The sequence below is a fragment of the Lepidochelys kempii genome, chromosome 13 (assembly GCF_965140265.1).
Source record: "Lepidochelys kempii isolate rLepKem1 chromosome 13, rLepKem1.hap2, whole genome shotgun sequence".
In the NCBI taxonomy this organism is placed as follows: Eukaryota; Metazoa; Chordata; order Testudines; family Cheloniidae; genus Lepidochelys; species Lepidochelys kempii.
In genome coordinates this window covers 16,222,725-16,346,184 of record NC_133268.1, presented here as the reverse complement: position 1 = coordinate 16,346,184, position 123,460 = coordinate 16,222,725, and the positions used below count along the sequence as shown (strand labels likewise).

Sequence of the window (123,460 nt, the reverse complement as noted above, 5' to 3'; positions counted from 1 at the left end):
TATAAGCATAAGGTAGCAAATTTGATTATGCTTTTTGTGATCTAAAAGTACCAACTCATTTCACATAGGTCAAACAATTGCTAGCTGGTGCAGTCTTTACTGCTCTGCAAAGGCAGAAAAAAAAAGTTAGCAAAGTCCTCTAGCATTTTTAGGGGTAAGATCTTCAGCTGGTGTAAACTGTCATACCTCCGCTGAAGTCATTTTTATATTGGTTTCGATGGACCTATGACAAATTTACACCAGCTGAGGAACTGCTCCCTAGAAATTTCATCCTATTCTAACAGAAGGATTTTGTTGTTGCCATCCCTATGAGCACATATACCCACAACAACGCATACCAAATGAAAATCCCACAACTGTCTATGGGTTACTGAATTCCACTGGGACTTGTTCACTGCCATTATTTTATAACAGAGACACTGTGTGCAGTTCAAGAGATGGGGGAAAATGGTATATTCCAGTCATGTCTAGCCATCAAGCAAAGTGTGTGTCTAAATCTTGAAAGTCATCCGCAATTGTTAGTTTGAACTACTTAACTTCAGAGGAAAAGGACAAACAGGTTTTGTTCCTGTTACCCACCTACTTAAGCCTATGAACACAAATACACCCCGCCCTACTTTTATGTTAAATTGCTGTGGAACAGAACATTTCTAGCTGGTAAAGACTTGTCAGAAAAGAACCTCAGTCCCACCACATTTGAACTGGGATTAGAATCCTTGCCTCATTCAAAGCCCCTTTTAGAGATTTGGTTCCATGTCGGATTCAGACTCACTACTACAGGAAAGAGCAGAGAAAAAAAGCCAGGAAGACTTGGAAAAGTTTTAGGGCTCATTTCTGCTCACATGAGCGTGTGTGGGAGCAGGATGTGATGGAGCTCATGTCTGTAATACACAACTCTCTCTTCGGTTTAATTTAAATAGCTTTTTTAACTGATTCAGTTAAACTGAAAGAAGTGAATCTATACCAAGGTTTGTATTGATTTAAACGGAGTGGCTTCTTCCAATTCAGCTTTATCCTGTTTCTAATCAATTTAAGATAAACCAATAAGCTATTTATATTGATTTAGGAGCACCCATACAGCCTCATTTTGCACTAGTGTAACTAAATTGATTTTTAAACAGGTGTATTTAAACTAGTGCGACCATGTGTAGACAGGCCAAAAGGAAAGAAGAGGGACTTAAGAACAGAACCCATTTAACAACTAACATGTAGGGAGTGGCATACCACCGGACATCACTACTTTACTCTGCACTTATTACTCCTGGGGGCATTTTGCACCAAAAAATTAAAAATTCTGCACACATTTAAAAATTCTACAAATTTTGTCAGTCATGCCAGTTTCAATTATTTTGGTAATTTATTTCAAAATACGTATCAGCAAGTAGGTCTGTAACAATACAGAGACACACAAAATTTCCCCCGGGAGCAGAGTTAAAGAAACCCCTATGACAACCCAGTTCCTGTTTCTCTACCCCCTTCCTCCCCACCCAACCCAGAGCCAAGCTGGGGGTGGGGGGCTGACACCCCTAACTCCTCCCTCAGGGCCCACTTATGGGATCCCCCCAGCCAATACACCCAACCGCCTTCCTCCCCAGAACCTAGCCAAGGCCCCCCCAAGCCCACATACCCACATCCCTTCCCACCTCAGATCCTAGGGATCCAGAGGGAGAAACAGCCTGATCCTCGGTCCCAGGCTTGCACAGTTTCCTGCACAATGCCCTCTCCTTCCCTCACAGCATGCTGGTAACTGCAGCTGCCAGGACCCCTGTAGCTCTGTGGTTTTCAAACTGTAGGTCATGACCTAGTACTGGGTCACAGCGGCTCTGGTCAGCACTGCCGACCAGGCTGTTAAAACTCCCATCAGCGGTGCTGCCTGGATAAGGCAGGCTAGTCCCTACCTGTTCTGACACTGGGCTGCGCCCGGGAAGCAGCCAGCAGCAGGTCCTGCTCCTAGGTGGGGGAGAAGGGGACCTATGAGCACCATCCAATGGAGGCTCGGGGGGCGGTGCCTGGCAGCATGGTCCACAGTGACAGGATGGGTGGGAAACCTGCCTCTGCACCCTGGCTGCACTGCTGACCGGGAGCTGCCAGAGGTAAGTCCGCACCCCAACCCTGTGCCCTAATCCCCTGCCTCAGCCCTGAGCCCCACCCTCAAACCCAGAGCCCCTTCCTGCACCTCAACCCCCTCATCCCGAGCCCCACCCCAGCCCAGAACCCTGACATCCCCTGCCCCCCCAACCCCCTGCCCCAGCCCAGAGCCCCCCCCCGAACCCCTCATCCCCAGCTCTGTTGAGTTGCAGGCATCAACAATTTTCTTTAACTGGGTTGCCAGAAAAAATAAAAATAAAAAAACCTCTGCTCTAGCTCCCTCTCCCCAGCAGTGTCTTCTATGTGCAAGCTGGGCTCTACCGAGTCCAGTGGCCCCTAATGGCAGCTAGCAGCACTGCAGCCCATTTCTGTGGGGGAAAGGAAGTTCTGCAAACCTATTAATTTCTGCAAAATTCTGCATTGTACAGTGGCTCAGAATTCCCCTAGGAGTAACTTATGTAGTGCTTTTCACGCATTTATCCGGAGAAACTGGTAAGCATCCTCATTACCAAAGAGGCACAGAGGTTAATAAACTTGTCCAAGATCACACAGCAATCAGGGGAAGAACAAGGACTACAATAACGAAAAGCTCAGGGCTCGCTGGCCATGCCTCCCACTTTCCTCACACTGCCTCTTCCTCTGCAAGTTGAGTTATCATGGTCCTACAAACATTCAGACATCAGTAACATCCCCCAAACATGCTAGAGTGACACTTATCTGTGAGTTGCATCAACAATTGAACACAATTGTAGCCCACGAATGTACGGTTTAGGAGTATGTCAACATGTGCTGCCTGGATGCTACAGCCAGAGCCTAACTTTGTCCCTCTGTTTTTTATATTCTAAGCAGAAGGAAAGTGGAGGATAGGTAGTAACAGTGGACAGTGCTGCTCTTCTCTGAAAGACACACTGATGGTCTTTAAGTGGAATGTAAGTTGCTGAAATATGATTGGGAGCAGGTGGCAAGAGATGATGCTGCAGACAATACCAGCAACTTCTGCTTGTTTATATAAGTCAGCCCAAATGCTCTTTTCATACATTTTCAATGTCCATTCTCAATAAAGGAGATTTCTGTTAGAGGCATCTGCCTCAAAAGAGGTTTATTATTTAAGAGGGAAGAAGTGTTATGCAATGGATAGCCTGGGAGTCAGGTTCCTGGGGTCTATAGCCACAAGTTAGTGACCCTGGAAAAGTAAGCTAAACCAAGCACATAAGGTCTGTAAAAAGAATATAAACTCATGAGCCACACGGTAGAGGAAGGCATGAGTCATGATGTTTGTAAAGTTGAGAAATCCCGAAGAAAGATGCTATCAACATGCAAAGTATCACACAGTAACTGGCTTCTATTCAGGAAGCAACGTTTGTATTTACATACCCAAGGTGTATATATTTAAACTCCAGAAAACTTCACAGCATATTTTACCTGTAACACAAGGACTGTTTCAATTCCACTCCAATGTAAGTGTTCCTGTTTCAGTAGAACAGATGGAAGGAACTGATTTCCTGAAGGGTATTGCCCCTGGTACTATTAGAGTCAATAAAGTTAGAGGCAGCAACCCAACCATAACAAACACACTGATGGTTAAAACTATTGTAGAGAAATCATCCCTCTAGGCTCCTGGCATAACTTAAGACAGCACTGGGGGGCTGCTAAATTATGGCAGCCTCCCTTGGCTGACCAGCATCTCCCAGTGCTGTGCTTAAGCCAGGCTTCAACAGGCCTCTCCCATCCCCTTCTCGATCCTTGCTCCAGAACACCCTACACAGAGTGTGCTCATAATGCTGCCTTCCACAGTGCCTGTACTGGGGGAACCTCCCCCAGTCTGGATGCTGGTCTTTTAGGGCCTTTTTACACTGTTCTGGCCCTTCTATCAGGAGTAAAGGAGCCAAAGTGTGGGGGTGTTCTCACCCAAGTCTTTTTAAATAAGACCCACACTTTTGCATGGTTACACTGACTGAAGAATTTGGAGCAAGCAGATAATTGCATTTTATGGAGGCGGAGGGGGAAAGACAGGTTTTCTTTAGCTTGTTAGAATACAGGACCTGAAAAGCTTAAAAACAAGGCACCGACTGCAACACGAATCTCTAGGACCACATTTTCAGAGCTCAGCACCTCTCATTGAGAACAGAAGGGAACTGCCACATCCTGAGCCATTTTGAAAAGCATAGGTCATGATATTCAAAAATTTAGACTCAAAATCAAAACATGGCCAGAATTCTCAGACCAAGGCTATGCATACACCACGATTTACACATGACCTAGTACTTAACCTTGAAAATGTACCTTCCTATTAAAGTGACAAACTTTAAAGCCAATGCAACTTATTTACCACCCCAAAATTAAGTGTACCAATTTTACATTGAGGTACAGAGAGTTTACAACTGGGAAAGAAAAGAATCAAAACACTCAATCTATTTCACAGCAGTTCATTTGTTGAATGAAAGCAGTGGGTCTCAAACTTTTTTTTACTGGAGACCCCTTTCACACAGCAAGCCTTTGAGTGCAACTCCCCCTAATAAATTAAACACACTTTTAAAAATATCTACCACCATTATAAATGCCGGAGGCAAGTGGGGTTTGGGGTGCAGGTTGACAACTTGCGACCTCCCCTATGTAATAACCTCATGACCCCCTGAGGGGCCCCAACCCCCAATTTGAGAACCCCTGGAAGAAAGGGAAAAAATAGCTACTATGCTAATCTGCTTCACTTGAGTGAGGGACTGCTAGGAACAGAAACGTAGCAATTTAAGGGCATTTCTCTCAAGCATTCAGCCCAGGGGTAGGGGTCCTCCCTATGTCGGGGTGGGCAAGCTACGGCCCAGGGGTTGCATCCAGCCCTCCAGATGTTTTAATCCGGCCCTTGAGCTCCCGCTGGAGCGTAGGGTCTGGGGCTTGCCCCGCTCCAGCTAGGGAGCAGGATCATGGGCTTGCCCCACTCCGTGCAGCTCCTGGAAACAGTGGCATATCCCCCCGTCTGACTTCTGTGTGTAGTGGCAACCAGGGGGCTCCACACGCTGTCCCCACTCCAAATGCTGTCCCCGCAGCTTCCATTGGCCAGGAACTGTGGCCAATGGGAGCTGCAGGGGTGATGCATGCAGACGGGGCAGTGCACAGAGCTGCCTGGCCACTCCTCCAAATAGGAGCCAGAGGGGGGACATGCCACTGCTTCTAGGAGCTGCTTGAGGTAAGCGCATCCCAGAGCCTGCACCCCTGACTCCCCTCCCATGCCCCAACCCCCTGCTCCAGCCCTGATCCCCCTACCACCTTCCAAACCCCTCGGTCCCAGCCTACCCCTCAGTCCCAGCCTGGAACACCCTACTACACTCCCAATCCCTCATCCCCAACCCCACCCAAGAGCCCTCACCCCCTCCCACACCCCAACCCTCAATTACATAAGCCCGCCATATAATTTCCATACCCAGATGTGGCCCTCAGGCCAAAAAGTTTGCTCACCCCTGCCCTACGTAGAGCTCACTGTAGGTTCTGTAGGGTGGTAGAAACTGGAATAGTCCTTTGTTATAGTGCCAGATGCTTATATACTGAAAGAGTAAAATACACTGCTATAGTATAAGCAAAGGAAAGGCCAGGTTTACAATCACCACCACCACCCCCCCGGCTGCTGAGGGACTCATGCATTAATCCTGTGAATGCTAGATATTTCAGACTAAGTGTTGAGGACGAAGTGTGATTTTATACCATCAAATAAATGAACTGAAACAAGACTTAACAAATGTGATTAGTATTATCCAACTGCTGTTATAAATTATATACATTTAGAACATCACGTTAAAATATTCTTCCATGTTACACCAGAATAGATTAAGGCTTTATATTATTTACAGAAACCAACAAGCACCTTAAAAAAACACCATTAACATTTCCGTGCTAAAGACACAAAATCTGATGTCTTTTGCTCTCAAAAGACAACAATTTGCAGATGTGCTCAATGCTACACCTACTTTAAACATTGATTATTGGAACAGGAAACACATACCGGCAAGATCCCATCAGTGAGCACTCTGAATCAATTAATGCAAGCATGTGGGGTACACATATACAACGTGCCCTCCAGATACTCAGACATTTATTCATGTAAAATTGAATGCTTATACATAAATGGTTGGTTCAAATTCCTCATAAAAATTTGAACAGATTTATTTTAAGGGAAACTGAAAACACTTAAGAATTCTTTGCCCATTGATCAAGTCAAGATTTCAAAGTCTGCTCCACACCACGTTAACAAGACTTAACACAATAGCAAAGATGGAATTGACAGATTTATCAACCACTAAACGCACAAACTGTGACAATTTTATTGGCTTCCATCACTCTGACATGCTGTTTTCATGCAGCATATCTGGATGGGATTTCTTGAAATGCCGTGACACGTTATCTTCACGATTCTCCATATTGGTCTTAGACAACAAGCTACTTTTAAAAGTTAAATAATGTTGATACAACACATGTTTACTGTGCCACCAATGTATTAGAAGTGATGGTGCATCGTCTTCCTCTCTGGCTCACCTGACGGTTTTTATGAGACTCAGTGATGAAATATTTTCTAAGACATCAGCAGACATGGCTAAAGAAAGGTGCTCAGTACAAACGGAAAAGTAACCATTCGCATTTCAAGTATTGTTTGAAGAAGAATGAGTTTTTAATTGCAGTCGATGTTAGCACTTTTTAGCTTGTGCTTTAGTCTGTTATTTCTTTGCAAGTCTTGCATTTGGCTGATGGCTTTTTTTTTTTTTTTTTTTTTAAAGGTTGGCAACAAAGATAAGAACTGTAGAAGGCTGGTAAGAGTTTTATTTAACTTTCTGGGCCCACTTCATGTCATCTGCTCTAGGCTTTTGCCCAGTCACTCCTTGGATAATATTCTCCAAGCATCTCCAAAATCCAATCTTCTCTAATGGATAGTTCAGCCAACCTGAAAGACCCCGGGGGGGAGGGGTGGGGGGGAGAAAAAAAAAGTATCGAGCATTAGCTTAAACCATAGCAGTAGAAATGCAAGTTTGCATTGCTTTTCTTCCCTACTTAAAAGTGTTATTCACTTTAAATATCAAACAAAAGTGTGTTATAGAAAAGTTCAGCGGTAGCGTGTTATGGGCAAACAGTGAAGAATGGCCACTACACAAAGCTAAAGGAGACCCTATTAGGGCAAAAGAGAGAAAAAACACTTTGAATTTAGATATTTCTGTTTTAAAATGCCTAGCTAGTTATATAGATTACAAATGGCCCTTCATTCAGACCCATCAGTTTCACTTTTTGCTCAGATGGTTTCCCTTTCTGGTTCCTGCGCACTAGCACACGGTTGCAATGCCTCATTTGCAAGCTGTGCAAGAGAATATTCAAATCAAACAAGATAACTGGTCACTGACATTTAGACAGATTTATTAACTCATCAGATTTTGTAAGATCCAGTATATGTTGCCCCAGCCATAGCTAAATAGGCTTTATATTAATTCCTAGTTTTCAGTGGCACAGCCAGGGGAGGGGTAGGGAAAACTGCATGCTTAACTAGGGCAGCTCCAGCTTTTAAAACACATTAACTCATATCTGTCTAAACATGGTAACTCAGAAAATAAATTCTAATCACACTGTACACTATGTCCTATTATCTGTGCTTTTGTCACCTTGTTATTAGATACTGTTGTGTGTTCTAGATGGGATACATGTTGACATTATTTGGAAACTGAAGCTAACAGCATGGGACCACTGTGTTTACTAAGAAAAGCATCACAAAGGGAGCACCTAACTCCAGTGTTCCAGTATCTGAAGTAGCCATCAAAAAGTTTCCAGGCAATGGTCAAAGTGTTGGTATTAGTCTATAGCAGTAAGTAGCGCGGATCTTGGATATCTCAGACCCTGCCTCTCCTCATGCAATACTGCCACAGATGCAATCAAGAATGTTTGAGCTGTGCTCCTCTTGATTTAAAAGGGAGGGGCTTGTAGCACACCTTTGCTTCCAGATATTTGGTTAGACTATAATGAGTTTCATTTGGGATTATGCTTTTATCACGAGACTTGCTCAATGGTAGATTTGTTAGGCAACCGTATGTCTAATTTTAAAAGGTGTAGAGAAATAGCTTAATCTTAAGAGCCCAGAGTTGCAATAAATTAAGTAATATTAATGTCCTCCGCATACACTCAGGAGATTAGAGCACTTGAAGTATTTCACCTAGAGTAAAGTATTGGAATGCCTTGGATGTGCTTAGTAAAATAACATGCAGTGCTCAGTATAAAGTTTAAATTCTAAAACAGCAGTTCAGACTTTGTTTAGCATGCAACATGCAAGACTCAAGAGCACTTGGTATGTCACCTTCATAATCTTAATCAGGATAGTTACAATTCTTTCCTGATACTGTACTTTAAACCAACCCACATACTACCAATTGAGAACAGCTCTGAAAACCTTAAATCCATCTTTTCCTGCACAGAGGTATTTAGGTTAGTCACGCCAGTGAATCCATGCTTCTGAAAACTGGCTCAAGTACATAATATTGCACCCACCAGACGGAATACTCACTCTCAAATTTTCTTCCCCCAGGAGTTGATGAGTGCAGGGAAAGCAGCAGCAGGCAGAGAGGAGGAAACCCAAGAGAAGCACAGGTGCGTGGACATGCAAGGGCTATTGGGACAGACAGAGCAAGCAGGACAGGCTGGTGAGAATGCAAAAAGTGAGCTGGATGGGAGGCAGGATGAGGAGAGGAACTGAGAGGCTTCCAGAGGAGCTGCCCCACAGCCAGCTTTGTCAGGTCAGGGCAAAGCATTCCTATAGATGTGGTACATAAGAGCAAACCGATTCAGGCTGGTGAGATTTTCATGCTGTGTATATGCCCATCACAGGATTCAAACATTAAAGTGGCACCTGTTGATCCCAAAATAAGACAAGGACACTTTCAGGGTCACTTCAGCACGGGGCACTGGTGCACCATCTCCTCCCTACCAAGCAGGTCTCTCGCCCACCAAGTCAGTCTGCAGGCTAATGATCCAGAACCTGTACCCAGCGGTCAGCATTTACTAGGTCTCCTGCTAGCAACCCTCCCTCTCTGTACACCTCATCCCTTCTGGAAGGCAAGTAAAGTCTCATCAGAGCAATGCTGCCAGCACCCTCTGGAAATGGACCCATCCTTCCCAAACTTCTAAATGTGACAGTTGAAGGCTTTGCATGAACAATGTAACAAAACAGAAACAGACAGCATGAATTCACAAGTGGCCTTGTAAATAATATGTAGCTAGTAGATAAAAAAATAATAGTAATAGGTGATAAACTTGCAGCTTTGCTTCCTAGCATAAGAACGGCCATACTGGGTCAGACTAAAGGTCCATCTAGCCCAGTATCCTGTCTTCCGACAGTGGCCAATACCAGGTGCTCCAGAGGGAACGAACAGAGCAGGTAATCATCAAGTGATCCATCCCCTGTCACCCATTCCCAGCTTCTGGCAAACGGAAGCTAGGGACACCACCCCTGACCATCCTAGCTAATAGCCATTGATGGACCTATCCTCCATGAATTTATCTATTTCTTTTTTGAGCCCTGTTATAGTCTTGGCCTTCACAACATTCTCTGGCAAGGAGTTCCACAGGTTGACAATGCATGGTGTGAAAAATGCATACTTTATAGTATATGGATAGCTTAAGATCAATACAGGGATTGGTTCACAAAATTAGGAGGTCAATCAAAGCATGTGATACAATGCAGAATGTAATGCACACGTGTTAGTCTGTTTTAGAATAGGTATATAATCTGATTTATAATTATGTACATGGGAGTTGTGGTGCATCTTAGCCCATCCCCCTCACCTAAACCTGATCACCTCAGGTATAACTGTATGAAATGCCAACAAAGAGACCTCAGTGATAAGTCTGGATTCAAACCAATTTTTTGGATTCCAGAGAACTGGATAAAGTGTTCTCTCAGAACTGGATGACATGCTCTGGTAAGCCAAGTGGAAAAAGTCTCGGAAGGAATCCCAATAGTCAGCCTGGAAGCTTTAGCATTAGGAGTTCCATTAAGAGTCTGTGTGCTCAGTTATCTGACACACTCCTGGCAAGATACAAGGGCAGACACTTATGTACATGGGGTCAGCTCTGAAGCAGTGTACGCTCTCAGGATTTGAAGTCTTGCCCAATGACACTAACAAGCAAGGCTGCTTTTAAAGTGCAGTTCATGCCTCAGTGTCTATTAGCACTTCACACACACAGCTTTACATCGCAAAGGCTGGGGGTTTCCCCATTATTCTGAACTAAGACCACTGTGGTTAGGGATCCAAAAGCCCTTGCATACCTACACTTTATTCAGTGAAGCAATCCATCGTATTACCTTGATGTGAAATCAAAGTGGGCTGGAGAAGAGGGAATGGGATTAATACTTTTTATCATGGTTTTTGTTCATTTAGAGCTTTCCATATGAACAGCTCAAAGTTCTTCACAGAAGCTTGCTGTTGGAGGCACAGTCAGTCAAGTGACTAGCTCAATCCTAACTCCCAATCCTCTGTTCTTGTCACCCTACCATACTGTCTCAGTCGCACTGCATTTCGTTCTGACAATGATTAGGAGCAAACCATTTGCTTTGCTTCACATTTTGATGTTAGGTGAAATCCAGACTTCAGTGTAAGTACGAAAGGCCAGATAGATCAAAAGAAGACTCAGCTAGCAGCATAGTCGTACCTAAAGTACCAGGGAGCGGGCTAAAGAAGCTGAAATAGAAATGAAACAAATGCTAGCATAGGAGATGGTTTTCTGACAGGTGACAGGAACAAGTTATAAAGCTTTACACAGGGCACACAGTACTGCATGACTAATACAAAATCTATAGATCTTTATTTATTTCACAGTCCATTTGTCAGAGCAGGAGATGGAGTCAGGAATCTAGAATTTTATTTCCAGCAGTGCTATCGCTCACTGTGTGACCTTTAGCAAGTTATGAGCACTCTGTGGTTTAGCTTGCCCATCTGCAAAATGGACATAACCAGAATGACTTTAGTTGAGGTGAATATCATGATCCAAGGGAATCAGAAGCCAAAAAAAAAAAAAAAAACCTTGATAAAGAAGTTACACATGTTCTGAATGCCTTTGTTAGAAGCATTTGGAAATTCTCTCATTATGGCCATGAATTTCAGAAGTCTAAAAACTTGTTTTGGAAACTAACATTCAAGGAGAGAGCCAGTGCAGATTAAGAAAATAAAATCATTCCCTTTGTATGAGAATAGAAGCTTTCACAGAATTCACTGCACTAAATAAAGATGCACCAATTTGCATGCGAGATCAAATTGCTTGACCTTTCCCAAGCCCCAGCATCACTGACCTGAAGTCAACTATAGAAAGTTACTGATTTTCAGCCAATCAGAAGCCTGATTCTTCTTTGTGGGATTGGGATTTTTCTTATTTATGTAACAATACCAAGTGAAGAGCCTCAGTTGAATTGTACAGTAAAAGCTAAACATACTGCAAGTTGTGGCATGTAACATCATCCACATTTTATAGACTGCTAAACAGTAATATATATGCAATCAGACTACATTCTTGCCACATGTATGCTTTCTGGTTCAGTGAAAAAAAGCTCAGTCCAGGAATATATAGTTACTTTACCTGTGGTAATACAAAAATAAGTCTCATGGGGAGACACATGATGGATTCGATGGTGTTTCCGTGGCAGGATAACATGCCAGTCCTGCAGAAAGATGACCCAGCAAGGAAGACCAAAGTACGTATGAGACCATTTGTGAATTTGGTTTGTCAAGGTTACAAAGATAGCTAGGGCAAAGACATAACACTCCCAAGGGCATGTTTGGTACAGTGCTTCTGCAAATAAATAAATTAAACAAACAAATAAATGAAAAAGCATAAAAAAACCAGACTCTCTCTTTCATTTTATTGAAGCAGATTCCTACCAGACAGTTTCTAATCATACCTGCCCTATTTAGAAGTTGCCCCTCAATTCTGACACTATTCTAGCAGTTGCTGACACTTCAGATGTTAACAAGGCCCATGACCAAATTGCTTCAGCAATAGATTGTGACAGCAGAGCGGCTGAGTCATGAACAACTCATCCCATATGACATTCTGAAATGCCACAAAGTAATAGGGTTGCAAGACTAATATGCACCACACCAAATTAGGCAAAATAAATTCAGTCTAATGGATAGTGGGAACCTGAGCTATGGATTTACTGACTGTTGTACAATTAAATAGGAGAATGTAATGCTGCATTATTAGTCTTTACATTTACTGAACTACTTCTGCAAAATAGAAAATTTCACTGGTTTTTAATCTTAAACTTTCTTCCTTAATTGCCTGAGTTTAAAAGTCCTTTGGGAAAGACTGAGATGCTAGTTCTGCTGCAGAATTTATATTCTAAGGTTTCTTTACTGAACTCTTCAGTAGGACACTTTCCTGGAAATGGGAGATCCTTGGCATGGGAGAGGTTAATCACCCATTATCAAATAGTGGAAATTTTTTTCCCCTCTCCTCCAAACATCTACTTCAAACAAAACTTAGAGCTGTTGACATGCATCACCGATTCAATTTTTAATCCCTTCCCCACACAAGGACAAGCACTTATTCAATTTATCCAGTGATGAAGATTCTAAATCCATATGCATAGTCACTGCTAATAGCTTACCTGGGGAAAGAGAAACAAACTTGTAGGCCATGTTTGCCAATGGCAGTAGTGTCATCATGCAGTTATCTCCATTGGTCTCTATAAAATCATGTCTAGTAATTGCTGTGGGGTCAATGTGATGTTCTCTAAAAGGTCTGATGAAAGCCTGAAAGAACAAAGCCAGAAGTGCCAGGCCATTACTCCTAAGAATGAATGGATCAGAAACAGAATGAAAGCATCAAACCAAAGAGTGATACAAGGGCTTCCATACTACCATGAACCTAGGAATTAAGGTTCAAGCTTTTAGAAGTAGCATTTGAAATAATTCATCCATCTGTTGCTTTACACTTGCAAGTCTTCATACAATGCTTATATTTCAGCCCAGTTTTTGCATTTTTAAGCAATGTATTAATATTGTTAACACATACCTAGCAGTTTTCATCTCAAAGTGCTTTATAAGGGTGGATATACATTATCACAATTTTACAGATGGGGGAGAAGCACAGAAGTTAAATGACTTGTTAAAGGTCACATAGCTAGGCAACAGCAGATCTGGGAACAGAGATACTTATTCTTAGCCTACTGTTACTTCTGCTTGTTAATACTCCCAATCGGAACAGAGCACATTAGAAAGACAGTCACCTCAAACTTCCTGGCTTTTATCAGTCTAGAAGAAGTTTAACACTGTATGTCAGCTCTACCGCCAATATACCAGACCAATTAGCATAGGATAAAGAGAGGGTGAGGAGGACAACAAGTCGGCCAAACCAGGAGGAGAGACAAGACAAGACAGAAAGAGACAAGTTCCTATACAGTGCATAGCACATTTAAGGTGATGGCAGCTTCCCCCAAAGTGATTTTATTTGAAATTTTAAAAATTCAGAGTCTCAAACCTTTCCAACTATGGGCAGCTCCACAGATCCCCAGGTGTCTGCTCCCCAGTGCACTAATCCCGACAGAAAGTCAGCAGTAATAACTCCTGCAACTTTAAGAAAAACAGAGTTAGGAATCCAGAAGTATTGCTTTAATGTCCACATTTTGCCCCGCCCCCCGAGAAAAAAAAATATCAACACTACTATTTTCTGGACAGATACACACTCCCAAACACAAGAGCGATCTGGCCACTCTGAATGCAGAAAGGTCAACCTTCAATGAAAAGTGGGTGATCATAACAGGGGCCATTAAAAGATTAAGTCTTCTCTTAGCTGACAATAAGATCTTGGATCTGATCTATAATCCTATCATCATCAAATAATAATTTCCATACCAGTAAATCTAGATTTGTCAGAAATTAATTTATAACAATAGTCAAATCAGTGAAACCAATTACTTAAACGTATATTTACACTGAACATGATCCTCCCACAAATGGCTAGATGTATAGCTGGTAGATCTAATTCACACACCTAACATCCAATGTAAAGGGACAGTTTCTTTTTACCTAGTACGTACTCTGTTTAGACCACCCTTGTCGAGATCTGCATAGATATTCATAGTGTTAGTGAGTAGCACTACCCACAACATGGTTGTTATTCCTTTTGCACTCAGCAGAGACTCTCCTACCAGCCGACCCCCGCTACCACCACACACTCTTGGACCTCGCCAATGCTTTCTAAGCATGAACCACAGAGAACTCTCTCAGCTTACTACTAAATAATACCAGCTACCGATGCACACTTTAATACCTGGAAGGGGCTTCCAGACATGGCTCTTTACAGCAAGGCTGTTTACAAAGTAAGGTTGAAAGCCTAGCAGCCAGCTAGGGGGTGGAGCCACCTACAATAATGCAATGAGGAGCATCAGAGTCCATATTGATGATTCCCTGGAGAAAGTCTTCTATACTGAAGAGTTATTAAAGTGGCATGGCAGATGTAAAAGAATGTGTCTAAATCTGTAGACAAACATGGACAGTTTGTGAATAAGAATATTTTTTTTTTTAAACTGCCAGCCATGTGCACTAAGTATGCAATTTAAAATTTAAGTGTTCTTCTGTTCTTGCAGATAAGTAGATTTATTTAGATTTTGGTTTTATACATACTCTTCACAAAAAGCTCAGGGCAACTTTGGCACATTTAAAGACCAATAAAAACTGATTGAAGCAACAGCACATCTTCCCGTCAGACATCAGTTGTGTGACCAATGCATCTTAAGATGACCCTATCATACTTCCTCACTACATTGAAATTCTACCATCAGCTACCTCAGCTCTTCACCAGACAAGGATTTACAGCATGCCCAGAATGTCACCCATTATGGGCAGATAATTAGCAGGAAAGTCCTTAGAGAGAAAGCTCTGCCAGCAGCCACTTTATAGCGGCAAGATGGGGGGAAAGAGGGCAGTCAAGCTCAAAGGTGTCTGCTGACCACAGCTGTGGGAGCATGGCATAGGGAGAGACACGGTCTCTCAAGCAGGCAAGTCCCAAGGAATTTAGGGCCTTATAGGTCAAAACCTAACACTGTGACCATTACATGGCCAGCAACAGGTACAAAAAAATTATTAGTAATAGATTCTACAGATCCAACTTTACCCTTATTGCTCTGAATGGGGTTTCTGAAGTGTCACCAAGGGCAGGATTTGGTGACAATTTTGTTGATACATAAGCAGGAATAGAATCCAACTCCCTTGTGGAGCTGTGTTGGCTCTGCAGGTATAATAGAATTACAGTCTTTCTGTGCATTTAAAGACTTATCTGCTGAATTCAGCCACAGAGAAGAACTGTATTGAGTAAAAGGTGCATTAGTTTCTCAGTGTATAACTGCACTTAAACTGTCAAAAACAGCAGTACTCTCCTCTCCCTCACCCCCTCCTTCTGCAGCTCTATTTAAAGCCATTCAGTAGACACTGACCTAAATTTCCATGTCTGCGAAATGTAATATGCAAAGAAGATATACCTGGAAACTGATTAGGTGTTTTATCCTGGAGGGAGTTACATGGAAACTTTACACAACTCCTGCCAAGCTAAGCATCACATTGATCTTTCAATCCATTGTCAAAAGGGCACCTTGGGATCAGAGAAGTAAATAAATGAGGGGTGTGTGTGTAACACATTTCAGTAAAGGGATTGGCTAGCAACCAGTATAAAACCTAATGAAACACACCATTCATATCTGACCCTTGGAATGTATTTTACAAGGCAGGGGCTAGTAATCTAGCAATGTGTGTACTAAAGGCGGGTGCATGCTATATTTGAGGAGCTGGTTAACTGCTCATAGAAAGCCACATAATAGAACTAGCCATATAGCCACGGTCACAGAGTTAGTTACTGGAAATTTTTTTAGTTCTCCATTTTTTACATTCACATTAATGAATTACACAAACAACAGCTGTCAGACATACTCTTGACTTTTTAACTCTAGAAACACCAGCTAGTTTTTAAAAACAAGGTAAGAACAGAATTTTATTTTTGCTGTATATAACTGGACGGAAATACCCAAACTGTCTCACCGATTCTCCCTGGGACCTTGGTCTGCCACTCCAAGAAAGCAGGGGGCTCCTGGATTTCTACTCAGCAGGCAAGCATCTTCTCTTCCAGATGCCTTAGGGTATGTCTACACTGCAATTAGATACCCATGGCAGGCCCAAGCCAGCTGACTTGGGTTCATGAGCTCAGGCCTAATTAACTGTGGGGTTGACATTCTGGCTTAGGCTGCAGCCCGAGCTTGGGGACCCTCCCAACTCGCAGGGTCCTAGAGCCTGGTCTCCAGCCTGAGCCCAGAAGTCTACATTGCAATCAAACAGTCCTGCAGCCCAAGCCAACTGGCATGTGCCAGTAAACGGGTGTCTAGTTGCAGTGTAGACATACCTTTAGACTTCTTCTCCACCTCAGCTCCCCAGTCACAGGAGGTGGTGCTTTTGTCATGTGGGTCTGCTAGGATTTAGGCAGAGACAAGCAGACCCATGTCACTACTTGTGACCCAAACCAGAAATTAATGGTTCCGTTGTTAGTTTGCCTGCCTATGCCATCTCACTGCTGCTCTAAAGAGAGCCTCAAAAACTTCCTTCCAGGATGCATCACTTTAGTAAATTACCTCTGCATTTTTATCTAGAAGTGAGACAGGTTGGATTTCTCCTAGTCATGAGTTGATGTGGACATGCTTTTTACTATGGGGTTATGGAGCCACACATCCTGTTGCAATCAGGATGCTTAGATCAGCTGTCTTGGGCCTGTTAACAAGATTTTGTTTGACATTAGCAGGATTGCCAAAGTGCAGATACTTTTATGAAACAAGGTAAGAGTAGTCTATTTTTATTAATACTGCAAAGTACTGCAGGAATTCTCTTCATCTGCATGTGGTACAGAGGTAGTGCAGCTCACCCACTACCCCCCTCAAAGTACATTTTGAGGGTCCCCCTCACTCTCTGCCCTTCCCTTTGTCTTTGTTTAGCTAATCCCAGACATATGTCCCTCTGCCCCGAACAATAATAATGAAACTAACATGCCTTTTCTCTGTCCTTTGTCTTGCCTTGACAATTTAGACTGTAGGCTCTTCAGAGCAAGAACTGTCCACTGCTGTTTTTGTACAGTGCCTGTCACAATGAAGCCCTGATTTGGCTAGTCTTTAGGTACTACCATTAAAAAACCCCCCTGATTAATACATTTTAGAACAAGACACCCCTGTAAGACTGTCTTGTTCTAAGATAGATGGATATATTAGAGATAATGCTAGCCAGTGTGGGACAGCACTCAGCCTTTGGGATCACCCCACATCATGAATCTGAAAGAATGTGGGGCTTCTACTTAAAGGGGAAAAGGAATAGGTGGGGTTTATTTTAAAAACCTGGGCTATGGCTACACTAGAGAGCTTACAGCTGCACCGCTATAAGCTCTTTGTGTAGCTGCTCTAAGCTGACAGGAGCGAGCTGTCCCGTCGGCTTAATTACTCCAGCCCCCGCGAGCAGCGGTAGCTATGTCGGCAGGAAAAGCTCTCCCACCAACCCAGTGCTGTCCACACCAGCACTTATGTCAGATCAGGGAGGTGGCTAATTCACATCCCTGAGCAACATAACCTAGTCAACTTAATCTAATTTCCCCCTGCTGATACTTACACCTTCTTGTCAACTGTTTGAAATGGGCCACCTTGATTAAAGTGGCCTCATTAGCACTACAAAAATGATTTTTCCTCCCTTGGTATTCACCCCTTCTTGTCAACTGTTGAGAATAGCCCACTTTCACCTTAATTGAATTGGCTTGTGAGCACTGAACCCCCACTTGGTAAAGCAACTCCCATCTTTTCGTGTGCTGTGTATTTATACCTGCCTCTGTATTTTCCACTCCATGTATCTGATGAAGCGGGTTTTAGCCCACGAAAGCTTATACCCAAATAAATGTGTTAGTCTCTAAGGTGCCACAAGACTCCTCACTGTTTTTGCTGATACAGACTAACATGGCTACCCCTCCGATACCTGTTAATCTGTAGTGTAGCCATAGCCTCAACTACCATGAATACGGAGGTTGTAGTAGCTGTGTACTCAATTCGCTCACCTGACCTCACAGACTGAAGTATGTTCTGTGAGCATCATGTGGTTTTGAAACTTTGAAGCTAACTGCAAAAAGAAGAGAAGGAAAGCTGAAAAAAGTCTCTGTGGAAGGGTCTGGGAGACTATTTTACACAGCGTTTCAGGAGCAGTCACTATCAAACACCAAGATCAGGGGAAGAGTGAAGAGTTTGCTAAGACGTGTCTTATTCTAAGGCTGTTTGAAATCTCAGCAAGTCCTAGAAGCCACTTTCTAGCAAACAACATTGGTAGGTAGGTTTCCCTTACAACCTAGCCAATTCACAGCTCGGTAATTCTGGCAGAAAGAGAGTATGGTAAGAGGATGTGGGATTATACCTGGCACTGGTGGTGGGGATAATGCTTTGCACTTTATAACACTTGGATTCAAGGATCTCAAAGCACCTTACAAACATTAATGAATTTAGCCTCATTTTCCTACGACACAGGCATTCTCCCATTTTAAATGAGGAAAAATGGAGGCACAGACGTTAAGTGACTTGTTTAAAGTCACACAGGAAGCCTATAGCAACACATGGGATAGAACTAAGGTCTCTGGACTCCTAGGCCTGTGTGACTATAAAGAACATCCTTCCTTTCTGACTGAGTGAGATGTAGCAAGGTCTGGAGAGAAAAACATAGCCCAACTGTGAGTGATAACATTAGGGAGGGCCAGTCACATATCCAGTAAAGATGGAAGTCCAGAGTTTGTGATTCAGGGATGCATGAGTCTCATGCTGATCAGAAGCAAGGCCACTGTAGAACAGCAGAGAAAGGGACTTTTGCTGAACTTGATCTTATTCAATCCAATCAATAGGAACTCTGAACAATTCTTTCATGATGGATTAGAAAGAGCTCAGAAAATATCATGCCCAAGAATAATGGACATTACATTCAATGATGGTAGTCAATTTGAAATATATAATAATGTTGTTTTAAAATGTTTTGATTAATGTTTTTTTAAAAAAAATCAGTTCTGAACTTGATATATAGACCAACGTGTTAATAAAAAAAAACACGTCATTTCAATAAATGGATTGGGCTACTTTTGGGCTAGAAGCCCAATAAAAATATTTGGCTAGTTTTGGGCTACTTTTTAAGTGACTTTAGACTATTAATGCAGAACATCATTCAGCTGAAAAGAAGAAGTGGAAGCAGAGGCCTGGTACACATGGGGGGGCGGGAGGGGAAGAGTTATTTTAAAAACAGCTGACTGATCATGAAGTGAATAAAAAACCTGACAGGCCTCAACAGAAGGTGAAACCAGAGTTCACAGGCAAAGAATTTATCAGGCATTTTAACTAGAGCAAAGAACAGTAACAGAGGTGCTTTCAATATGCAGAGGCATAACCCTCATATCATTGGCATGCGAGGGAGGAAGTTTTATTAAAGTAAGAGGCTAGGCACTGGTTTTTGCCAGAAAGGTTGTGGCTGGTTTTGCCCTCAGATACATACAGGGTCTTGAGGTACAGAAACAAGAGGCCGCAAGGGACCTTGGCAGAGGCAAAGGTGTGATGGCTAATGGAGAAAGATCTTGAGCAGGTGGTTACTGTTACAAAATGAGTTCTCCACAATGTTGCTCAGGAAAGAGTTTCTAGTTATACAGGTGAGATACAGTCAGCGAATGTGACTGACCCTTAAAAGAATTGAGACGTGTTAAGACGACGTGTTGGAACTTTTATACCATGCATCAATACAAGCAGAAGCCTAGGGAATGGCAGCATCTGGGCTGTTTAGCAATAGATGGCAGGCAGGAGCGGGCACGGAAAACCAAAAATTGTCACATTAGAGCAAGTTAAACTCCCAAACTCTACAGGAAGGAGCTAGAGAGCAGTGCACCTCATATGCCTGGGAGTTCCACAGATAAAGTTCTCTTTTCTTTTTGGCTTTGTGACAAATCAGACACATTAATGGGGATAACTCCAATGTCATGTTAAATATAACTACCTTCCCTTGGTTGTGATTTGCAAGTGAATTCCACCAACAGAGCAGTCTTATACTGGAATAAGTGAAGTTTCACTCCTACTCAGAGTTCCTACTCAGGAGATTTTTGGGAATAGGTCTGTTGGATTGATGAGTGTCTCATGTACTGAAGTGTTGTATTTTTCCCTAGGCTGTGTGCTTAACCACAATTGCTGTTTAAAGTGAATGACTGAACATTTGCAAGTGGAGGGGGTTAGAAGGGAAAAAACTCAAGCTACATTCCCAAAACAGATAGATGTTTACTGCTAACACATCTTTACTCCTAGAAGCAGCTTGTTTTAGGTATTCCCATAACAGTAACACCTATCTACATTCCATACAAATTTGTCGCTCCCTCACTTTTGTCAAAAATTATTTACATGACAAATAAGGACTAATGACATCGATGTTTTAGAAAACAATTAGCAGTAAAGGGAGGAAACCTGCAACATTTTATGTTTCCTGCAATTAAAAAAAAAATTAAGAGTCACTCATTTTAGCTCTGTCACATATATGGCCATTACAGATAAATACAAAGTAAAGCCGTCAAGTTTGGAGCTATATGCATAGACAAGGAGCTAACCGTATCAGACAGCAGAGTCCCAATGGCTGGTAGAAAGGTGATCCCTAAAGGATTTAGCTAGAAGAAGCTGAAGGTTTTTTCCTTTTGCCACAACATGTGTCACACAGGTTGGCAAGAACCGATCTAAGCTACAGGGAACATCACAAACGAAGGTTAAGCAAGCACAAGACAATGACAAACTTTGTCGCTACTTGTCATGTGCTCATCAGGTGTAGTTGGTGCAGGACAGAGGGTGTGGTGACAAGACAATTTGTGACAGTCTCAAGTCGCAACAGCCTGCTAAACATGTCAACCGTGGCTGCACTGTCCCCAAAACAGTGTACAAAGTTTACTCAAAAGTGGGTATAGTTTAATGATAAAATCTACTTATGTACAGTATTGTCTGAAAATTTAAATAGAAAAACCTGAAACAAACATTGGTCGATGCATTTGACTATTAAGGCACTGAATGACTATTCTGCCAAGTGTAATTACTACTACTATTTTGCCATTCTACAGCACCTCTCGGGCAAAGATCTCAAATCACTTTACAAATTTAAGCCACAAGTATTCCTGTGAGGCAAGAGGAGGAGAGTGAGGAACAGTTGTTAACCACCTCACCCAAGGTCACATGGCAAGTCAGTGGCAACGCCTGAGATGGAACACAGGTCTCCTGGTTTCCTAACCACATGCTGTCTAGTCACTGTATTACACTTCTTTCAGAAACGCTTTATTAGAATACAGCAGTATCTCTTGCCTGGCCTCCCACTATTGTAGCACACATCTGAGCACAATGTAAGAATCCACCAAAAAGCCAGAAACAGCGTGAGGCCTAGAGGAGAAAGACGGCTGAGACTCCTGCACTACTTAACACCTGAAGGTTATATGCTTATGGGAGAAACAAACTAATAGGTTCTTTTGGTTAGACTGCCAAAGTGTGAGGGGAAGAGAGTTAGATGTAAAATAGCAGCAGCAATTCAAAGTAAACATGATAGTTTGTCAGGCTCTCCTCAGACAGCCCATCTGTTAAACTAAGGAAATGGATGACTCAACTGGCCTCTCACAGTTCTCGGAAACCTGTGCTGGGTAGCCTTACACATTGGGAGTCGCATTCAGTTCAGTCAAAAAGATTCAAAAAGTACTAGAGGGATGGAAACATCTTTTGAGATGCTCTCTGTTCCCTTAGAGAGGAACTAACCAACAGAAGTTGGCTACCTTAAAGTTTTATCTCTGAAGGCATTTCTAAATTCCCCAATACACAAGAGTTACATCTAAGAAGGTACCAAAAGGAAGAAGTGCCCAGAAGAATGGAAAACAGCCTGTCAGACACTGTTGCTTGAGTTACAGCCAGAAGCTGCCAGCAAAATCAGCTGGGAAGCCAGACACTAAACACACGGATAGGCCACAGGAATTGGCTCTTAAGCAAACATCTATCAGATAGAAGATTTGAGCAAAACAATCCATCCCCAATTCAGCAAACTAAAGAACAAAGTGTCAACTAAAGAAAAAAACCCAGCAACAAAACTAGCTGGCTTTGGATGCACCCAGCTAGCTGGACAGCCAGACAGGATTGCAGTGTATAAGACTTTCTTCCTATCACACTAGTCTAGAATTCTGTTTAGAACTGAAAACTGGATGGTTATACAGAGGATATTCACATAGGAACTCTTCTATTCTACTGTCTCTTCAGAAATACAACGGCAGCACGCGGACCCCAGAGGAGGCTGGTACAGTAGAAGATGCTGCAGGAGAACCAAAAGGAAGACTTGGTCTTTTGCTAAAAGACCCTCTCCCTCACAGCAGTTCACCTTCTGGGTGGCTTAGGGAGCAAATCCTCTTGCCAAACACTGACACTCTCTGAAGTCTCTGGTTGCAATCAAGCAGGGTCAATGCAGCCCTTTGCAGTACCACACAGTTTACTCTGGAGGTCCCTTTTGGAGGATAACATAATAATACTCAAATATACCTGCAGATACCTTAAGGATCCTATGGTGCACTTTGTGCAAGGTCCAGGTCTGCCCCTAGTGTGGCTGTTCAACACTCCCTCCAGCAGCACTAGCTAGCACCTCCACCCCAAAGGTGGCAGCATTTCAACAGTGCAGTATGTTTAGGGCTCAAGTTAAAGGGCCCAGTTTTATAAAACAACTTACATTTCTAGAGTACCTTTCACTTTGAAGGATCCCAGAGCAATCAGCTACATACTAACCAGAATCATTGCACCCTTCTGCAATGCAGCCGCAATAGTACTGAATGTGAGATTTTCTAACCAAGACATCTATTCTTTCAGAATAGGCTACGTACATATGTTTACACTGGTGCAATTCCCAGCTTGGGTAGACACACTTGCGTTAGCTCTAATTGAGTTAATGTACTTGGTTCAGCATGGAATTCCATCCATCTACCTCAAAAAGATGAAGGGATAAATTTCCTGTCTACCAAGATTTATATTACGCTCGTCCCTTGGATAGCCAAGCACCTTATATTCTAAAAAAAATAAAAATAAATACATTAATTTCTCTTGATCCTGCCAGACTTTGAACTTGTTCTAGAGTCAACATATTCCATACCTGATGCTTAGGTAACATAACAGTTAAGCAACCTTTTTTAAAGATAAAAATCAACTTTTACAACAAAGCAGCCAATCACTTATTTCTGCACAGAGGAAAAAAAATGGAGAAAAACTATCAATTTGGATTCAGTTTATCTGTCAAGTTGCAGTCGGATGACAATTAATATCCTAATTAATAAACCTCTAAAACACATAAAAGAGAACACCAGATACCACAAGTCAGCCCTAAAGGTACAAAAGATTTTAAGTTTCATCTGCATTTGTTGGGGGGGGGGGGGTTTGTTTTGTTTTTTTTGGGGGGGGGGGTTGCTGCTTTATGACATATACTGAAGGCCTGAAAAGCAAAGGAGAAACTACACTTGAAATGTCAAGACTGGCAAGTCTTGTCTTCTCTAGTTTTGCAGTAAGGCATCTTACATGGAGAATGGGTGGGGGGGGAGGAGGTAGAGAGGGGAGCTACTATCTCATAATGTAGTCCAAGGTCTCACTTTAACTGAGGACTGGTCTACACTACACAGTTAGGTAGACATAATGCAGCTTACATCGATCTAATGATTCAGTTTCTACACTACAGTCTTCCTCCTGCCGACGTAAGTGCCCTGCTACACCAACACAATAACTCCATCTGCATGAGAGGTGCAAGGCTTATGTTGGTGTAGTTAAGGCAATGCAGTGTCTGTGTAGACACTGCGTCCCTTACATTGGCAGTTAACTGTCTTGTCAATTCCATGGCAGGAGCTGTGAAATTGACAAGAAAGCCTGGCAACTAGAGCTCAGCCGCCTCCTCTCCCTGGTTAACTTATTTTTCTAAATTTTTCTAATTTTCATACCCAGAGAGGGCACGTGTATTAAGTATTTGGCAAAGACATCCATGCAAGTATGCAATGGAGTTAAATAAAAGTGTTAAAAACCTCAGAGTTTTAAACAGTCTTACTCAAAACCACTTCCCCTTCAAACGGCTCAGCTTTGTCTCACGATGAGACTTTCCACAGCTCTCCAGTCACTAGAGAGAGATCTACAGCAAACAAGACCTGAACTTCTAACATAAAAGCAAGCAGAAGCCCATACACACAACCCACCCACCCCTTTAAAAAAAAATAATAATACAAGCCTCTCAGGCCATCTTTGCACATCAGGAAAGGCCAATTTTAGGCACATTCCCAATTTCTCCTTTCCTCTCCAGGTCACCTTTGAGCAAACAAATACAGAATCTTTAATTCAGAAATCGTTCTGAAACCAAACAAAGTTCTTGGTCAGCCTCTCTCCCTGCATGAGACTCATATAGCATATGATTTGGCACAGCCCATTACAACATGCCAAATCAGATGATATCTAATAAAAGACTCTGCTCACATGGCCCAGGCAAATGACTGCCTTTGTGACAGCCTGCACACACAGGATCCAGGCCTCTAGAGTTGGAAGTGTTTTTGGAATCACTGAATGTCACTAAATACATTTTAAATACATTCAACAGTAAAAAAAAAAAAAAAAAAAAAAGGATTTTGTCCTATCCTGTAAGGCACTGACAGAAAGGGAGTGTAATGTGGCCATTTAAAGTGTGTCTGCACTGCAGCTGGAAGCATGCCTCCCAGCCTGGGTAGACAGACACTAGCTAGCTGCACATGAGCTAGAGTGCCAAAGCATGGATACTGTGTGTCAGGCTACCCACCTGAGCTCAGACCCAGGAGCTGAACAGGCTTGGACTTGGGTGGTCAGCCTAAACCACTGTCAGTGCTGCAACGTCCACACTGCTATTTTTGGCGTGCTGTTTGCATGTCTGTCTTATCTCCAGGCACTCTGAACCTCAAGCTCAAATACACACTTTGCAAAGGAGCCCGAAGAAGGGGCACCAGAAAACTAACAACAAGAAAACTATTAGTTACTACTTCAGAAGCTGTTCTGGATCTTTAATATTTTAGATAAACAGGTTTTTGCTAGTCTCCCATGTTTTCACCTTCACAGGGAATAACTCCTCCCACTTCTTTTGTTTTTACATTGAAAAAAATTTAACGCTAGTGAATGGAATCTTCAGCCGGAACTTCAGTTTACCCATAAAACAGATACAGCATAGGAAGCAGCACTACCTGCTTCCCCACACAGTCAATCAATTCATCACCTTTGAAAGACTCTCCCTATCTCCAAACCCAGGCAATTTCACTAACAAGAAAGGAGGCAGATAACACAGTGGATGCTGTAATGCAACGTTCATCTACTAGAAATGGACTGAGACCCCACAATTCATTTCTCAGGCTAGACAGGTGGCAAAGAACAATGATCTCTACTGATCAGTGCTGGATTCGAACAACTGACAGGTAATATTGAATCTAGCTCAGGATTCTCAATTAAACATTCAGGACCTCCAGTGACACCACAGTAATAATGCAGCTTTCCATTGTTACTAGTTGCTTCAATCATTAAAAAAATAAAGAATATAGAGCTTTAAATTAAAAAAAAACTTTTAAACACACCAGCAGGTTCATAACATTAACACTCACACCAGTACATGCCATCTTCTGCAGTAAGAGAATGCGATAATGCCTGCTCTTCAGCTCAAAGCCCTTTGGGTTTTGCCAAAATGATCTCTGGGGTAACCCTTTAGCAGGGACAGAGATCATCTAAGGCAGGGATTCAGGCACTCAGGGGGTCGCAGACCGGCCATTTGTGCAAGGATGAATATTTCTGTATATTCCCATACTCAGAATAGCATTATTCAGAATTAAAAAATCAAAGAATCCTTGACTATGGACCAAAAGCAACCTCCGAATCAGCAGGTGCACTCATTTATGTCAATATAAGATACACCTGTTTACTGTAGGGCTGAATTTGGCCTTAGTTGTTTAATGTTTTTTTAAAAAGACAAGGCTGGCAAAAGCATATGAGGAAAATTAAATAACCTTGGACCAAATGAAACACTGGTATTATCTCCCTCTCCAGAGGAACAATATTAGAGCATAGTGTCTTGTTTGTTGCTATGTGACATTTATATTACTTTATTGCACTCATTTTTTAATTGTTTATCAGCGGTTTCCACACTACTATATTTACACAGAATCCAAATTCTGCTACTTTAATCATTCACTGCTATTTAAATAGTATTATCAGTGAATTGGCTACCTTATCAGTTAAGCTTGTAACTGGAACAACAGACAGCTCAGGCTTTCATCACTGTCCCCTCTGAGAAGAAAGCCAGCTGGGAACAGATACTATGGGTTAAACACGGGGTGAATCTGATTTAAATCAAATTGATTTAAATCACAATTTAAATCACTAGTCAGGAAGACTATTTAATCATGGATTTCTACATAAAAGTGTATTCTTGTTGATTGTTATAACCTTAATACATATTCTTCACAACTTTGATAGATGTAGCTTTCATTTTTAGAAGGTACACACTATACATTTTTAAAGTGATTTATTTTGAAAACTTTTCAGATTAGTTTTACAGCTATATCAGAAAATGAAAGACTGTTTGGGTAGTCTGAGACACAGTATCCACGCTTTGGCGCTCTAGCTCATGCGCCCTAGCCAATGTCTGTCTACCCAGGCTGGGGAGGCATGCTCCCAGCTGCAGTGCAGACATACTTTAAATGGCCACATTACACTCCCTTTCTGTCAGTGCCTTACAGGATAGGACAAAATCCTTTATTTACCAAAGGTAATTGAAGCAGATATTTATGAAGTCATTGGGAGGTGAACTATCTCCAATTCAACAGGTTAATCATTAATATTTGGAGGATTTTCTTGCCATGCTATATTAGGAGAACATCAGACAGACATTTAAATTGTTTTATTTTACTAAAACAAAAATGTTATGTATTCTGGATTTTTCTCTTCAAAATATAATATTTTAACAAAACAAGCATATGAATTTTTGAATTTAGTTAAACATTTTTTAAAATCAGGTTTGTTTTTGTTAAAATTGTTTTAAACTAAAATAGTTAAATGAAATATTAAAAAAAATTAAATTGACTAGGTCATCCAGGTCAACATGAGAAAATTTAAAATATGGCTTCTGCAGCTAACTCAGTCATTTTCACCCTCATTTTCCTGTTTGTTCACAATCTGGCAAAGAAAAACAAGCTTTTCTGCTTTTCCAGGTCCCAAACGATTTCTCAATTTGGAATGAATTAGTCCAAAGGAAGAAAATATTCTTTCTACACCAGCAGAAGCAGCTACTGCTGTTAAAAGTGAGGTTATCACTTCAACAGTCTCTGAATCCAAGTGCTTAGGTGACTTCCACCAGTTCACTGTTGTGACTTTCCTTAAAACATCATCAGCAAACATATTTCTTGAATGGTTCTTATTCCCAAACTGGATCTCTTATGGCCTGCTGCCATTATAGGTTTTCCCTTCTATTGAGAGAATGGTATGGTAGATCTCAAATCAATGAGGCTACACTCAGAAAGACCTCAAGACTTCTGGAATATGCTGCTCAAACAGTTTCACTTCTATTTCTACTGCCTGTCCCTCCCTTCTCACATTTATCTCCAGACTTCTTCTCCTTGTCCAGATCTAGTCTGCCCCAACAATCTTCTATTTATTGAACTTTTTGAAACTTTGCACTTTTAGAGAGAGGTAAGGGATTGATTCTGTGTACACAAATTTGCAGAGGAACAATAGGGTTGAGGTCTGTTATTTCTCACCTCTATATATTATTTATTTAAAAATATTTTTGCTGTTAACAAGCATGTTATGTCTGGAGACACAAATCCACAGTCTGAGCACTCCAAAACTAAGCATCTCTGATGGTATCTTCTAGACTGAATCCCACTGGGTAGATAGAAAGATTAACCTAAATAATCTATACAGAAGCCCCTGGAACCCCATAAAATTGGGTCCCTAATCTATGAACTACTGGAACTCATTTACAAAACTTTTCTTAAACATTACATGAATATATTGTGTCATACTATAGAATTAGAATTTATAATCCCTATTCCATGATGAGATAATGTATCTTAATTAAAACTATAGCTCAAAGATATCTTCAGATAGGTTTTTTTCCTCAAAAAGCATTTTATCAAACGAGTCCAATTTAAATTTAAAAAAAATTTAATTTTTTAAATTAAAAAAAAAAAACTTTGATTTTTATCCACCCTGGTTAAACAAAATTGCTGACTTCTTCCCCTATCTATATTCTCTTGATCATGGGATAATTCCCATGCAAGATGTCATTCTCTCTTCACCCCCATCCCATACATACATGGGAAACAGAAGGGAAGAGGGGACAACATTCTAAAATTCAAGTAAATCAGGTGGAACAATTTATAGTGACGGAGGGGGAGAACGGGACAAAAAAAACAAACCACCCAAATGAGCAAAACACAAGTTTAAGAGCCACTGCCAAGCAGATTCACTGCTCAGGTTCAAGGAGCAAGCTCAGGCAAGCAATATCCAATAGCTGTCACTGTTGTACTTGCTTGGTATCCTGTAATAAAAGTCATACTGCTCACACTGAACAGGGATATAGATTACCATCCGCCACCCTCAGAAACAATGTGAAACCTCACGTTACATTTATTCAAGGCTCCTTCTCCGAGAACAAGCATATTAGAAAGCACAGCAACTGAGAAGAGTTTAGGGTATTTATCTGCAAATATGCTCTTTTCTATTAACTTAATGAAGCAGTTACTGTAAAGCCCATGTTTATATTTTCCTTACTATTCATCGTTAATACATGGTACAAAATTCACACACTAGAGGAGGCAGAAAGTTAGCATTTTAGGGATGTTCGTTAGCATCATGCTTTGTTGAGAAACCAGAATTTAACCTACAATTTGTCAGATAGTTAGGAGAACATACAATCTAAGCCAAGCAGGCATGCTCTCTAATCCTTTCTAAGCCGATTCCCATTACAGTCTCAGAACAACACAGAATCAGTGACGTTCTTTTGAAGCACTGTCATTACACTAGAATGCTGACTCTTCAAAGCAGATATATTTGGCACCTGGGGATGCTTTTTGCCCTCTGTACATTGGGCAGCATTTCAAGTTGTTAAGAGTGCAACTTGTTACATGGAGCCCAATTCTATGAATATTCCAGAACCACCTTCAACTCAGTTGTGTGTTCTGTTAAATCCACACAACATACATTCTATCTATGGGGTTAATATGGTATAATTTAAGGTTGAATCTGTCCTATAAATTGAGGGTTGCCATAAATAAGATTATGAGATTGAAATACTTGACTTCTTGTTCTACTTCTCGATAGACAGAATTACTATAGCAGGAGTTCACTATAAACAGCTTCCAACACATCAGATATTAAAAATAATTGCTATTCAGATTCATAAATCCTGTATACTATGAACCCTGAAAAGAGATAGTGAAGTAGCACAGTATATAGCCTGTGCTGATAACACATTTTACACCCTTCCATACTGTATTCTCTTTCCCTACTATTTTTAGTAACTAATTTGGTAGTTTTTCCCCCCAATTTGAGGATTCACACTTAAATATTCATGGTAAATAGGCCTAATGGCCTGTGATGGGATGTTAGATGGGGTGGGATCCGAGTTACTACAGAAAATTCCCTCCTGGGTATCTGGCTGGTGAATCTTGCCCATATGCTCAGGGTTTAGCTGATCGTCATATTTGGGTCAGGAAGGAATTTTCCTCCAGGGCAGATTGGAAGACGCCCTGGAGGTTTTTCGCCTTCCTCTGTAGCATGGAGCATGGGTCACTTGCTGGAGGATTCTCTGCTCCTTGAAGTCTTTAAAACCACAATTTGAGGACTTCAATATCTCAGACATAAGTGAGAGGTTTTTCGCAGGAGTGGGTGGGTGAGAGTCTGTGGCCTGCGTTGTGCAGGAGGCGGACTAGATGATCATAATGGTCCCTTCTGACCTTAGTATCTATGAATAGTGGGTTTTTTCATAATTCCTTTTCCCCTTTGAATCGCTCCACTATTTATCAGTAAAATTGTATTGATAATTGTAACAGAAAATAAAACAAAGTGTACAAGTTTTGCCAGTAGATCTCAGAGCACTTTAGTAAGGGGGATAAGCATCACTGTCACTTGTGTAACATCATGTGATAAAATGTGAATGATGAAAGTCTGGAAAAAAGGCAATTAGTAGTTCCAAACACAAATTTTCCCCAGAAATTCCTGAACTAATCCACAATAGGTACAGAAAGTGATTAGGCCAGATTCTCTGCAGTGATGCCTGTGGGAGGAGCGCGCCACAGGATGAAAGAATTTGGCTCCCTGATTTTCAGGCTCCAGTATAATTCAGAGCAGCCAAAGAACCCTCCATTTCTGCTGATAATATCAGGATGCAACAACGCTTCAGCCACAAGCCTTCTCTCCCAACACTTACCCCCTATTTCAGTGCAGGGACAAGGGAACAGAGTAGGAGCCTGCTATGCATTCCCTCAAGCAGAAGCACCTCTCTGCTCAAGCAATCGAGGCAGCTTTCAACCCCTTTGTACCATCAGAGTGAGGCAAAGGGATCAGACTGTCCCTGGCAATCTGGAAACCCATAAATGCAAATTGGGAAGAGAACAGATTTTGTCTGGCAATCTGAGCTGTTTATCTTTCCAATTTGCATTTATTGGTTTCCAGCCCAACAGACTAATAACTGATCAAAAGTCACTTCTTTATGGATTACTTACAACAAGGAGATAGCAGAAAAGACCTGCAATCTCAGTTAAATGACAGAGTTAACATTTTGAAGGTGAAGGCCAGGTCAGATTCTGATACTCCTGACATGTGGAAATAAAGACATTTGTAATATTATCAGACATACTAAGGAAGAGCGTATGTCTCCAAAAGCCCAAATTATACAGATGTCTGATAATTCAGAACCAAGATCTTTCTTTGTACTCACCCTTACGGTGCAATCCTAAAGACTTTCTATAGCAGGCATTTATTTAATGGACACATTTCCATAACAATTTTGTAACTCACCTATTTATCTTTTGAACAATTCTCATGTAATTATTTCAAAGGAATTAAAAAACCAGGGGAAAAATATCAGAACAATTAGTGATCCTTCTGACCTCCTTTGTAAAATTCTTTGAGGTCCACTGATGAAAAGCACATACAGAAGTGAGCATTATTCTACAAAGCAAAGCCATTTTATCTATGAGACAAGAGCACAGAAATGGTTGGAACGACAGCCAGAAGAGTGATGAACTTCAAATTTGAAGTTGCACCCTACACTGAGTATTTAGTTGCAGATACTCATTACTCATTTCCTCAAATTATGAGACAAGCATCTGAACAAATGCTTATGATCATGCATATACTTCCAGCTTCACAAAATGAATTTCGTTAACCAGGGAAAGATGAACACTTATGTTATTACAATTCAATTACTATCTTGTTAATAGCTTCTACTTACATATCCCAACAATAACTGAGAGAGTATGGTCCAGGCTCAAGTAGGAGAGGAGATTGTAGAAGTTGAAAGAGATCAGACAGAAGCATAAGATGACACTGATCCATTCTTGCAGTCTTTTCCCTGTTGAATAAAAGAGGGCACAAACAGTAATTTTTGAAACACTTAGTATTAAAAGCCAAGGTACGAAAGTAATCTATTGCCTGTATGATTTGCTCAGTTTCTCCTCTTTCATGTTGTTTAGAAATAATGAGGCAGAAACTTATTTAGTGGTGGGAACAGTATATTTTGTCTCATGTCAGAGACACTCCTCTGCTATGCACCATTATTTAAAAAAAAATCAAAGACAGAAAAAACATCTTTTAGCACAGATTTCAGTTTCCTTCTTGCAGTATTCACTGTCATGCCCTTCAGCAGCTTTGGTCTTGCTTTTGTAGCTGCCATACCTTTTCTATGCAGCAACAGGAAGCAGCATGCCACTTCACTGATAATGGCACATTTTCACTATTGTCAGCAGGAGTGAAGTTCAACCTCAAAGTGCTGATTTTCCTTCAGCAGGCTTCTTACCTTTCAGTCTTATGAGTCTCAGATATAGTGACTGAAGTACCCTTTGTCCCCCATATCCAGGTACAGAGGCGATTTTAAAACTGATCATGAAAAGCTTCCATTGTATTAGGGAAATGAACAAAAAATGTTTTTATATGTTTAATTCAGCATATTCAAACAAGTACATGAGTGAAAAAGAAAATGTGTTCTCTGGTATTCCTGTGTCCCCTCAGAGCTGCTTTCATAACATCTTTATGTGGCTCTCAAAGCTCTTTAGGCATTAACCCCCCAAGCCTTCAAGGTCTTATCTTTACTAGGAAAAAAAAACCTTAACTTGAGTTAGTTAAAACAAGGGAGTTTAATATTACTTGCTAACTTGTGTGAAAACAATACTGACTACTCTCCCTGACAACCTTTAACTCAGCCTGCTAACTTGTGTGAAAATGACAAATTGCCTAATCTTCCTTAGGATTTTACCTCAAGTTAGCCATCTCAAATTAAGAACACCCTTCCCCCCCCCCCCCCCCCACAAGTGAATGCCTGTGAGGTATGATAATCCTCAGAGTGTTAGACAGGTTAAATTGCTTAACCAAGGTGGGTCTGTGACAGAGCTGGGAATAGAGCCCAGGAATCTTGACTCCCAGTTGCATGCAGAACTTTGTATACAGTAGAACCTCAGAGTTACAAACAGTCAACCACACACCTCATTTGGAGCTGGAAGCAGTGGTGAGCTGGAGCCGGTTCGCACAAACCGGTTGTTAAATTTAGAAGCCCTTATAGAACCGGTTATAAGGGAGCACCCAAGGGGAAAATTTGGTAGCACCCACCGGCAGCTTCCACCCTGCCCCCGGCCCCAGCTCACCTCCGCTCCGCTTCCTCCCCTGAACAAACCGCCACGCTCTGCTTCTCCCCCCCGCCCCCAGCTTCCCATGAATCAGCTGTTCGCGCGGGAAGCCAGGGTGGGCTGAGAAGCAGGCAGCAGCTTCACACTCAGGCCCAGGGAGGCGGGGGTGAGCTGGGGCGGCAGGGGGAGGGGGTCGTGAGGACAGCCACCCACACCACAGCAGGTAACCCGGTTCTGGGGGCAGTCAGGGGACAGGGGAGGTGGGTGGATGGGGCAGGAGTCTCGGGAGGTGGGGATGGGCAACGACCCCCTCGTGGGGTGAGGAGGGAACCGGTTGTTAAGATTTTGGCAGCTCATCACTGGCTGGAAGTACACAATCAGGCAGCAGCAGCAGAGACAGGAAAAAAAAAAAAAAGCAAAGTACAGTACTGTGTTAAATGTAAACTACTAAAAAACAAAGGGAAAGCAGAATTTTTCTTCTGCATAGTAAAGTTTCAAAGCTGTATTAAGTCAACCTTCAGTTGTAAACTTTTGAAAGAACAACCATAATGTTTTGTTCAGAGTTACGAACATTTCAGTTATGAACAACCTCCACTCTCCGGATGTTCATAACTCTAAGGTTCTACTGTACTGTGAAATAACAGTGCATACAGCTGTGACAAGATACTCAGACACTTGTGAAGACACATGAAAATGCGGTCTAAAAATCAGTCATTTCATTTGAATCTTGCTACAGTTCTTCACATTACAACAAATGCTCACTCCTTGCCTTTACAAAGAGGAAGCATGTGTTTCAGGATAGACTTACACTCTAGGAAGGTTCTGATTCGTGGGCAATCAAGACCTAGAAAGCATCCACTACTAGCTAATCAAGAAATACTTATGTTTAATACAGTGAGACACTGACATGCCTTTCCTTCCTCAGACAAAATAAAAAAGTGAATTTACAATCTTTTAAAATGGCCAGTAAGAACAACAGTTGATGAGGTTACTGGTCATGAATTTTCTATCAGATGTGAGAAGTCCCAATCACTCCCCCTTCTTAGATTTCATCTGCTCTAGCAACTCTCTCTCTCACTGATGAGAACAGGTGTCAGCAGCAACAGAGCTGATCTGGTGCTGAACACAGTTTAACTGTAAGCATTGTCAAGTACGAGTTATCAGAAGTTAACTCTTTTCTGAAAAGGTGCTGAACATGGTTAGCCACTAACTACTTTTACAGTTAAATCATGTTCAGCACCAGTTCAAATGTTTCAGATATCAACCACCAGTAAGGGATACTTTTTGTAGCGTAGAAGACAGTCAATCAGTGCTAACATATGTTGAATACCTGTTTCCAAGTGTTAAGGAAAACCTTGCCGAGCTGTATATGGAGGAGCGAAAGAAAATCATGGTGATCAAGGGTCTGGTACAATAGCAGGGCATTTTGTTATTCTCCAGTAGGCTGAGTAACATAGCATGCCCAGAAAGCATTGCTTTAGTAAGTCAGACATAGAACTGGATAGGAATAAGAATTTTAAGAGGTAAACATGTTCTAATCTCACCAATGCAGAATTTTGTTCTGAGAAGGCTGGACACATCTAAATTGTATAGCTGGATCCTGGGATAGCAGATGACTTTGTAAGAAGAGCAAAAGTGATTAAAGGAACACCAAAAAGAACAGGTTTTCAAAGAGGCAGAAGGCAACAATATGGTAGGCTGCTCTAAAAAGGCCTCCAAGGTACCCAAAGTTAAAGTTAATTAACACCCACATTCTGCAAGGAGAAGCAGCACCCTGATTAGAAGAGCTAACTTGAGAGGTCCACAAGGAGCAATTAGTTGATAATGCGGGAAACACCAAGGCACTTCTACTCATGTCCCAGGGTGTGTGAATAGAACCCTGTAACTCTGCATATCAGGGATACTGAGACCACTTTCTTCATATTGACATCTGAAACCAGGAATATGGCCCTAATCTTAGCCAGACTGGTCAATCAACTGCAAGAGTGCAAGTCAGCACTGATCACCTGATATTTATGGAACACTTGAACTTTAACAGTTGCCAAACAGAGAGGATCAACAAAATACAAAATACTATTTTGAAAAAGGATTATGGAAATAAGCCAAAGTGACATACACTGTACTGGAAAAAGGCACTCTTATTCCAGAATAAAAATGTCTACTTGTGAAGTTATAACAGTATAGTTACACGAGTAAGTTTCTCCATGTAGACAATCTGTCATTCTCCCATAAAGTCATTACTCTAGCTTCATATTTGGACCCCTGAAGTATCAGAATATGCTTACTTATGGAACTTGCAGTGTGTTCCCACCAGTGCATAAAGGGTTCACACATTTAATTCCTACTAGCATTAGTGAGTTATTGGTATAAAACCCCCTACAAAATCCACAATATGCACTGCTCCCTAGTTTTTATCTGTAGCTGAAGGTAAAGGTAGCAGTCTCATACTTCAGAGAGTAAACAGACCACTAGAGAGGTAAGGAAGAAGTTATTCTGCTATAAATCATGACAAAGTCAGCAAGGTAAATTATTGACCACCTTTCTTTGAAGCCTAGGCAGTCATTGCTGGGGTTAGGTTAGCATACTTGGATTGATGGTATTACAAATACCTGACAGATACCTGATCTTTCAGCACAGCTGTGGTGTGACCAATGTACAGAAACAAGTTCAAGTGGGTATGTCACTTGAAATAAACAATCCAGAAAACTGAAAAGCTAAGCAACTTAAATGCATTCACTGATATTCATGTTCTGCCTGTATGTGAAGCTTATTTTTCTTAACCACCTCCAATCTGTGAGCTAAATTGTTTTAGCTGAACTGTCGTTAATGGCTGTTTTGTTGGAAACAGCAATAATAGGCACAGTTTCACGAAGTGCTGAAATATGTATTTTTTCTCTTTCTGAAGATTTACGCTCTCATCTCAGGAGGAATCGGTTGGAAATGACAAAGGCATCAAAAATTACTCTCTACCCTTTATTCCAAAGAAAGAATATATTTTTCCACTCATAGAAAGGGGTATTAGGATGAGTTTCTGCAGCTATTTCCACTGCATGATTGCACATTGATGGTTAGGGCTAAAAATAATGACGTGCAGCAAAGTTTGAAAACGGGTATGAAAAAAATTAACCCTCCCGCCCCAATCTCAAAGCACTATATCACTAGTACATGCCAATGCCATGAATATTTCTGTTGGTACTGCCTTGCCCAGAAACAAGACTTGAACTACAAGACTGGGGCGAGGGAAGGGAAATAGTTTCTCTTGCTAGGCAACAGGGAAGGCTGCACTCTCTCGGGGCTGGAACACTGGGCTGGAGTCAGGGGACCTGGATTCCAGTCTGCCTGACTCAACTGTCTGGCCTAGACAGCAAGTCGTTTAACTTCTCCATAACTCACTTTCCCTGTCTGTAAAATAGGGATATAGCCAACTATCTTTTTAAGTGCTTTGCAATCTCTGCTTGAAAACTGATACGTGAGTGCTGGATATTACTGATAAAAATAATAAATTCAAACAATTAAAATTCATCTAAAGAGTACAGAAAAACCATGGAGTGCCTCATTAAGTGTATATTATTGCAGTTCTGCTTCAGATGAGTTCATTCCAGATATCTTCACAAGACACACATCACATTGAACACAGATACCAAATGTGGGACATTGCCGTGTCACAGTGTTCCCAAGAAAGATGACACAAAAGCCCTTTGATATGGGAAGTTCACAGTAACTTCCATGTCTAGATCTTGAGGGGTTTGGGGGGTTGTGCTAGTAGTCTGAAGAATAAAAGGATGGGTCTCCCAGGTCTGCAGAGGGAAAAGGCTGACAGAAGAGAACTAAGCCAGGTAGCTGATTTGCCGCATGCTGCATCCCTGCACCTCTCTTGGCATGCACAGGCCTTGCTGTCTGGAGCCAAGGAAGGCGATGTTTTGCCTTTCCAGGCAGTAAGGAAATAGCCTAAAGCTCACTTAGCTTTGGAAAGTGGATCTCTCAGGCTCCCACCCTGACTCTGCAGTCTTCTGTTGCCTCCCTTCCACTTGCTTTTTCTTCCCAAACCCTCATCATTACCCAGCTTCCTAATAACTTTTCCTTCCTACCTGTCTCCCTCTTGGTCTCCTCAAAGGGCCCTGTTGCTGTTACTGCACTTTCCTCAGACTGCCTCTCTACACAAGCATCTGTTCTTCTCCCACCATGGGTCCCAGACTACCTCGCTTACTGCCCCACACGCCCAACTGTCTATTCCACAACGGTTACGGACCTCAGTCACTGGACTATTTCTGGTCCAAACGCCCTAACCTGTGGTTTGACTTGACCAGTTGTATGCCACATGGCCATGGCCCCTCTGGAGCATACTTCGCTACCCTGCTGTGTGAATTACAAGAAAACTGACAAGTGGCAGCCTGGTTTCAGCATCACCCTCCACTCAGACACACTCCTCAATCCTGACATGTTAAGTTCAGCTCAAATCATCAGCCGCTCCACAGAGAGCATGAGGGGCCAGGCCAGGCCCGGCCCTCCTCCCACATCCCATCCCCACGGGATTCACGTCAAGCAAAATTCCCTGTCTGGCTACAAAGGCATCAAGGCCATAGGGCTTCCTCCTCAGGTCTCAAACTGAGAAGTCAGAGCCCTTGGACAAGTCCCTTCAGATGAATGCTACCAGCCTGGGGGCTTATGCCCTAGCCCAGGGAACAAAGGGTTCATACATAGTGACCTGCTTGATCCAAGGGGGAAAGAAACCCCCACTCAACTCTGTGGGGGGCAGGCACAACTGAGGCTGCTCCCTCCAACATCTGCCTGGCCTAGGGGAGGAGGCTTGAAGTTGTAGCTTTGCCCCACGGGGGAGGGAGTTTTCCTGCCTGGACATCACTTGGGGAAGCCCAGGACTGCCTTCCCCACACCTCCCAGAGTAGAGCTTCCCCCCCCCGCTCCCATTATACAACCGCCAGAGCAGAGCCCCCCCCCATTCCCCAACTCCCCCGCCCCCCCATGCCCTCCCGTTCCCCCACCCCACGGCGCCCCCCACTCAGCGGGGCAGAGCCCCTGCCCGGTCGCCCCGCGCACCTGGGGAGTAGAGCTCCGCCAGCTCCCGCGCCCCGACGTGCTGGGCTCCCCAGCGCCGGCTGCTGCTCTCGGACTCCTCCTGCGCGTAGACAGCCTCGGCCTCCAGCTCCGTGCCCGCCCCGTTCGCCTGGAGCCGGGCGCACTCGGCCCCGCCGCTCGCCATGGCCCGGCCTCTCCTCTCCTCTCCGCTCCGCTCCGCCGCCTGCTGCTGCTCCCGCTCCCGCGCCCCGGCCTGAGGCAGCGCGTCGCCTTCGGGCTGCGGCCCCGCCAACAGGACTCCAGAGCCGGGGGAACCGCCCAGCGCGACGCGAGCGCGAGCGCCACGAGCATCGACACCAGCCGGGGCCAGCCGCACTTACTTGCCTGCCCGGAGTCGCCGGCCAGAGAGGTGGGAGCACCGCTCGTCCAATCACCTCCGCTCCCGCACCGCCTTTCGGCCAATGGAAACCAGCGGTTGCTATGCCTCAGCCAATGGCAAGACAGCAGAGGCCTTCGCATCTGGAGTACATCTTCTGCTCGCTGCATAAACGGCGGGGGGGGGGGGGGAGTATCACATCTGGAGAAGCGCCATTGCCCGGATGCCGTGATGGGGAGGGGTTTCACATCTGCAGCAGCCCCTCTCCCAGCTGTACTAACAGGGTGAATGGAGCACATTTGGAGAAGCTGCACCATTGCATAGCTGCATTAATGGGGAGGGTTTTCGTATATGGAGCAGCACCTCTGCCAGCTGTATTAACAGGAGCGGGGCCGCACAGGGCTGTAACGGGTGAGAGGGGCAGCTGCCCAGGGTGCAGAGTGGTCTGGGGTGCAAAAATGGGGCAGCGCAGGATAGGGCCCAGTGGCGTCGCCCCTCCCCCGCCCCCCCGCAGGACTGGGCCCAGCAGCATAAGCCAGAGTCCATGGAATGGGCGTAGTTTGGGGCAGGGGTGGCATTGCCTCACCCCTCACTCCCCATAAAGAGGCCAGTGGAGGGGATGGTATAGAGTTGCTTGTTCTCCTGCCAATACTTTTGCAGTTGGACACTGTCTCCTGGTGCCGATTGTCTTCCCCTTCTCTGTTTGCTGGGTACCCTATATGGCAGGGCTGGCCAAACTTACTGACCCTCTAAGCCACATATGACAATCTTCAGAAGTTTGAGACCCAGGGTGCACCTGACAGGACTTGGGCCTTCAGCCCCGCTCTTGTTGAAGCCCTGAGCCTGCGCAGATGCACCCCGCAGGGCTGAATCCCCGAGACTCCCCCTCCCTGCTGAGCAGAAGCCCTTACTGCACCACCCCGCTGCAAAGCAGAGGTCCTGAGCATCCCTGCCCCAGTCTGGTAGGTGGAGAGGACAGGCAGGGCTCTGCAAGCCACACTTTAATGGTAAAGGAGCCACATGTGGCTCGCAAGCCACAGTTTGGCCACTCCTGCTATATGGCAAGCATCCTGTTTTCTATACAAGGGTGAGTGCCCATTGGGAGGGCAGGGCCAGGGCCATGGGGGAAAGGGGGTGAGGTGGGGGAAAGAAGAAGTGGGGCAGGAAGGGGGATGGGATAGAGTAATGAGGAAGAGGAAGGGGGATGGGGCAGGAGACCATGGCAAAGGGGGATGGGATGGGGAAGAGAAGGGGATGGGGAATGGGAGGGGCCACATGCAGTGTCCCCTCTGCAGCAGCATCTGGGGTTCCCCTGTTAAGCCAGCCCATCCTTCCCAGCACTGGCAGCCCACCTCCAGTCGGTATCCCTGCCGCAGGTACACCCTCAGGTGCCATCCAAATATCCCCTCCAGCACTCCCCAAATCACAGGTGCCAACTTTCCTTGGCGCTGGTGGGTGCTCATGCCCGCCCCCTGCCCCGCCCCAACTCTGCCCCCTCCCTGTCCCTATTGGACCCCTCCCCAAATCCCCACCCAGGCCCCACCTCTTCCCAAGCATGCTGCATTCCTCCTCCTCCCCCTCCCTCCCAGCGCTTGCGCCTCAAAACAGCTGTTTTATGGCGCAAGTGCTGGGAGGGAGTGGGGAGAAGCAGGACGCAGCAGCGCGCTCAGGGGAGGAGGCGGAGCAGAGGCGGAGGTGAGCTGGGGTGTGGGGGCGGGTTGGGGACCTGCCGGTGGGTGCAGAGCACCCACCAATTTTTCCCCGTGGGTGCTCCAGGCCCGGAGCACCCATGGAGTCGGCACCTATGCCCCAAATAACCCCCCACAGCACACAGACACCCCTCTGAAACCCTTCAAGTGCCTGCCTGGCTCCTCCTTCCCCTCTCCCTGGCAGTATCCTCTATTTGGGAATTTGAAATATGGCAACCCTAGGGGTTGCTCTGTTCTCACAGCTTTGGTTTCTGGAGCTGACAGGAGCAAGTCCACCCTGCCAGCAGCCAACTGCCTCCAGTGCCTGGGCTGGGCACTGGGCTCACATGGCCAAGCTCAGAGTTCCGGTTGTGTGACCAAGAGCCCGGAAGCCATGGGGCTGGGGCAGGGCAGCCAAGGGGAGCAAGGGGCGGTTCTGCTCTGCACATAAGGGGTGTGGGGAGAGCTACACAGCTGCAATGGTAGGTCTCCAGGCTGTGACCAGATGGCCAGGGAGCTGAGAGGCACGTGCCCAAGGGGGATGAGTACAGCAGGGCACACCTCGGGAAGTATCTTATGGCAGCCAGGCTCCATGGGCAGGGGCTGGATCTAGGGAGTGTCGCTCGCCAGTGTAGTGTATTAAACTGCTCCGCATAGGAATGTGCTACTGGTAGCAGTTATTGATACACAATGGATTGTAAGAAACTGCTATTGTAGTAAATGGCTACCTGATGTAGCAAATGCCTACGGGTAGCAGTTTCTTGCACTGTAGTTTATGTGAAATTGCTACGTGTAGAAATCTGCTATCTGTAGCAGTTATTTAAATGTGTAGACTGTAAGAAACAGCTTTTGTAAAAAGATGCTACTTCCCTCATAGGTCATGTTGTCTAGGCCTCAATTTTTTTTCTTCTCTGGACTCTCTCCAATTTGTCCACATCTTTCCTGAAATGTGGTGCCCAGCACTGGACATAATACTCCTGTTGAGGCCTAATCAGCGAAGAGTAGAGCAGACATCCCAGAGTGATCTGATTTTTTGCAGCAGCATTACATTGTTCACTCATATTCAGCTTGTGGTCCACTATGACCCCCAGATCCCTTTCCGCAGTACTCCTTCCTAGGAAGTCATTTCCCATTTTGTATGCGTGCAGCTTGTTATCATTCTCAAACTTTATAATTGTACTCTCTATGCCATTATCTCAATCATTAATTAAGATTTTGAATAGAAACGTATCCAGAACTGATCCCTGGAGAACCCCCCTCATTATGCCCTTTCAGCCTGACTCAGCCCTTTCAGCCTATGAATCACTGATAACTACTCTCGGAACTGTTTTCCAACTAGTTTTGCACCCATCTTATTTTAGCTCCATCTAGGTTGCATTTCCATAGTTTGTTTATGAGAAGGTCATGGGAGACAGTATCAAAAGCCTTACTAAAGGCAAGATAGATCATGTCAACCACTTCCCCCTCCATCCACAAGGCTTGTTACACTGTTAAAGAAAGCTATCAGTTTGGTTTTACATGTGAGGCTGCTTGAATTAGCTACATCAGATATCCTTTTTTTAGCAAAGTAGGACCTGTCACTGCTGCAGGTAGCCCGGTCCTACAGATAGCATTTTCACACACACACACACAGTACAAAGTGCAATCTGCAGGGATGTGCGACCTGTAACACTGCAATCTGATTAAGCTAATTTCTGCAGATAGCAGTTTCTCACACTGGAGGTATGTGAGACTGCTATCTGTAGCAATTAGCTACATCAGATGTCCTTTTTTAGCAAAGTAGGACCTGTCGCTGCTGCATATGTTTCTGGATGGTACAAGGCCCTGGAATCTAATCATTGAATTGTAGAATATCAGGGTTGGAAGGGACCTCAGGAGGTCATCTAGTCCAACCCCTGCTCAAAGTAGGACCAATCCCCAACTAAATCATCCCAGCCAGGGCTTTGTCAAGCCTGACCTTAAAAACCACTAAGGAAGGAGATTCCACCACCTCCCTAGGTAACGCATTCCAGTGCTTCACCACCCTCCTAGGGAAAAAGTTTTTCCTCATATCCAACCTAAATCTTCCGCACTGCAACTTGAGACCATTACTCCTTGTTCTATCGTCTGCTACCACTGAGAACAGTCTAGATCCATCCTCTTTGGAACCCCCTTTCAGGTAGTTGAAAGCAGCTATCAAATCCCCCCTCATTCTTCTCTTCTGCAGACTAAACAATCCCAGTTCCCTCAGCCTCTCCTCATAAGTCATGTGCTCCAGCCCCCTAATCATTTTTGTTGCCCTCTGCTGGACTCTTTCCAATTTTTCCACATTCTTGTTGTAGTGTGGGGCCTAAAACTGGACACAGTACTTCAGATGAGGCCTCACCAATGTCAAATAGTGAGGAATGATCACGTCCCTTGGTCTGCTGGCAATGCCCTGACTTATACAGCCCAAATGCCGTTAGCCTTCTTGGCAACAAGGGCACACTGTTGACTCATATCAGCTTCTCATCCACTGTAACCCCTAGGTCTTTTTCTGCAGAACTGCTGCCTAGCCATTTGGTCCCTAGTCTGTAGCAGTGCATGGGATTCTTTCATCCTAAGTGCAGGACTCTGCACTTGTCTTTGTTGAACCTCATCAGATTTCTTTTGGCCCAATCCTCTAATTTGTCTAGGTCCCTCTGTATCCTATCCCTACCCTCCAGCGTATCTACCTCTCCTCCCAGTTTAGTGTCATCTGCAAACTTGCTGAGGGTGCAGTTCACGCCATCCTCCAGATCATTAAAGAAGATATTGAACAAAACCATCCGCAAGACCGACCCTTGGGGCACTCCACTTGATACCGGCTGCCAACTAGACATGGAGCCATTGATCACTACCCGTTGAGCCCGATGATCTAGCCAGCTTTCTATCCACCTTATAGTCCATTCATCCAGCCAATACGTCTTTAACTTGCTGGCAAGAATAATGTGGGAGACCATATAAAAAGTTCTGCTAAAGTCAAGGAATAACACGTCCACTGCTTTCCCCTCATCCACAGAGCCAGTCATCTTGTCATAGAAGGCAATTAGGTTAGTCAGGCATGACTTGCCCTTGGTGAATCCATGCTGACTGTTCCTGATCACTTTCCTCTCCTCTAAATGCTTCAGATTTGATTCCTTGAGGACCTGCTCCATGATTTTTCCAGGGACTGAGGTGAAGCTCACTGGCCTGTAGTTCCTTGGATTCTCCTTCTTCCCTTTTTTAAGGATGGGCACTACATTAGCCTTTTTCCAGTCATCCGGGACCTCCCCTGATCACCATGAGTTTTCAAAGATAATAGCCAATGGCTCTGCAATCACATCCGCCAACTCCTTTAGCTCCCTCAGACGCAGCGCATCCGACCCCATGGACTTGTGCTTGTCCAGCTTTTCTAAATAGTCCCAAATCACTTCTTTCTCCACAGAGGGCTGGTCACCTCCTCCCCATACTGTGCTGCCCAGTGCAGCAGTCTGGGAGCTGACCTTGTTTGTGAAGACAGAGGCAAAAAAAGCATTGAGTACATTAGCTTTTTCGACATCCTCTGTCACTAGGTCGCTTCCCTCATTCAGTAAGGGGCCCACACTTTCCTTGACTTTCTTCTTGGTGCCAACATAGCTAATGTATACACATTAACCCTCACGGGGCACATCACTACACAAAAAAAGTTGTGTCTGTGCCTGTAGTGGGACGGCTTCCCCACTCTGATAAGCAGGGGGTTAAAAGCAGCCAAGCTAGGCTGACTGGGGGAAGCAGCCACAGCTGTGGCCAGCTCAATTAGGGCCCAACTGGCCCTGATAAGAGGGCTGTGGGCCAGAAGCTGGAGAAGTCTCACTCTAGCTCTGGAGTGGGAAGGGGAGCACAGTACCTGAAGTGGAGCAGTGCTGGGGAGCTCCAGCCTGGTAAACCCCCAGGCTGCAGGCCTTGATGAAGGCCTATGCAAAAGTACTGGGGCTGCAGAGGGCAGCCCGGGGATAGGCAAAGGCAGCAGGTCCTAACCCCTTGCCAATGATGAGTGGCCATGACAGACTGCACTCTGCCCCAGTGAGTGGGCGCTTGATGATGACTGGCAGTAGCCACTGAGGCAAGGTGGGTTTAGAAGGTTGGGTAGACATAGTAACCATAGTGACTCTATGCTGACATATCTTGGATTAGCCAAGATAATCAGGGATGCAGGCCCATGCTCTGCATGTCCCTAAATAATCCTTTGAGTGCCAGATGCTGGGAGTGGACAATGGGATGGTTCACTGAGTCATTGCCTGGTCTGATCATTCCCTTAGAAGCACCTGGCCACTGTCACAAGACACTGTCACAAGACAGGATACTACATTAGGCAGACTATTGGTCTGACCCACGATGGCAGTTCTAATTTTCTGCAAAAATTAGAACAGACTTTTTTCCAGGGAGAAAGACATTATAGGAGATAGTATACTGCCTTTATTGAATATTTGAGAATCAAGTTGTACACAATGGCATGTGGAAAAACACTAAGGGCTAGACTGAGAGGCAAAATAACAGTTGCAAAAATGCAACCGCCATCAGTGGATTGACTCAAAACAAAGTTTTGACACTAGGCCAGAAATTCAGTCAGCTCTAAAATGAGAAGAAAAAATTAAATTTAAAAATGCAGGGAATCCCAGTAGCACATAAGACAACTTGGGAAACTGCTAGGAGACTCTATGCATTCAGATACAGCGATAAGGGATTCTTTGTTTCTGAGGGGATATATGTAAAATGTGTCACTGAATTAAGTCTCAGGGATTATCTACACTGGCAAGTTAAAGCGCTCTAACTTGCTGGCTCAGGGGTATGAAAAATCACACCCCCACCCCCACGAGCGCAGCAAGGTTGAGTGCTTTAAAGCGCTAGTGTGGACAGGCTCGGCTCCCAGTGCTCAGAGCTAATCCCCTGGTCGAGGTGGATTACCAGGAGGACTGGCACCCGCAGCAGCGCTTTTAACTTTGTAGTGTAGACATAGCCTCAGTAGGTTAGATCAGACCAAGAGGAGTTGCATTGACTAGGCATTGGGATGCCTGTGCCTTTAAGAACCCAGCCCTGGGAAGCCGATGCTGAGAGGTGCTGTCTGTGAGAGTGGAAATAAAAAAAGCCCCTTTGCCCCCCACCATTTTTGCAAACACTGGTGTCTCAGTCCCACTGAGGTAACTGTTACCCACTGTGCCCTTGCCTGTGCCGGGTTTTGCCCTCTGCCAGCGCCTGACTCCTGGGCTTAACTCTACCTCCTCCCCCCCTCATTCCTGATTTTGCCCTTTAGCCCCTCTCCTAATCCTGCCTCCAGCTGCTTGACCCCCCTGACCAGTAAATTTCCACCCCCTGCTCAGACCCTGGCCACCCACCCTGCTCCGATTCGCCCCCTTTGCCACTTTTTAACCTCTGTCAAAAGCAGTCCACAGAATCCTATGGCTAATAAGGGCAGGGTGAAGGGCAGTGGCTTCAGCAGATGAACTGAGCATGCTCAAAAAGAACAGGAGTACTTGTGGCACCTTAGAGACCATTAAATTTGTTAGTCTCTAAGGTGCCACAAGTACTCTTGTTCTTTGTGCAGGTACAGACTAACACGGCTGCTACTCTGAAACCTGAGCATGCTTAGTACACTGTAAGTAGCCCATTACTACCGAGAGCACTTTACTACACTACAAGCGCCCGGCTGTGCAAAGGCAGCCGGCTTGGGGAGCAGGGCAGGGAGGGCTGCCAGGCAGCCAGCCAGCGCCCTGGCTCCCACAGCACGGAGAACCACAGGGTTCGGAAGCTCCCACTAGCTTCTGATCTGCTGGCTCCTGGCAGGTGGTGAGCCCCACAGTTTGAAAACCTTTGATAAATAGGCAGAAATCTGGGGGTGGGCATGTGATCCCGTGTGTCCCCACTATGCATCACCTCTAAGGGGCGCAGATACAACTGCTTGCCCCGGGTGCTAAAATGTTTAGGTACGGCTCTGGGGCCAGATCTTCTAAGGGGGAACAACCTCACAGCCAAAGACAAAAATCACCTCTTACGCTCAAAACCAGAGCTTTGTGCACAGCTGTACCACCCTCATTATTACCAGTGACAATATCCACTGCAACTCCATCTTGTGGCGCACTTGGTCTATGACAGTCCAAAGAGTTCAGAGTAACAGCCGTGTTAGTCTGTATTCGCAAAAAGAAAAGGAGTACTTGTGGCACCTTAGAGACTAACCAATTTATTTGAGCATGAGCTTTGAGCTGTAGCTCACGAAAGCTCATGCTCAAATAAATTGGTTAGTCTCTAAGGTGCCACAAATACTCCTTTTCTTTAGTCCAAAGAGTGATTCACACATACTTGGTGGTTACCTAGCACATGAATATGAGTTCTCAAGGACTGATCTGATGTGCTGTAAAGCTCATTCTAAACAGGAAAAGTGTTGTATGTGTTAGAAATAAATTCAGATTCTCAAGTGTGTTTTGGTCAGGTTGCATCTTATACAGATTCTCACACAGGTTGTGGTGGCTGTTCAATCCTGCAACACAGTGAATCAGCGCAAGCTAAGGACCCTCAGCTTTCCCCATGGGTACTTAGCACCTTGCACGATTGGGCCCCACAACAAGACTTACTTCAGTTTTTCATTGCTGGATCCCAGTGTTGATAATTACATTATTTTAAGTTGAAGGCACCTTTAACTTCTTAATAATACAAGGCCCCCTCCCTAAAAGACTTTTTTTTTTTGTTTTTGCATGTTTCATAATGATATCTGATGAATTATACTTAGGGTCAGAGTTCTGACTTGTTTTTTGTTTGGGACTGATCCCAGAGGTTCCCACTAGAGCCAAGGGGTGAGTTGCTATTAACTTAAATGACAGCAGGATTAGGCCCTTGTTTGGTTTATAATAGAAAAGCCTCCATTTCAGTGCTGGAGGAAGGTGGTGATTGATAGCCCAGAGACCAAAGTCCTCTATTTATCCACAAGATGACTACAGAATAGGTGCTAACAGTGCCCACTTCCCACACACACTGCCCCAGCAATTCACCTCAAACCTGACCCAAGGAATAGCCCAGTGGTTCTCAAACTGGGGGTCATGACCCCTCAGGGGGGTCACAAGGTTATAATGTGGGGGGTCACGAGCTGTCAGCCTCCACCCCATGGCCTGCTTTGCCTCCAGCATTTATAATAGGGTTAAATATTTTAAAAGTGTTTTTAATTTATAAGGGGGTTACATTCAGAGGCTTGCTGTGTGAAAGGGGTCACCAGTACAAAAGTCTGAGAACCACTGGAATAGCCTCTAGTGGTGAAAGGGGAGTTTAGTCTCCATGGCCCATTCAATACTTGGCCCAATGGCCTCTGTGACTGGTGACAAGTACCAGTTGTAATGTTGGGTCTTGTGATGTGATTTGCACTGGGAAATGGACAAAGACCCACCAAAAACTATTAATAGATGGATTTTTAGGTAATCATTATCTCTGGTTTTGGAATTAATTAAGGCTCTTGAAGTCTCCATGTTTACTATATTAAACCTTGTGACAAATGGGGAATTTTGGTAATAGTTTTATGATTCCTATACATGCCTCGATTTCCCTCTGTGTATTGCATTGCTATGCACAGAGTGTAAAGGGTTAAAAAGCTGCTCTTGGGGCAGATCAGTTGACATGAGGTGTTTGTGTCACATAACTGTCTGTTGTGGTATGAGCAAGTCGTTAAAGGTCTGGCTGAAATCAACCCAGGTGAATGAAGGTTCCAGAACCAACTGAACAATTGACACTTATCTGTAAGAAATTCTGGCAGACAGAACATGTGAACTCAACATGAAGGAGAACAATGGACCAAGAGGTAACAGGAGGCTAGGATAAGAGCTGGCCCTTGGGCAGACATGTGGGCTCACCTAGGACTGGGAGACAAAGGGACAGAGACCGAGAGAGGAAACCAAGATGTTTTCTTGATAGCAGCATGGCTCAAGGAAGTTCTGGCTTGTCCAATATGCACTGTGTTTTAACCTTTGCCTCTCAATGCAAGGACTTTCTGATGCTGCATTCCAGTGGACTAATTAAACCTACTGTGTTTTGAAACAGCTGCCAAGTGTCACTGCAAAAACTCACTGAGGTGCACTGGTCCCTGCAAAGCGTAAAAGTCTCTGACCAGGTGTCCACCTCAGTTGGACTTGCCAGGCGGAGCTCATGGTGTGGGAAACAGGAGTGCTAGAGCCCAGAGACCCAGTTTCAGAGGTGTTGTAGGACTTGAGGCAGAAGCCTGACTCTTTTGGCCAGGGGATACTTTGACAGGAAGTACACAGACTTCAGCCGCAATTGCAAGGGCCTCAGATGAAGTCCGGCAAGCAACGTCATGCATGTGCCTGCTGACAAGTGGCTCAGCAGCCCCAGACATGTGCACTCCATCACTGTCAGGGTCGAAGTTTGGTGCTGGGTCATATATAGTCCCCACACCTTCCAAAGTAAACCACATGTCTTATAAACAGTACTCTGTCAACCTCACATGGGGCTTTGAGCTGACTCCCAGATTCATAGTTCTTATCCCTGGTATCAGGGAATTTCAGTAGGCTGTACCCCTTGTTAGGGAGTTTCCATTCCACCTTCCTTGGTGGGTCAGCACTTCAGAGTCACTTACCTGCTAGATGGCGTACTGAATAAAGCTGGCTTGTCTGCTGTCTGGACCCTGGAGTTCATTGCCCCAGGATCTGAGGAGCCCTTCAAAGATTGCTCCAGGAGATAAAGCTTCAGCTGCATATCCCACAACATACACCTTCTTGTGGAAAATGAAAGTACACAGAGCGTCTGCTCAGTACGTGGGACTTTCCTAAACAGAAGAGGTTCCTGCTGTGTCCATCTTTCAATGCAACCAGCTCATCACGGGATGGGCAGAGCTTGAAGCTTGCAGGTTTCAAATCTGCCCATGTTGAGAAGCCCTGTACGGGGGGCCTGACTATAAATAGTCCTGATGGGTTGACGATCATTCACAGTGATCATATGGCAGAGAATCAGAAAAGTTCTTGTAATTTTATGAAGGGTCTGAAGAAAATTAGCTAAACCTAAGGACTAGTAAGTAAACCAGGCAGTCACCAGGTTCCACCTTGCTGCCACCGGCAGTAAGAGGGACCTGAGGGAATGTTGCCGCCACTCTGCCATTTATGCCCTTGAGGAGGCAAAGAGTGCAGGTGTGGCCCCAACGGACACTGGTCTTCCAAGGAATCCAATTTTGCGTGCCTGAGGTGCATGCAAACCTGCAGCAGGGTCCACACTGATACATACGTGAAGAAGAACTCTTAGAATTTCGGGCACAAATACTCACAATGACAAGTTTGAAATCCATTTCCCCAAAATATTCTATAATGGTCAGTCACTTCAAATTCACTCTTCCCACAAACATTCCCACCATTAAGCTGATTTGCTCTAGCAGTCCTGTAAAACAAACACCAACAGGGAGTCAAATGGAGAAAATATTTCTTATGGAAACGCCTTTGAGATATTCTCCTAGCTTTGGTTATATATATCTTTCTGTAATCATTGTCTCACCCTAGCTGCTAAGCTTGCAATAGCCTCCCACTACCCAGGCCCCAAATGCCCTCCCACTCTGCCTTCACATCCCTCCTTAAAACTCGCTTCTTTTGTGAAGCCCTCCCATGTAGATTCCCCCCTACGGATACAGGCCTGATGCTCCATTGCCTTGCACTGTGTGTCATTTACCACTGGGCAAAGTGCTTGAAACTTCCGCCATTCTGATCCGGCAGATTTAACACCCACTTTGCATTCACTTGACACAAATATATCTGATGATCCCAGGGGCAAGACTGGCCTGCTTGAATCCGAACGGATGTTCTCCAGGGCAATGATTTTGGGTGCAGTTCTGATTCTATTGACAACAATGGAAAAACAGATTTCAATGGGGCCAGGATTTCACCCTTTGGCTTTTCATAAGTTTGCCAAGTGGCATGCTCACTTCATGAATGTGGTAGACTGTGCAGCTGGTGGACAGTGCAGTGCCTGGCATCCATCTTCCACCTTCATAATCTCAGCCTTCCATTTGGTTCAAGGTGCAGAACCAAATGCTGGTATCTGTAGTCTATGTAGGACACACATCCATTTTAAAGAGGAGGCATGGCCCTTGGGCTCCTGACAAGCTGCTATTATTTGGACAAAATTCTGGTACCCTAGCTCAAAACATGAATGTTGCTCTGAAGAGTAATGGCACACAGGCTAAAATACAGATAAATACAGATAAAATAAAAGCTCCTTCAACTCATGCCCATGGAGTTTCTTCTTTTGAATAGATTCCTCTCCTCAAAATGTCCCATTTTAATAAAGCACCCCACACAGCATGTGATATTCAGATTTAATTTGCCTTAAGGTGTATGTCAGGCAAAGTAGCTGTTGGGTTTATTTACCATCCACAAGATTTCTAGGAAAATTAGCTATATAAAGTCAATGCGTTAAAGCGTGTACTGCACTTTGAAGTGCTAAATAAGGACTGCATTTTCAGAAAATCCCGCCATCCTTTTTGAAGGCACATTTTGTGTCTACAAAATGTACATCCGTGATTCATTTTGCTAGCACCAATATTCACACACATATTTCATGAGTCCAAATGGAGGCAGGGCCTTAGCCCTTTTGAAAAATTTAGTCAGAAATGTTCTTTCTGCAGCTAGTCATTAGGTGGCAGTATGAGCTCAGCCACTGCACTTTAAAAGCACATGCAGCAGTGAAAAAAACCAGCTCCCTGAACCCTGAAATTCACTAAGGGCTTGTTTACACAGGGACAGTGAGGAATGTTAAGGTGAATCAACTAAAGGTGTGGAGTCAATGCAATGACTTTGTTAGTGCTTAATGTGATTCTGCTCCAAGAAGATTTTTCAGCTTCCACCCAATCACAGCACGCATATTAACTGGAAACCAACCTCTTCTGGGTAAAAAAAAACCCCCTCATTATATGTATACAATGGTATAAAAGGCATACATTTCATTAAAAAGGACATATCTTGCGTGACGTCAGGAATTATGAATAGAAGTCTGTGTCTGATGTAAGTAAGAATGGTCATACTCCCTGAACACCTATATATAAGGCACTGCCAAGGATGCTAGACCTGTGGGGAACAAAATCAGTCTTGGAGTAAGTAAGAGGCAACTTCTCTGGGCTTCAATTGAAGTTGCACACACTTTCACGAGGGAATGAATTTCAGCAGAAAATTGTAATTTTTTAGCCCAAAACTTACTTTTTCTCTCAGTTGTCAAAGTCCATATAATTCTTTATATGTATTTCAGATCTATATATGGCTCTTTAAAAATGACAGCTCCATTCTGTCAGTCCTGATCAGTACCAAACCAGTTTGCACATAAAGTGAAGAGTAAAAAATTCAGTTAAAAAAAAACAACAGATTTCAGCTTCTAGCCTCTGTGTGTGTGAATTATTTATTATAAACATTGCCAACACAACAGGATTTTAAACACGTTGTAGAATGCCTTGACAGCATCCTTTTAAAGTACTTTATCTAGCCCTCTGTAGCTGTCTATTATCATCAACTGTGAAAGCACCGACAATGTGCTCAGCTCTGCGTAAGGCACAACACTGAGAATGTCCCTACCCCAAAGAGATTACAAAGGATCTAAAAAGGATTATCTGATCTAACTAGCTTTATAAACCACCCAATCATCATGGTATCGTATCATTCAGTAGGATGGCACCAGGTATATATGGTCACTTTTCTCTTCCTTATGCGGCTGTGCTGAGAGGTGAGTATTGGAAGTGTAAGAGAATTTCATCCGACTTCATTCAGAATGAGGTTCATTGCTGGCTTTTCATGGTTATTGTGATGTGAAGGTGAACATGATGGCAGACATAGTTGTTCGCTGGTCAAGACGTGCAAGTGCTAGAACTTGGAGGCCACTTTCTCTGGCTCATTCCACTCATTTGTACCATCTCTGAGGGCCTCTGTCTGTGTGGCACAAAGAGAGCGGAGAGAGCCCCCAGCTCCCTAGCTGGGGATATCCCAAGCATGGGGGAGGCTCCAGAGGGTGTAGAACCAGTATAGGCAGCTCTTACACTTCCCTCCTCAAAGCCCAGTGCGGGGGGTGTATTGGGGATGGGGAAGGTCATGTCCAGGAAAGGGTCGGCTGCAGCACAATACGCTCTGGCTAGCTCCAGTTGGTGTATAGTCCATAAGCAACAGTTGCCAGCTGACACCAGTTAGAACAGTCTGAAGGCTGCTCTAACCTGCTGGGACAGAGAATCAAATAGTCATAACTAGCTCCCTGGCAGTCCACCCTCTCTGCTGCATTCAGCAGAAGCCAACAGCTGTTGAGAACCTGGCCCTCAATTTTCAGGTGAAAAAAAAATGAATTGCAAAGGCCAGAGGATAGCACACCAGCTTCACCCACAGCTCAGCTATTTGTTTGTAATGGGAAAACTGGGTAAAATCTCCAACTATTAATGTTCTGTGACTTTTCAGCCAAGGAATGGATTCCCTTCCCTTTTCCTCTCCCTCTGCCATGCTCTATATAGTTTTTCATGCTTTGTGTTATTACTTCCAGCATCAATCGTGATGTACTATCTACCTGGATCAGGAACTTCAAGGCCTTTGCGTGGCTTTCCTGCTATAGGAATTTCCCAAATAAATCACTGTCAGAGTCCATTGATACCAGGAAGTGATACTTATAGTGGTTTCCCATTGATATCAGCTTCCCATTTCATCTGATTGGATCATTTCAGAACCGGCATAAAACAGAGAGGAGTGTCAATATCACACTGTCTTCATTTTCCAGGATCTATGAGAAATTCGCCAGTTTAGGAGACCAAAGGAAAGATGACAATTGCCTGAGCCGGAGTGACATCAGATGGGTATAACTGTCAAGATCATAACCTCTAAAATAATATTGAGCTGGGACTTCTCGAGGATTGTCTTTGGCAAGCAATTAAATCTCTTTCAGTAATAAAACATAAACAATCAGGTCAAATCCTGCAGTCCTCATTGAAGCAAAATTGCCATTGGGCTACATCCTGAGAGGTGCTGAGCACCTGACACTCCCATAGACATCAACAGAAGCTTTGCCTGTGATATAGTAGGAGTGAAGACTGAATGATTTGACTCATCATTGGTAGCTGGCCCCTTCCATCTGTGCGTTTGTGCTCTCTCTTTTTTGATTCCACAGAGGCCAGAGAGCAGCTGATTTGACCCTGGAGTTTCACTGGAAATTTTTCAGAGCCATCTGGTAAAAGAAGGTATTTTGGTCATGTTGTCCCACAGGCTATAGAGTCCAGGTATCATTTCTTCAGCACACTGTAGGGCAAAGAGCAACATGCAGACAGATAACGCTGTGATTGAGCAATCTAACACTGCAGAGGCTGGGTGTGCCAGGTCAGAGGTTAGCAGAAAATAAGCGGGGGAGGGGGGGGCTAAAGAATACTTAAGTGTCACCAGTTCACAAGGGAGAGAAGGGGTTGGCAACCAATCACTGATCCATGCTCTATAATGAGAGAGTTGAATGAGGCCAACTTCAGTGTGCAGTCAGACTGTGAAACTCACTGCTGCAGGACACTACAAAGTTAAATATTGTAGCTGGGTTTTGAAAGGGGAAGGGAATGTTATGCCCAATAATAATAATAATTTAATTTATGACCAATAATAATAATTTGTAGATTTGTATATGAAGATTAGGATAAGGATCGAGGGAGGATAAGTGGGAATGGGATCCAACTCCCTCAGCTTCAGATATTGACCAGCCCCTGAAGCAGGAAGTTAGACACATGCTATGTTTGTAATGTGGCAGGTTATAAGTGCAAAACATTCCACTGTAGGTGTGTGGTTTAAAGCAATGTTAGTGGAGAGGTATGTGTACATAACTAAGGACCCGTGTGCATGTGGAAGGAGCAAGGGCTAGAGTCCGGGACAAAACAGAGTGAACATGGTGCACTGTATCCAAATACAATAAAGATACACTTACATTTTAGTTCAGTGTGTAGCAGCCTTTGTTACAATGATCCTCCAGCTAGCCTTACCAGAAAAGCTTACCTACCTACCTACCTCCCATCCACCAGGTTTTTTCAGAAGCACCTTTGCACTTTCTCCCATGCTGCACAATATGCATAGAAAAAACTCACCTATAGAATCCATACAGCCATTACCTTCTCTTCCTTCAAATGCCCCCTTAACTCACCTCTTTCATGCTGCCTACAAAACCCACCTCGCTGATAATATTTAGGCAGGTGGCAAGTTAATGTTACTTGCTACTGATTGGCTTATTACATCTCCAAATTGTGGTAAGAATTTATTCCTGCCCCTCCTTCTCCCCTCTCTCCTCCTGTTTGTTTGAAATTATGTCTTGTCTTTGATATTGCAACTTTTTGCGACTGAACCCATCTCTGACTATATGTCTGTACAGTGCCAAGCACAATGGAGCCCTGACCTCGCTGAGATCTCTCGTGACTAATTGCAATACAAATAATAAACAACATGCGAACAATTTGCAGTGGGAAGTATTTGCAGTTTTTATCCAAATGCAGTCTGACTAGAGAGCAGCTAATAGTATAATTTCAGGAGGCAGATCTTCTTATGAACACTTCACTCTTTGATCTGTTGGCATTATACCAATGTCCTCTGCCCAAAGCTGACACCAACTCTTTCTGGACTGTAGAAAGAGGTGGGTGCAGAATTGGAGATCCTGGAACCACTGAAAAAGAGGACAGAGTAAGTCTCCAAGTGGGAGAGCATCTGCAATGCTTTGCCATAGGTCTGAGCCTGGGAAAAGAGCATATTGGGAAACAGGTTGCCACTGTGATGCTACAGGGGAGTTGTGAATCGGGGAGCAGAATCCAAGACATGATGGGAAAGCTGCAAGATTGATCTCTGTAAAACAGATCTGACTAGGCTGTTATCTTTGCCTTTTTCCTTTTACATTAATTTTGGTTCACTCTTTCACTGTTTGCATCTTTCTTCTTGTTCAAGCAAAGCAGTAAGAATTTGTGTTTTATTGCATTAGAAATAGAGCCGGTTGGAAATTGGGGAATTTTTCCATGGAAAAATTCATTATTTTTTTTTTTGAGAAAATGAAATGCTTTGAACAAAAACAAAACAGAACAAAATTCAGGCCTCCCTCAACAACAAAAATATTCTAGAAAAGCAGACACTTTCTGCAAAAAATGTCATGTTGTCGATAACTCAATTGTCAAAATGTTTTGACAGAAAATTTTGGATCAGCCTTAATAAAAAGTGCTGCTACGCTCAATTTCTTCTTGGAGAAAGAACCAGAGCTCCGCTCCATTTAATAGGAATGTCTATATCTCAATACCTACATAGAGCAGCTTTCCAGAGCAAAAATTCTTTAGGAGGATGAAGACACAGAATGGGAGTGTAAATAGCCATAAGAGCAAGCCCTGGCTCACTGCAACTTACCAAATATTTGCATTCTGTAGAGATGTTTGGATCTATAGAGATGTAGGCTCAAGCCACAACATTCAGATCCAGATATGGATCCAGAATTCTTTGTCCAAGACCAGCTCCACAACTAAATGTCCTTATTAACAAATGTAATTCACCAAAGACTGCTACATAAAGACAGAAATATTTGAAGTGTACAAATCCGTTAGTGTACATTTGCCACTGAAGTTTAAAACTTTTGAGAAGAAAGAAAGAAAGAAAGAAAGAAAGAAAGAAAGAAAGAAAGAAAGAAAGAAAGAAAGAAAGAAAGAAAGAAAGAAAGAAAGAAAGAAAGAAAGAAAGAAAGAAAGGATGCTTCATAGGCCGATTTTTGAATTCTTCCTCTTTTCAAAGTCTGAGGTTTGAACATTCATGAACAGTTGACTGTTTGAATCGTATAATGCAATACCTGTTCCTCTGGCTTAACGTTGCGATATTTCCCACACCGCAGGATTGCTTCACATTATTCTATGAGGCAGTGTCATTTTCTCTGTGGTGCTGGGTCTTCTTTACTGAAACGAAGGACACTCCTACTTCCTTTAATTATATGTTTTGTTTTAAACTGATGTCTTTTATTCTGAGCATGAATCACCAGCTTGTAAACAGGTAAATGTGGGACTAAAAGGGAAAACATAAGTCTGATTCCCAAGGTGGGTGTCTTTAATTAAAATGGACATAAGAATTTATTCTTACTTCCCAAATTTACCATAGCCCCTGCAAGTCAATTCTACTTAATAAATTAATAAATCATTGCATCCCATGCCTTTACGTATATATATCTCACTTTTTTCTATTCATTTTAAATACAACTCCCAGAGCACAACTCCATATCACTTGTGTACTCTGACAATTGCAACATACCATATAAGGCAAACATGCCAGGCCAAACTTTAAGGCCATCAGCCCTGCACACAGAGGTGGGGAGGGGAGTTTTGGATTTGCCTGGCACTTCTAATCATGGCCAGATACAGAGAGGGTCTTCTGAGGCAGTGCGTTACCCTGGTTTGAGGCCAACACAGTATGCTCTTTACACCCACTGTGACAACCTGGTTCTGAGTGCATCTGTATGGGACAATTTTGCCTGCCAGTGTGATAAAATTCATAGGACATTGGATTGGTATTAAGATTTGGCTTCTATTCCTGGCTCCAGAGCCATCTCTAGGGGTGTGTGGGCCCAGGGTAGAAGTGACGAATCCATCACTTCTGGGACTGACCTGTCACTTACGGGACCGACTACACCAGCCAATCGCATTGCCCTGCGGGCCTATCAAAGCATGGGGCCCGGAGCGGTCGCCCCGATTCACCGTACCCATGGGACAACTCTGCCTGGCTTTACCCCTGACTTGAAGAGCTACCTTGGGCAAATCACTTAACCTCTGTGCCTTAATATGTACAGTAAGAATACTGACACTCACCCACCTTTGCACAACACTTTGAGATCTACAGATGAAATCTACAGACATCACAAGCCTCAGAGGCAATGGATCCAGCCCATACTGGCCTCTATTAGCCACATCTGGCCACTTGCTGTCCTCACAGCTGGACACTGCTAAAGCCGGAGTGGTTTGGGTTGGGGAGGGAGAAGAAAAGGGCTGGAATGTGGGGAAGAAGGACAGGGGTGGATCTGATGGCTGCTTTTTCCTCCTCTATGAGGCCAGATTGGATCAGGCAGGGGAGAGACTCAAGGGTTTAAGCCCATACTAGTATACGGGCAGATGCAGTGTCCCACTGTGTGTGCATTTGTGTCCATGCCCTAGGGTCACACCAGGGTTGATTACCGCCCAGTGACATCTCCTGGAGATTTGACAACAGCTAGAGAGAAGCCAGGAGAAGGCTGCGATCCCTTTCTCCGGCCCAAATCTTTCCCTCCCCTTAATGACGGTGTGAATAAGTCCCCTCCGCTCCGAAGCCAGCCCTGTTTTTTTCTTATGAATGACTAGGTCAGAGTCACACACACCAAGTGCCCCCCGCGGAGCTAGAGGCGGTAGTTTACAATTACAACTGTACAAAGTGTGCACCAGGTGGCAGGCAGCCAGCCAGTGACGTTCCTGTTGCCATGGGATCCACCGCCCCTATAAATAACAGCAAAGGAACTTTCCTAAGTCAGAGACTTTAGGACTCGGGACCTAGAACCAGATGGTCCGGAGGAGAAGCAGCAGCCGCCGCCGCCGCCGCCGGATCTGAGCCAGCCCAGGTGGGCAGCGCAGCTGGGAAGCCGGACCCAGCACCAGAGACTGAGGCAGGAGTTGCAGGCCCCCCACGTCACCTTTGGCAGCTTGATCCTGTGGCTGGGGGGCCCCCCCTGCGGCGTCTCCTCCTCCCTGCACCCCCCCCTTTGCTTTCATGCAACGCCTGGTGGCCTGGGACCCAGCATGCCTCCCCATCCAGCCGCCTGCCTTTAAATCCATGGAAGTGGCTAATTTCTATTACGAGACGGACTATCTGGCTGCTCTGAGCAAGCCGAAGCCGCGGGCGGCAGGGGGCCGCTCCATGACCGAGCTCACCGTCGGGGACCACGAGAGAGCCATCGACATCAGCTCTTACCTGGACCCCTTAGCATCCCAGCAGCCGCCGCCGCCTCCTCCTGCAGCGGCGGCAGCAGCAGGGGGCAACTTTGAGCCTCCCTGCAGCAGCAGCAGCCAAGATTTCCTCTCCGACCTCTTCGCCGAGGACTATAAAGGCGGCAGCAAGAAGCCCGACTACACCTACATCAGCCTGCCCAGGCTCTGCCACCCGGGCGGCGGCCAGGGCCACAAGCCGGCGGGGCTGCTGACCTGCTTCCCGCCCCAGATCGTGGAGACCAAAGTGGAGCCGGTCTTCGAGTCCCTGGACTCCTGCAAAGGGCCCCGCAAGGAAGACGGCGGCGCGGGGCCGGGGGGCATGTCCTCCCCCTACGGCAGCACCATGCGCTCCTACCTCGGTTACCAATCGGTGCCCAGCGGCAGCAGCGGCAATCTGTCCACCTCGTCCTCTTCCAGCCCCCCCGGCACCCCCAACCCGTCCGATTCCTCCAAGTCCGGCGGCGGGGGCTACGCCGGGGCCCCCGGGGGCAAGAACAAGTCCAAGAAGAGCGTGGACAAGCACAGCGACGAGTACAAGATCCGCCGGGAGAGGAACAACATCGCGGTGCGCAAGAGCCGGGACAAAGCCAAACTGCGCAACCTGGAGACGCAGCACAAAGTCTTGGAACTGACCGCCGAGAACGAGCGGCTGCAAAAGAAAGTGGAGCAGCTCTCCCGGGAGCTGAGCACCCTCCGGAACTTGTTCAAACAGCTGCCCGAGCCCCTGCTGGCCACATCTGGCCACTGCTAGCCCCAGCGTTGGACACTGCTACAGCCGCAGTGGTTGGGGTTGGGAGGGGGAGAAAGGGCTTGAATTTGGGGAAGGAGGATGGCGGGGGGGAAATCTGGTGGCTGCTTTTTCCCTCCACTATGAGGACAGATTGGATCGGGGCGGGGAAGAAATGGGGAGAGACTCAAGCTTGGGTTTTGGTTTGTTTGTTTGTTTGTTTGTTTTTTGGTCGGCTTTCGTTTGCAATTTGGTGGAAGAAACTTCCGCCGCAGCCTGTTTGTCCTAGGAGGGTCCTCGGCACCTTGTGGCGGAATTACAGTTGCCGATGGTAATGTTGGTTTTTTATGTTACAATCCCACCGAGCCCCCCCTTTCCCCGAAGCGGTCTCTCTGCAGAGTTTGTTGAATGTTCGTGTTATTTAAAACAGAGCGAGAGAGGGAGAGAAAAAGCCGAGAGTGATGCAATCCTTTAAACATGGCTGGGAATGCTGTGTACACATGATGCAATCTCGTGTAACTGTCAGTCATGGATTGAGTAATCTGTTAAAGATGTTCCTGCGGTTTTTTTTTATTATAAAGAATAATCTATTTCTATAAGAAAAACACATATGTATATTTTGGGATCTATAAACGTTCTTGCTACATTTGAAGCATTAATGAACAATTTTAATAAACTTTATGGCTAGGAAAAAAAGGAAATTTGTTTTATTTTAAAGGCACTTTAAAGCCAGAATGAAATCAGTTGAAATGCCAGCTAGATCTGGCTGTGTCAGGAATCAGGGCTTTCTGTTGGCCTTTTGACTTTCTCTGTGACTCAGCAAAAAAACCGGGAGAGAACCAGAGAAGAGCAGCTGTAGGAGCCTCAGCCAGTTCCCCCTTGCTGCCTCACTGAATTTCCTCTAATTCCTCGAGTTAAATACTGCTTGGGATTTTTGCAACACTCATAACTCTCAACAGGACAAGACCCAAATGTGCCATCTAAACCATGAAAAATGTTTGACAAAGTCCCTTCAAGTGAGGGACAAGGTTAAAGTGTTGGAGAGGGTGGGGAAAAGAAAAAGTAGATGAGGAAGCTTGAAATGAGGTGGGAGTCTTTCTTTAAAGTTCAAGTTTTTGTATCCGCTCAGTTTTGTGACTCAGCATTTCTGACATCTATAGTTTACAGCAATGAATAGTGATAACATGGAATTTTTTGTGTTGGATGGCGGTTGGGCCAGCAATGAGGGACCTCTGTTTCACATAACTAGGCCCAGTGAGAAATGTGTGAACAACTCTATAATTTCCTACTGAGCCTTCTTTTAAAAACGTGTTTCTAAAAGAAGCTGCTGATACAGCTGAGTTTTTGAAAGGTGGGTGTGCGGTGGTGGTAGTGGTTTAGGGTAAAAAGTTGGGTATAGGAGAATGTATGTACGGAGCCGTAAGATCTTTGTGACAAAGATAATAGAGGCTCTGCCAGCAGCTGTACTATGTGGGATTTGTCAAGGCCTGTGAGTTGCATATGTCATGGCTCTCTATAGTTTGCTCTTGTGTATGTGCCTGTAAAATGTTACGAGAGTCTAGAGCTGATTACGTGCAGGGAGTTGGGTACATGTTCAGGTCTTATTCAGCATTTTCCAGCATACTAGGCGTACTCTAAGCACATCCATCTTCTAAATCCAGATGTCGAAAACTACAGGAAAGAATTTCCTTAACCCCTCTATACTGTGCTTTCCAGTAGGGCACAAAGGTTCTGCTTCTTTAAGGGTGTGGGTTTGAACTTGCTGCCTGTTATATATTTTACTGTAAAGGACAGTGATTGGGAGTGGATGTAGAGCAGCCTTACATTTGGTGTTTGTTGATACTGATTTTACTCACGAAATATGTGGTTTAATGAGGGAGTTGTTTTTAATTTTCAGTCACAATGATCACATCTTCCTCAGGCAGGGAAAACTCCTAGAGTCTATAGTGGAGTTGATCAAGTAACTCTCTGTTCATGAAAATCCCCCATAGCCCTCACTAGGAGCTATGCAAGAGTAAGGAGTGTGGGATTAGATTCAGTGCAGCTGTATTTCCCTTTTGCTTTGCAGTTTTTACAAAGTAATTAAGGGGCTTTTCTGAGCCCCTAGAATCAGGCTTTTTTGGGTTATCTAGTCAACCCTCCTGCACTGTGGCAGGTTAGCTTCTTGCAGACTGGATGGATGTAAGGTCTTGCCTTGAATCTACCTAGTGATGGTGATTTCCACAACCTCCCATTACCACTGGTTCCACTGTTGAACTGTTCTTCTAGTTACAAAACTTATCCTAATATTTAGATCCTATTCTCTTCTCTGCAGTGAAGGCCCATTTGTTATCAAACTTGTGATAGTTCTGAGTTACATGGGAGGACTGCTGGCTTTAGAGTTGCTGAATGAAGGGCTGGAAATATCCCCAGGAACATTTCTTATTTCATTTATAAAGGACAAAATTTCCATCCAAATCTTTGTGTGGAGGGCAGATGTGAGGGGGAATGGAATTGAAAGAGAAGACATATTAAAGATCCTAATATTTGTTTAAAATAACATTATAAATCAGTGGGCCAAATTCCAGCAGTGGAGTTGCACCAGAGATGATGGATGGGCTAACCCATTGCCTTTAAGCCTGGAATTGCTATAATTTAACTGGGACCCATACAGCTGTAATCAAGACAGATTGACAGGGGTACTGGTTGGAACAATTTTTATTGTGAGGGTGCTGAGACCCATTGAATCAAACTAAACACTGTATATAATGGAAACCACTTCAAGTCAGGGGGTGTGGGAGCACCCCCCTGCACCCCTATTTCCAGCACTTATGCAGATTGATATAAAGACTACTTGGATTATTGCTACAGAATCTAATGCCTCCCTTAATTTGGACCATGTGTAACTCAGATGGAATGTATCAGTGCAACACTGAGCTTTGGTGAGGTAGGTATTACTACCCCTAGTTTACAGATAAAAAACTGAAGCAAAATGTTGTGATTTGCCAAAGGCCTCAGAGGGCATCTGTGTCAAAGCCAGGATAAGAATTCATGAATCCCTGGTTTTGTATGTTTTATCCAGCCACCCACCTTACAGTTGAGCAGCTTTGCAATGTTTTTAGGTGTGTATGGGTCATGGAATATTAGTCTTCAGAAAAAATACCTCACAATTAAAAGATTTCCTAGTATAAAATATGCAGGGACTGTTATCTGGGGGGAAACAGAAACAAAAATGAAATAAACAAAGCAATCTGTGCAATTCATTGAAGTATGATCACAGCAGAGAAATGGGGACCATCCCTGTCCAAATCTAGCTCATTCTCAAATATTGATCTAGAGTCCCATTAATAGAGCCCCTGGTGATTGAAAACAGAGTCTCATGCACCTCACTTGTCACGTTGCTCTGTCTCTTCTGCTTCTCTATGTTGAGGATGCTCATTGAGGAGCCAGATATATTTTGGGGTGTGATCGTGGAGTCTATATGCAAGCAAAATTCCCATTGAAGTAAAGGATCAGGATGAGACCCATGAGCACAATTTTGTCTCCTTTGAAATATGTGTGTACCATTCAGATTTCAGTCCTTTCCCCCCCAAGTTATCGTTAACACTGATTTTTGATTTCTACCAGCTCATGCTTGCTGACCCAATGGGGTTTTGCTGGGGTAGGACATAGCAGAATTTCCCCATCTTTAGAAATAAAATATTCCTCATGAGAACATCAAATCCCTGCCATATACATTCTGTTTCTAAAAGGCTCTACATTCCACTTCTGAATCTGCTACACCAGTGGTTCTCAACAGGGGTCCAGGGCCCCCAAGAAGGTTTCATGGTGTCTGCCACGCAGGGCCAGCATTAGATTTGCTGGGGTCCAGGGCAGAAAGCTGAAGCCCCAACGCATGGGGCTGAAGCATGGGGCCCTGAGCCCTGCCCAACCCAGGCTGAAGCTGAAGCCTGAGTAACTTAGGTTCGCGGGGCCCCACGTGGCATGGGGCCCATGTAGTTGCCCTGCCTGCTACCCCCTAACGCTGGCCTTGTCTTTTATATGCAGAAAAACAGCTGTTGTGGCACAGGTGGACCGTAGAGTTTTTATAGTATGTTGCGGGGGGCCTCAGAGAGAAAAAGGTTGAGACCCCCCCGTGCTACACCGTTTGGATTCAGTGGTATTTAATTCCACAACAGAAAATCCATTCCTCAAAATGTATTGTTTAAATGAACATAACTAAAAATATTAACAAGTTCTAACTTTTAAGCAAGTTATCTGTCAATCTGTCTACCTTGTACTACACTTGTCACCTTGGTATCTGCGTGTCACCGATATTTTAGCAATAGTTTTCTGCATTGCTGATGTTATGTGCTGTCGCTTCACGTTCTAAAGATGCTTAACTCGCATTGCCTTCCATTAGTTACCCCTGGAATTTGCAGCAGTAGGAGTTATTGTTAAAAATTACTCTTGTTTGTGTCTGCATTCATATTTTCCTGTGTCACACTAATAAACGCAATCTTACAAATTACAAACATGCACAAAAGGATTATTGGAAGGGTCAGTCGTATATTAATTTAATAACAGGTTTGTCTTCTTGAAATCATGTGATAGCCATCAAATATCTAAAAAACAGCCCAGGGAAACTATAAATGAGGCAGTATAACTGAGTTTTGATGACTGAGATTTACCCTTGCAATCGCAGTAGTTCTAAATTAGAAGGAAGGATACTGCAACTCAAAATAATATCTGCTTTAAGAAACTGAAAAAAAAATTGGAAGCCAGATTATACCTCATCACTTATGTTTATATTTTAAACTTCAGGGTCCAATTATCTCCCTGCACCTTGTGCAGTCAGTCAAAGTAAGTGTAGAACATGAATAAATCAAAAGGGTAGGATTTGCATCCAGTTTGACATGATATGACTACACAACATGTAGAGGGCAGTGACAGTTTGGGCCCTAACTTCTTTTGCTATATATAAGTCCTCCTAAACATTAGAGCTGGATGAAATAATGCGTACAAAATCCTATGAATTTTTAAATAAATCCTGTTTGCACCCTTTTATGTTTGCTTTGTGCAAATATTTGAGAGACAGTTTTATCAGCACAAATTGGTGTGTTTCAAATTTGCAGGAACCAATGTGAATGGAAAGTAGAGTTAAATTCACACAGAACCACAAGTATTTGGGCTGAAAATACTTATCCAATCAGGGAACAAAAACAACACCACAAACTTAAATGACCAATCACAACTGAACAAATCAGCTCAAGTTTTGAATATTTGTGATCAGTCCATAAAAAAAAAAAGTTAAATAAAATATGTTGGCAAGGTTAAACAGAAAATATATTTGAGGAAATTGTATCTCCGTTGGCAGATAGTCCCTGAATAGGAAAAGAGGCTCTATTTGGCTATAAATTTTCTTTTGCAAATTATTTGCTGAGCTCCAAAGATACTTCATAACTAGAGCCATGGGAAGTGTTTGTATAGAATGCGAAGCCATGCAAATTCTCTTGGCATTGGAACAAATTCAGATAATATCTCCCAACATGTTTCCTGAGGTTCTTGAGTCTCTCAGGTAGAATTGGGCTCCATTTCAATCCAGACTGGGTGGATGAGCACCAGGTTGCTATAGTGACTGGGGCCCTATGTAAACACATAGATTCCAGTTTAGATTGGCATCAAACTCATGTGAAATCCATGGTTCCATATGGTCCTGATGCAAAACTCGGTGAAGCGGCAATCGAGTTTCACATTGAATTTCTGGATATGTTTGAACTTGAAGCTCAAAAGATAATATTAGGGGGTGTAATACTACATGGACCAAAGCCAAAGGAAATGTATTCATGAGTTTCTGTGAAGTGAAACCGCTGAGTTCATCCTAATTCTGACTCTCCATCAGTGTGATTCATTCACAACCAAAGTGCCTTTTGGAAACTGTTACCACCTGCCTGCTCAACTGTCTTCTATTTTATAGAAGCTTCTGTTCCCCCCTAGAAAAGTGGGTGATTATATTCTGAGACAGGAGGGGTAAAATTCTTCTCGGGTATAAATGATGTCACTGACACAAATGGAGGTGCCTCCGTTTACCCCAGAGCTGAATTTGGACCCAGACCTTCAACTGGCTGCCACCAATTTCACCAATTGAGAGCCAAAATGTTCTGATCTTCATCTGCTTTCAACTTCCCCAAAGTTTGGAGTGTTTAGATCTAGTTTTGCTCAGCCCATTAAAGGGACAGAATCTAGATACACATTTTGATCCACATGGTGGTCTTGGTCTTCATCCTGTCCTGTTCCTTCATCTCCTGTCTGTGATATTTTGAAGGCCCCTGTCAGTCACCCGGGTATCAAAGTACTTCCTCAAAATTCAGGGGTGTTTGCACCTGGGGTTTTACTTAGGTCCCATGTTGTAATTTCATGCAATTAATACAGTTAAAAAAAATAGCCTTTATAAATCCAACATATTCCCTGTATGCAGTGCTCTTTAAAAACACTGACTTTTTGTGAACAGACCTGTTTCTGATTGGCTCTAACATAGAAGAAGTCTGCACACTGAGCCAATCAGAGTGAAGTGAGGAAATAAAGTCATTGATAGGGCCAACAGAGCTTAATGGTTTCTGTCCCCCCCTTTAAAACCAACACCATCATGGCTTGTTTATTTTCTATAAATACTTTGGCTTACTAGTATATTGCAACAGCAGATAATGAAGCCTGTGGTAGGTATTTCATCAACGATGCCTCCAAATTACTGATACAGTAAATAGGACTCTAAAAATAAAGTAAAAATCCCTCTGGCTTATAACCTACCGACCGCTCCCTCCTATGCTGGGCTGCCTGTGATCTGGGTCTGCAGAAGCTCAGGGAGCATGATTTATGTTATGTATCAGTGAGCCGAGGAGCATTGGTTTCAGAAATGAATGTCACAGTGATGCACTGGGAAAATATTTCTGTGCAACATGATGAAACAATTACTTGGCTGAAGTAAATCAGAAAGGGAATCACAGGAACAAGAGAAAGTGCCTGGAGCTCATTCAACAGGCAGAGGGGAAAAGCACTGCTGGCCAGCTAATAGAAAAGTTGTTTCGCTAAGTTCCCCAGCGTCTGCCATAGACAATCGTTCTGGGGGTGGATGTTTCTGACACTGATTTGCTCCACTCCTAATTGTCTAGGTATCTTATTCAGGTTGGTGAAATATTGGCTGTCTATGTCCTTATGGGCTTTTTAGAAAACAAAAAGACAGAAAGCTAATCTAGAACATGATTCAGCAAGGTCCTTAATACAGGCTTAACTGTAAGCACCTGAGTAGTCACAATGAAGTCGAGGGAACAGCTCACTATAGAATAATTAATGGAACTAAAGAAAGAAGGTCACGTTTCAAGAGGGACTTCGTCTAGCAGTTGGTACCAGGGGGCCCAAGAGTGCAAGCTGGCCCAGTCCTCTTACACTTAAAACTCTAGCGCCTCAACCTGTAAAGACAGGCCTCTCTGCATGCTCAATGAAGATATCTTTCCTACAACTATGCCTGCCACTTCAGCTATTGCTAATAAGCCATGGTGGCAGTGAATACTTCTGTGCTTAAAGTTAAACACGTGCTGCATCAGGCCCCTAGTTCTGAGAAACCAGAATGGAAGACAAAAGACTAACACTACAGCTGTGTATGTACACAGTGTCCGTCAGACACACTGTATTCCCAGACACTTAGAGAGCCAAATAACAACAGCGGTGCAAAGTTAAATAATTAACAATGTAAGACAGGGAGAAAAATGAAGAGGAATGGGGATGAATGATGTGGTTAGGCATAGGCCTGTGAATCAGAAGGCGGAGGTTCTAGGCCTGGCTCTGCCACTGATTAACTATGACTTAGAAGTTTGTTAGGCCTATATTTACAGGAAGATGTATGCACATATGCGTAGCTCCAATTGTGAATGCAGTGGCCGTAATGGCAGGTGCAAACGACCTGTTTCATATCTAACCAGCAATGTGCATTGGCCAAACCGGACAGTCTCTACGTAGAAGAATAATGGACACAAATCAGATATCAGGAGTGGTAACATACAAAAGCCAGTAGGAGAGCACTTCAATCGCCCTGGGCATTCAATAATAGATTTAAAAGTAGCCATCCTTCAACAAAAACACTTCAAAAACAGACTTCAGAGAGAAACTGCAGAGCTACAATTCATTTGCAAACTTAACACCATTAATTTGGGCTTGAATAGGGCCTGGGAGTGGCTGGCTCACTATAAAAGTAATTTTCCCTCTCTTGGTATTGACACCTCCTCATCAATTATTGGGAGTGGATCACATCCACCCTGACTGAATTGGCCTGGTCATCACTGGTTCTCCACTTGTGAGGTAACTCCCTTCTCTTCATGTGCCAGTATATTTATGCCCATATCTGTAATTTTCACTCCATGCATCTGAAGAACTGGGGTTTTTTACCCACAAAAACTTATGCCCAAATAAATCTGTTAGTCTTTAAGGTGCCACCAGACTCCTCATTGTTTTTGTGGATACAGACTAACACGGCTACTCCTCTGATACAGATCTAACCAGTCATTTGTGTGTACCATGACTACTCATAAATCATGGTTAAATAAGCACACAAAAGTATGTACATTTTTGTACATACGATACATGCAGTTTTCTGAAAAATTAATTGTGCTTCATCTGTGTTTCCCTATTTGTAAAATGGAGAAAAATAAGATTTATTCTTCCTCGTCAGGCTATTGAGTGGATAAATTATTAAAGATTGTAAAGCATCTGAGAGCCTCAAATGAAAGGTGCTATAAAAGGGGGGAAAGGGAGAGAGATGAAAACTGATGGTGAGCCATTGCACTGGAAAGGTACAGGGCAGCTGTTTGGGATGGCAGGAGCTGCAGAGAAGAAGGCTCTTGCACCAATAGTTTGGAAGGATGGAGAGAGGGCTGCTACACCTGTGAGAAAGGACACCGCACTAGACGTAACCTAGGTCAGAGAATTCAGCTGGAGGGTTTTGGAAGCAGGGAGGGGAATTTTGAACTGGATCCTATTTGTCTAGTGTTTTTTTTTATCTATCCACCATCGTTTTAGACCTGATCCCACAAAGACATGCTTAATTTTATGCACCCAAGCAGTCTTATTGGCTTCAGTGGGACTATTCATGAAAGTAGAGATAAGCAGATGCATAAATCTTTGCCATATCGAGGCCTGTGATTGTATAGTCTTTGGGGAAGTGATAGTGTCCTCTGTTTGTACAGCACCTAGCATACACACAATCAATCAAGAGGAGGAATGTGGAGCTGTCTGAGGATGGGGTAATTTCGCAGGCTCTCTGTGCAAAGAGGGGAGGAAGCACCATTTTGTACTATCCAGGGGATGAACGCAAATCACAGCTGGGGAGCGAATCAGATGCTATCTTCCTCCAGTTGGCCTGGCTAGGTGGACCAGATAGCAAGTGTAAAAAATCGAGACGGGGTGGACGGTAATAAGTGCCTATATAAGAAAAAGCCCCCAAAATCGGGACTGTCCCTATAAAATTGGGACATCTGGTCACCCTAACCTCGGCAACCAGCATTGGACCCCGGTTCAATAAAATATGTAAGCCCATGACAAATTGGACAAACTGGAGAAATGGTCTGAAGTAAATGGGATGAAATTCAATAAGGACAAATGCAGAGTACTCCACTTAGGAAGGAACAATGAGTTGCACACATACAAAATGGGAAATGACTGCCTAGGAAGGAGTAATGCGGAAAGGGATATGGGGGGTCATAATGGACCACCAGCTAAATATGAGTCAACAGTGTAACATTGTTGAAAAAAAAAGGTAACATAATTCAGGGATGTATTAGCAGGAGTCTTGTAAGCAAGACATGAGAAGTAATTCTTCCGCTCTACTCTGCGTTGATTAGGCCTCAACTGGAGTATTGGGTCTAGTTCTGTGCACCACATTTCAGGAAAGATGTGAACAAACTGGAGAAAGTCCAGAGAAGAGCAACAAAAATTATTAAAAGTGTAGAAGACATGATCTATGAGGGAAGATTGAAAAAATTGGATTTGTTTATGCTGGCGAAGAGAAGACTGAGAGGGGACATGATAACAGTTTTCAAATACATAAACGGTTGTTACAAGGGGGAGGGAGAAGAATTGTTGTACTTAATCTCTGAGGATAGGACAAGAAGCAATGGGCTTAAACTGCAGCAAGGGAGGTTTAGGCTGGACATTAGGAAAAACTTCCTAACTGTCAGGGTGGTTAAATGCTGGAATAAATTGCCTAGGGAGGTGGTGGAAACTCCATCATTGGAGATTTTTAAAAGCAGGTTAGACAAAACACCTGTCAGGGATGGTCTAGATTAGTGGTTCTCAAACTTTTGTACTGGTGACCCCTTTCACACAGCACGTCTCTGAGTGTGACCCCACTTATAAATTAAAAATACTTTTTAATATACTTGCCACCATTATAAATGCTGGAGGCAAAGCAGGGTTTGGGGTGGAGGCTGGCAGCTTGCGACCCCCCATGTAATAACCTCGCGACCCCCTGAGAGGTCCCGACCCCCAGTTTGAGAACCCCTGCGCTAGATAATACTTAGTCCTGCCACAAGTGTAGAAGACTGGACTAGATGACCTCTCAAGGTCCCTTCCAGGCCTATGATTCTATAATAAAGTTAAACATATGCTTAAGTGCTTTGCTGAACAGAAGTGAATGTAAACACGTGGTTAAAGGCTACCATGTGCTTATATGCTTTGTTGAATTGGGGCCTTTAGATTTTCACATGCAGCTGACAAGCCTGTTGGCTATTGCTGTGATGTGGCAGTTGGTTATGCATAGGCAGCAGGGAGGGAAATGTAACATAGGAACTGGATGCTCAGAAAGGTGTTAAGTGAGATGTTGTAGATCAACTTGCACTCACATGGGCCAAAAGGAATCCTGATTTACTGTCAATGGTGTAAGGAGAGCCCTTTATCATGTGTGCTGGCAAGGGCTGGGCAAGCTGATATTTCAGAGCAGAGTGTTAGAACCTGGCCAGGAATCAGAGGCTTCCTAAGCAATAATCCATTCTAGATCAGCAAGACCTGGTGCCATGATCTATGCACTTCTGCGGCTTGGAAGGCAATGGATAAAGCAGGTGCAGAGAGTGGCAGCGGTGCAGGCAGCAGCATGCATTGGCCAGTCTAACTGTTGCCAGTAATTCCTGAAAAGCATGATTATATTTCTACAGCACCATAAGCATGAGGCTGTACAGGTAAGGTAATAACAACAATTAGCATTCTGTAGGGCTTTTCGTCCATGGCTCTCAAAGCACCTTATGCAGATGGGCAGGTCTAATTATTCCCATTTTACAGCTGGAGAGATGGAGTGAGTTGCCCAAGGCCACAGAGTGAAAGAAACACTCTTGGGGCAGTGCAACAGCATGCTGCCCCTTTACTAGCATCTGTGTCCTCGGGACACCATCTAACCTCTTGCTAGCTCTTTTTTGTTGTTACTAGATAGAGCCCAGTCATGCCATGCCAAGTTGTACCTTCCCCTAGAAGTGACCCCACTGATTTCAGTGGAACTGCTTGTGAAGTAGCATTCAACACAAGCAAGGGGGACACAATCAGGCCCACAGTAGTGTGGGGAGAGGGCAGGGACAGGGGTGAGCTCTGAAAGGGGGTTGGCCAATAGACCTGGGTTTTAAGGAGGGTTTAGAAGACGGAAGCGAGGCTAAATGACCCCACGGGGCCAGGGAGGCTGTTCCAGGCCCAGGGAGAATGAAGAGAAGGGGCAGAGAGCTGTTTGTGGCAGAAGGGAACAGAGAGAGCATGAGCTGAGCTGAACTGGCAGGGCGTTTTCCTCAACAGAAAGCCCAGCCCCAACCTCCTTCCGACGTGATGCCCCACTGCTGCTCCAGTCTTTTGTGCCACGTTCTTAAAGGCAAAACCACAGCAACTGGCTGCTGTGTTGTTGGCACCTTCAGCGCCATGCAGTTTTCACAGCAGCAGCAGGGGCTCTTCTGTGCAAGCCCTCTGAGCACTTTATTATGGGGCTCATCAGCTAGCAAGCAGCCATAAGACTGACTTGTTTACTGTAGCATTCAGCCTTTTTATTGCCCGTGGAGAGGGAACTCCCTTCTCAGCCCTCCAGGTGGCCCCTCCAGGGCAGGGTTGAGGCCCACTAGTGCGGAAGGGTGAGGCTAGGTGGGGGATGCTTGCATTGCTGTCCTACCTGTTCTGATCAGTCTTCAGGCCTGTCAGTTAGGCACGTTTTATCGGCCCTAGATTCACTTTATTATTGTAAACACAGTGAAAATGTCTGGATTTAAACAAACACAAACAAAAAAAGACGACGGTTCAGGGCAAACTCCAGCTTTTACAAACCTTACAAAGGGGGGGCAGGGTAGCAGAGCGTGCCAATGCAGCACTGGAGCTTTGTACCATCTCGACACTGCATGGGCCGCCGGGGAATACAGCATTCTGCTGCTCCAAAATGAGCGTATGTGCCCGTCAGCAGGGGCTGCCATCACATCACATGTGCATTGGGGCTGGGGAGTGTCCAGTCAATAAGAAGTCAACAGACAAAGTCCACTTGTGGCCACGGAAGGCCTATAGATACGCTAATCATATTATCCAGTTAGTACTCAAGGCAGTGGTCAGACTTGAAACCATAGTGGTGGTACTCTCCCAGGTTCCACCCACAACCCAGGCTCCACCCCACTTGGGAGGCCAAAACGAGGTACGATGCACAGTAGACAGTGAAATACCTAACGAAGTTGAAGTTGGCATCTAAATGCTCACTGTCAAGCTTCAGAATCAACATGTTCTGAGATGAACAGGCGCAATTTGCACCTCTCAGAGTTGCTGTTTCAGGCCAGAAAAGGGGTAAATTTGCATTTCTTAGAACTATTGTTTCAGGCTGTCAGCAGACGCAGTTGGACATCCTTGCATCTGTTCACACTGAGTTCACATTCTAAAGGTTAGCGTGCTGACTATAAACCAGAGTTCTCTTGTTTGTTTGATAAAAAGGTCACATTGTAAAGCATCCACTGGGGACAGCACCAACACCAGCTCACTAAATTGCCATGATTAGGGCCCTACCGAATTCATGGCCATTAAAAAAGCCTCAAAGTCCGTGAAATCTGTTTTCCCCCTGTGAAATCTGGTCTTTTGTGTGCTTTTACCCGACACCATACAGATTTCAGGGGGGAGATCAGCGTTTCTCATATTGGGGGGCCCTGACCCAAAAGAAAGTTGCGGGGGTCGGGGGGAGGCGGGTCATGGTATTGCCACCCTTACTTCTACGCTGCCTTCGGAGCTGGGCTCTCGGCCAGCAGCCGCCGCTCTCCAGCCACCCAGCTCTGAAGGCAGTGCCGCCGCCAGCCGCAGCAGCGCAGAAGTAAGGGTAGCCGTACTGCAAACTGCCCCTCCCACCACAGTAACCTGGTGACCCCCCCACAACTCCTTTTTGGGTCAGGACCCCTACAATAACACCACCCTGACATTTCAGATTTAAATAGCCGAAATCATGACATTTACAATTTTTAAAGTCTTATGACTGTGAAATGGACCCAAATGGACTGTGAATTTGGTAGGGCCCTAGCCATGAGGGAGTGCTTCCCTAGCCGCACTTGCTGGGGATGGAGATGGGGACTATCTCCTTGTACCCTCTTCCTCCTTTCCCATCATCCAGCCCCACCACACAGGGCAGGATTTTACCCTTTTTTGTTAAGCTGCTGCTGCTCATCTCCAAGTGAGCTAGAGGTGTGTCTGGTCTTTGCAACACTAATCTGCCTCGAAGTGGGATTTACCCAGTGAAGGATTTGTCATTGACAACGGGGCACATAGTAACTTCACTGAGGAAGTGGAGAGAGGCTGGAACAAATGGGGAAAAAAATGAATCACCTTCCCATGTCAAAACCATTTCATAATGCACAAAACCCCACCAGCAGCATGACCTGTACTGCTAACCCCATGAGTCAGACTTGCCAAAATCATGAGATTGGCTTAAAAATCATAAAATGTTAATAAACAATAACTCTGGGATCTTTTCATTAGCCTGATGGTGTTTTGAGCAGTTCCCCACAACCATGAGGACTAGAAACTTACTCTTTTTTTAAATCAAAGCTGAGATTCTCACGGGTTCATACAATTCCAGGAAAAACTCCAAACATCACAAGATCATGAGAGTCGGCAACATCAATTCCTCTGGCTAAAAATAAATTTGCAATTTTTAAAATTAACATTGTAGATTAAAATTGTAAATATAGACAATGTGCTTTAAAGCAGTCAGTACTTACCGAGGGTCAGCAAGGCCTAGGAATTACGTACATCCTACTAAAGCCCTATATTGAGAGCTAAGACCTTGTGCTAGTTCCCTGCACTGGGTGGGCTTTCATTCCAAGTGATTTACTAACTTCATAGATGTAGTTTGATTTCAGACAATGGCTTAGCTGGAACAGGCTATTGTTTTAACAAACCTAATTTGTAAAATGTGCTTTGAAATGACCTCAAAGCTGAACTCTGGCTCTTCTTTCCCTGGATTTTTGAAATCTATGATAATCTAGTTCTACTGACTCCTCGGAATTTTCCCTTCAAATTCTCCTCCCCATACTGCCTGACATTCCGCATGTTGGTGGGAATTGGCGCAGTTTTATTAAGTACCTAATAACACATTGTGCAGTGACAGTGTGTCATGGTAATAAACTAGCCATGTAATTCTGTTGACTCATCAAACAATATGGGGCAATAATGTTTGAATGCAGTTCAGCATATGCAGCTTTAAGAGGTACATGGCAAGGGAAAGCTGGTTTAATGCTCCAAGAAATTAGCTGGGCAAATGCCGTGTTTTATATTATTAAATATTTTGCAGAGCAGAAAATGAAGTGCAATTGGAAGGAACACATTGTCTTCTAATGCATCCATGTGATGCCAAATTCATTCTCCCTTACTCATGTGAGTAGCCCCACTGATTTAAATGGCAGCAAAAGCAGGTCATTGACTTCAGTGGAAGCAGTCTTAATGGGAGCAGGATCAAGTCCACCGACGTATTCACATGAGTAAAGCATGGATCGCACATGAAATTCTCTCCTGTGCAGAGGACCAGCTCAAGGGCCAATGCACCACTGACTACACCAGGCCTCAACATTTCTATTGAAACCCCTTTTTGATGGAAAATTGGGTTTTTGACATCAGGAAATTCTCCCCAGAAAATGTTCTGCTTTCCCAAAGAAAATTCTGACTTTTCATCAGAAACCCCAAAACTTTTTAGTTTTTTTTTCTTTTTAGTTTTTTTTTTGTTTCTCTCCCCTACCCCCATCCATTTTTTCTTTTCGAATGAAAAGTTTTGTGGGGAAAAGAATATGTTTCCAATCAGTTGTACTGCAGACGCCCCATATAAGTGACAGGTTTCAGAGTAACAGCCGTGTTAGTCTGTATTCGCAAAAAGAAAAGGAGTACTTGTGGCACCTTAGAGACTAACCAAGTGAGCTGTAGCTCACGAAAGCTCATGCTCAAATAAATTGGTTAGTCTCTAAGGTGCCACAAGTACTCCTTTTCTTTTTGCCCATATAAGTGCTATGCTGATGGCCTAAGGGAAATATAATCGGTGCATGGGCCTTGTTTTGGGCATCTGCACAAGGAGGAAATTTCATCTATGATAAGACAGCACATTTTCAAGCTCCAGGTGAAATAGAAACAAATAAGTAACTTTCTTTATTAATGACAGGTTTCAGAGTGGCAGCCGTGTTAGTCTGTATCCGCAAAATGAAAAGGAGGACTTGTGGCACCTTAGAGACAAACAAATTTATTTGAGCATAAGCTTTCGTGAGCTACAGCTCATTTCATCAGATGCATTCAGTGGAAAATACTGTGGGGAGATTTATATACACAGAGAACATGAAACAATGGGTGTTACCATACACACTGTAAGGAGAGTGATCACTTAAGGTGAGCTATTACCAGCAGGGGAGCGGGGGGGGGGGGGCGGGAGAACCTTTTGTAGTGATAATCAAGGTGGGCCATTTCCAGCAGTTGACAAGAACGTCTGAGGAACAGTGGCGGGGGGGCGGGGAATAAACATGGGGAAATAGTTTTACTTTGTGTAATGACCCATCCACTCCCAGTCTCTATTCAAGCCTAAGTTAATTGTATCCAGTTTGCAAATTAATTCCAATTCAGCAGTCTCTCGTTGGAGTCTGTTTTTGAAGTTTTTTTGTTGAAGAATTGCAACTTTTAGGTCTGTAATCGAGTGACCAGAGAGATTGAAGTGTTCTCTGACTGGTTTTTGAATGTTATAATTCTTGTCATCTGATGTGTGTCCATTTATTGTTTTGCGTAGAGACTGTCCAGTTTGACCAATGTACATGGCAGAGGGGCATTGCTGGCATATGATGGCATATATCACATTGGTAGATGTGCAGGTGAATGAGCCTCTGATATGATTAGGCCTATGATGGTGTCCCCTGAATAGATACGTGGACACAGTTGGCAACGGGCTTTGTTGCAAGGATAGGTTCCTGGGTTAGTGGTTCTTTGTGTGGTGTGTGGTTGCTGGTGAGTATTTGCTTCAGGTTGGGGGGCTGTCTGTAAGCAAGGACTGGCCTGTCTCCCAAGATCTGTGAGAGTGTTGGGTCATCCTTCAGGATAGGTTGTAGATCCTTGATGATGCGTTGCAGAGGTTTTAGTTTGGGGGCTGAAGGTGATGGCTAGTGGTGTTCTGTTATTTTCTTTGTTGGGCCTGTTCTGTAGTAGGTGACTTCTGGGTACTCTTCTGGCTCTGTCAATCTGTTTCTTCACTTCAGCAGGTGGGTATTGTAGTTGTAAGAATGCTTGATAGAGATCTTGTAGGTGTTTGTCTCTGTCTGAGGGGTTGGAGCAAATGCAGTTGTATCGTACAGCTTGGCTGTAGACAATGGATCGTGTGGTGTGGTCTGGCTGAAAGCTGGAGGCATATAGGTAGGAATAGTGGTTAGTAGGTTTCCGGTATAGGATGGGTTTATGTGACCATCGCTTATTAGCACCATAGTGTCCAGGAAGTGGATCTTTTGTGTGGACTGGTGCAGGCTGAGGTTGATGGTGGGATGGAAATTGTTGAAATCATGGTGGAATTCCTCAAGGGCTTCTTTTCCATGGGTCCAGATGAAGATGTCATCAATATAGCGCAAGTAGAGTAGGGGCGTTAGGGGACAAGAGCTGAGGAAGCATTGGTCTAAGTCAGCCATAAAAATGTTGGCATACTGTGGGGGCCATGCGGGTACCCATAGCAGTGCCACTGATTTGAAGGTATACATTGTCCCCAAATGTGAAATAGTTATGGGTGAGGACAAAGTCACAAAGTTCAGCCACCAGGTTTGCTGTGACATTATCAGGGATACTGTTCCTGACGGCTTGTGGTCCATCTTTGTGTGGAATGTTGGTGTAGAGGGCTTCTATATCTATAGTGGCCAGGTGTTTTCAGGAAGATCACCGATGGATTGTAGTTTCCTCAGGAAGTCAGTGGTCTCTCGAAGATAGCTGGGAGTGCTGGTAGCGTAGGGCCTGAGGAGGGAGTCTACAGAGCCAGACAATCCTGCTGTCAGGGTGCCAATGACTGAGATGACGGGGCATCCAGGATTTCCAGGTTTATGGATCTTGGGTAGCAGATAGAATACCCCAGCTCGGGGTTCCAGGGGTGTGTCTGTGCGGATTTGTTCTTGTGCTTTTTCAGGGAGTTTCTTGAGCAAATGGTATAGTTTCTTTTGGTAACCCTCAGTGGGATCAGAGGGTAATGGCTTGTAGAAAGTGGTGTTGGAGAGCTGCCGAGCAGCCTCTTGTTCATATTCTGACCTATTCATGATGACAACAACACTTCCTTTGTCAGCCTTTTTGATTATGATGTCAGAGTTGTTTCTGAGGCCTGTGGATGGCATTGTGTTCTGCACAGCTGAGGTTATGGGGCAAGTGATGCTGCTTTTCCACAATTTCAGCCTGTGCACGTCGGCAGAAGCACTCTATGTAGAAGTCCAGTTTGTTGTTTTGATCTTCAGGAGGAGTCCACACAGAATTCTTCTTTTGTAGTCTTGGTAGGAAGGTCTCTGTGGGTTATTATGTTCTTCAGAGGTGTGTTGGAAATACTCCTTGAGTCGGAGATGTCGAAAATAGGATTCTAGGTCACCACAGAACTGTATCATGTTCATGGAGGTGGAGGGGCAGAAGGAGAGGCCCCGAGATAGGACAGATTCTTCTGGTGGGCTAAGAGTATAGTTGGATAGATTAACAATATTGCTGGGTGGGTTAAGGGAACCACTGGGTGGACTCCTCCTGAAGGTCAAAACAACACACCACAACAACTTCTCTTTTCTTTATTAAGAGTTTAATTTCACTGAGCTGAACTGAAATTGCACAAGCAAGCTGCAGGGACTGAATCAATATGGCTTCTCACTGAAATGTCACCCCTGTAAACTAGGAATCAGGATATCAAGTTACAAGCATAACATCATCAAAAGAAACTCCTCTTGACTGATTGTGGGACAACTGATTGCATCGAGATAGTGGGACATTGTTCCTAGATATTTGTGGAAGCAGTTGTCTTTTAGCAATTAAACTTCAATGCCAGGGCTAGTCATACCCGAAAATTAAAAAAACAAAAAAACAAAGAACCCCACAAAAACAACCACCCTCTTAGCCCAGTTACTGAAGGCAGTGTTTGCTAGATATCAGTGGGACTATGTAAGGGTCTTGCAAAATATTTATTAATGTTATTGCTAAACAACAGCAGAGTAAAGATTCAACACTGTATCATATTGCCCTGGGACATTCTTAACTCTTTCCTATACCCACCGGAGTGCCCTCAAGAACTACTGATGGATTTGCCATGACACTGGCTGTTTTTAGCTCTGTGGGTTTTGGGGTGAAGGGCATTGCTGGCATATGCTGGCCACCCAAATGTTACAAAAGGCCTAATTTTCAGACATGTTAGGCACATGACTGAATGAATTTTGTGCTTGAAATTACAATGCTCGCATATGCAAATAACAAATTAGACACATTTGCATATGCAGTTACTCAAACTATAGTCATGGTAATTGCTTATCAAAATGACACATGGAATCTCACACCCATTTTGCATATTTGCAGTTGTGAGCATCAGCTTCCCAAGAGACATATCCACAATCGAGTCTAGTTGTCAGTTTTTCCCCCCCACATAGAAACTGCCATGAAGGACAAACCCAGGGTAAAACTGTCCTCAGTTGTTCCCTCCCCCACAGAGAGATCAGGAATTGTACAGAGCCATGCACAGATGTGAACAGCAGAACTAAAGCGGTGGATGGAGGAGGCAGTTTATATGTGCTCTCACTTCGTCTAATGCCCATCCTCATTATTACTTTAACCCTTAGAGCACTGCATTTGCCCATCTGCTAGTCAAGAGCACAGGCTTTGGCAGGGCTATAGATCATATTGTGATCTTATTTACATTGGTGCAACTGAGATTAGCATCTGGCCCTGTGTGTGTGTGTACAGTTAGAGATAGCTATTATGTGGTTTGTAAGAGGTTAAAAGAAGGTGGAAACCATAACCATGAAAGTCATAAAGGCAACATATCCCAAGCCAAATAGTTTTGTTTCCAACTCCGGCTTTAATTATAACATGTCACATAATGATGACATAGTATTATAATAAGCACATATAATGCATTAATCTGATATTATGTCTTGGCTTTAACAATAGGCACAGTGAACCAGCCTTAGCTGCTAACTCATTCTGAATGTATCTGCACACTCCACCTAGATACTTATCTGTCTCTTTAATTAAGTGGAGAGAAACATCTGGAGGCCATACCCATAAAACCAGACTCTGATGATAGCAGAGTTACTCTAGAGCTTTGGTTAATCACTTACTCCCACATGTTGTCACGAGGTTCCAAACTCTCGTCCTTTTCTTCTCACTTTGTTGCCACTTATTCTCCAGTGTGAAGGCAAAAGTAAAAAAAGGGCACAAGACCATTAAGGTACCAAATAATGGGCCCATTCATGCTTTCAGGAACAGAGCCTCCAGGATTGAGCCTAATACTTGCTGGGCTGGAAGAACATGCTTCTGATAACCTGTCACCTATCCAGTGCCTTTGCTTAAATGGCCAGCAGCAGGCCTTGTCAATGGGTAGACTACAGCTGACATTTCATTTGCATCCTGCAAATCCCACTGATTAAACTGAGTCTCCTCCCATGGCAATCAGTGGTATTACAGGTTTCAGAGTAGCAGCCGTGTTAGTCTGTATTGGCAAAAAGAAAAGGAGTACTTGTGGCACCTTAGAGACCAACACATTTATTTGAGCATAAGCTTTCATTCAGAGAAAGCTCATGCTCAAATAAATTTGTTAGTCTCTAAGGTGCCACAAGTACTCCTTTTCTTTTCAGTGGTATTACAAGTGATCAACTTCAGTGGGAGCAGGATCGGTCCCTTATAGCATAAAGTCAGCTTTTTTGATTCAGGGGGTCTCATGCAGCTTTACACGCATCTGAACAAGTACTCATTATTTCCTCAAGTGCACTTACCTCCGAGGCTGTGCATAATGTAGAACTAAAACATGAATGCAGTGCTCTGAGTCTCGGGTAACTAGGAGCAAGCATTTCCAGTGTGGGGGACAGCTAGTGTATGTCTTTCAGACTCTCCATTCTGTGCCATTTCATGTACTGAGACCATGCATGCCAGCCCAACTGAATGGGATCCAGTGTGAGGGATACAAGGGCCACATGAGGGAAATTTCATCAGAATCAGAGACATAATGTGAGGTTTTTATATTTCAGCACTAGCTAAGCAGCCCACATCAGGATGGGCATAACCAATGTGTCTCTGTCCACTAATCTCCTTCCCCTTTCCCTCTTTCTCCCTTAACTCTCTTCCAACCTTCCCCAGTACAAAATACTCTGCCGATGCCCTTTGAACTGATTGTGTTGGGGAAGGTGATGCCAGAGTTTCTTAATCTTGTGGTGGCACCTAGATATGATGGTGATGGGCACTGAAATGCTGAAAAACAAACAGACAGACAAGTAGATAGCTAGATAAGATTAGATGTATAACTAATTTAGCCAGTCATCATAGAGCAACTGACACAAGTTAATCTATATACTGCAAATCCTATTGTTAAAACTGCTTTAAAAGACTTACTTTTTAATTGTATTGAAAACCCATCTTTTGATCTGAATTGCTTTGGCAGCATGTTCATTATTTGAATGGCACCTCACCTGTCCAGATAATACCACATTTGTAGTTCCTGGTATGTGAGTGCATCAGAGTGCAAACGCATATATATAAATGGCAGAAGAGAAGAGAACTGAATGTTATTGTACAGATACAGACTGAAAGCAAAATATTCTCCTTGTACTGATGTGTGGATATGAACAACAGTTCATAAAAGATACAAGAAGTCTTTTGTATTAATAAATATAAGCCTGACAAATTATTACATTAAAAATATCCAGGATTTGAATTGCTTCACTAAGCAGAAAAAAGGCATTTTCTTGCTCTATAATTAAGTAGATGAAACAAACAGAAAAGACAGGGAAGTGCAGTGTTTGTTAATATTTATGAATTTTCCAGGAGGAGGAAGGAGAAGAAGAATGAAAATAGACCTGTCAGTTTCACTATTGTTTATGGGCAGTTTTACAATCCAACTCTTATGCACTGGCATGCATGCTGAAATGTGTGGGTTGCACATGTTGTGGGGGGACGGGGAGAATTTATTTGCTTTTTAACCATTATTTTTAATTGGAATTTAAAAAATAGCCCTGGGAGTTTTCCAAGTGCTGTTAGGTGATGTAGAAGGTTATTTGTAGAAAACCTAAATTTTGGGCCAAACTGACATGCTGCTGTCTCTGAAATGTGACAAGATCAAAACAGCTAACATGAAGGGTATAGTTCATTAGCCCAGGTATTTCTCTGTGGGTGACATTCCCCCCAGCCCAGGGGGCTTGCAACAGGACTATGCGCCACTTGAGTTCCACTTAAGCAAAGACTGCTAGGTACAAAAACAAAACACAGATAAATAATTCTAGGTCTTAACTAGTGACGGATGAAGCTTTCAGACGATTTTGTGGTTTTATCTGGATAAGCAACAAAAAAGTTCAAATGTTAATCCAAGCCTCTTTGGTTTATAAATCAAGATGGAAATCTCACTCCAGAGCTGCCTTTTTCATTAAATTTGTAATATATCCAGATTCCAGCTGGGTTAGAAATTCTGGACCAATAGTACCTCTCATGGGATTTTAGTGCCTCCACTTCTCACCCTTCCAGAATCAAGAATTGCAGGGGCACACCAGAATGAAACTGATGAACACAGTTCTCTGGAGAGTGTACACCATGATCTTGTAATCTTCAGTGATGTACACTTTACCCTTCTGTGTGTTTCTCTATGCGAGTCTTGCCCAGCCTCTGTTTGTCTATTATGCTGCCTCTTTATATGGTCATGTTTCTGCGACCGTTGTCTTGTTCACCTGAAAGTGTCCATCATTGGATGTTTCACTTCAGCTTCATTGTAAATTTAAATGTTGTCTAACCTTTATAGACTGTGATTTTGAATGCCTGATTTTTAACCAAGATACGTATGCTAGTGCACATATGAAATGTGTGCAATTACACACCTAATTTGGACACAGAGCCTGATTCGCCACTGCCTTATATATTGCATAGTCATATATATGAGTGCAAAGTGTGTGTAAAAACACTGCCTTTCTGATCTGGTAAGATTTTGCTCCCACTTTGTATAACTGTTAATAACAGCACAAGGCAGTGGACAATCAGGCCCACGGCTACTACTGTTGTATGTACAAATCAGGTATTTGCACATGCAAATAGACACTTATGCATCCAACTGACATTTGCCCATGCAGTTACCAAGTTTTGTGCATAGTCATTGTAACTGTGTCTGTATTTGCTCTTTCATATTGCATGCCAAATGCCTTTGAAAGTCAAGGCCAGAGAGCGTAACACACTAAGGCAACAGTTCAGAAATAGGTGCCTAAAAATAGTTCATGTTTAGGCTCTGAAGAAAGTAGCCTGATTTTCAAACGGGCTGAGCAGCCAGCAGCTCGTGTCCATTGGCTTTCAAAAATCAGACCACTCAGTTTGGCATCCAAATTGAGATTTAGGAACCTAATTTTATGTATGTAATTTTTTGAGAACCATTGGCCAAATAACCTGTTAAATTGACAGTTCTGTGTTAGAGTCCTTACCAGGAAGTCAACAACTGAATGTTCCATGCCAACTGTGTAAAAACCAAAGATATGTAGAAACTTGTTGTAGCTGGAGATATTAGGTATTGTTATTTACCCCAGAAAGAATAAAAAAAGAAAGTTTAAAACCAAGCAAGACTAGTGGACAGTTCAGGACAGGCGCACAACTAGACCTTTGTGAAATTGAAATATGTGTTTCTCTGTTTGCAATGATAACAGTAGCTTGCACTTAGGAAGAGCATTTTACTCTTTCAAAGCTCTGGACTCGCCCTAGCTAATTAAATAACTACACCTTTAAATTAAATCTTAATTACAAAATAAACAAACAATAAAGAAAAGTTACCTTTTTTCAAAGTTCAGAAAATTTGGGTAGACCTTTTGGGTGAAAGCTTCCTTGCTTGCATCTTCTTCTTCTTTTATCTGAACCAGCTCACTCAGCCCTAATCTTCTTCATCTAACCCACATGATTAATGCACAAAATAATTTTGGAGCAGGCCAGGTCCTGGCAGGAAGCTGTGTGTCCTATCATGTCTTCACAATATTAGCCAGCAAAATAATTGTGGTTTGTTCAGTTTAAAAAAAAATTCTCCTAATTTACACGTTTCCCTTGAAGGCTTCCCCCTTTTCTTCATTATGTTGTAGATTTTCATTTTTACAAGCTGATCTGTAAACTCTCTCCCCCAGATGGAATGTTTAGTCCCTTCAATAGTCTTGTTGCCTACAATGGGGCTGCTCTCAATAGTAAACAGGTTTGGGCCTTACATGTAGTGGCCCAGATTCTCTGCTGTTCTAGTCACTTTGTGCTGCTCAGGTGGTGCATGGTGGTAGAAAGTAGCCCTATTGGCCAGCTGGGAATTTCCCTGGCTTGGGAGTGACATGAGCAGCTCTGACACTGGCTGATTCCTCCCATCCTGGCTTAGTGGGGTGTGGGGGCTTGTTGCGTATATGGAGGGGAAAGGGTAGAGCATGCCTGCACTATCTCAATTCCCAACTTGCATATAGTCCCGTGGTGTTAGAGCAGCCCCTAAACTGCTCTAATTTACATTAATGGGCTGGGGCCAACATGGACGCAATATGAGAATTAAGGAGACAAAACTTGCTCCCCTATCATGCACTGAGTATATCTCAGCACCAGAGAAAATCTGGGCCTTCCAGTTTTTCTCCATGGCAGCCCCTACAAAACAGGTGGTAGTGTGGAAGTAAAGGTCGGAAGAGGAAAGCAACATGTTAGGTTAGCATGAAAAGATATAGTCCAGGGTCACTGTAATATCCCCTTCCCCAATGAAACACATCAGCTTTTAACCACAGAAGCAATCTGAGTTAATTTCTCAGTGGTTAGTTCTGTACTTAATTATTTCTAAATGGAGCAGCTGCTGCCTATTAGCTTTGCTGAAATATGGCCGGAATCATGCTCTCACTCTGCCTGCATCAATCTGGAACAGCTAGTCTTGGGTGTTTGCCCAAGTTTGCATGATCTACTGGTGAAAACAGGGAAATGGAAGTCAGGACTCCTGGGTTCTATTTCTGACCCTGCCACCCTGTTGAATCATTCTACCAGGCCTCAGAGGCGAGGACAGGTTTTAGCTCTATGTGATTTATCCAGATGTCTAAAAATAGCCCAGAGCCATGAAGATCTAACAATATAGGGTGTTGGGCTCCAGGGTTTTGGTTTGGGCCATGTTAGACACAAAAACCCAGATGTGAAGGCTGGATCTGGATTCAGGGCTATTACAGAGGCTGAGATTTTGGTCCAGGCCCATTTCTGAAGCTGCAAGTGGCAGAGGGGAGAAAACAGCCCAGGAGGAGAAATAAACACAAACTCCCAGGAAAGCAAGGGCCAAGTGCTCAGAAGGCAGCTTCCATTTCATGGCTGCTGATTAGGCCCGTGCAACTGGAATCGGTAATTTTGCACCTGCATTTGAATTAGGGTGGAGGGGGCACAGAAGAGGGAGTTGGAGGTGCCAGCGCTGAGGTTCTGGGGCTGCATCCCATTGTGAGTGCAAAAGGGAGGACGGGCCTTAGCCTAGCTAAAAATGTAGGCCTCAGCGTCTGCCTTACACTCTTATGTCCAGCTCTTTGGTTGGGACATTTGGTGCCTGTTGAGCAAGGGCCTGCAGGAGGGTTTCCTCAGAACATTATCTGCACAGTGTAACGTTCTCTTCCAGCATTTCACAAACAACCACAAAGAGGAAGAAAAAAAGGGGGGGGCAACCCTCTTGAAATGAACTGCCTGATTCTTCTCTCCCGCACCTTCTCAGCCTCCCCTTTCCATCCTGCACATCCCCTGCCAAGCTAGTAGAGGCTTGCTAAGCTTGTCTCTGTTGGATGTCACTCTTTGCACAAGCCTCCATTAATTTATGAGAGTTTACAGGATCTAGTGGTGAAAGCATTAGAAGTCAGAATTCCTGGGTTCTATTCCTAACCCTGTCACCAGTTTAGCTGGGTGACTTGGGATGACTCCTGGAAACTTTCCTGGTTGCCCTGTAGCCTTTTTAAGTCTTCACTGTATCTATTCATTCAGAGGCTACCTCAAGCCTAAATAAGAATACTGGCAGAATGCCCCAATTTGTCAATGAAATAAATTACAAACCAGATAATTATCCCATCTCTCCTCTGCTCCTGATCCAAAATCCCCTGAAGTTGCTGGAAAGACTCCTAGTGACTTCAATGGGTTTTGGATCAGATGAAGGGAAGGGAAAAGAGTGGCCCTAGAATTCAAAGGAGGGAAAGGAGGGCTGTGAGATAGGGGAGATGGGAGCAAAAAGGGCCCCAGCAGGATTCTGGGAGTGAAGACTCTACCTAGGAGACAGCTTGGCTGGGATTGGCAGGCACAGGTGCCCCGCCTTTTGCTGGCTCTTGACTCTCTCTGGAAGGAAGCCAGCTTCCTGCCTCAACCTTTTCATTTTAATTCTTTATTTGTAATTTGTAGTTACACTCATTCAGAATAAAGCAACATGGGACCCAGTCCTGCTTCCATTGTGGTCAGTGGCAAAACTCCCATTGATTTCAATGGTAGCAGGACTGGGCTCAAATCCTCCCTTTCTCTGCCCTCTCGGCTGCTGTTCTGGGGTTCCCTCCTTTACTTTCTCTGCTTGGTGCCCAATCCATGCCCACTCCTCTTCTCTGCCTCTCTTTCTTTGACACAGTTAAATCCAAGGCTGGCTTCTCCATCATGAGGAGAAATTAGCTCCTGTAGAGAGTAAGAAGCAAGGCAGAGATTTTTGTTCTATGCATTCAATCATGGGCTCCTGTGTTAGCTTGAATGGACATCTCTCTAGCTTGATGGCGTAGAGTTTCTCCTTCTTGCTTTTCATTACAAGCCTCATGGGAACATCCAGCTGACCTCAGAATAACTGGCACACTTCTTCTTAAGTACTATGGTGTGAATGCAGGAACATAAACCAGCCGGACTCACTGTAATGTGATCTGCATGCACCCCAAAGGCTCAGAAGCCAAACTGCAAATAAAAAGAACCCCAAATATACCACTTTTTAAAAAAACCCTCATGATTTTTAAGGTAGTCTTGAGATTTTGGGAGTCTGATTCATGATTTTTGAAAGCTTGTGGTAGGCAATGCTGGCTACAAAACAATGAGTGTTACTGACTATGTCTGCACTGCATGGGTATCCACACAGGAGTGACTAAGGGGGAGATTTTCCAAGGCCCAGAGGGCAGTTGTGGTGCCCAGCTCCCACTAAGTTAGGAATTGTGACGCTGCCCCAGGGTTAAGAGGCACTTCGCTACCACCTGCCCTTACTGCGAGGAAGCCTTGGCTGTGCCTGCTGGGGGTCAATTCCCCAACTCCAACAGCCAGGAGCAACAGAAGTGTGCCCCTCTAGGCCTAGGCAGGCCCCACTGTCTCTTTACAGGTTAAAGAAAAGCCTCTGAGCATCCCCATGGAGTGTCCAGCCCCTGGTCCACTGGTCACTTACAAATCTGCTTCCTCCAAAGACACCGTACACCCCATCTTACCAGCTCCAGCTCTCATCACTGCTCCACCCCCTTAACACACAGCACTTATAGTGAAATCAAGAAGAGGTTTAACAAAGAATAGAGATTCAAAGTAATAGTAAGAGAAGTTTTGGAAACAAATGGTTACATATAAAATAAAAACATGCATTCTAGAGTCTAGACTTACTTTACTTTCATATCTAATAAAGTATTGCTCACCAGTGCTTTACAGCCAGGGCTGTGACCCCTCTTTCAAGAGACACAACATGCTGTCAGTTTGTCTCCTCAGTGAAGGATCCAGCGTGTCTCAGTACCCCTAGATATATCAGAACAATCCTTATTCATAAACAGGACACCCCTGGCTGATTGTTTCTTCCTCTGACTTTCCTCTCATCACTTCCTGGTGACCTGCCATAATCCCAAATCCTTAATAACATCATTTTCAGTATAGATACTAAACTTCTTTAATATTATCTGTCCATACATTTTGCAATGATTATGTTGACAAGCAGGCTACTGGCTCAAGGTAGAGACCTCATGTGCCCCTCCTCCCCTTTAGTGAACTATTATGTAAATATCTGACCCAGGGGATCTCTATAAAACCCTATGTACCCTCCCCAAGTTGGCACCAAGAAGTTACTGGGTCACAAGAGTTAGGTGCTAAAACCACTCTTTGTGCCTATGAAAGTCTTCCCCTAAATTCCCGATGTCCTGTCCCAGCAAGAGTTGGGTTTGATGTAAAACCTGGGGTTGGAGGAGTGTGAGTAGATTATCTGGGGTCAGACTCTTCTTTGGTTGTTTCAAAGCCCTTGTCAAAATAGATGCATAATCATGGTCCACAAATCACAGGAACTTCGGGAGACTTGGTTTTCTCACTATGCAACAAAGGGGGAGGTCTGGAAGCATACATGAAGACTGAATAAAGACTCCCCCGGGTCATATTAATATGTGGAAGAGGTTACATGGGGTCAGGCAGGGCCTTAGCAAATATAGATCTAAGATGGCTATTTATCAGGTTATTTTATCAATTACATCACATCCATGCATCTATCTACTGAATGGGATCTCCAGAGTCAGAGGATGGTCAAGGTGGACTCATTCATTTATTGTCATGTGTTGCTGAGTTGTGTCTCAGTTAGACTGCAAGCTGCTCTGGAGAGGGAAAGCACCATGCATACTTGTGGCACAATAGAAATAATACCTAATCATTAGCAACAACGATTCTCTTCATTCCATATTTACTCTAGTTCTGTGTCTTCACGAATTTGAATGCCTGGCAGGTGATTGATCACTCATCTGCATGACATTTCGGCAACATTTTATACAGTTGCAGTTCATATTTTAAGCTTCCCATTATATTAATCCAGCAATTGTTGGCAAATAACAGGCAGCCACAGAGCGTCAGGAATGTGAAGGCTCCAATTTAATTTAGATAGCGTTGATCTCAAAAGCTGGCAGCAGAATGCGATTTCTGAAAACGTTTCTATTAGAAGCTGCTGTTTCAGTTTGAATTTGGCAAGAAAAACTCTTTTCTAAACATTTACATTTCACATTCTTTGGGCCATTTGCAAAATGTCAGCTCACAGCTCTCCACACTGCAGAGAGGTGGTGAGGAATGTTACACTACAATGCTAGCAGACGTCCAGTTTGCCTTGCCTTGATTTACTGTATGATAGCCTTTATTTTAGCTCCGTTCCTAATGTCGTGTCTTCTGATTTTAGTTTCACTCAGGCAGTGTGAATCCACGTTGAAGTTTCTAGCTAATGAAAACAAAGTCAAATGAATTAATAATAATAATTTGGGGGATGATGTGGTCATCAGTTCTGAGACACCCTGATTTGAATAAGTGTGTGCCCTAAGGTTGTATTGTCCAACAGCAGAGAAAATGAACATTTTCAGAAGGGACTGGCTCTTTGGGACAGGGATTATTATTCACTGTATATTTGCACAGCACCTAGCACAATGGGGCTTTGATCTGGTCGGCCTGTAGGTGCAAAATAATAAACCTTGATAATAATGTATGGCCACAAGATCCATCCCATTTAAGTTTACTCCTGCTCACCAGTTTGAGTAAGGGATTCGTACTCTGGCTGTTACGTAGCAAACATCACAGGCCCCTTACTCACATTGGTGAGCACTCACTCTCATGAGCAGTCCTACTGAAGTCAATAGGCCTGACTCATGTGAGCAAGAACTCACCACCCTGAGTCAAGATTGCACAACCTGACTGTAATAAGCTGGCCTGCTCCCTAGCTCACAAAGGGCCCACTGCCACACCCAGAGTATCCTTCCAGGCTGTTTTATTTTCCCTACACAGGCAAAATTAACAAAACCAGTTCCTCGGGCCACCCTGGGCTACAGCTCCCAGGGGGTTTTCCCCTTAACCTCTCAGTCCTTCCTGCTTCAGGGCTTCCTGCAGGAATCTTCCATGCTCTCCTCACTGAGCACTGTTACTCCCCAGAGGTGTTTTTCCCCAGCAGGGTCCCACTGCCTCCCTTCCCAAGGGAGTCTGACAGTGCCTTGCACCCACCCCTAGGGGATTCCCTATTGCTCCCTCTCCCACTACCCAGGTCTCTTAGCTGCTGGCCTGTCTCCTTTTTCCCAGAGAGCAAGCAGTGAGAGTCCCAGGTCTGCTCTCTCTGCCCCTTTCCTGACTGACTTTCAGAGCTGACTCACCTAGGTTCTCTCTTCTCTAGACCCAGAAATCCCTTTTTAAACCTCATTGGGGTCAGCTGGGCAGTCCCGGCTGCATTGGCCTTGGTGTCTCTAAAAGGACCAGTGCCACCCTGTGAAACCAACCCTACATTTTAATAGCATCAGAGAAAACTGTCAGCAGCAGTTTTATTCGTCACTTAATATTATCACTGAAAGCTCTAAATTCATTGCAAATACTCATTGAAAGCACACATTAAACCCCAGGTTGCAGGTGCACAAAGTTATTCACTATGAGCCTGATTCAGCAAAGCACTAACTCATGTGCCAAAATCCCACTGATTTACTGTTAAGCACATGCTTAAATACTTTGCTGGATGGGTGCTGATGAGCTTGAACCAATGAAGTGCTGAGCACTGTCAACTCTCAGGGAGGCCAGGTGGAAGTTAATGGTGCTCAGCCCTTGCAGCATTGAACAAAAGCAAGCATCTACACATGTGAGTGACTGTGCTCATGTGAGTAGCCTGACTGAACTGTTGAAGTCAATGGAGCTGCTCATGTGGGACACCTCATGTGGGTAAAGTCATGCATGTTTGCAGGGTAGGATCCAATGTCAGTTGTTGGACTGCCTGCAAACTAAGGGTACTATTAATTTTAATCTATTTGTCAGTGGGGTTTATGGTTTCTGTTCCACACTATCCGGGTGTTTTTAAGCCACAATCACAATGGTATCTCGTCCGGTACAAAACTGATTCCAGGCCTAGGAAATTTTTCTCTCAGGTGTTCAGTGAAAGAGACCAGATTTGATCAAAGCCGGTCATTCTCTTGCTTCAGAGCAAGGGTAACATTTCCTGCATGTCTCAGCTTCATCATTTTGCTGGGGGTGTTTCCGGAGAATTCTATTGCAAGGTAAATCTACAATAGGAAAGTAAAAGTTCTATTGCAAAGTAAAGTATTAATTATTGTTATGTAATAATTCAGAATAGATTGCACAAATATAGTGCCCTTCATTAGAGATCAGGCAATTTGCAATGTTTTAATTAATGAAGTCTCAACACAACATCTCTATGATGAAAGTAAGGCTACGTCTACACTACAGGCGAGGGGGTTGATTCCCCTACTCACAGAGCCAGATTTACACCTCACGTGCCCCTAGGCACAGCATCTTCAGCTGCCTACCGCTGACCTTTGTGTTGCCCATAGCTTTAGAGAGGTAAGGCGCTCCTAGAACGCCAGCACCCCTCCACATGTGCCCACTGTGCCTAATGGGAAATCTGGCCTTGCCTGTTCACGTATACATACTTGTGCTAGCTCTCACTGAGCTAACGCACAAATAAATAGCAGTGTAGCCATGGTAGCACAGATAGTGGCAGAGGAGACACAGCTGAGCCATGCTGAGTACATACCCACCAATTTCAGCCTAAGTTATTATGCCCATGTCACAGGTCAGTAATCTGAGGCACAGAGTATTGAGACCTAAAAATGAAGATAGGAGCCTAGTGAAATTTTCCGAAGTACGTAAGTGCCTAATACCTATTGGGCACCTAGATGCTTTTAGTCTTGTTTATAACAGCTGTGACGGGGCAAGGCCAGATGGCTATAGAAAAGTAGTGGGAGATAGATATATTAGCTCCAGGCTAAACAAATCCCTGGTACCAGGTTAAGTGAAATGGAAGCTGCTCCAGGTCAATGAAGACACCTGGGGCCAATTAAGAACTTTCCAGAAGGCAGGGAGAATGCTAGGTTGATTGGGACACCTGAAGCCAATCAGGGGCTGCCTGAAACTAGTTAAAAGCCTCCCAGCCAGTCAGGTGGGGGTGCATGTCAGGAGCTGTAGAAGGAAGTTGTGCTGTTGGAGAGACTGAGTAGTACACACCATATCAGGCACAAAGAAGGAGGCCCTGAGGTAAGGGTGAAGTGGAGCTTGAGGAAGTGAGGGCTGCTGTGGGGGGAAGTAGCCCAGGGAATTGTACATGTCATGTTTCTAAAAGGTCAGCTACCATAGCTGATACTATTAGGGTCCCTGGGCTGGAGCCCGGAGTAGAGGGTGGGCCCGGGCTCCCCCACACACCTTTGACCCCTGATTAATCACTGAGACTGGGAGACAACAGAGACTGTGCAAGGAAGGATAACTTCTCCTCACCTCCCTCGCTGGCTTATGATGAAAATGGCTCAGTAGACTGTGACCCTTGTCTCTAGAGAAGGAAGGGTTACGTGGAGGGTCACAGTGAGCCTCTGAGGCTAGTGAAATCTGCCAGGAAATGCGGGACCAACTGAGGCAAGGACAGAGTTTTGTCACAACTGGTGTCAGGAGTGGGACTTCGTTTACAGCGTGGCGGAAGAAAGAGGTTTAAAAAAAAAAGTGCACTGGGGTTTTGGATTTTTCTTTTTTGTTTTTTGGTTTTCGTTTGTTTGCTTTGTACCACAATGGAGGAGGTGGTAAGAGCTCTGGTACAAGCCATGGCAGCCCAGCAGGAGGCCATCCGGGTTCAGGCAATGGCACAACAGGAGTCTATGCAGCTACAGCAGGAAACCAATCAATTATTGATGAGCCAGGCGACTCAAGATCGTGCCCTCTTGAGAGAGGCGGTGGACTAGCTGAAGATCCTCACCACCCAGGCCCGGGGGTCTGACAGGACGCGAATCCTGAGGGCCACTGGTTGTCTGCCAAAGTTGACATCAGGAGATGACGTAGAGGCATATCTTCTCTCATTCGAAAGGACTGCTCAGCGTGCGGCGTGGCCCCAGGAGCGGTGGGCCAGCATTCTCGCCCCTTTTTTGTGTGGAGAGGCCTAGAAGGCCTGCTTTGACTTGCCTGCCACGGATGCCACTGACTATACCCGTCTGAAGGCAGAGATCCTAGCACGATCAGGGGTAACGGCAGCGGTAAGGGTCCAGAAGTTCCATGAGTGGAAATACCAGGAGAACAAAACCCCGAGGTCCCAGCTATTCGACCTCATACACCTCGCACAGAAGTGGTTACAGCCCGAGGTGTGCAGGCCAGAGGAGATTTTGGAGACCCTGGTCATCGATCATTACATGTGGGGACTGCCGCCAGATCTCCGCAAATGGGTAGGCCAGAACGATCCGTCCACGTATGACGAGATGATCACACTGGTAGAAAGACAGATGACAGCCAGGGAACTGACCCGACTACCTAAGGAAGGCCCCTTTCGAAGCAAGTACCCGACCCCGACCCAGGAATGTTGGGCAGCCAAACCCTTGGGGAGTCCTAGGTGGAAGAAGTGGGGGGGGGTGAAAACCAGCGGGGACCCCAGAAAGAAGGGATTGGCCTGAGGGGGGGGAACCCTGTGACTAAACCCCCTAACCCCCAGGATAGGGGAGTGATTAAAAGCAATTATAGATATTATGCATGTGGGGAGTGGGGACACATAGCAGCACAGTGTCCCAGCACCGAGGAGCCTATGCAATGTAACTCGGGGGATTGGGAGGTCCCATGTTCCCTTATCCACCTTGCGGGGGGTTGCATTAGCCCCGCATAATTACACCAGGCCAGTGAGGATAAATGGAGCAGAGACTACAGCGCTTGTGGACTCCGGGAGTGCTATCACCCTCATATCAGGTAAGCTGGTAAAAAACAGTCAGCTGCTACAAGCCACACGCGTAGCAGTGACGTGCGTGCATGGGGCCGTGAGCCATTACCCCACCATCCCAGGGGAGATAGAGGTTTAGGGAAACCCCATTGAGGTGACCGTGGGCATAGTTCCTAAACTTCCATATCCTGTAGTCATTGGGAGGGACTATCCAGGGTTTGATAATTTACTCCCCCCGGAGAGGCTGGAGGAAGGTGGGGACCCTGAGGGGAATGTCAACCCCCAATGTTCGCTGAGATTTCTCAGGATCTGTTCTCAGCCCCCTGAAAGACCCAGAAGACAAAAAAAGAGAGGAAGGCTGCGAAGGCCTTGGGAACCCGGATCCTGACCCAGGGCCAGAAGACCTCCCTAGTAGGCAGATGGACACGAGCAGCCAACAGAGAAACTTACCAGGCTAAACAAATCCCTGGTACCAGGTTAAGTGAAATGGAAGCTGCTCCAGGTCAATTAAGACACCTGGGGCCAATTAAGAACTTTCCAGAAGGCAGGGAGAATGCTAGGTTGATTGGGACACCTGAAGCCAATCAGGGGCTGCCTGAAACTAGTTAAAAGCCTCCCAGTCAGTCAGGTGGGGGTGCATGTCAGGAGCTGTGGGAGGAAGTTGTGCTGTTGGAGAGGCTGAGTAGTACACACCATATCAGGCACAAGGAAGGAAGCCCTGAGGTAAGAGTGAAGTGGAGCTTGAGGAAGTGAGGGCTGCTGTGGGGGGAAGTAGCCCAGGGAATTGTACATGTCATGTTTCTAAAAGGTCAGCTACCATAGCTGATACTATTAGGGTCCCTGGGCTGGAGCCCGGAGTAGAGGGTGGGCCCGGGCTCCCCCGCACACCTTTGACCCCTGATTAATCACTGAGACTGGGAGACAACAGAGACTGTGCAAGGAAGGATAACTTCTCCTCACCTCCCTTGCTGGCTTATGATGAAAATGGCTCAGTAGACTGTGTCCCTTTTCTCTAGAGAAAGAAGGGTTACGTGGAGGGTCACAGTGAGCTCTGAGGCTAGTGAAATCCACCAGGAAACGTGGGACCCACAGAGGCAAGGACAGAGCTTTGTCACACAGCCCTTAACATATCTGAAGACTGTTATCAGGTCGTCCCTCAGTCTTCTTTTCTCAAAACTGTCAGGTTTTCTAAACTTATCATTTTTGTTGCTCTCCTCTGGATTCTCTCCAATTTTCCACATCTTTCCTAAAGTGCAATGCCCAGAATTGGACACAGTGTTCCAGCTGGGGCCTCACCAATGCCAAGTAGATCAGGACAATTACCTCCTGTGTCTTACATGCAACACTCCAGTTAATACACTCCAGAATGATATTAGCCTTTTTTGTGACTGCATCACATTGCTGACGATCCACTATAACCCCCAGATCCTTTTCAGCAATACTACCATCTAGCCAGTTATTCCCCATATTGCAGCTGTGCATTTGATTTTTTCCTTCATACAAGTAGTACGTTGCAATTGTCTTTACTGCATTGCATCTTGCTGATTTCAGACCAATTATCCAATTTGTCAAAGTCATTTTGGATTCTAATGCTGTCCTCCAAAGTGCTTGCAGCCCCTTCCAGTTTGGTGCTAAATGCAGATTTTACAAGTATATTCTTCACTCCATTATCCAAGTCATTAAGGAAAACGTTGAACAATACCGGACCCTGGACAGACCCCTGCAGGGCCTCACTAGATACAACCTCCCAATCTGACAGCAAGCCATTGTCAGTCTTTCAACCAGTTGTATACTCACCTTATAGTAATTTCATCTAGACCACATTTCCCGAGTTTACGGGACTGTGTTAAAAGCCTGACTAAAATCAAGATATATCACCTCTACTGCTTCCTTCCATCCACTAGGCCAGTAAATTGTCAAAGAAGGAAATTAGGCTGGTTTGACATGATTTGTTCTTGACAAATCCATCTTGGCTATTACTTATCACTGTATTATCTTCTGGGTGTTTTCAAATTGTTTATTTAATAATTTGTGCCAGTATCTTTCCAGTTATCAAAGTTAGGCTGGCTGGTTTCTCCAGGTCCTCTTTGTTTCCCCTTTTAAAGATAGGTACTCTATTTTCCCTTCTCTGGTCCTCTGGGACCTCACCCGTTGTCCTCCATGAATTCTTGAAGATCATCGCTAATGGTTTCGAGATTGCTGCAGCTAGTTCCTTAACTACCCTAGGGTGAATTTCATCAGGTCCTGCTGACTTGATCTAAATTCTTCCTCTGTTATAAGATGTAAGTAAATAATAAATAATAAAGCTTTCAAGCTGTGATGTGGTTTTTGCTGGTAATGGGAGGAGACATTATCAGAGCATTAGAAAATTCCACTTAAGTAGCACAATGGTTATTGTTGGAAAACTCCAAGAGCTCCTCTTCATGACACGGGGTCATTGGGCAACTCAGGGTCACAACACTATGTCCTCATGTTCCACAGTCACAGTATTTTTGCTTGTTATGGATAAGATCACCAAGTCTACCTGCATTTAGCTCTTTATTCATTATTCGGAACTGCCCACATGCAGACACTCACCCATCCGCCACCCAGGAAACAAGCGTGGTCACTTTGGGTGCCCCAAATTTATACTTGGCCAAGATGAAGTTCATTTTTTGCAAAAGACCAGAACAAGGCCTACACACCAAAGATCTCCATTCTCATTCAGATAGGGCTATAGGAGAGTTTAAAATGACAGCAGCCAAAGAAATCAAGAGCTCTGAGGTGGATTTGGGGTAAAAAGGAGCAAAAAGAAATGGGGTGAAATGGCCAAGTCTGAAGCAGCATTTCTCATTTGGCAATTAGATGGCTAGCCTCAATGTGACCAGTAATGGCAAGACCTTGGTTGAGCAGCTTCATCCCAATCTAAAACCAGGCTGTTCCTTCGGAGGATGGCCTTAAAAATAAGGTTAAAATGGTCCAGTAGGATCCTCTCCATTCACTCTTCAACTTGCAAGTTGTGTGATATTGGGCGATAGCTAGTCATTTGGTGGTTTCCCATGTTTGAGGAGGGCAATAACTATTCCCTCACGCCAGCTTTTTGGGATCTCCCCATTGAATGTACGGCAGTGAATAGATCTGGCAACCATGCTTGTCCCTTTGCTCCCAAGTTCTTATGGAATTTGGGATAAAAGCCATCATTGCCAGCAGTACTTTTAGTGGCCATGTGGGTCTTGTATAGTATATGGAGATGATAGCTGTGAAGCGGCAGGTCTTTGTCAGATGATGGTTAGAAAGGGTTCTTTCTGAACCTTCTGTCTCATCAGCTTGTCAGTTTTGGTCTTTGAGTTACCTGTACTGACAATAGCTGTCACTTTGACTGATGGTGTCTTACTGGGTCAGTGACTCCAAGCTTACAGAGGAGAGCCCAGGCTATGCAACTGGAATGAGTGAAATCAAGCCCTCCGCTGTCTCATTCCATCTCTTCAGATGGGCAGAGCTCAATGACTGTATTTGTGCTTTTGCTGGATCACTACTCTTCTCAAACTCTTTGCTTCTGTCTCCAGCTGCCAGCTTACAGTGGACCACCACTATTGTCTTTCATCAGAAAGCAAAGGTCTGGGCTGGATACGTGAAATGTTAAAAGGAAAGTGGACATCTGTGAATGAGGCCCAATCTGTGAGTTGCTCACCAACTGCAGATGCTCATTTCTACTACAGTCTCATTGTGAGGGGAGGTTATTAAAGGCACCAAGATATACTACTGAGAGGAGAAAAGATAGTAATGTGGGTTTTGGTCATTCAAGTTTGGAGGTTTATAGATGGTTGTTATGGTCAGTTGTCTGATTCTTACTGCAGCAATAGAGATTCCCATGGTCTTGCCTTCCTCCAAGACTGAGACATTTGTAAGATCAGACTTCAAGATGTTCAGGGTGGAAATCAGCTTAGAGCCATGAATGCAGCTTGCTCATTGTCTGTAGCATGAGTTTCTTGTAGCACAACATGTTATTCACCTTAAGAACTTTTGAAAGATAGGCACACTTAGCATGCGACAAACCTCCCACATTAAGTTTGTATACATGTAAAGTTGGTCCTATGGTTCTTCAGTGCTGTCCCAGAGAAGAACTCTTAACAAATGGGAGCTGAAGGTGCTCCACACCTCCAAAAATCAGGCCATGGGCTTTTCAACCCCAAATGAGGGCCTGCAGAATTAATAAGACATTTGTTATCAACAAATAAATTTTACTGTATTATTTGCACTGTATTACCCAGATTCATAGCTGGTGTGGTATCCAATTAAATCTGTGATGGTATTTACACTCTTGAGCAACTGATAATACCAGTTTTGCTAGAAAATTAATAAATGCAAATGGTAATTGTATTCATGGAATAAACAAGCCACCTGTAAAGATCTGCTGCTTTCATTTCATGATTTTAAAACAATGAAACATAAAGTGAAAAGGAAATTTAAGGTCTGAAATTTAAGGCTCTTTTAAAGGCATCTGTGCATGGGGTGAACAGTTAATAAACTGGCAATGCTACCATTCAGTCCCCAAGAAATATATATCATCCACTCCACTTTTGCAGTCTATGAGCTGGAGCGGGTAGCAAACAGTGAATTACAATTTACTAATCACACTAGGAGCTCGATCCTACATCTTCCCCCTGGAAAAAAAACAAACAAACCAAGCAAAAACCCAACCCCTTAGTTTTACGATCATGTGGGTGAATGTACTTTGCTGGGAAGTGGGGTTCGCTTTGCTGGGAAGTGGGTACGTGATCCGTTTATTACATCTGCAAACAAACTAGCTCAGTGGTTTGAGCATTGGCCTGCTAAACACAGGGTTGTGAGTTCAGTCCTTGAGGGGGCCATTTAGGGATCTGGGGCAAAAATTGGGGATTGGTCCTGCTTTGAGCAGGGGGTTGGACCAGATGATCTCCTGAGGTCCCTTCCAACCCTGATATTCTATGAGTCTATGTGTAGTGTGATAAACTCAGGACAAACAGCTGCAAGGTGGGGGGTAGAAAACAGTCCCAGAAGGTTAAAAGGCCCTCCTCCCTATCAATCAGGTTCAGCTGAGAAGGGGTTACCAGAGAATCAATTAGGATCAGCTGAGAGGGAGTTACCTGAGATCAAGTAGGATCAGCTGATTCCAACTAAGGGCTGTCTGAGACCTTTTTAAACCCTCCCTTTTTGGGAGCGGGGGGGGGGGGGGGGGGGGGAAAGGAGTCCAGCTGCTAGTCGGCTAGGAGTAGCAAGACAGCAAGCCTCACCAGGAGGGGAGGCTGCATTCCCTCTCAAAAGGGAAGAAAAACAAGCCCAAGAGACTGGCTGAGAGAGGGAATGGACTGCTCCTGTGCAGCCTAGAAGCCAAGCCCGTCTCACCAAGGCTAAAAACAAGCTGTGGCTGGTGAGACAGAGAAGGTACCTTGCCACAGTAGGCAGAGTATTCAAGGTTGTTACATGTACTGCAAGCTGGGTAATAACATGAGAGGATGGAGTCCTCTTGTAAAACTAAACTGGCACTTTTAAAGAAAACTATTTACAGAGATGCTGCAACTGCAGCTAGTATTCCAACCATGTGCACACAGACTGAGTTCCTGGTGTCACCTCCAAACTCTCCCCTCCTGCAACCTGTGCTCTTCCCTCAAAGTTCCATGCAGGTTGCTACATGTTTCCTCTGAACAATTTTTGTTGTTGTGTCTTTTGTGCCATTGTTTGCTGACTTGCTGGAGCTAGAGGTTATTAGCACATAGCTCACCTTAGGGACATGGCCTTTTCCACGAGCCCGTTGCAGCCGCTTAGGCCTAATGGTCCTTCACATGTGCTGGTCTTCAACCCAGTTTCCCACTCCTCGTTTGCATTATTGCTGTTGGTGGGGGACTTGCTTCCACCCTGTTGCTGCCTTCAATCTGTAGGGTGGTGTCACTGGCTAAACAGGATCTCTTTCAAGCACCTCACAGCCCAGCATGATTATTGAATACCACATACGGCTGCCAAACTACTTTTGGCTAGTAGCAGGAATGACGCCTGCGAAAGGAGCACATAGCTAAGTGGCTCATGAGCACTGAAGCCCTGATTCCTGAGATCCATCCATTCTGTGTCCACATCCCACCCATTATTTTGCTGTGTGTTCTTGAGAGTGAATGAGGAGAGGCGTTTGAGACTCCTTCCTGCTCAGTGCAGAAGGCTACGCCTAGCACTTTGTTGCCATTGCCACTCGTGCGTGTGCTGGAGAACAACAACGTGCAGCACACCCCATGAGGGTTTGCAGGATCACAACCTATGTGAGAAGTACCGTCTCTTCATGGTGACGGTGAGCAGCTGCTGAAACCATCTAAATCTAAATACAAGCGTGGTGCTGGCAAGTCAGCCAAGACTGAATCCTGCAGCTGGTTTGAGACACAACGAATGGGAAAGATTCTATCATCCGCAGAGCTGTTTTCTCTCTGACATCTCTGATGGGGGAAGAGGGGTTTGTGTGGTTGCAAAAGGGAAAGCCTGGGCCTCATTCTGATCTTTCTTACAATGTTAAAACAGAAGTAACCCCACGGCAATCAATGGAGCTATATGCATGTTAATGTAGCTAACTAGAGTACCTGCTCTTTACCTGAGACAATACGGGCCACATGCTTAAAGTGCTCTCAACCTGGCCTTACATTTTTCCCCGCTTATATTTTGGCTGGTGGGGTTGGATTTTCAAAATTCATCAGCGTGCTCCCATTGAAGTACCGAGTTCAGGGGGAAGAGAGTTAGGCCAACGTTGATTGCTATGGAAAATCCCACACCAGACCTGGATTTGAAATAGGAGTCCGTACCTGCAAATCAAGTTGCATTTGCACATACAGGCCCCCATTCATCTGTAGTTGTGAGGAAGGTTCTACACACACAGACAAGTGAGAGCACAAATTTAAAGGCCCTAACAAACAATTCCATGTGGCGTCCTCTTGAAATTGAGCTGAAGCCTGAAAAATAGGAATGTTTGTGAAGCGTGGTGTTTTTGTGTCTCAAAAAGAAGGACATGATTGGAGGTACAATCTCTAAAACATCACGCATCTTCCTTGAACTGTGCATCGTAAGAGATTCTCAGAATCATTCCTGGGTTGCATGTCCCTTGGTGTCTCAGTTTGAGCAATTAATAGCCATTGGGGGAAAGTTTAACACTCACATTCGTGCTCTTCCGTGCAAATGCCTCTTCTCTCCATAAATTACCTCTTGTGTGCGGATTTTCTCTCTGTATATCTCTTCCCGTGTGTGGGAGTTGATGGCATCAACTTTATGAAATCTCAGCACATGCCAAGAGCAGCTGGAGAAGTTGAAACAAGTTCTGGGTGAGGTGAGTTTCATGGGCTGGGCAGGGACTGAAATTAGCAAAGGTATTATGGCTAATTGCCATCCCGGAGTATCGTGTATACCGTGTGCTGCTTGTCTGTTCTGTGGGCAAGTTCCCCATAGAAAGAAAGATCTGGTTTAAAAAAATAATAATACAGATAAGACTGGAAGGATCTGTTCAGTGATGGCCAAATCCCTCCCCATTGATTTGTTAAGTAACTGCTAGCATCTCATCACAAGTCTGAGGTAATTATTATCCTTAGCCCTTGAACAGCACTCTTCATCTTCAAAGCACTTCACCAACATTAAAAAATAATCACAACATTCCAGTGAAGTGGGTTATTATCTTCTTTTAACAGATGGGTAAACTGAGGCACAGGGAGGTTTAAGTCTCTCAGCATGTCAGTGACAGTGCTATTGGCTCCCAGTCCTGTGCTCAGTCCACTGAATCAGGGGGCCAGGATACATGGCAGGTTTTATGATGAGAAGGAGCATACTAGAAGGGCCTCTCCATATTAAATTGGGGCAAGATTGCAATACAGATGACTTCCCTGCTCAGTTTGGAGAATGGTGATTTTTATGCTGGCTGCTGCAGAGACACACACATGTGCTATTATGTAAGCCTGTCTGTGAGTGAGGCTCTACAAATGGGATTCTGTCAAATGTGGCAGTCTGTCACTAAAAACATCATTAACCTAATTATGAAAACACTTATCTTCCTGGCTAGTCAGGTGGATATTAAATACCAGATCTCCCAGGGAAAAAATCCTAGAGTACACGTTTTCATTAAAATGGATGTGCAAATGGGCACGCACAGATGTGTCTGCCTTTGCTGCCTAAAGTGTGTGTGTGTAATTCATGAATGTATGTGCGGCCATGAGGCGAATGACACACGAATGACCAGCTGCATGATAAACTGGTTGTTTGCTCGGGCAGTGATAGCACTTGTACATGCAGTTACAGTCTTTGCACATGCAAACAGGCACACCTTTTTCTGGCAATGTAGGCCCCTATGAGTGATGCTGTCCTGCTCAGTCTGTGCTCCCCATGTTCTCTGGTAGCAGCAGGGACAGGACAGGACTTCACTTTCACCCCATCAGCTTCACTACAGCTGTTTGGTTTGAAAGCAGATGGCCGTGAGAGGGGCCCTAATCTCAATACCTCCACAATGGGGTGTAGGTGCTTTAGGTTGCCTCATCACCACCAGAGCTCTATTGTCTTTTCCATCAGTGGAGGAGGAGGAGAGGGGAGCTGATCCCTGGTCCCTTCCATGGGGAAGGAGGAAGGAGATGACCCCGGGTCCCTTCCGTGGGGAAGGAGTGGGGAGCTGGCCACTGTGGTCCCTTCCATTGGGAAGGAGGTTCGGGGGAATCTGATCCCTGATCTCTTCCACAGGGGAGGAGTGGGGGAGGTGGCTCCCAGAGCATTTACATATCACATATTTTCTATAAGGCACCTAACCATAAAATCTCAGCCTACAGCACTGCCTCCTGTAGACACACCCTGCCTATGGCTGTGCAGGTATTCAGCCAAGCAGGAATAATACCCACCATTTATACAGGGCTTTTCATCTTCAAAGCACTTCTCAAACATCATCTAATTAATGATAGTGCCCTGTGAGGTAGCTGTTACGCACACTTTAAAGATGGGGGAAGATGAGGCAGAAGGAGATTAACACAGACTGAGACTCAGTATGGGAATTGGGATCAGAGCTCAGGAGAGCCTGGCCCCCTGGGCTGAGCTCTGACCACCAGACTTCCTTCAGCTAGTGTATATGGTGCCTCAGTGTCACACAGCAACTTGGACATGAGCAGGGCAGACACTTTGCAAAGTGATCTCCCAATGGCACCGTTCCTCTCACGGTCACTCGGGTTTTCCTAGGGTGTTTCTCGTCTCTGGGAGAGGGGGACATTTCTCCTTCTCCTGTCATTCAGCATCATTTCCCGTTCCCATCTCTGTCAGACACAGGGTCCTGGCTACATGTTCTGAAGACAGACTGAGTTTTCAGACGTCTGTTGCTGTCATGAATAACATCAGCTAATGTGCATTATCATCATCAGCTTTACAGGAGTTCTTAGTAGTACTTAGATGGTTGCATCTCACCTACAGATCTCAACGCACTCTAGAAAGGTGGGTCATTGTTACTGGTCCCTTTCCCCACGTGGGAAAGCAGGTATAGAGAGGTGAAGTGCTTTGCCCAAGCACATGGGAGAGGCACGACTAGAAACCAGGGTTCCTGACATCCTGTCTCTTGCCGAAGCTGCTATACAGCTGTCTAGCTATACAGAGATACTCTTAGTGAAGGAGAAGGAGGGATAGTGTTACTGGTTTGCCCTGACAAGGTGCTATCCTTAACACTTGCGGTTCAGCTGTCCTCAGACCCACTCAAGCTGAGCCTTGGGTCTGGTGCCCAATGTCTTATGACCCTCAGCTTACTTTCATGAAAGTTTAGTGAGTTTCACCCCTCTCTCTCATATCCACCCAGACAGCAAATGGCTGCTCCCTTAACAACCCAGAGGACACCCCCATTCCCAACAGATACAGAAAGGATAAAATAGGGGGCAGGGACTGGGAAGGCAGGGCACGGGACAGGAGGGGTAAAAGAGGGGCAACCTGGCAGAACAAAGCTTGGTGGTTTAAACTTGTCAGATTTGAATTCCCAAGTGAACCTGCAGGGTCTGGTTCCTTTCCAGCCCTTACATCCCAAACTGCAGGGCTCAGTTCATGAACTAAAGTCACAGGGCTCTCACAGCCCTAATTGATGTTCGTGTTATCACAACAAAATATTTATATAGTATCATAAAAGACTGGTCACTTTACAAAATAGATAAGACACATTCCCTGCCCCGAAGAGTTTAGGCGTTAAATAAGCCAAGACAGTCAAACACAAGACAGGGCACCAGCCTACAGTTCATGAGAGAATGGCAGGGTGTGGCCTTTGCACAACCATTTCCCCCTCTCATTTCATTTTATTTAAAAGCAGCTGCTTTGAGCCATGGGGGCACTGGTGGCTCTTGAGTGCTGTCACAGCTTGAGCTTTCTCTTGTGTGTAGTATTGTCCCTTTTCCATCCCATTGCCATATGACACTGTGGGATACTGAGCAGTGTGGGCAAGTGGGAAATATTGCAATTCATTAGCTGTGCGGGTAGCTTTGAAATGAAATAGTCATATTCATAATTAATAATAATCTTTATTAAGAAGAAATCTCTACATATCCCTTCCATATCTAGACAATCTGGGTAGAGCGAGGACTTCAGGCAGTCTTATTCAGCCTCCGGACAGACTCACCCAAAAGGCCCAACATCAACACGCCCTGTATACACCCAGCATCATCCCAAACCACACCTCTGTCAAAACAAAACAAAGACAAGTAGTACTTTACGTCTTTTGTGTTCCTGTGTGGGAGAGGGGTGTCTAGGGCCAATTTAATACCAACTGAGGATCTGAGCCATGAACTCTCCCTCTGACTGAATTCACAGTTAATAAAAGGAAATGAAAACAGATTCCCAGTAAATGAAATAACACTTTGAAGAGCTGCTGGTTACATTGCATCCAGTGCTCTAAATCCTAATGCCCTATTGTTGGTCTCTGTCCATTTGGTCATAGATATACTAAGCAAACACTGATGAGATTTTTCCAAGACTAAATCTAATCTGCTTTAAAGCTGTCATAATCCCAGGGAAATCAAGAACAGGGAGTGTATGTATCATTAAGGGATATCATTTAGTATTTTGTTTATTATTGGATTCTACAGCACTTTTCATCCAGCCATCTCAAAGCCCTTTATAGATATCAGTTAATTAACCACCCCTGCACACATAGAGGAAGGGATACTTAGGGCTCACATCACCCACACAGAAATGCAGCCACCTCCCTCATCTCTGTACTCTCTTGCTCCTCCACCTACCTTTCCATCCACCCACTCAACATCTCCTTTAGTAGGTCCTCCTGCTTCTCCTCCCTGTTCTCCCTGTAGCTGTAGTCCCCTCCCCTTCTTACTCGTCACCTTATCCCTGGGTGAACTATTTACTCACACGAATATGCTGGTGACTCATAAATCTATTTCTCCACACTTGTCCTGCCTCTTTCTGTCCTGTTCCTCTAAGCCTACCACCTCCTCCCCGATGGCTCACTGACAATGCAAGCTCAACCTCACTAAGACTGAACTCAACACCTTTCCTCCTAAGCTTTGCTTTCTCCATCTCTGTTGATAATGCCACTATCTTCCCAGGCTGGCACCCAGAGTTTCCTCTTTCTTAACCTTCTTGTCCATGCCTTCCAAGTCCTTTGCAGCTCTGTCCTGACTGCTTCTCATGGTCCTTTGTGCAATGTGGACATCTGTTGATAGAACTGAGGCCCACCACACTCCTCTCAAATGGGCCACCAAACAGTGACCGGATCCCTACCCAACTACACTATATGTGAGCAGATGACCTAGAGGGAAAGGCTAATTACTACTCACTCAGTTCTTCCTTTTTCATGTGGTTTACTCTTCATACACTGGCAACAGGTGTCAGTGAAACAGCATTTGGTCTGAACTCAGGCACTAATTTGAACATAATTTATTTTTGGCACAATGGGGAAATTTACAAGTCTGGGCATTCCCAATTGGAGTAGGGCTGATTGAAAGGGTAGGCCTAGCTTTCATGCCCTGACTTTAGCAGGAGTTGGGTCACGCCCATACAGAAAAAGAAAACAAAAGACACTATTGGTTTAAGCAAGTGTAGCTCTGTTAGAGGCACTTGAGTTCTGCCTGCATATGCCTGGTCTATTCTATTGCTGTGGTTGGCTTTTCCCTCTAGGTTTTGCTTATGTCAGGAGAGAAGTTCAGAGCCCAGCTGGGTGAGAAAGAGAGGGCATGGATTCAGGCTTGAGGAAGGGGTCTGATGACGGGCTTTAATATTAGAACAATCAGGCAGCCAGATGCATGCAAGATGTACATCTCCTCAATCTGCTGTAAAATAATGAGTCAATGCAGCCCCGCCCAGCCTAGCCTTCCTCTCCCTTGCCCCTGTTGCCTCATTCCACCTCCCACATGGCATCCTCCATCTAGAGGTATCTAAGTCCATGTACAGAGCTGACTTGTGTGGTTGGAATTAGATCTCATTGGCTTTTCTGGGATTCGGAGTGATTCAGGCATGTGGGACGGCAAATGTACGACTCAGGGATACAGTCACCAGCTCCAGTCCGGGTCACGTCATCTCCATCTTGAGGCTAAATAGCCACCAGCACTATCAGTCTGCCACCACTCACAAGCGTGGCACATCCCCTGAAATTTTTTTTTCTTTTTCTCTCGTCACTGTTAACATTCCCAGTGGTCTGTAATTAAGCTGACTTGGCACACAAGCCTGACATACTTAGCAAGCATCAAACTGGCTTATTAAGGAACTTTCCCTAAGTTTTCACATACAAAAGTTAGGGAAGGAGGCATTGGAGAGAATCAGCAGTGCACACTGGACATTTCAAACACTGAAGAGTCAGCAGTCTGAAATGTCCTCTCACAAAATTAGTCCCAGCTCCCCACTCACGTGTCCTATTTCTGTTCCGATTTAACCCTGACTCCCTGAATTAACTAAATTAGTTTAACTTTCCAGAACAACTCACACTCGTTAGAAAATTCACAGAAAAGGCAAGTTCCACAAATACTCTTGCCGACATATACTCCTCCCAGCAGTGTTCATGCAGACATCATGAAAGCTTGTTGGGAGTCATCCACTCAGGAAGCAGGCACAATGCCATGTGACTTGGTGACCAAGCAAACACTTGAAGCAATAGCTGCTGCGTATAGCTAGTGGGTGATCCAGAGAGTGAAGTATGTTCATAGCAACCATTTAATGAATAATATCAAATAAGGAATAAACTGGTGAAAGTCAAAGTCATTCAAAGACAGACAATGCTGCTGGATTCGTCACATAAAGAACTGGTGGCTAATAGAGGGCCCAGAGCCATTCCAGATGGATGGACGAAAGGTTACTTTTCGTGCAGCACAGATCTGTGTATGTGCCTTTATTCAGACATCCTGTCAGATAAAGTCTTAGGGATGGTCCAATTTTCACTGGTGGAGCTAGACAGGAGTGGGCTCAATTTGCTGTTGGGCTGTTTCTAGAGCTTCCAGAAGTATCGGAATAGGAACTGATTCATCCCACTTGAGAAAAGGGTCTGGCAGTGAAAAACCATTTGTAGTGTGCCCTGTAGATCTGGGTTTGGGAGAGGCTATAACAATCTTAGGCCATTAATTGTTTCTGAGACAAAATATAGTTTTAATACATGACCTAGATCTTTCCATGCGATCCTGTTCCGTGTCTTCTCTGAATCCAGAGACATAGCAGCAAGAGGCCTGCTGAATATAAAAAAGTTCTTCCCTATCTTACATTGATTTCTTCCCTCTCACAAATCGGGCTGTAAGGGCTCTAGTCATAGTTATGACTATGTCTGACTCCAGCAGTTTTGCTAACACCTTTGCATAGATCTTTACCTATGCTGCAGTTCTAAAACCCTAATGATACAGACTGACAGTTCCCACATACTAGCATTGCCATTCTCAAAGAATGGGGGAGACTACTGGGGAGATCATGGAAACTTTTTTTGGGAGGGGTCCCTGGACAGCTGGGTGGTCATATGGCTCTTCCTCCTCCTTGTTTCCTTGCTCAATCACATTAATATTGAGCAATTGTAACGCCAACAGACCCCAGTCATCGGCAGGCGGGATTGAACCGGGGACCTCTGGAGCTTAGTGCATGAACCTCTACTGCATGAGCTAAAAGCCACCTGGCTCTTAGCTAAGGCTGTAGAGCAGATTCATTTAACTCACTCTAAGTGATCTTGGTGCCACTAGATGGAACAGAACACCACACCCAGAAGGTGTGTGGGTTTCACAATCACAGTGGCTACAGGGACAGTTTGCAATTGCGGATTGAAGAGGAGACGTTCACAAAGCAACCAACCAACTCAAAGATGGGGTCACAGTATGAAAGTCTGAGAACACCTGCTCTGATCTTTCATGAGTGTGGAGGGAAACACCTCTGTCAGGATGAGGAACCAAGGTGCCTTTCATCACAGCTTAGAAGACCAATTTCAGTATAACCATTATCTAGCCAAGAGCCCAATCTGACAAGGAGCCAGTTTCCTAGAAATACAGGAATATGACCATTTGCTTTTCTTAAATACAGTAGAACCTCAGATTACCAGATTATGGACACTAGATTACGAATTGACCAGTCAACCCCACACCTCATTTAGAACAGGAAGTACACAATCAGGCAGCAGCAAAGACAGAAAAAAACCACCCAAAAACCAAATACAGTACAGTACTGTGTTAAATGTAAAAATAAAGGGAAAGTAGCATTTTTCTTCTGCATAGTACAGTTTCAAAGCTGTATTAAGTCAATGTTCAGTTGTAAACTTTTGAAAGAACAACTATAAGGTTTTGTTCTGAGTTACAAACATTTCACAGTTACGAACAACCTCTATTCCCAAGGCGTTCCGAACTCTGAGGTTCTACTGTAGCAGACAGAAAAAGCTTATATTCAGAAATCCAAAGGCCATCTAATGGCTGTCCCTGAGAGAACTCCAGCCCTGAAGGCAGAGCTGCTCCATGAAGCTGGGTCACCTCCTTTTGTAAAGTGGAGAGTCACTTCTTGCCTAGAATGTCCTGAGTTTTCTACTCCTGTTTCAACTCCAGAGAGGTCTGTTGCATTTCAAGGCATACAGTACATTACACTGTGCTGAGGGAGACACTAGGAGGAGAGATTTAAGTACATACAACCATATTATATATTACTGTATGCAGAAATTACACACACTGGAGCAACAGCCAGGATCTAAAGTAGAGTCTAGCAAACTGAAGTATTTAGGAGTCCTACTAAAACCTTTCCACTATATGGTAAAAGCAAATATAATGTCTTCTCTAAATGTAGTTTTCCAACATATATCATAGGATTCTACAAAGGATTTTATTCAGGGATGTATATGTAACAAGTAGAAGAGTAAAGTCTCTATGTGACCAATGATAGCAGGACTCCAAAAGTGAGTTCCAGAGAAGGACATGCTTGGTTGGGGCTTTTGCTATTGAGGTCAGTAGGCTAAAGAGCAGGCCCCAAAGTATTAAGACTCGTCTACACTAGAAGCGTGACAGCAGTGCAGCTGCGCCACTCTAGTGCATCTGGTGAAGACGCTCTATGCCGCCGGAAAACCACCTTGGCAAGAGGTGGTAGCTATGTTGGCGGAAAAACTCTCCTGCCTTCATAGCACTGTCCACACCGGTGCTTAGGTCAGTGTTACTTACGTCGCTCAAGGGGGTGACCTATTCACACCCCTGAGTGACATAAATTATGCTGACATAAATGGTAGTGTGTATAAGCCCTAAGTAACCACAGCTCCCCTGCAGCCTGCTTCAGGTGCGAGTGGTGGAGTAGGGCTTTATAAAACATTGCAATGAGATATCAGCTAATGTTTCTGCAACTGGGAATTGTTGGGTGTGTGCTCCCAAACAGTAGAGTAGCCAGCCGGCTGGGTATCATGTTCCCGACTCTGCCACTGATTTGTTACGTCACTTCATTTTTCTGTAAGTCAGGGAATAACACTTACTGCCTTCACAGGGTCTTTGAAAAATTAATGTATCAGTGATGATAAAGTGCCTTAAGACCCGCTGATGAAAGGTGCTACAGAAGGACAAAGGGTTATTGGGAAAGTCTATGGGTTGGAGCCAGGTCTGGTGGCACGCCACTGAATCCAGGGATGCGTTTGACTCTACCATGCTGACGTGAATGTGGGGGAAATCAGGTAAGTGTTTTCAGCAGCCCTGTTCTAGGTATCCATAATGCAGGCTGGCTGACTCACATCATGCTGCAATCCCTGTTGGCAAGGACTCTGAAAGAACGCCGCCTCCAGTCCTATTGCAACCCAGCCTCTGTGAGTGGGTGTTGATGCTGTGCATTAAGCAAGGGTGTCACCAGCAAATCAACAAAAGGGAGGAGGGGAAAGTGACAGATAAAGGAATAATAGAATTTCATGGAAATGTGCAACACCAGCACTGGGTTCCCCACTGTACAGTCTCAACTCAAGAGGCTACCCCCAGCTCCTACACCTACAAGAGGCAACAGCTGAGAAGATCCTTGTGATGACTAACATAATCTCTGTTACATGAATCAGTGGCAATGGGATGGCCTTGTGACATTATCAGAGCTCTGGTTATTACACTCATTGATGATAACACAACTAAATCTTAATGAGTTGTAGGAAAGGAGACAATGGAGGCCTCTGCCAGGTCTCATTCACCTTGACAACACGCCTACAGCCCAAGTACAAAGATCGCTATTGTTTACCCAGGTTATTTGTGACGGGGCCAGGCAGTTCTGCACATTTCACTCAATACAATTGTGTTCTGTTTATTTATGCCTCAGGCATTTCTGAGGTGCCTATCACCGTGGTATCTAAGCACTCTCAGCATTAGATCATGGTCAGAGTCAGTAAATAAACTGCTAGGCCAGACTTTGATAGTGAGAAACTGATATACAAGATAGTAATAAATTATTCCATTCACCAGGTGCCTTTTTCTTGACTACAATGGACAGGCAAAGCCACTTCTGGGTGTTCATTTCGCAAACAAACCCACTGCATGTGATTCAGATACTATTGGGCCCAGCTGGGTACACTGCACTGGCAAAGCGCATCTAGTGCGGACACAGCTTATACCAGCAAAACTAAACTTTTGATGGTATAACTGCATCTACAGTAGGGGCTTTTGATGGCATAACGCTGTTGGTCAGGGATCACACCTCTTCACACCCCTGACTGACATCGCTATAGCAACAGAAGTCTGTGGTGTGGACATGGTCTTTTAAGGACTTCTCAGATCAAACTCATGCCGAAGCAAAAGGACTAGAATACTGTGACTATACCGAGCAGCTTTGGTCTGACCTGTGCAAACTGGGATCATGTTTCTTCAGCCTGTTTAAAAGTGCAGTTATGGTCAGAAACGTGGATAGTTAGGGTAAACATGGGATCATCCTACTCAAGGATCCACCCTCTGTGGTTGCTTAGATCTGCTGACCTTACTGAATCATAGAATCATAGAATCATAGAATATCAGGGTTGGAAGGGACCCCAGAAGGTCATCTAGTCCAACCCCCTGCTCAAAGCAGGACCAATTCCCAGTTAAATCATCCCAGCCAGGGCTTTGTCAAGCCTGACCTTAAAAACCTCTAAGGAAGGAGATTCTACCACCTCCCTAGGTAACGCATTCCAGTGTTTCACCACCCTCTTAGTGAAAATTTTTTTCCTAATATCCAATCTAAACCGCCCGCACTGCAACTTGAGACCATTACTCCTCGTTCTGTCATCTGCTACCATTGAGAACAGTCTAGAGCCATCCTCTTTGGAACCCCCTTTCAGGTAGTTGAAAGCAGCTATCAAATCCCCCCTCATTCTTCTCTTCTGCAGGCTAAACAATCCCAGCTCCCTCAGCCTCTCCTCATAACTCATGTGTTCCAGTCCCCTAATCATTTTTGTTGCCCTTCGCTGGACTCTCTCCAATTTTTCCACATTCTTGTTGTAGTGTGGGGCCTAAAACTGGACACAGTACTCCAGATGAGACCTCACCAATGTCAAATAGAGGGGAACGATCACGTCCCTCGATCTGCTCGCTATGCCCCTACTTATACATCCCAAAATGCCATTGGCCTTCTTGGCAACAAGGGCACACTGCTGACTCATATCCAGCTTCTCGTCCACTGTCACCCCTAGGTCCTTTTCCGTAGAACTGCTGCCTAGCCATTCGGTCCCTAGTCTGTAGCTGTGCATTGGGTCCTTATTGAACCTCATCGGATTTCTTTTGGCCCAATCCTCCAATTTGTCTAGTTCCTTCTGTATCCTATCCCTCCCCTCCAGCGTATCTACCAGTCCTCCCAGTTTAGTATCATCCGCAAATCCTCCAGATCATTTATGAAGATATTGAACAAAACCGGCCCCAGAACCGACCCCTGGGGCACTCCACTTGACACCGGCTGCCAACTAGACATGGAGCCATTGATCACTACCCGTTGAGCCCGACAATCTAGCCAGCTTTCTACCCACCTTATAGTGCATGTACCCTTCTGCTACTTGCTATTTCTACAGAGCCAACACAGCTCTGGGAGGCAGTGCTGGATTCTATTCTGGTTTGTACTTAATCCACAGATGTGTTCACTAAATTCTGGTTGCAGAATCTGTATTCATTGTGATAGTATGTGTGTGACCCAGGGACTTCTGGGTGCCAACTGGCAGCAGGTACATGGGTGCATAAGGGTTCAGGGATCTCCTGCTTCTGGTATCTACATACTAGTTTGCCAAAGAGTGTCTTGTAAGGTTTCCACTGAAAGCCTGTGTCATGCTGGTTCCCATAGTCATTGCAAAATGCACGTACAGATAATATGTAAGAAATTATGTATATATACTGAAATTATACTCTTAAGGTCTGTGACTTGGGGCTGGTAACCAGAAGGTGAGAAACAGGTTTCTTTCAGGCAAGAGATCTTTATCCAGAGGGCTGGGTTCATGTAAATGGAGTATTGTGTTGTATGGTTCACAATGGACGGCCATTTACAGTCTGAGCTGAATGCTAATGGAGGGATTGTGAGATCTTCAAGAGGGGGAATTTACAGAAACAAATAAACCAGCAGGAGGGAGCCCTGTTTGCAGGTGAGGACAATACATTTTTGGACTATAAAAGTGCACACAGAGCTACACCGTGCATCCTTTACTGAGGGGACAAGCTGAGAGCATGGCTTGTGTCATGACATTGGGACAGACCACCACCTACCTCGTGGAAAAACACTAGTGAGCAATACTAGAATGTGTGTCATATGTAACCCTTTGTTTCCAATACTTCCATCTACTTGCTTCTTCTCCAATCTCTGGCCCTGATCCTGAGGTGTGACTGGGAAGCTTTGGGAGTAGCAGATTTGTGAATTCTGTCTGTGTCCAGTGGAACTGGTGCAGGGTACTCCCAGGGAACGCTCAGATTGCTGGGGGGAGAGGGGGTTTGGAGTGTGCCGATCCTTAAAAAGGCTGCGGAGACCTGGGAGGCAGGGCTTGTGTTGCCCTAGGCTGATGGTGCTGGGAACTGCCCCATGGCAGGCACAGGGGTGGTGAGGTGCCTCACAACCCTTGGTGCCCCCGGTAAGCATCACATTGTGTGAGACAGAAAGGGCAGAGCTTGGCTTGCAGAGCCCAGGGAAAGTTTGCAGGGCTGGCAGTGAGAGAAAAACATCTTTTTGCTGGTGAACTGAGTAACCTGGAACTGGAGTCATTGCTTGACAAGTCCAAGCAGCAAGTGCACCTCCTACGAGGGTGTCTTTCTTTCACATTCCCAGCCACAGGCAACTTGTCTGCTGCTTGCCTCTTTGGAATGACTTCTATTCTCGCATTATCTTCCATCGCTGGCTTCTTTCACAATTGTCACCTGCAGCACTGTCCCATGACTCACCCGACACGGTGTGGTGAGGAGACAAAAGGCAAACCCTACCCCTAGGACAGTGTGTGTCAACACCACAACACACCTTGCCCCTCCTGGATCCATGGCCTGGGCCTCACAGTTCAGGCTGCCCCCACTGAACTGAGCTGGTGGAATTTCTTTGTCATTTAATGTCTGTGTGTTCCTAGCATGCAGGTGTAAGTGTAATGCCAGTGACAAGCAGAGAGGAGGGTGCCTGCATAGGGACAAATGACAGGTAGGCACCGTCGCTGCACTCCGGAGTAAGAAACTGGGGGTGATTAGACAGCTAGGATGAGGCCTGAGCAGGTTTGCTAGTGGAACAGAAGGTATAAGAAGTTCCCCTTTGTCCCTGTGCAAGGGCTAATCACAATCCTGATCCTTCCACTCCCTGAGAAAAATCATTTCCCTGTGGAAGATGCTGGCCGGAGCAGGAGCTTGACCAAAGATAGCCGGGATGGGCCATGTACACCCTATGTACTAGCCAGGGGAGCTGGGTTAGCATGGTGGGGAGTGCACGCTTGCCACTGCAGGAGAGTAACTCCACTGAAGTCAATGGAATTACATAGGCATAAAACTGCCCTAAGCATGAGGAGAATGAGGCCCATTGTGTCAGCCAGAGGAACAGTCTCAGGAAGCTCCGCAGGCCGCAGCTCGCCTGCACAACTGTGGGCAAGGGCTGAAGAGACGCAGTATAGCCCATAGTCAGCCAGAGGCCCTGGTTTAGCCTTCCTCACTCACTCCTTACTCATGCAAGACTTCCTTCGAGACCAGTCACTAACAGACAAAGGTCAGTGGGAGTTTTGCCCTAGCGAGGGGCGAGTAATTGCTGCAAGCTCCAGTGGCGAACACAATTGCTCCACCAACCACCCCAAATTACTGACTTGCTGCAAACCTTAGGCTTGACCTCCAGGGTGGAGAGGTCCATCCTATGCAGCTCCATCCTTCTCCCAGGCAAATAACCGCCTTCTGCCATCTTATCCTAGATGGACGTGGGAGGTCATTTTGTGACTACCACTACCCTGCTGGTGTAACCCACACACCCAGGAGGTGTGTGTTGTTCTGTCCCCTCTAGGGGCACTGAAACTATTTAGAGATTAATGAGTCTGCTACAGCCTTCGCTAAGAGCGATGTGGCTTTTAGCTCATGCAGTAGAGGATCATACACTAAGCTCCAGAGATCCCAGGTTCAATCCTGCTCGCCAATGACTGGGGTCCGTTGGCGTTACACTTGCACCCGAGATCCCTGCATTCTTGATTCCAGGTTTGATTTGAATCTTGGGGCCAAAAGCAGAAGGTCAGGGCTGTTGGTGCGACGTTTCTGAGACAACACGCTCACAGCTCCTGAACAGAATCAGTCTGGGGTTACGAGAACAGACTGTCATCAGGAGTTCTGCACAAATACAACTGTGCCCTCTGAAGATATCCTGCACTTGAATAGCTAACAGAGAAAATATTTCTACGGCTGTCCAATCATTCAAATCCTGGACGTATTATTTTCTGAATAAAATGAATGTCTTTAAAATACACAAAGGAAAATAGAAAGAAAGAGAAGGACAATGATAACGTCTATTTCAGGGGGGGAGAGAAGGGAAAAGTGGCCAAAGTAAATAATAGGAGTACTTGTGGCACCTTAGAGACTAACCAATTTATTAGAGCATAAGCTTTCGTGAGCTACAGCTCACTTCATCAGATGCATATCGTGGAAACTGCAGCAGACTTTCCACAATATGCATCTGATGAAGTGAGCTGTAGCTCACGAAAGCTTATGCTCTAATAAATTGGTTAGTCTCTAAGGTGCCACGAGTACTCCTTTTCTTTTTGCGAATACAGACTAACACGGCTGTTACTCTGAAAGTAAATAATGATACTTTACAGTTTTAGAGGGGGATTTCATCTCAGTGGATCCCAAATCGCTTTACAGCAACACATGCACAGCACATCCTATCCACCACTGAAATGCAGCCACGTTAGTGGCGGAACTGTTGTTTCATAATACACAGCGAATTCACACAACACTCTAGGAGAGGAATTGAAGAATACTTTGTACCAAACTGAAACTGCAGGCAGGATTTTAGGTAGTTAGGAAATTACCTGAGCTGGCATTGGGGCAGTGCACTGAGGCTAACAAAAAGTACCATGGGATCTTTCAATAACCACAGGTGATCGGAACCTTGGGTTTATGTCCCATTAGGAAAACACTGCTCTGAGATTTACATGTGACAGTGACACGTAAAAAGGGGGTCATTAAGGGCCTGAGCTAACCCCCTGTGGGTTGCAGCTTAGAAAAGAACAAGATGAAGATCTGAAGAAGAATTCAGACCAACACGGGGCTTATCTTCAAATCTTTAAATATATATACATTAACGCTTCACCACTTACAAAAGGAAAATAAAAAGTCTCTAGGGATGATCACCTATGTCAGCCTGTAGACAGATGGGGTAAGCAGGCATCCAAAGTGACCTCAGTACAAAGGTGCATCATCTTGAGATGAAAAACAATGCATGTTACCTACAAACAGAAGAGGCTATTCAATGAACAGGGTGCGTACGGAACACACAGCTGTCCAGGGAATAATTATTAGCATGGGAAAAAAACCCCTATGATTTCATTTTACTTTGGCTACCGTGCTGCGTTTTGTGACAGGCCAGGTCAAGAGCGAGCGAGTTGTTAGTATGAACAAAGCCCTTCCAGCCAGAGAGAGGAAAAGTACTGACTATGTTAGAATAGAGGAGCAATAAATGTCATGAGAGAACTGAACAAAATACAGGCTAAAAGTAGCAGGTAAACAGCTTGAATAACGTACGGGAGTGGCTTAGAGCACACATCAGGAGACAGAGATGAAAATGGTCTAACAGGTCACCTAGGACATCCCTCTGCCAGTGCGGGCTGTAGCCACCTACCACAGAGCACAGACCGTAACAGATACTAAACGGTTTAGAGATAGACACTGTCTGTTCCTTAGGGACACATGATCCTATCACTAAGCCATCACGGTACTCAGCACTAATCAGTCCCCTTGTTGATGAGATGTCAGAGTCTGAATACGTCATGGAGAATGAACTCCACTCTGCCCCCCGAACTTGTCCCTTCAGGTCAGTTGGGAGGTATACTGTATAGCAGCATGTGCTTGTACAGTGTCTGCCCTCTCAGCAAATAAAAGACTTCAACCTTCAGAGCTGACAGCCAGGAACTTCTTATGCCAACTGGGGTCACTAAATAAACAGGCAACTGTATGAGTGAGGACCACAATAACATGAGTGCAAAAGTGCACTTAATTTGTGCATGCAACCGTTCATACACATTGGGTAATTAGTGTGCACAGCTCCTTGCTCTGCACATGCAGTCATGGTCATTGTGCACACAACTTGGGCAACAAGTTGCACATGCATTTTTGCACATATAGTCATGAATCTACCTTGTTTTAGAATCAGGCCCTATCCGGAAACCAGTCTGAACTCATACTGTTATGGCCAGATCAATAATACTGAACAATATTAAACAATAATTGGCATGCTTTAATAGTCAGGCAAGAGATTAACCAAGTTATGATGTAATTAAATTATATACGAGAGATACTGCACATCAGAGTCATTTATTAGGTTCCATTTATATAATTCCAGACAGCACAGCGCTTATTGGGTACAACACAATAACTGGATACTACAACCCACCATTTCCTGGACTCAGCAAGGTCCAAACACCCAGAACACTGCTCGAGTACAATAGGGCATTGCCAAGCCTGGATAAAAGAACACTCAGATGTAACACAGCACTGTCCAAAGAGGAGAGCAGTTTTGCCAGCCACAGGGAGGGTTCTGCTTTTAAAATTAACTGTATTTAAAGGTAAGATTTTCTTTAGCTGTCTAAGCAGCAAACAGACATGAGGAAGGTGTCAAAAGGGAGAGAATATCCAGGGCATTACAATTACGCAATGAGTTATATGATGAGAGATGGATGAGTTGAGACATGAGACTGTTTAAAAAGTATCAAACCCCTTCAAGGCTCAGTCATTGTTTGTACAGTAACTCCTCACTTAACGTCCTCCCGCTTAATGTTGTTTCAAAGTTATGTTGCTGCTCAATTAGGGAACATGGTCGTTTAAAGTTGTGCAATGCTCCCTTATAACATCGTTTGGCTGCCTGCTCTGTCCACTGCTTGTAAGATTTTGTGGAAGAGCAGTGACTTTACAAGGGAACATTGCACAAGTTCCTCTTCTCCGCCTCCTCCCCCTCCCTTCCAGTGCTTCCCCCACCGCCAAACAGCTGTTTGGCAGCAGGGAAGCTCTGGGAGGGAGGGGGAAGAGCAGGGAAGCGCCGTATCTCCACTCCTTTCCCTCCCTCCCAGCGATTCGCGCTTAGGACTTTCTGGGAGGGAGGGGGAAGAGCGGGGAAATGCCGTGTCTTCACTCTTCCCCCTCCCTCCCAGAAAGTCCTAAGTGCCACCAAACAGCTGTTCGGTGGTGCTTAGGACTTTCGGGGCGGGGGGAGGAGCAGGGATGCGGTGTGCTCCGGAGAGGAGGTGGAGTGGGGGTGGGAAGAGGTGAGCCTGGAGTGGAGTGGGGACAGGAAGAGGCAGGACTGGAGCATCCCCCGACAAAGTCAGCGCCTGTTCTTCTCCGAGTAAGCTGCCACTGCTGCTGCGAAGGTGCTTCCTTTCGTCCTTGCCTGCAGCAGGCTGTGCCTGTGTGGGGTAAGCCAGGGGCACTTCCCAACCACAGTACAGTACTGTATAGTATATAATGCCTTTTGTCTGCCCCCCCAAAATTTCCTTGGAACCTAACCCCAGCATTTACATTAAATCTTATGGGAAAATTGGATTCATTTAACATCGTTTCACTTAAAGTTGCATTTTTCAGGAACATAACTACAACGTTAAGTGAGGAGTTACTGTATGTTTGCAACTCTCACGAAGCTTGAGAATTTTCCATGCACACATCTCAGATGTCACTGACTATATCAGAAGGTGCTCCAATTGTGCACGCTTTCATTTCCAATTGGAATCAGCACCCGCCTTCTTCCCACTCTGGGATTGCCTGCCCTGTGTCTTTGAGCCAATGAGTTTCTGTAAACAGGGCTCTTATAAACAGTGCAGGAAAGACATATCCTCAACTAAAGTCCTCAGGGTTAATTGTATCCAAAGAAGATCATTCGATTTTGTATTAGACCAGATAAAGTGAATCCAATGTGGATGGAATCAAAATTGCCACCTTGCACTTATGCAGGGAGTTAGGTAAAGGCAGGTGAAGTTTCAATAGACAGAATGGAGCAAGCCCCTGCTGTCACATTCAACTCATCCACTCATGTCAAAAGCTGGGATTTGCACAGGCTTTTCATTCAGCATTCTCATTGTTATTTTGCTACTGGTCTGCAGACAATGGTCCAGCACATAGTCATGGATTGACATCCTATATCTGTGCACATATGCATACACATGTGCACACACAGAGTCACGCAATCCCATATGCACACACAATTCCCCACGCACTCACGAACACTGTGCTTGCACAGACCCATTAAGATATGTGCCCACAAACATACATACACTCACGTTTATCCACAGAGCGTACATGCACAGGTACATGCATGTGCAGACCTGTTTATGTAGCACAAGGCATGCACAGACAGGCACATACACGGACATATACGTTTATCCACCCACACGTAACCTGTACACGCACAGACAGGTTATAGTGCAGCAGGCTCACACATGCCCGTAAGCATTCATTCTTGCGTATACATATGCTCACTCATATCCATGTATGAATACACTTGTGGGCACATGCTCACATTCAGCAGCACACACACACACACACACACACACACAGCATACAGTCACCCATGTCCTGCCGCATACACATTCCAGAGGTACTGAGCTGTGCACCCTGCCTGCAGCTCCTCCTCCCATTAATCCTTTATTTACACAGGGCTCTTTGCATCAATCCGTTTAATTTTCCAGTTGCTATATTTTAACATTTGTTTACAGCCAGGGCACTGGGCTTCTTTGAACCAACATCCACAATCACCTTGGGAAAGCCAGTTGTATCTTGTTTGTTTGTTTTTGCAGTGACTATGTGTAAATGATACAAAAGGTATGGGCAGCTGATCACGGCCTTTCACCTCTTGGGGTTTTCTGGGCATTCCTTTCACAATAAACGCTAATAAATATTCCCTTACAAACCTGGGGGGCAGGTTGGTTTGTTAACTTGGCCCCTGCTTCATTGCTGAAGCTCGAGCAGCACCTAACACTGCTCTCTGCGGGAGTTTCCACTGACCAGGCAGTGTTTCCAAGCTACACAGCACCACACAAGCTCAGAGCTCCGGCATAGTCTCAAAGAACCCATGCAAAGAGATCCTAACTCAAGTCAGAGCCGATTTGAGGAAGACCTAATTAAAGCTGGAATATGACAGTTTAGCACCTAATCCTAATTGTTTTTTTCTTCACCTCAGCTGCCCCAAAATCTTGGTGTGATTTCAGAAGTGGAAGGTTCTCAGGACCAGGGCTGGGATGCAGGCAGTTTGTATGCAGCCTCCTCCTTTGGTTAGAGGGACTGTCCCAGCATGATAAATGTAAGCAGTTTCATGGGGCTGCTGACACACAGTTCTTCTACCACTTTAACTATGGCCTTGTCTGCATGCAAAAGTTGTCCTGCTTTAACTATACCAGTTCAGTGACCATACTGCCTGCCACCCCCTTGTGCGGATGCACTTATACTGGTATAAAAGTGCTTTTTATTGCTAGAGCTATTCCCATGCAGGAAAGGGAATAATCTATACCAGGGATCTCAAACTCAAATCACCATGACGGCCACATGAGGACTAGTACATTGGCCCGAGGGCCGCATCACTGAAATCTTTTCATACAATGATACAAAAGTATAGTCAAAAATGAAAAAAATGAAGAGTAATATAGTATGCTATTAAAAGTCAGTGTATTCACTTTTTTCAAACTGTAATGTGACGAGGGGTTTTAATAAAATATAAACACTCAGTAATGCATCTCACTCAAATGACAAAACATGCATTTACTTTTAGAATTACTTCGGATAAAGCCCCCCCGCCCACGCCCCCACACTGTTCCTGCCCCCACCCCCACTCCACCCCTTCCATGAGGCCCTGCCCGTGCCCCGCCTCTTCCCACCCCTTTCCCGCCCCCATTCCAACCCCTTCCCCAAAGTCCCCACCCCAACTCTGCCCCCTCCCTGCCCCTATTCCAATGCCTTCCCCAAATCCCCACCCCAGCCCCACCTCTTCTCCGCCTCCTCCCCTGAGCACGCCGTGTCCCCACTCCTCCCCCATCCCTCCTGGAAAGTCCTAAGTGCCGCCAAACAGCTGTTTGGCAGCAGGAAGCGCTGGGAGGTAGGCAGACGAGCGGGGACGCGGCATGCTCGGGTGGGAGGGGAGCAAGGCCTAAATCAACATACTAAAGTAAGCTACAGTGATATAAGTACCTTGACACCAATATAACTGTGCCACACTAAAGCGGAGCTCAGCTTTAACTTCATCAGTTTCTATCGTTAAAGTGATACAACACCCTTAGCCTGTATAAGCTCTTCAGGACAGGGATGTGTCTTCCCATATATTTATATTGTGCCAAGCATAATAGGACAAAACAACGAGGCATCCTTGTGACACCTTAGAGACTAACAGATTTATATGGGCATAAGTGGGTTAGAACCCACTTCATCAGACGCATGGAGTGGAAAATACGGGAGCAGGTATAAATACATGAAAAGATGTGAATTGCCTTACCAAGTGTGAGGTTAGTCTAAGGAAACAATTCAATAGATAGCAGGATACCCATTTCAGGCCACTCTCATTACCACTTCAAAAGTTATTTTTCCTCCCTTGGGATCCTGCAGTCAATTGAATTGTCTCGTTAGACTAACCTCACATTTGGTAAGGCAATTCACATCTTTTCATGTATTTATACCTGTTCCTGTGTTTTCCACTCCATGCATCTGATGAAGTGGGTTCTAGCCCACGAAAGCTTATGCCCAAATAAATTTGTTAGTCTCTAAGGTGCCACAAGGACTTCTCGTTGTTTTTGCTGATACAGAATAACATGGCTACCACTCTAAAACCTGTCATAATAGGACACTGATCCTGATTTGTGCCACAGGACATTACTGCAATACAAATTAATCCACAAATAGTGCTTATGGATGACATTATGCATGTGCATGGGTCTTTGTAGGATCAGGGCCTTAGACTCTCTGGATGAAACCTTGGTTGTTCTGAAGTCAAAGGGAGCTTTGTCATCAGCTTCAATGAGGCCAGGATTTCACAACCTTGAGTCATTGTTTCTCCATCTGTAGAATGGTGATAACACCACATACCTAGCTAGCTCACTGAGTGGTTGTGATGTTTCTTTCATTTGTGTCTCTAGAGCCCTAAGGTCTTTGAAGAAAAGGTGCTACATATACCATAGACTGCTATTATTATTAATACACGAGCCACCCTGCAGCATTTGGCAGAAGTCAGTAGCTTCCCACAAAGGTTTCAGAATACTGAATAAGAGGAAAAACCTTTAACAATTATATGGGATTTTCAAGTAACACGCTGCTAAGATGTGCTTCCCATGGCTGTATTACAGAGGCAAACCAACCACTAACTTAACCACTAGAAGGGAAGTAAGTACGCAGCTAGCCAGTCCAAGTGAATGTTACTGGTTGTTACGCAGGCTGAAAATTTCTTGTCAAACAGTGATTTACGAGGAGACAGTTTGTGTAAATTTGAGTGTTTGCAAAATCTAAATATCCCCAGCACCGACACATAGGCATTCCTGCATCCAGTTGGTGAGTTTTTGTGATATAAAGAAGGAAAATAATTATGTAACTAAAGAGACAGTGAGAAAAAATAAAGTAAAAGGCCCATCTAGAAACAACCATTTAAATTCAAAAGTTTGTGGTTTTGTTTAGTAAATGTTGCTCTAACTTCTAGTATGGAATCACTGTCTTCCCCCTCCTACCCCAAGCTATGGTTCCAAACACATCTGGACACACATATTGTGCTACAGATAGTCTTCCTCTATAGTCAGAAGGCTTTTATACTTATTGCCATCTGTGGAGCTCAGAGTGCCTTACAAAGGCACAGACTGGTCCATATGCACCACCCGCATTTTTCAGTGGCAGAGCTAGCAGGAGAATCCACATCTTCTGATTCCCAGGGCCATGCCCTGTCCTCTTCCTGTACTGCATGCTTCATCTCCCCTATGCCTTTGCTGTATCTCTCATTAGGAACATACCACACCAATTCCAACCATCCTTCTTAAGGCAAAACTCCTATTGAGATCACTATATGTAACCAATACAAGTGATTTCCTCTGTTGTTGCCTTCCTTTAATATACAATAATCCCCCAATGTCTCCCGGAAGTCTTGATCAGTATGCCAACAAAAAAATTGCTTCTTAGCCTTACCTGCCACAAACCATGGAACTCAACTGAGAGCTCTTCCACAGTCCTTGTTTCAAATTTAGACCCTTGTATGTTTCCACAACATTTTGGAGCCATTGGAAGCAAGCCTCCCAAAGGGATCAACACACATGGGTTTGAAGAACTCATGTTTGGGCTGGAGCAAGGCCTCTGCAGCCCACCCCCTCCCTAGGTTCAGAGCCCAAACCACAACTTCAAAGCACTGTCTACACAGCTATTTTTAGAGTGTTAGCATGAGTCCCAACACAGGCTGGGAGGCTCTCTCGCACTCGCATGGAAATGCTGTGTAGAATACCCTACAGAGCCTTGTTATTGATGCTGTCAGGGTTGAAAAGCAGCAGCTCCAGAAAGATTTGGAATTCAGCATCCTCTAGTTTCTCAACAGCCAAGTCTTTCACCTTGAAGATCTCCCCTTTCTGTATGTCTTTCATCTCTATGTCTGTCTGACTTTCTTCTTCTCCTACCTATACAAGCTCTTAAAGCAATCACCACCCGGAAATTTATAGAGGCAATTATTTTCTCAGTAAGTATATATTAAAATACATCTCAGAGAGAGAGAGAGAGAGAGAAAGAGAGAGAGAGAGGTCCTCAGTACATGGGAAGGAAGGGTGGTTAAGAGTCAGATAGATTCTGTGGTTGCTGTTTTCACATCAACATATTTCCTGACTGAAACCTGGTCAATGCCTGTGATCAGTTTCTGTAATTTTTCCAATTATTTCTTTTAATAGGTAAGTGCCTCCTGGATCTTTTTACATTTAGGAAAAAGAAAAGGAGGACTTGTGGCACCTTAGAGACTAACAAATTTATTTGAGCATAAGCTCTCCTGCTGGTATTAGCTCATCTTAACACACTCTCCTTACGTGTGTATGGTAACACCCATTGTTTCATGTTCTCTGTGTATATAAATATCCCCACTGTATTTTCCACTGAATGTATCCGATGAAGTGAGCTGTAGCTCACAAAAGCTCATGCTCAAATAAATTGGTTAGTCTCTAAGGTGCCACAAGTACTCCTTTTCTTATTGCGAATACAGACTAACACGGCTGCTACTCTGAAACTTTACATTTAGGGTTGAATCTCGCATGCTTTACTCACACCTGGACTGCAGTGAGGTTACTCGTGAGTAAAGTGAGCAGGATTTGGCCTGGGTCTCTTTTGGTGGGAGGAGGAGATGGGACAAATCACCAGATTTACCACCTACAGTACTGAGCTGTGTCCTGATAACCTGTTCAGTATTCATCCTCAAGATTCAGAAACACACAGCATCATCTGAGCAGGCTTCGGCTGGCTGACTGGCCACTTGATCATAGATTTGTATCAAGTACAATAAAGCTGGAGTCCTTACTTACCATGTATAAAAAGTGCACAAGACTTCATAATAATAATACACTACTCTCCCGGAGCACCTTGCATTCAGGGAGCTCAAATCCTGGTAAAACATTACTGGATTTAGCTTCTCACCTGCCCCTCCCGGGCTGTAAGTAAGTGTCATTATCTTCACTTTATAGATACAGAAACTGAGGCAGAGAGAGATTAGCAAGGCCTAAGTATTCAGAAAATTGAAGATACACATCAGCACATTCAGACACTGTAATTTCACACGCAGTTAGATGTGTAACCTGCCTTTTGTGATCACAGATTGCTGGGACTGAAAATGAAACAGTAGTAATTAAATATGCAAAGTAGGCAAATAAATGAGCCTCTTGTTTTCTGAAGATTTGTGACTTACCCAAGGTAACACTGAGTCTGTGGCAGACCCAGGAAAAAGATGTCAGGACCAGGAAAGATTCCAGCACCAGAAGTCCCAGCTTGCAGGCTGGTGCCAAAACCACAAGACCATCCTTCTTCATCCTTCCTTTTCAAACACTCATTGTGGTTTTCTAGGGCAGCCCTCAAACCCAAGTGGACAGGAACTAGTTAATTTCATAATCTAGGAAGGGAAGATTACTCTGAACACATTCAGTCTAAATTGATGCTCCTGATAGGTCTACCTGGAATGCTCCTTACCCTCTTTGTAAATAGATTATTGAAATGCACCAGTTTCCAAATTCATTACTGTATCTAATGTGCAAAGCACACTACATATTCCAGCTAACAGGACCTGCATGTTCTTCAAACAATATGCTTAATGCAATAATATAATCAGATTAACACTGGTAAGAAGATTGCAGAGGTTTAAAGCAACCCCAGGGTCA

General features: G+C 44.5%; 2 protein-coding genes across 3 annotated transcripts; one reads left to right on the top strand and one right to left on the bottom strand.

The window, feature by feature from the left end:
• Window positions 1-5,811: 5,811 nt before the first annotated feature.
• On the bottom strand, window positions 5,812-38,440 carry PEDS1 (plasmanylethanolamine desaturase 1). Of its 2 annotated transcripts, none has more exons than XM_073309437.1 (6): window positions 38,065-38,440; window positions 31,623-31,742; window positions 13,585-13,676; window positions 12,713-12,857; window positions 11,680-11,892; window positions 5,812-7,015 (listed from the first exon to the last, which is right to left on the bottom strand). In XM_073309437.1, exons 1-6 carry the CDS (start codon window positions 38,225-38,227, stop codon window positions 6,894-6,896), a joined length of 855 nt encoding a protein of 284 aa, XP_073165538.1. In that variant the 5' UTR covers window positions 38,228-38,440; the 3' UTR covers window positions 5,812-6,893. The 2 variants fall into 2 exon arrangements, with proteins under 2 accessions (XP_073165538.1, XP_073165539.1); XM_073309438.1 differs by lacking the exon at window positions 5,812-7,015 and adding an exon at window positions 7,023-10,787.
• Window positions 38,441-57,585: 19,145 nt separating this feature from the next.
• Window positions 57,586-59,385, top strand: CEBPB (CCAAT enhancer binding protein beta). The gene has a single exon (XM_073309435.1). The coding sequence runs from the start codon at window positions 57,834-57,836 to the stop codon at window positions 58,800-58,802; it is 969 nt and encodes a 322-aa protein (XP_073165536.1). The 5' UTR covers window positions 57,586-57,833; the 3' UTR covers window positions 58,803-59,385.
• Window positions 59,386-123,460: the final 64,075 nt, after the last annotated feature.

Excerpts from the sequence above, each read along its gene's own strand:
- PEDS1 (XM_073309437.1), bottom strand. The coding sequence starts at position 38,227 with ATGGCGAGCGGCGGGGCCGAGTGCGCCCGGCTCCAGGCGAACGGGGCG. Across the intron at positions 13,677-31,622 it reads CTCAGTTATTGTTGGGATAT|TTGCAGGAGTTATTACTGCT; the intron begins GTAAGTAGAAGC and ends TTTTTCTTAAAG. Across the intron at positions 7,016-11,679 it reads TTATTTTTGTATTACCACAG|GTTGGCTGAACTATCCATTA; the intron begins GTAAAGTAACTA and ends GGGGTCTTTCAG.
- CEBPB (XM_073309435.1), top strand. The coding sequence starts at position 57,834 with ATGCAACGCCTGGTGGCCTGGGACCCAGCATGCCTCCCCATCCAGCCG.